This window comes from Oncorhynchus kisutch, linkage group LG1 (genome assembly GCF_002021735.2).
Source record: "Oncorhynchus kisutch isolate 150728-3 linkage group LG1, Okis_V2, whole genome shotgun sequence".
NCBI lineage: Eukaryota > Metazoa > Chordata > Actinopteri > Salmoniformes > Salmonidae > Oncorhynchus > Oncorhynchus kisutch.
In genome coordinates this window covers 44,629,277-44,773,455 of record NC_034174.2, presented here as the reverse complement: position 1 = coordinate 44,773,455, position 144,179 = coordinate 44,629,277, and the positions used below count along the sequence as shown (strand labels likewise).

At 41.8% G+C, this 144,179-nt stretch overlaps 2 protein-coding genes across 6 annotated transcripts; one reads left to right on the top strand and one right to left on the bottom strand.

Moving 5' to 3' along the window:
* The first annotated feature begins 65,107 nt into the window (after positions 1-65,107).
* On the top strand, positions 65,108-116,047 carry LOC109893129 (uncharacterized). Of its 3 annotated transcripts, none has more exons than XM_031825483.1 (11): positions 65,108-65,214; positions 65,388-65,521; positions 75,531-75,644; positions 75,991-76,053; positions 89,796-89,966; positions 91,033-91,222; positions 91,683-92,594; positions 100,056-100,252; positions 101,686-101,732; positions 102,239-102,301; positions 107,246-116,047. In XM_031825483.1, exons 2-10 carry the CDS (start codon positions 65,432-65,434, stop codon positions 102,291-102,293), a joined length of 1,839 nt encoding a protein of 612 aa, XP_031681343.1. In that variant the 5' UTR covers positions 65,108-65,214; positions 65,388-65,431; the 3' UTR covers positions 102,294-102,301; positions 107,246-116,047. The 3 variants fall into 3 exon arrangements, with proteins under 3 accessions (XP_031681343.1, XP_020341783.1, XP_020341800.1); XM_020486211.2 differs by having other exon boundaries at positions 65,142-65,214; positions 65,388-65,429; XM_020486194.2 differs by having other exon boundaries at positions 65,136-65,521.
* Positions 116,048-131,672: 15,625 nt separating this feature from the next.
* On the bottom strand, positions 131,673-137,201 carry LOC109900484 (vesicle transport protein GOT1A-like). 3 transcript variants are annotated; one of them, XM_020496329.2, is made up of 6 exons: positions 137,069-137,201; positions 136,707-136,798; positions 136,151-136,329; positions 132,894-132,957; positions 132,478-132,513; positions 131,673-132,390 (listed from the first exon to the last, which is right to left on the bottom strand). In XM_020496329.2, the coding sequence occupies exons 1-5, from the start codon at positions 137,091-137,093 to the stop codon at positions 132,490-132,492; spliced, it is 384 nt and encodes a 127-aa protein (XP_020351918.1). In that variant the 5' UTR covers positions 137,094-137,201; the 3' UTR covers positions 131,673-132,390; positions 132,478-132,489. The 3 variants fall into 3 exon arrangements, with proteins under 3 accessions (XP_020351918.1, XP_020351767.1, XP_031681325.1); XM_020496178.2 differs by having other exon boundaries at positions 131,673-132,513; XM_031825465.1 differs by lacking the exons at positions 131,673-132,390; positions 132,478-132,513; positions 132,894-132,957 and adding an exon at positions 134,473-134,523.
* Between the last annotated feature and the right edge of the window lie 6,978 nt (positions 137,202-144,179).

Genomic DNA, 144,179 nt, shown 5'->3' with positions numbered 1-144,179 from the left:
GTTGGCACTCCAATATGTCCCATAAACATCACAATTGGTCCTTTTGTACAATTAATTCCGTCCATATATATCGAAAATGTCCATTTATAAAGCGCGTTTGAACCAGAAAAAACAGCTTACAAAAACACAACGTCACTACAAAATATTTCAAAAGTTGCCTATAAACTTTGCCAAAATATTTCAAACTACTTTTGTAATACAACGTTAGGTATTTTTAAACGTTAATATTCAAATTGTAGACGGGGCAATATGTATTCAATACATGAGTGAAAAGAAACCAGCTCTTCTTTTCACGTCCTTTTCAGTGTCCCCAGTTCCGAGTTGGCCTACTTCAAAGCACAAAGAAATAACCTCAACCATATTCCAAAGACTGGCGACATCGTGTGGAAGCGGTAGGAACTGAAAATTGGTTCCTATTAAATATCCAATGGCAAAGACAATATAGTGAACAGGGGGGGGGATAAAAACATCTGAACAATTAGTCCTTGGGGGTTTTGCCTGCTACATAAGTTCAGTTATACTCACAGACATCATTCAAACAGTTTTAGAAACTTCAGAGTGTTTTCTATCCAAATCTATGAATAATATGCATATCTTATATTCTTGGCATGAGTAGCAGGACGCTATTTATCCAAAAGCGAAAATTCTGCCCCCTAGCTTTAAGAGGAACCAACAGTTTTAAGAAAAATAAATAACTAGAAATTTAACACATTAAGTAGTAACAACTAAACAGTAGCGAGGCTATATACAGGGGGTTTCGGTACAGAGTCAATGTGCGGGGACACCGGGTAATTGAGGTAATATGTACATGTAGGAAGAGGTAAGTGACTATAATAAACCGAGAGTAGCAGCAGTGTAAAAAAAGGGGGTGTGGTGGGGACAATGCAAATAGTCTGGGTAGCCATTTGATTAACTGTTCAACAGTCTCATGGCTTGCAGGTTAGAAGCTGTTAGGAAGCCTTTTTGACCTAGAGAGCGAGAACAGTCTATGAATAGGGTGACTGGAGTCCTTGGCAATTGTTTATACCTTCCTCTTACACCGCCTGGTATAGAGGCGCTGGATGGCATGAAGCTTTGCCCCAGTGATGTAATGGGCCGAACACACTACCATCTGTAACTCCTTGCAGTGGTAATGGTGTTGTGAGCCATGGCCAGAATTTCAAAGCACTTCATACCTATAGACTTGAGTGCTCCGGGTCGGTAGTGATTTATGCTGGTTACCTTGGTGCTCTTGGACACAGGAACGAAGGTGGTTTGCCAAATGGAGGGTAAGGGAGAGCTTTGTATGCATCTCTGTGTGTGGATTAAAGGTGGTCTAGAGTTTTTTTTACATTTATTTATTTATATATATATATATATATTTTTTTTTTTGCCCCCTCTGGTTGTACATTTAACATGCTGGTAGAAAATGGGTCAAATGGATTTGAGTTTCCCTGCATTAAAGTCCCCAGTCACTAGGAGCACCGCATCTCGATGAGCATTATCCTGTTTGCTTATGGCCCTATATAGATTGTTGAGTGCCGTCTTAGTGCCAGCATCGGGTTGTACAGACAGCTATGAAAAATATAGATGAAAACTCTCTTGGTTAGTAGTGTGGTCTACAGCTTATCATGAGATACTCTGCCTCAGGCGAGCAAAACCTTGAGACTTCCTTAATTAGATTTCGAGCATCAGCTGTTATTTACAAATAGACACAGACCGCCACCCCTTGTCTTTCCGGAGGCAGCTGTTCTATCTTGCCGATGGACCGAAAACCCTGCCAGCTGTATATTATCCATGTCGTCCATCAGCGAATGATATTCATTGACTACAGCTCAGCGTTCAAAACCATAGCATCCTCAAAACTCATCACTAAGCTAAGGATCCTGGGACTAAACACCTGCCTCTGCAACTGAATCCTGGACTTCCTGACGGGCCGCTGATCCTCAACTCTGGAGCTCCCCAGGGGTGCGTACTCAGTGCTCTCCTGTACTCCATGTTCAGCCATGACTGCATGGCCAGACATGACTCCAATACCATCATTAAATTTGCAGATGACACAACAGTGGTAGGCCTGATCACCATTAACGACAAGACAGCCTATAGGGAGGAGGTCAGAGACCTGGCCGGGTGGTGCCAGAATAACAACCTATCCCTCAACGTAACCAAGACTAAGGAGATTGAGGACTACAGGAAAAGGAGTACCGAGCACGCCACCATTCTCATCGATGGGGCTGTAGTGGAGGTAATTGAGAGCTTCAAGTTCCTTGGTGTCCACATCACCAACAAACTAGAATGGTCCAAACACGCCAAGACAGTCGTGAAGAGGGCAAGACCAAGCCTATTCCCCCTCAGAAAACTAAAAAGATTTGGCATGGGTCCACATGGCAAGCAGTACCGGAGTGCCAAGTCTAAGGCAAAAAGGCTTCTCAACAGTTTTTACTGCCAAGCCATAAGACTCCTGAACAGGAAATCAAATGGCTACCCGGACTATTTGCATTGTGTCCCACCCGCCAACCCCTCTTTTATGCTACTGCTACTCTCTGTTCATCAACTGACCTCCGCCCCCTTTTTCTCTGACTTTTCTTCATGCAAATGACGGGAATTTGGGCCAGTTCCCGAGAAAGCAGTATATCCTTCACATCGCTCTTGCTGCGGGCGATTCCCTGATCCACCTCTACGCAGACGACACCATTCTATATACTTTCGGCCCGTCTTTGGACACTGTGCTATCTAACCTCCAAACAAGCTTCAATGCCATACAACACTCCTTCCGTGGCCTCCAACTGCTCTTAAACGCTAGTAAAACCAAATGCATGCTTTTCAACCGGTCGCTGCCTGCACCTGCATGCCCGACTAGCATCACCACCCTGGATGGTTCCGACCTAGAATATGTGGACGTCTATAAGTACCTAGGTGTCTGGCTAGACTGCAAACTCTCCTTCCAGACTCATATCAAACATCTCCAATCGAAAATCAAATCAAGAGTCGGCTTTCTATTCCGCAACAAAGCCTCCTTCACTCAAGCCGCCAAGCTTACCCTAGTAAAACTGACTATCCTACCGATCCTCGACTTCGGCGATGTCATCTACAAAATGGCTTCCAACACTCTACTCAGCAAACTGGATGCAGTCTATCACAGTGCCATCCGTTTTGTCACTAAAGCACCTTATACTACCCACCACTGCGACTTGTATGCTCTAGTCGGCTGGCCCTCGCTACATATTCGTCGCCAGACCCACTGGCTCCAGGTCATCTACAAGTCTATGCTAGGTAAAGCTCCGCCTTATCTCAGCTCACTGGTCACGATAGCAACACCCATCCGTAGCACGCGCTCCAGCAGGTGTATCTCACTGATCATCCCTAAAGCCAACACCTCATTTGGCCGCCTTTCGTTCCAGTACTCTGCTGCCTGTGACTGGAACGAATTGCAAAAATCGCTGAAGTTGGAGACTTTTATCTCCCTCACCAACTTCAAACATCAGCTATCTGAGCAGCTAACCGATCGCTGCAGCTGTACATAGTCTATTGGTAAATAGCCCACCCTTTTCACCTACCTCATCCCCGTACTGTTTTTATTTATTTACTTTTCTGCTCTTCTGCACACCAATATCTCTACCTGTACATGACCATCTGATCTTTTATCACTCCAGTGTTAATCTGCAAAATTGTAATTATTTGCCTACCTCCTCATGCCTTTTGCACACATTGTATATAGACCCCCCCTTCGTTTTCTACTGTGTTATTGACTTGTTAATTGTTTACTCCATGTGTAACTCTTTGTTGTATGCTCACACTGCTATGCTTTATCTTGGCCAGGTCGCAGTTGCAAATGAGAACTTGTTCTCAACTAGCCTACCTGGTTAAATAAAGGTGAAATAAAAAATAAAAAAATAAATAAAAATCGGACTAGTTAAAGAACAAATATTTGTCCAGTTCCAGGTGAGTAATCGCTGTTCTGATATCCAGAAGTTGTTTTCGGTCATAAGTGACGATAGCAGCAGCAACATTATGTACAAAATAAGTTAAAATATAAATGACAAACAACATGAAAAAACAAACAAAATAGCACAGTTGGTTAGGAGCACGTAAAGCGGCAGCCATCCCCTCCGGCACCATTCAATCATGTATGTTGAATCAGGTGTTTTATATTATATAAGCTACACACTACCTATTATGAATAAATACCAATTACATCACAGGGTCAGAGGTGATGAACTGGTTTAGAATTCTGCTACAGAGTAAACTATTTTCCATTTGGAGAACTAATGAGAGAAGGGAATGAGAGGAAGAGAAGAGGCATCCCTTGATAAAAAAAAAAAATATATATATATATATATCAGCACTGAGCTGAGCTCAGCTCAGGAAGGCCAGTTTGCACACCAATCAAATCACATCATAAGCAACATGTCCTAATTGTCAGAAAAATGTGTCTTTCTGGTCTGCTTGTGTTGATGTCCTGCAGTAAGCTAGCTTGCTAAATTGTCCCCTTCCTAAGCCATAGATTTAAATGGGTATTTTGACTTTTGACTCAAGGCCAATGATTATGGCGGTAATTCTGTTCTAACCATAAATTTAAATATTGTGCCACTGGCCTGAGATGATTGAAGTTCAATATGTAGCCTAGATCAGGAGTGCTCAACTACTATTTGAGAAGGTCCAGTGACACAAATATCCTAGGTGGTTAAAGGTCAAGATGGACATCGTCTTTTATCGGCTGTAATGTGGTGCGTGCTCGTGGCAGGGAAGTCAGGTGCAGGAGAATGAATTTGTTAAAAATTGAGCTGTTTAATAAACATCAAAACCTCAAACAAAGTAACAAAATAACAAATAGAGGCTGCAAAACCCGTCGCACACCGGGAATAAACAATAAACACCAACATACAACAAACAATCTCCAAGGACATCAGGGGATATCGAGGGTTAAATACACATGTAATTGATGATATTGGAACCATGTGTGTAGGAAGACAAGACAAAACCAATGGAAACATGGATCAATCATGGCTAGATGGTCGGTGACATCGACTGCCGACCGAGGAACCTCCCGCACCTCAGACGTTACGCCAGCCACCACCGGCCTGAGGAGAGACACAAGGAACGAGGGGTTAATATGGTAATTGGGTGAAGCTGTCACCTATAACATACCTCGTTCACTTTCCTCAGGACTTTAAATGGCCCCAAAAACCTCAGACCCAGCTTCCGGCAGGCAAAGGGGCAGGTTTCGGGTCGAGAGCCAGACCCGATCCCCTGGTGCGAACACCAGGGCCTCACTGCGGTGCCGGTCTGCGCCCACTTTCTGGCACAGCGTGCTGTAGATGGACATGAGCAGCGTCCCATGTCGTCCACCGCAGGAGCCTATGTCTGACTCTGATGCCAAGGAGCCAGAACCGTCTGATACCCCAATACACACTGGAAGTGGGTAAGGTTTGTGGAGGAATGGAGGAGCGAGTTCTGGGCCATCTCTGCCCAGGGCGCGAATGCTGCCCACTCCCCCGGCCGGTCCTGGCAATAAGACCTCAGAAACCTACCCACATCCTGGTTTACTCTCTCCACCTGCCCGTTACTCTCGGGGTGAAAACCTGAGGTAAGGCTAACCGAGATCCCCAGACATTCCATGAATGCCTTACAGACCCTTGAAGTGAACTGGGGAGCTCAATCAGACACTATATCCTCAGGCACCCCGTAGTGCTGGAAGACGTGTGCAAACAAGCAAACAAGGCCTCTGCAGTCTGTAGGGCCGTAGAGAGACTGAGCAGAGGGAGGAGACGGCAGGACTTAGAGAAATGATCCACTACGACCAGGATAGTGGTGTTTCCCTGTGAAAGAAGAACAGTCAGGAAATCCAGTGACAGGTGCGACCATGGCCGTTGTGGAACGGGTAAGGGTTGTAACTTACCTCTGGGCAGGTGTCTAGGAGCCTTGCACTGGGCGCACACTGAGCAGAAGGTAACTTAAACCCTCACGTCCTTAGCTAAAGTGGGCCAGCAGTACTTCTCACTAAGACAGCACACCCTCCGACCGATACCAGGATGACCAGAGGAGGGTGACGTATGGGCCCAATAGATTAGCCGGTCGCGTGGATCCCACTCCCAACGACGTGGACATTGAGCAGACGGAACATACAGATGCCCAGCTGGACGTTGAAGGGGAGCGGGCTCTGTACGCAACGACTGCTCAATGTCCGCGTCGTGGGGAGTGGGATCCACGCGACCATGGGAGTCTGCCTTAGCATTCTGAGAGCCTGGTCTGTATGAAAGGGTAAATACAAAACGGGTGAAAAACATGGCCCACCTTGCCTGGCGAGGGTTCAGTCTCCTCGCCACCCGGAGGTAATCCAGATTACGGTGGTCAGTCCAGATGAGAAAAGGGTGTTTAATCCCCTCAAGCCAATGTCTCCACACCTTCAAGGCCTTGATGACAGCCAACAGCTCCCGGTCCCCCACATCATAGTTTCGTTCCGCCGGGCTGAGTTCTTCGAGAAGAAGGCACAGGGGCAGAGCTTCGGTGGCATACCCGAGCGCTGAGTGAGCACCGCTCCTATCCCAGCCTCGGACGCATCTACCTCCACTATGAACTCCAAAGAGGGATCCGGATGGGCCAGCACAGGAGCCGAAGTAAATGGAGCCCTCAGGTGACTATCCTTCTTCACAAAAAATAATCTTGAGGAGGTGGGTGAAGTGGAGGACCGAATGTACCCCTGACGCAGGGATTGGGAGACATATATTTCCATAGCCTCCGATCTCCGCCTGTGAGAGGGGATACACATGACTCCTGCGAAGTGCAGCATCTACCAGAAGGTCTATCGCACAATCGCCCCGTCGATGAGGTGGTAATTGAGACGCCTTCTTTTTAGAGAAGGTGAGAGCTAAATCGGCTTATTCAGGGGGAATGTGCACGGTGGAGACCTGGTCTGGACTCTCCACCTTTGTAGCACCAACAGAAACCCCTAAACACCTACCTGAGCACTCTCGCGCCCACACCGTGAGAGCACTCTGTGGCTACGAAAAGCTAACCAGGGTAGGCCCAGCACCAGGGGAAAGGCAGGAGAGCCAATAAGGAACTAATTCTCTCAGTATGACCCACTTTCGTCACCATACCCAATGGCGCGGTGACCTCCCTAATTATCTCTGACCCTAATGGTCGACTATCTAAGGCGAGAACAGGGAGAGCACATCCACGGGAAAAATTGGGGGCCCTAAACTATGAGCTAACACTCTATCAATGAAATTCCCAGCCGCGCCTGAATCTACCTGGGGTGACGCCAGGGCGCCCTGCCTGCTGCCTTGATTCCCAGAGGGACCAACCCGGCACCGTCCGGCAGTGTGACTTCTGCGGCCACAGATGGTGCACGAGCGGGAACCCCCTCCAGTCTCCCTGCGCACCACCCCTCCCAGCTCAATAGGTATTGAAGAGGGGGTGCGGGAGGATGGAACCACCAGACCCTGATCTGGACTTCCACGAGTAACCAGCAGGTTGTCCAGCGCAGACTAAAACGATAATGGTCGATCAGGGCCCTGTCGCTCCATCCTGCAGCCAGGGTCCTAAACACCAGGGTGAACTCCTGGGTGCTCCTCGTCTCCTGCCTCAGATGGTAGAGGCGCTCACCTGCCGCTCTACCCTCGGGCGGGTGGTCGACGACTGCCCGGAAACGGCGGGTGAACTCCTCAAACTTGTCCAACGCCGAATCTCCCTCTCTCCATATGGTGTTGGCTCACTCCAGGGAACTCCCGGTGAGGCACGAGACGAGGGCAGACAACCTCTCACGATCCGATGGATCCAGGTGGATGGTGGCCAGATAAAGGTTTAATTGCAGTAAATAACCCTGGCAGTTCGAAGCCTTCCCATCATACTCCTGGGGCAAGGAGCGACGGATCCCACTGGCGGGAAAGGGGCCCTCGAGAAACCCCAGTTGTGCTGGTGCATGCGCTGGAAGAACTCCCTGTCTCTCCCAGTGGTCCATCGCCTGGACAACGTGATCCATGGCAACGCCAAGATGGTGAAGCATAACTGCATGCCCCTGGATGCGCTCCTCCACCTCAATGGCCGCGGTACCCTCTCTTGCTGACTCCCTAGGATGGTCGGAGATTCTGTAATGTGGTGCGTGGTAGTGGCAGGGAAGTCAGGCGCAGGAGAATGAACTTGGTAAAAATGGAGCTGTTTAAGGCTGGGTTTCTGTACAGCACTTTGAGATATCAGCTGATGTACGAAGGGCTATATAAATACATTTGATTTAATAAACATCAAAACCTCTGAAAACCAAAATAACAAATAGGGGGTGCAAAACCCGTCGCACACCAGAATTAACAATAAACACCTACATACACCAAACAATCTCTGACAAGGACATGAGGGGAAACAGAGGGTTAAATACACAACATGTAATTGATGGGATTGGAACCAGGTGTGTAGACAGACAAGATAAAACCAATGGAAAATGAAAAATTGATCAATGATGGCTAAATGGTCGGTGACATCAACCGCCGAACACTGCCCGAACAAGGAGAGAGACCAACTTTTGCGGAAGACTTGACATCGGCGCTGTGATACAGCATAGTAACCAACATAGTCATCTACAACTTAGGAAACATGTTGTTATATAAAATGTACAGTCAATACATTAAATGAGACAATAAGACTTTGATTAATTACAACTTCTTTGTTTTGAATATAAACATGTGCATCATTGAATCAACATTGCTGGATAACAAAAGTGGTTGCATAATTATCTATGCAAAAAGTGCTCTGTGAACCACTGTACATGGGTCATGAATAAAACAAGTACTGAAATAAAATATATATAACAGAACATGGCCAAGATGTTCAAATGTTCATAAATGACCAGCATGGTCAAATAATAATAATAATCACAGTAGTTGTCGAGGGTGCAGCAAGTCAGCACCTCAGGAGTAAATGTCAGTTGGCTTTTCATAGCTGATCATTAAGAGTATCTCTACCGCTCCTGCTGTCTCTAGAGAGTTGAAAACAGCAGGCCCGGGACAAGGTAGCAGTCCGGTGAACAGGTCAGGGTTCCATAGTCACAGGCGGAACAGTTGAAACTGGAGTAGCAGCACGACCAGGTGGACTGGAGACAGCAAGGAGTCATCAGGCCAAGTAGTCCTGAGGCATGGTCCTAGGGCTTAGGTCATTAGAGAGAAAGAGAGAGAAGGAGAAGGAGAGAGAGACAATTAGAGGGAGCATACTTAAATTCACACAGGACACCGGATAAGACAGGAGAAATACTCCAGATATAGACCGACCCTAACCCCCGACACAAACTATTGCAGCATAAATACTGGAGGCGGAGACAGCAGGGGTCGGAAGACACTGCCAAACAGGTAGGATATAACACCGCCAATTTGCCAAAGCACAGCCCCCACACCGCTAGAGGGATATTTTCAACCACCAATTTACTACCCTGAGGCATGGCCGAGTATAGCCCACGAAGATCTCCCCCACGGCACAAACCCGAGGGGGGCGCCAACCCGGACAGGAAGATCACGTCAGTGACTCAACCCACTCGAGTGACGCACCCCTCCTAGGGACAGCTTGGAAGAGCACCAGTAAACCATTGACTCAGCCCCCGTAACAGGGTTAGAGTCAGAGAATCCCAGTGCAGAGAGCGGAACTGGCCAGGCAGAGACAACAAAGGCGGTTCGTCGCTTCAGTGCTTTTTCGTTAATCTTCACACCCCTGGGCCAGACTAAACTCAATCATAGGACCGAATGAAGAAAAGTCTTCAAAATAGACTTAAAGGTTGACACAGAGTCTGCAGGATGCTGGCCTTCTAGGCAGAGATCCTCTGTCCAGTGTCTGTGTTCTTTTGTCCATCTTAATCTTTTCTTTTTATTGGCCATTCTGAGATATGGCTTTTTCTTTGGAACTCTGCCTAGAAGACCAGCATCCCGGAGTCGCCTCTTCACTGTTGATGTGGTGTTTTGCCGGTACCGCCTTGTATATCTCAGTGGGTCAGGATATTTAATCCTCCATATATCCACTAGATTTAATATACCCCCCCTGGAAACAATGTATATTATATTACTCATCTTTAAGTCAGTTAAATACTGATTGTCTCTTCTTATTATCTGCCAAGCCATTACAATTATAACTGGCTGTATTATTTCACCATTTACCCTAATGAGATGCAAGTTTAAATTATATTTATTACAATAAATGTTTGTCAACTTAACATTAAAAAGTAACATGATGATTGAGTGTCCATTTAGCTGTACCATGACATTTGCACTGCTACTGTGTAAACCTCCAATTGGATCCTTGGGCCTTTGAGAGATTGGGACCCATCCTTTTAAAAGAGCACACAGTGCCACCTACAGAACATAGGCAGATTAACAGCAAAAAGCACTTCCAACGCCCTCACCTCAATTGTATACTGTTATTAAAATATATATATATATATATTTTTTTTAATCTTAATTTATTTCCACAATTAACTAATAATAAAATGCGTAATACTGTAGGCACTTCATACAAAGGATTGTTACCTATAGCCAGGACTGGCATTCCAAAAATTACAATTATTATTTTGGGAAACAATTATTGGGATTTGTTCTATACTGTTCCTATCATTACTCCTTAGCAACAGATGTGGAACACATACACACTCTCCTCACCCTTCCCCACAAACAACCACAAGCTGAGATGTTGTTCGATCCCAGAGCCCAACTCACAAAAAGATGATGTGCGAATGCGTATACAGTTGTAGCTGTCTATGAAGACATGCAAAATTGGGCAAGAATGGCGAGATTCGCTTAACCAATGTTAAGTCGAAGCTGATGGATCTCAGATAGACCCCTCTGCCTTAAAACACACACATGCTGGTCCCCCACTGTGACCATTTTCTCAAGCACCTCTGAGCAGTCAGACCTTTTGATTATTTTGTGCCTTTTGATTATTTCCCCCTCCCATGGTTACTGCAGCTAGTGTTGCCAGCACTGCCACTACCTGTCTCCACTGGAATTCCCACCGGCTAGGTACAAGGTCGTCAAGTTTCTCAATAGCAGCTTCGAGAAATTCCATTGATATTATGCTCACCCACCCGGGGGCTTTGGCTTGGTTGGACCAACCTTGCCAGGTAGTCTCAGACTCTTGAGGGGCAGTGCTGCTTTAGTGGATCTCTGACTGTGTTTTATCTTTCGGTCTTGGCTGCATATAGGCTACTTGCAGTAAGCCCTATAGAACAGATAAGGACTTTTCCTTAGTGTGTGGGTCGCTCAGGTGGGTGTCTAAGGTATAGGGTTGGGGACCTTTCCATCATGATACGACAGTAAATACTAGACTATATTTGTAATTTATTTTAAAATGTACAGTACCAGACAAAAGTTTGGACACACCTACAGTACTTATTCAAGGGAGAAAAGCTGTCGTCAATATATTTTTATTTCTTTAACACTTTTTTGGTTACTACATGTCCAAACTTTTGACTGGTACAGCATTTCCCATACCTTTGTATATCCCATACCTTGCTCGCAAAATGCATTGGCAGAAATGCCTTCTGGTACACGTGCCTTAATAACAAATGTGTATTCCATCTGTAAATATGAATAAAATTGTTAAATTACGAGCCTAGTTGGTTTAGCCTTGAAAAAAAGACAAGAACCTTCCTACTAGCCATGATTGGCTGTGATAATCGATGAGCTGGACATGCATGAAGTTGAGTTTGGATTGGTCTGCCATGTAAGATGTTTCTTTCTATAGCACGAGCTTCTCAGAATGTGTTGATAGTCCTTTCTAATGCAGCATTTTTTGAAAGATATAACGTCGAGAACTACAAAATATTTGCTTATTTTCTCAACAATATTGATAGACTGAATTTAGTAGGCGCTATCAACAGATCAGTTGGCAAAAGGTATGATGGGCTCCTTTCTGCGCACATCATGATCAGTGTGACTTGACACAACGCTGGCCAAACAAGATGTAGCTACAAACAAAACAGTTAAATTTTCAGATTTTATGAGATGTTTTCATTGCAAGTTAAAGAATACTGTTAGCTAGCTAGCGAACATTAGCTTGCTGTCTCACAAGCTAACATTATGTGTATTTGATCTGTGTATTAATTTGATTCAAATCAGAAACTATTTGCATTGCTAGTTATAGTCTAATGTTAGCTAGCTAACATTGAATTTAATTGCTTAGCCTTAGCTACATGCAGATTCATAATACAGCTATGACAATGGTTGTATTGGTAGTAGTATGATTCGGGATTAAGCTGGTTCATTGTTTAGCTAGCTAGCCACAGTTGAATTCGGAAGTTTACATACACCTTAGCAAAATACATTTAAACTCAGTTTTTCACGATCCCTGACATTTAATCATAGTCAGTTAGGATCACCACCTCATTTTAAGAATGTGAAATGTCAGAATTGTAGAGCGAATGATTTATTTCATCTTTTTTTTCGTAAATCACATTCCCAGTGTGTCAGAAGTTTACATACACTCAATTAGTATTTGGTAGCATTGCCTTTAAATTGTTTAACTTGGGTCAAACATTTTGGGTAGCCTTCCACAAGCTTCCCACAATAAGTTGGGTGAATTTTGGCCCATTCCTCCTGACAGAGCTGGTGTAACTGAGTCAGGTTTGTAGGCCTCCTTGCTCGCACACGCTTTTTCAGTTCTGCCCACACATTTTCTATGGGATTGAGGTCAGGGCTTTGAGATGGCCACTCCAATACCTTGACTTTGCTGTCCTTAAGCCATTTTGACACAACTTTGGAAGTACACTTGGAGTCAATGTCCATTTGGAAGACCCATTTGTGACCAAGCATTAATGCTATCTTGAGATGTTGCTTCAATATACAGTGCCTTGCGAAAGTATTCGGCCCCCTTGAACTTTGCGACCTTTTGCCACATTTCAGGCTTCAAACATAAAGATATAAAACTGTATTTTTTTGTGAAGAATCAACAAGTGGGACACAATCATGAAGTGGAACGACATTTATTGGATATTTCAAACTTTTTTAACAAATCAAAAACAGAAAAATTGGGCGTGCAAAATTATTCAGCCCCCTTAAGTTAATACTTTGTAGCGCCACCTTTTGCTGCGATTACAGCTGTAAATCGCCTGGGGTATGTTTAAATAGCCCATAATAAACAACTAATAAGATACAGGTGAAAACAATCAAGACAAAACCAACAGAAAATAAAAAGTCATCGGTGGCATTCGTGACAACTTTACTCCAACCGTTAGATAGATAGAACAAGTCTCACCTGCTTGGCTGCTCCATCTCCATACAGTGTCACACACATGGTTGTTGCCCTGGTACTGACAGGTGTCGTGTTTTTGGCTCTGCCGGATTAAACCTCTTAGAGCTACCCCCTACTTTTTTCTATTTCCGCCTGAAGACATACCCAAATCTAACTGCTTGTAGCTCTGGCCCAGAAGCAAGGATATGCATATTCTTGGTACCATTTGATAGAAAACACTCTGAAGTTTGTGTAAATGTGAATTGAATGTAGGAGAATATAAGACAATAGATCTGGTATAGATAATATGGGGGGAAAAAAAGAAAAAAATATATACATTTACAAAATAACATGGGTAACTATTTACACACTTTCAAAATTTTGAAGACCCTCAGTCCTCTATCAAATCAAATGTATTTATATAGTCCTTTGTACATCAGCTAATATCTCAAAGTACTGTACAGAATCCCAGCCTAAAACCCCAAACAGCAAGCAATGCAGGTGTAGAAGGACAGTGGCTAGGAAAAACTAACTAGAAAGGCCAAAACCTAGAAAGAAACCTAGAGAGGAACCAGGCTATGAGGGATGGCCAGTCCTCTTCTGGCTGTGCCGGGTGGAGATTATAACAGAACATGGCCGAGATTTTTAAACGTTCATAGATGACCAGCAGGGTCAAATAATAATAATCGAGGTAGTTGTAGAGGATGCAACAGGACAGCAACTCCAGAGTAAAGTAGAGAGAGAGAGAGAGAGAGAGAGAATTAGAGAGAGCATACTTAAATTCACACAGGACACCGGATAAAACAGAAGTACTCCAGATATCTCAAACTGACCCTAGCCCCCCGACACATAAACTACTGCAGCATAAATACTGGAGGCTGAGACAGGAGAGGTCAGGAGACACTGTGGCCCCATCTGATGAGACCCCCGGACAGGGCCAAACAGGAAGGATATAACCCCACCCACTTTGCCAAAGCTCTACACAATATTTTGCTGCTGATGCCAGGTGCCATAGCAGTCTCTTTCTGCTGTAAAGTGAGTATCAACAGGTATAATAAACAGATACATATATAGAGTACAGGGAACATAAGGTTGAATATATTATTATAGACCTGCTAGATCTACTGTCTCTTTTATATTATGACATTTCAGCTAGATCTACTGTCTCTATTATATTATGACAGACCAGCTAGATCTACTGTCTTTATTATATTACAACAGACCAGCTGTATCTACTGTCTCCATTTCACTTTGGCCATTGGGCCTGCCCTCCCCTCAACAGCCTCAAATAGACTATTTCATGTGGGTTGGGGTGGGGTGGCAGACACGCGCATCTCACATTTAATTTACATTACATTTTTATATATTGCTTCTAAAATAAAATCACAAATAATATTTTTGATTATTAATTTCAAACAAGGGCATTAGCATGAGAATAATTTCAAAAAATATTCCTCCACTTGGGAATCGCTAAATGAATCGTCCTACAACACATTCACTTTTCCGATCAATTTCTTCTAAAATTGTGTGTAGACCTGTATATCTAGACTTCAATTTAGCTTTCCCTGACTTAGTTGCCATACTGATTGATATATAAACAGCTGAATCTGCGTGTTTACCAAACAATGCAGTGCGTAATATGCGTAGCTCCTTCTGGTATAAAACTTCATGGGTTGGTCTTCCAACACATGACCATTGCATATTGCCGTTTACCTTAGCTCATTGGCTATCTACCCAGTTAGATTTCAAGACGATCATTGGGTTAAAATACAGTCAATCAATGAAACAGTGGTCATATCATTGGTGCACAGTGATGTCATTACTTGTTGTCTTCAAATTGGTTTCTTTCAGTCAATACGTCCCGTGAAAAGGCCCATCAGGTTTGGTTGTGTTACAAACAAACCAGTTGATTGCAATGAAATCAAACATGACTGTAAAAGTCACGTTTTGTGTGGGTATTTACCCTCGACTGTGTCGTCGAAAATGGAATGAGACGGAATTCACGACACAAGCGGTTCACAAAAGGTTTCGTGTTAGGCTATAAAAATGGATTTTATCAAACAAAAGATCATTCATTGTTTAACAATGAGCATTGAGATTGCAAACAGACGAAGATCGTCAAAGGTAAAATATTTATTTTAATGCAGTTTGATTTTGTTAGCCTGTGCTGGTTGAAATAGAGCCCCATTAAAAAAAGAACTATCTTCAGATAATCACATCGTATTATTTTGCAGTGAATCCTTTTTAAATCTGACAACGTAGTTGGATTAGCAAGATTCTAGGCTTTTGATACATGTGAGACACTTGTATTTTCATAAATGTTTAATATGACTTTATGTATGTTGTGGAATTTCAGCCCGCCATCGGGTCCATGCGCAGAGAGGTTAAGTGATATGACATGCTATTCTATAAAATAATTTCTCTGTAATTAATATTACCTGATTGAGCTAATCATGTAAATGTAATTAACTAAAGTCGGGGCACCACAAAATAATATTTATAGAGCTGTTATCTTCCGAATAAACTCTTAAAGACCTAGTAATATTTACATCAATAGCAGTCAATATTAATCCTCACCTTAATTCAGTCTCATCTGAAAGTTGTAAATTCTTGGTTATCTGCACAAACCCTGGGTAACAAGTTGAATCAGCAATACAAATTTGGGTTTAATTATTTATTTGCTAAATACCTAACTAATCACACAGAATTACACATACACATAATTAATCATAACTTGTCATAAAGGAAAACGTCCCTAGCAGGCGGAACAGATATGACAGCTGGTTACACAAAAGAAAAGGGTCTGGGTTTGATTGAAAGAGCGGGAAGACTGAGGGACACAGGGAGAAGCTGTGCTATCGTAAATACAGTATCTTATGCATTCTAAATTACCGCCCATTTGGAAAAGGAAAATACAATAAATATTCACTCTGAGCTGCGCTTCGGTAGGATGGTGGTAGATGGAAGGCCGTGTTGCCCAACCGAGTCCTTTGAAGAATGTCTCTGCTGGTAAATTGGATACGTTGTAGTAATGTCGTTGTGTGTTAGACGGGATACTCTGTCTGTTCCTTCCTAACCTGCGTTTGAAGCTGCTGTCGCTAACTCAACGGCTAGGGGGTATCACTTCTGTAGTGAATAAGAGTTCAAAGTTTATACCATTCACAACCAAAGCTCACGCTGATGTTGGCTTTGTTCTGTAGTTATTATCTGAACCATTCTGACATCGGACCGTCGTCCTCACATCCTCGAAACAGGAGGTTATATTGTCATCAAGGCTTTATATAGGAAGGGAGAGGAGGGCGTGTTTGAAAGGTTTTATAGCCAATGTGCCTTCACAGGGGCAGGCCACTGATTGAGCAGAGCCCTAACCTTATAAAAACTCAAATCTCACATTTTAGAAGCAAAAATCACATTTCATCCCATCACGAATAATTTCATATTCAAACATTTAAATTGAACAACAATTCCATGTGAAGACTTTCCACTGTAGAGTTTGTCATCTTATCATTGAGATGACAACCGAACTGACATCAAATTCATTAAGTACCACCGCATATGTTCAATTGGTCGGATTACCAGAATATAGTTAATTTCCCCCCACCTTCTGATGTTCCCAGAACCTCTATGTTAACCAAGGGGTTTGTAAATGTAACATTAGTAGGGTAGAGAGAGGAAAAAGGGGGGAAGAGGTATTTATGACTGTCATAAACCTACCCCCAGGCCAACGTCATGACACAGGCTAGACCCACACCTGCCCCCAATGGAACCTGTACACACACACATACACTGAGAATGTGTGAGTGAGGTCAGTTTGTGTGTGTGACCTATTCAGAGTATTACATGACCTCCCACAATGCCGTACCCTCCATAGTAGTGTTTGGCGTACATGTGCATAGAACCATATTTACCATTGGTCTCAACCCCTCTATGACGAGAGAGAGAGAGAGAGAGAGAGAGAGAGAGAGAGAGAGAGAGAGAGAGAGAGAGAGAGAGAGAGAGAGAGAGAGAGAGAGAGAGAGAGAGAGAGAGAGAGAGAGAGAGAGAGAGAGAGAGAGAGAGAGAGAGAGAGAGAGAGAGAGAGAGAGAGAGAGAGAGAGAGAGAGAGAGAGAGAGAGAGAGAGAGAGAGAGAATACTTAAATTCACACAGGACACCGGATAAAACAGAAGTACTCCAGATATCTCAAACTGACCCTAGTTAGTTGTTGTAGGAAAGGGAGAACACTCCTTCGGGGTGGACTCACCGTCTCGCACCAGCACGCGAACGCATGCCACTTACTAGCAAGTCCTAGTCATGGAGCGGATCCACGCGCCATGTATCGCGTTGATCACAGTAGCCAACAAAATGTGGAATTGGCCAAGGGCTCGAGATCAGCATCTAAATCATCTGAACCATGGGCGATCGGGAGCTATCAGGATGACCGACAGCCCCTCCAATCTCACCCGTGCACCTATGGGAGAATGCAGGATATTGGGGGAAAAGCATAGAGAACTCTCTGCCACGGGTGGAATGCGAATGCATCCAATCCCAGCGGCAGTTCATCCTGGGCCAGAAGAGAGAACCAGAGGAGGCTATGTGCTTTCTCTCCTGTTGTAAAAAGATCCATCTCGGCTCTACTGAATAGTTCCCATAGCATGAGGACAATATTGGATTGTAGACGCCACTCGTCATCTTGAGGGCCTCGTCGGGACATGAGTTCTGCTCCCACATTGAGGTGGCCCGGGAATGTGGGGAGCCAACAATGAGAGAAGATGCTTGTAATTCCAGAGCCACAGTTCCTCCACCAGGGTGTGAAGAGCAGGAGATCTCACTCTCTCTTGGCGGTTCACGTAAGCCTCTCTGGTCCGATTGTCTGACCAAACCAAAGCATGGGGTCCTCAAAGCATGGGACCCGTAGCACCAACAGAACCATTTCCAGTTCCATTGCAAACCACTCACACCCCACTGCCAATGTTTGACATGTCCCGCCCCATCCCATCAAGGATGCGTATCTGAAGACTAGGATATGCGAGGTTACTGCCCATGGGAAGACCATGTGTCAAAACATGCATGTTTCTCCAATGATCCAGATCTGCTCTAAGAGAGTGGGGAACAGCCAACAGACGATGGCGATGACGCACAGGGTCTAGCCATAGCCGGGCAAACCACCGCTGTAACCTGCGCATGCACAAAAGTCCCAGAAGGACCACAGTGTGGGGCGCTGGAACTTAGAAAATGTGCAAGGAGCTAGGGCTCACCCCAAAAAACACTCTTGTGTACTCGTAAAGCGCAGCAACTTCCTGTGATGTGGAAGCGCTGGGGCTTTGTTGTGAGCATGCAGAAAGGTCATTTGGCTATTGACTTGTTCTGCAAATGTGTAATTGGCCTCCACCCTGCCCGTTGTTTCAAGTAATTGGATGGTGGGTAGAGTTGTGCATGCCATCATGTATGTTTTTCCACTTCAACCAAAGATAAGAAGAGGTGACATGATGAGTTCGGTCTGTTTGTAGTATGCATGTTGAAGGGGGTGTGTCATCTACCATCATTCACTTCCCATTATTCACTTCTGGAAGTTTACTCGAAAGACAAGTGAACCTTCTATTCATGTCGTTTTGTTATAACATCTTTGGTCTGACAGACGATTACATGACACCCAGAATGCATTGAATGATGTAGACCAACATGGCTCCACACATAGCTGCCAATTAGCAACCTTCAAAAAAGTCACATGTATCCATTACAATCTATGCAAGAATGCCATCCAGGACCTCTACACCAGGCAGTGTCAGAGGAAGGCCCTAAAAATTGTCAAAGACCCCAGCCACCCCAGTCATAGACTGTTCTCTCTACAACCGCATGGCAAGCAGTATCGGAGTGCCAAGTCTAGGGCAAAAAGCTTCTCAACAGTTTTTACCCCCAAGCCATAAGACTCCTGAACAGGTAATCAAATGGCTACCCGGACTATTTGCATTGTGTGCCACCCCCCAAAACCCTCTTTTTACGCTGCTGCTACGCTCTGTTTATCATACAGTAGAGTCAAAAAAGTATTTAGTCAGCCACCAATTGTGCAAGTTCTCCCACTTAATAAGATGAGAGAGGCCTGTAATTTTCATCATAGGTACACTTCAACTATGACAGACAAAATGAGAAAAAAAATCCAGAAAATCACATTGTAGGATTTTTTATGAATTTATTTACAAATTATGGTGGAAAATAAGTTTTTGGTCAATAATAAAAGTTTACCTTTGTTGGCAATGACAGAGGTCAAACGTTTTATGTAAGTCATCACAAGGTTTTCACACACTGTTGCTGGTATTTTGGTCCATTCCACCATGCAGATCTCCTCCAGAGCAGTGATGTTTTGGGGCTGTTGCTGGGCAACACGGACTTTCAACTCCATCCAAAGATTTTCTATGGGGTTGAGATCTGGAAACTGGCTAGGCCACTCCAGGACCTTGAAATGCTTCTTACGAAGCCACTCCTTTGTTGCCCGGGCGGTGTGTTTGGGATCATTGTCATGCTGAAAGACCCAGCCCCACAGTATATGCATAGTCATTTTAAATATACAGTCATGTACATACTACCTCAATTGGGCCGACCAACCAGTGCTCCCGCACATTGTCTATCTGCATTATCTCCCACCCACCACCCGCCAACCCCTCTTTTACGCTACTGCTACTCTCTGTTCATCATATATGCATAGTCACACCATATCTACATGTACATACTACCTAACTCAGCCTGACTCTCCGGTGTCTGTATGTAGCCTTGCTACTGTATATAGTCTGTCTTTTTACTGTTGTTTTATTTCATTACCTACCTATTGTTCACCTAATACCTTTTTTGCACTATTGGTTAGAGCCTGTAAGTAAGCATTTCACTGTAAGGTCTACACCTGTTGTATTAGGCGCACGTGACAAATAAACGTTTATTTGATTTGATGATTTGCCACCAGGACTTGAAAACATGTGAATAAAAAATAATTTAAAAAGTATTAAATAATTACAAAACAAACTGTGTCGATGTCGAATCTGACTGCATACCGAATCTGACTGACTGGCGCACCGATCTCCGTCACAAATAAGTGTTCAATGCTGATTCCCTGCTTATCTCCCTCAACTCCGCCCCATAGATACTTTTGCTACAATATGTAGCTAGCTATCTTAGATAGTGAAAGGCAAAAGTGTGTTCTACTAACCTGCTAGCAACCCGTTTTACTGTATAAATCAGCTTGATTAGTATCTATTTATTTTACTTTCCATTCAGAATGAAGACTCGGTGGCATCTGTCTAGCCACTATCTGAAAAGCATGTCAAGGTAATTACCGTAATTGCTGGACTATTAAGCGCACCTGAATATAAACCGCACCCACTGAATTATAAAAAAATATTTATTTTGTACCAAAATAAGCCGCACATGTCTATAAGCCGCAGGTGCCTACCGGTACATTGAAACAAATTAACTTTACACAGCCTTTAAACGAAACACGGCGTTGTAACAAAAATAAATAGGCTTTAACGAAACATGGCTTGTAACAAAAATAAATAGGCTTTAACAAAACACGGCGTTGTAACAAAAATAAATAGGCTTTAACGAAACACGGCGTTGTAACAAAAATAAATAGGCTTTAACGAAACACGGCTTGTAACAAAAATAAATATGCTTTAACGAAACACGGCTTGTAACAAAAATTAAAACAGTAGCTTACCAAGAAAGTCATTGGTCACTATCTTCCTCCTCCTGTGCACTGAAACCACTGAAGTCATGTCCTTCGGTGTCGGAGTTGAATAGCCTCAGAATTGCTTCATCCGATGTTGGATCGTTTTCATTGTCGCTCTCGTCACTTTCATCCGGAGGCAAATACCCCGAGCTCATGCTGCCCCTTCAACACGCAGCAGTCCAGCCTTTCGAAACCCGTTGATGATAGTGGATTTTTTGACAATGCTCCACGCTGTCAGGACCCACTGGCAGACTTGACCATAAGATGCTCTTTGCCTGCGGCCCGTTTTAGTGAAGGATTTCTCCCCACTTGTCATCCAAGCCTCCCACTGAACAAGGAGCGCCACCTTAAATGCACGATTTACACTAATGTCGAATGGCTGCAAATACTTTGGGCCATCTGCTTTTCTTCCCTCTGAAAGCTTTTGTTGTATTTTTGCACTGAGTCAGTTCCTCACGCTGCTGTTTCCAACGTCTTACCGACACATTAAGGCCAAGCTCCCATGGAGCAGCTCTATTTCCTTTTCCAACAGCCAGATCATTCGCCTTCAACTTGAAAGCTGCATCATATGCATTTCTCCGTGTCTTTGCCATGATGAGGGTGACAAAATTACTACCGTAATCAGAATGATGGGAAGTTTGAGCGCGCTCGATTTACGTCACATTATGTGACGGTGCTCAGTTTTTTGGCGGCATGAATCTTGTGAAAGCGGGAAAAATCCATAAATTAGCCGCGTCACTGTATAAACCGCAAGGTTCAAAGTGTGGGAATAAAGTAGCGGCTTATAGTCCGGAAATTACGGTATACCATTAGCGATTACGACCTTTGCTTTTGATTCTGTTGCCCAGTCTGCTAGTATGTCTGCCTGTCCCCTTAGGATTTCCAGTACCAGGCTGGAGAGTGGGGGTGGCCACTAGAGGGAAAGTAACTTCACTGAGCACATGTAGAACTCATTGCCATGAAGTTAATCTATACCAGCGGATACAATTAGCCTAGGTCCCAAAATAACAATTGACTTTGACCCAAGAGAACAATTCAGACCAAGATTTTTCAAGATCATAATGAGCAATATTATAAGGACAGAGGGGATTTGATCCAAGATCAGCCCTCCTACTCCTACAAGATCAGCCCTCCTACTCTGAGAGTTTTTGGGCCCTGGTCACTAACTCCATTCTCGATGAGCACTTGTAGGAGCCCGTCCTTGTAATGTCCATCTACACCAGCAAAGGAGGTCTCCTATATTAAAAGGTACATTTATAGAAACAACATTTAAAAAGCCACTCGGTCAGTACATACAGTGAATGAATAGCTTTGATTGGAAAACAGTTTCAGGACACAGATGCTAAGTTGTTGTTGTTTTTTCGCTTTGGCGCATTTTTCTATTGCAAGTGGTATATTTTCTTAACTGATGGAGGATGGTGAAATCAGCAACTGTGTGAGCAGTTTTGGTGATTGGCAAGGGTAGAAATATGATTGCTCTTTGACCATCAATCATTTGCTCAGCCGTTCTTACTGATTTCAAAATAGCACTAGAGTTTAGAGTGAATATGTATATGCCTTCATGAAATGATCTTGGACAATCAGCAAAAAGATATAGCAATTTATGTGGTCCTATACAAGTAGATTCCTCATATTGGGTAAAAAGAGGATACTAGTTGAAGGGGTCTAGACAGTAGTAAGGATAAACATTAAGAGATCAAAGCTTGCTTAAATCTTAACAGCCCAAACATGTGACTGACAGGCAGGTGGGCAAGCAGTGGCAGACACACTCTACTCAGAGATACCCCCTCTCTCTCCCTTTCACTCCCTATATCTACCCCTGTCTCCACCCTAGAATTCCACGTATCAATAATAACAGTGTCACCTGAGTATTTGATATATGTTATCTCAGGGCAGCTGAGACTGTGTAAATAGGAAATTGGAGAGCTGACTGGGACCTGTGGTTTTTCAGTTGATATGTATTTATTTGTGCTGCACTCACTATTGACGCTAACTCATTGCATTCCTATTGACAAAGAAATATAAGATCCACAAAATAGATTTTGGACTTGATTCAAATGCACTCAAAACTCTTTAAAAAGATGAGGGATGGGATTGGAGAAATGTAACCACTCAAATTCATAGACAGAGCTATGGATGCATGGACTGACCATCTATGATATCAAAATTATAGTTTTAACCATGTTTTGATACTGTATAGTGTTTGTTTACAAACATTGGAGTGAACAGGCTTATATTTTGAGTGTTGATGAGGTACGACAGTTGAACTCATCTCATGGGGCATTTATAAGTTATATGCTTTAAGAATCAATGGGTACATATTTAGTCAAAAAATTTATGTATCAACTGTTTAATTCCCCTTTAATGCAACAATATTACTCTATTACCAAATAAATGCAACCATTATGCTAATGATAAGTGTTCACGAAGCAGCTCATTCTTCTCAGTACTAAAGTCCAGACAATCAAGCCCAGAATATAAATATTTCAGACTCTCTGTAAATTCAATGCTCTTTTCATTTGACATTGGGCTCAATGTGGTTGGTTGGTAGTCCAGAGAGGGTATTTTGTTCCCTACAAGTTAAGATCCTCTTCATTCCCTCCTTGGCCACGTTGGGTCCACTATTGTACAGTTATGCTCAGTTCTGACAGTCTCCCTACATATTAGTCACTATATTTGCCCTACTTTATCATTCATATACTTTTAACATTGTGTATCCTAATACGCACTTTTATCTCCCTTCCATAAACTACAAACCTTTCTACCTACCACAACCATCTGACAGGAAACTTCAACTACTAAGCCTCCACTCCAACACCTTCATTTTAACCTCTCATGTGCCTCTGTGTTCCTGTTTTATCTGTGTAATACATATCCAATACTTGGAACCCTTTCCCCTTGAGGTCATTGCATTTTCACAGATGTACCATGGTGGCAGTACTACCCTGAACCAATGAAATAAAACTAACTGTACTGAGGTGGTTGCTATACAGTACTTCAGTCATAACTACCAGTGTTACTTTGTTCGCAACCACTAGTCATAAGTGAACAATATATTATGTAAAAATAATTTCAGTACGGTAATGCGCTTGCTCTTCAGCAAGGTTCTGGCAATTTTATGTTGTAAACCATATTTAAGAAACCTAGTTGCACATCACTTATGTAAATTACAACCTTTCTTGAACATCCACGGGTTACAATATCATTAATAACATGTGATGGTTAAACATTCATAGTAATTGGTATGGCGTAGGCATGACAAATCAATTAACTAATGATATCAAGATTGTTATTTACTTTATACCTCACACAACCTTTTCCTGTTCATCGTGGCAAGGAAAAACTCTATATGCATGAATGTAGGATTGTCACCCTTGTGAAGTAAGGTATATCTCTAAAAGTATTGAGTCAAGCAAATATGCTGTACACAGTGTAACAGTACTGCAGTGGCAGAGCAAGCTTCACCTATATGTGGAGATACTCTGATTGGTGCAAACTGTGTGGAAGATATGATGAGACGATCAGTTGTAAGCTAGCAGACTTTAGTGGACTAAACTACAGTATATACCTAACTCTTCTTACAATTTGAAAAAAACATAAATTGTTGATCAAGCTAATTTATACAGTAAAATGGGTTGCTAGCCAATTAGCAGAACACACTGTCACTGTTACCATAGCCAGCTATCTAAGGTAGCTAGCTACATTTACATGACCAAAAGTATGTGGGCATGGGCTTGTCAAACATCTCATTCCAAAATCATGAGCATTAATATGGAGTTGGTCCCCTCTTTGCTGCTACAACAGCCTCCACTATTCTGGGAAGCCTTTCCAGTAGATTTTGGAACATTGCTGCGGGGACTTGCTTCCATTTAGTCATGAGTATTAGTGAGGTCGGCACTGCTGTTGGGCAATTAAGCCTGGCTCGCAGTCAGCGTTCTAATTAATCTCAAACGTGTCAGAGGTCAGAGGTCTGTGCAGGCCAGCCAAGTTTTTCCACACTGAACTCGACCAACCATTTCTGTATGGACCTCGCTTTCTGCACAAGGGCATTGTCATGCTGAAACAGGAGAGGGCCTTCCCCAAACTGTTGCCACAAAGTTGGATGTGCAGAATTGTCTAGAATGTAATTGTATGTTGTCCGTTAAGATTTCCGTTCACTGGAACTAAGGGGCCTAACCCAAACCATGAAAAACAGCCCCAGACAGTTATTCCTCCTCCAATAAACTGTACAGTTGGCACTATGCATTGGGACAGGTAGCGTTCTCCTGGCATCCGCTAAACCCAGATTCGTCCATCGGAATTCCATATAATGAAGTGTGATTCATCACTCCAGAGAACGCATTTCCACAGCTCCAGTGTCCAATGGTGGCAAGCTTTACATCACTCCAGTCGACGCTTGGTATTGCGCATGGTGATCTTAGGTTTGTGTGCAGCTACTCAGCAATGGAAACCCATTTAATGAAGCTCCCAAAGAACAGTTATTGTGCTGACTTTGATTCAAGAGGCAGTTTGGAACTCGGTAGTGAGTGTTTCAACCCGAGGACAGACCATTTTTTTATGCGCTACGCGCTTCAGCTCTCGGCAGTTCTGTTCTGTGAACTTCGTGTGGCCTACTACTTTGACGAACTGACTTGTTTGGAAGGTGGCATCCTATGACGGTTCCACATTGAAAGTTACTGAGCTCTTCAGTAAGGTCCTTCTACTGACAATGATTATCTACGGAGATTGCATGACTGTGTGCTCAATTTTATACCCCAGTCAGCAACGGGAGTGGCTGAAATAGTCAAATCCACTTGTTTGAAGGGGTGTCCACATACTTTTGTATATATAGTGTGTTAGCCATCATATTGCTTTCTGTCTCCGCCTTTCCTGGGAACTGCTTACACCAGCCTGTTAGTCGTAGCAACAGTAACAATGGGGCGCAGCTGTGGGAGAGAATCAGCTAATCATCGGCGCAACGGTCAGATTTGTTAAACAGTCCGATCTGGCATCGACACCGGTAGTCAATCACATAACCTCTAACACTCACTTGGACTCATTCAGCGTTGTTGTTTATTTAGCTAGTGGGATACATATTAGTTTTAGCAATGTCTTTCAACAGGAGACAACTCAAAAATGCCGAAAATCTCAGTAGCAGTGCATGGGTAAAATCGCTGGGGAAGCCAACAACGTGTGTTGTGATAATTACGTTGTTTGTTCTATAACCTGTTAATGAATATTATATTTGGGCTCCTGAGTGGCACAGCGGTCTAATGCACTGCATCTCAGTGCAAGAGGGGTCACTACAATCCCTGGTTCAAATCCAGACTGTGTCACATCCGTCTGTGATTGGGAGTCCCACAGTGCGGTGCACAATTGGCCCAGTGTCATTCAGGTTTGGCCGGGGTAGGCCATCATTATAAATAAGAATTTGTTCTTGACTGACTTGCCTAGTTAAATAAATAAATAAATAAAAACAAAATAATAATAATAATAATATGCCTTGTGTCTGTGATCTAAAGGCTGAGAAAATAAGAAGACAGTGGCAGAACAAATCTAACTACACCTTTTTTTAATCACAAAACTGGATAAAAACATATTTTCAGTGGTCCACAAAGCATATTGCATGTACAGCAACAAACAGTTACATGACCTACAGCATGGTCAATAAATAAATCCTCTTAGGGCTAGGTGTCCCGCTAGTAGGACACCAAGCCTTTAGGAACATACAAGTGTCTTATATCGGTTGAAAGCTTAAATTCTTGTTAACTTCATATGGCTGCAGGGGCAGTATTGAGTAGCTTGGATGAAAAGGTGCCCATTGTATACGGCCAGCTCCTCAGTCTCAGTTGCTAATATATGCATATTATTATTAGTATTGGATAGAAAACACTCCTAAAGTTTCCAGAACTGTCAAAATATTGTCTGTGAGTATAACAGAACTGATATTGTAGGCGAAACAGGAAGTGGCTTCTATTTTGAAAACCCCATGTTCCATAGCCTCCCTTTGCTCCATTTAACCTTTTCCTATCACTTCCTCAAGGTGTCAACAGTCTTCAGACATAGTTTCAGGCTTTTATTTTGAAAAATGAGCCAGAACGATAACATCGCGTCAAGTGGTCACATGAGTTTTGCTTGCGCAACAGAATTTGGACAGCCATTGTTTTCCCTTCTCCTACTGTGAAAGACATTTGCAGTTGATATATTATCTATTATATATTTTAAAAACAACCTGAGGATTGATTATAAAAAACGTTTGACATGTCTCTGTGGACAATATGGAAACTATTTGGAATTTTCGTCTGTGTTGTCGTGACTGCTCTTTCCTGTGGATTTCTGAACATAACGTGACAAACAAACAGAGGTATTTTGGATATAAAAAATCATCTTTATGGAACAAACGGAACATTTGTTGTGTAACTGGGAGTCTCGTGAGTGAAAACATCCGAAGATCATCAAAGGTAAATGATTCATTTGATTGCTTTTCTGATTTTCGTGACCGAGCTACCTGATGCTACGTGTACTTAATGTTTATCGTGCGATCGATAAACTTACACAAACGCTTGGATTGCTTTCGCTGTAAAGCATATTTTCAAAATCTGACACGACAGGTGGATTAACAAAAGGCTAAGCTGTGTTTTCCTATATTGCAGTTGTGATTTCATGAAAATAAATATTTATAGTAATATTTATTGTATGTAGCGCTATGCTGTTCAGCGGTTGTTGATGACACTTATCCCGATAGGGGGATTGCAGCCATAACAAGTTAATATAACTGCACTGTCCAATTTACAGTAGCTATCATAGCGAAAGCATGCCATGCGATTGTTTGAGGACGTTGCCCCACATAAAAATATTTTTCCACCAGCACAGGTTTCATAAATTCACAAATAGCGATTAAATATTCAGTTACTTTTGAAAATCTTCCTATGATTTGTCATTCAAAGGGTCCCAGCTATAACATGTAGTGTCGTTTTGTTAGATAGAATCCTTCTTTATATCCCAAAAAGTCTGTTTAGTTGGCACCATTGATTTGAGTAATCCACTCGTTCAACATGCAGAGAAAGGAATCTGAAAATCTACCCCTAAACTTTGTTTCAACAAGTCAAAATACGTTTCTATTCACTCCTCAGATACCTTAAATTGTAATCAAACTATAATATTTCTTACAGAAAGAAGTATGTTCAATAGGAAACCGATTTTAACAGGTGCGTCTTGTCTTCATTGCGCGCCCAAACACGAATTTCCAAGACTGTGTCCCTGTACTAAACTGATATTTCTTATTCGTTTTGGAAGTTAGAAGCCTGAAACATTGAACATAGACTGCTGACACCCTGTGGAAGCCATAGGAATTGCATCCTGGGAGCTAGAATTCAGTATGTCCCTATACTTTCCATTGTAAGAGCACGGTCTCTCCTCAAAATAAAAATACCCGTTTTTTCTTTGGATGTTCTCCTACCATTTCTATTGTGTTATATTCTCCTACATTATTTTAACAATTCTACAAACTTCGAAGTGTTTTCTTTCCAATGGTACCAATTATATGCATATCCTGGCATCAGGGCCAGAGCAACAGGTAGTTTACTTTGGGCATGTCATTCAGGTGGAAATTGAGAAAAAAGGGGACTAGCCCTAAGAAGATGTATTAATCTCTTGAGTGTAGGGGGCAGTATTTTGATGTTTGGATGAAAAACGTACCCAAATCAAACTGCCTATTTCCCAGGCCCAGAATCTAGAATATGCATATAATTGTCATTAGGTTAGGATAGATTAGTATAGAAAACACTCTAAACTTTCCAAAACAGTCAAAATATTGTCTGTGAGTATAACAGAACTGATATTGCAGGCGAAAACCTGAGGAAAATCCAACCCGGAGGTGAAGGTTTTTCCTGAAGGCTCTCTGTTCCATTGCATGCCTTCCCTCAATTTAAAGGCATATCAACCAGATTCCTTTTCCTATGGCTTCCACATGGTGTGAACAGTCTTTAAACATAGTTACAGGCTTTTTGGGGGGAAAATGAGCGAGAAAGATCACATCATGTCATTGGATGGCTGGGTGCCAGCAGTGTTTTGCATGCGCCAACAGAGTGGAGCAGACATTTTCTCTCTCTCTCCTATTGAAGAATCTACAGCCCTGTTGAAATATTATCGATTATATATTGTAAAAACAACCTGAGGATTTATTATAAAAAACGTTTGACATGTTTCTACGAACTTTACGGATACTATTTGGAATTTTCGCTCGAGCCTGTGTATTTCTGAACATAACACACCAACCAAATGGAGGTATTTTGGATATAAAAATAATCTTTATGGAACAAAAGGAACATTTATTGTGTAACTGGGAGTCTCGTGAACATCCGAAGATCATCAAAGGTATACGAATCATTTTATTGCTTTTCTGACTTTTGTGACCAATCTACTTTGCTGCTAGCTATTTGTAATGTTTTGTCTGCTGAGAGAGATGGCCTTACATAAACGCTTGGTATGCTTTCGCCGAAAAGCTTTATTGAAATCTGACATGCCAGGTGGATTAACAACAAGCTAAGCTGTGTTTTGCTATATTGCACATATGATTTCATGAAAATTACATATTTTTAGTAATTTAATTTGAATTTGGCGCTCTGCAATTCAGCGGATGTTGCCGAAAATGATCCCGCTAACGGGATGGGTGCGTCAAGAAGTTAATGATGCCGACATTTTTGGACCACTAAACAACAATTGATTTAGAACCACAGAGAAATATTGCAAGGCACAAAGAAACACAGGAGCTGCCTCCACTATTCCAGCAACATTTCAGCTTCAACATATCAACATCGTCAAATCACCTCTGCTTATTTTAATACAGTACAGAGAATTAAGTAAAACAACAAGTCCAAATCCCTATCTCCATCCATGGCTAATTTAGGAAAGGGACAATTTTAGCTAGCTAGATAGCCATCGGAGGAGAACAACACCATGAAAGTTCTTCTGTCAATGATGTATGCACTCGAAGGGATTTCATAGGAGTGACGCCAAAATCCAAGCTGGCTTCCCTTGAAAGTTTTTTGGTGCGCCAGGACCATTCCCAGTTAAGCTCGCTCAGTGTAGCTCAACAATGATTGGCAAATTTTTATTTGTGGTCATTGGCTTCCCTTGCCTTCAATGCTACGGGTGGCAACAATGTCATACTCGTTAGGACTAGTCTGGTTAGCCATTTGATTAGCTGTTCAGGAGTCTTATGGTTTGGGGGTAGAACCTATTTAGGAGCCTATTGGACTTGGTGCTCCAGTACCGCTTGCCATGTGGAAGCAGAAAGATCAGTCTATGACTAGGGTGGCTGGAATCATAGACAATTTTTAGGGCCTTCCTCTGACATCGCCTGGTATAGAGGTCCTGGATGGCAGGAAGCTTGGCCCCGGTGATGTACTGGGCAATACGCACTACCCTTTGTAGTGCATTGCGGTCGGAGGATGAGCAGTTGCCATACCAGGCAGTGATGCTCTCGATGGAGCAGCTGTAAAATCTTTTGAGGATCTGAGGACCCAAGCCAATTTTTTTCAGCCTTCTGAGGGGAATAGGTTTTGTCGTGACCTCTTCACTGTCTTGGTGTGCTTGGACCATGTTCGTTTGTTGGTGATGTGGATGCCAAGGAACTTGAAACTCTCAACCTGCTCCACTACAGCCCTGTCAATGAGAATGGGGGAGTTATCGGTCCTCCTTTTCTTGTGGTCCACAATCATCTCTTTTGTCTTGATCACTTTGAGGGAGAAGTTGTTGTCCTGGCACCACACGGTCAGGTCTCTGACCTCCTCCCTATATGTCTCATCATTGTGATCAGGCCTACCACTGTTGTGCCACTGTTGTGTTGTCAGAAAACGTAATGATGGTGTTGGAGTTGTGCCTGGCCGTGCAGTCATGAGTGAACAGGGTGTACAGGATGGGGATGAGAACGCACTCCTGAGGGGACCCCGTGTTGAAGATCAGTGTGGCGGATGTGTTGTTACCTACCCTTACCACCTGGGGCAGCCCGTCAGGAAATCCAGCATCCAGTTGCAGAGGGAGGGGTTTAGTTCTATGGTCCTTAGCTTAGTGATGAGCTTTTAGGGCACTATGGTGTTGAACGTTGAGCTGTAGTCAGTGAATAGCATTCTCACATAGGTGTTCCTTTTGTTCAGGTGTGAAAGGGCAGTGTGGAGTGCAATAGAGATTGGATCATCTATGGATCTGTTGGGGTGGTATGCAAATTGGGTGGGGTCTAAGGTTTCTGGGATAATGGTGTTGATGTGAGCCATGCTAACCTTTTCAAAGCACTTTATGGCTACAGATGTGAGTGCTACGGGTCTGTAGTCATTTAGGCAGGTTACCTTAGTGTTCTTGGGCACAGGGACTATGGTGGTCTGCTTGAAACATGTTGGTATTTGAGACTCAGACTGTTTGAAAATGTCATTGAAAACATTTGTCAGTTGGTCAGCGCAACCTCGGATTACACATCCTGGTAATCTGTCTGACCCTGCGGCCTTGTGAATGTTGACCTGTTTAAACATCTTACTTACATCGGCTACTGAGAGCGTGATCACACAGTCATCCGGATCAGCTGATGTTTTCATGCATGTTTCAGAGTTACTTGCCTCGAAGCGAGTATAGAAGTAATTTAGCTTGTCTGGTAGGCTTGTATAACTGGGAAGCTCGCGGCTGTGCTTCCCTTTCTTGGAGAAAGAAAATATCACCTCTTTAGTTTTAGCAATATGTTTTTCCTTTTCGGGGGGCTATTAAATCAGTTTATATTACAACAAAGTCATATTTATTTTGCCAGCCATTTAAGTATACAGTTGAAGTCGGAAGCTTACATACACTTAGGCTGGAGTCATTAAAACTAATTTTTCAACCAATCCACATATTTCTTGTTAACTTCTTATGGCTGCAGGGGCACTATTGAGTAGCTTGGATGAAAGGTGCCCAGAACAGCCTGCTCCTCATTCTCAGTTGCTAATATATGCATATTATTAGTAGTATTGGATAGAAAACCCTTTGAAGTTTCTAAAACTGTTTGAATGATGTCTGTGAGTATAACAGAACTCATATGGCATCAAAAACTTGAGAACAAATCCAAACAGGAAGTGAGACATCTGAGGTTGGTATATATTCAACCCATTCCCTATTGAAATCCCCTTGGGATATGAATGAAGATTCACTTCCTAGGGCTTCCACTAGATGTCAACCGTCTATAGAAATTTGAATGATGCTTCTACTGTGTGGTGGGACTGAAGGACAGCAGAATGAATCAGGTGTCTGGCAGTCAGCCATTTCCTGGTGATGCGCATTTCACATGATAGCGACCTGCGTTCCATGGCTCCTCAAGACACAAAGGAATACTCTGGTTGGAACTTTATTGAAGATTAATGATAAAAACATCCTAATGATTTATTCTGTACTTAGTTTGAAATGTTTCTTCGACCTGTAATATAACTTTTTGAAGTTTTTGTCCGACGTAACGCTGACCAGAATGAGCGTTTGGATATGTATACCAAACGCACTAACAAAAGTAGCTAATTGGACATAAATAACGGACATTATTGAACAAATCAAGCATTTATTGTGGACCTGGGATTCCTGGGAGTGCATTCTGATGAAGATCATCGAAAGTAAGGGAATATTTAGCATGTCATTTATGGTTTATGTTGACTGCAACATGGCGGCTAATTTGACCTGATTGTTCTGAGCGCCGTCTCAGATTATTGCATGGTTTGCTTTTTCCGTAAAGTTTTTAAGAAATCTGACACAGCGGTTGCATTAAGGACAGGTATATCTAAAATTCCATGTGTATAACTTGTATTATCATCTACATTTATGATGAGTATTTCTGTTGAATCGATTTGGCTATGCAAAATCACTAGATGTTTTTGGAACTAGTGAATGTAACGCGCCAATGTAAACTCAGATATTTTGATTTAAATATAAACTTTATCAAACAAAACATACATGTATTGTGTAACATGAAGTCCTATGAGTGTCATCTGATGAAGATCATCAAAGGTTAGTGATTCATTTTGTCTCTATTTGTGCTTTTTGTGACTCCTCTCTTTGGCTGGGAAAATGGCTGTTTTTGTTGTGGTTTGGTGGTGACCTAACATAATCGTTTGTGGTGCTTTCGCCGTAAAGCCTATTTGAAATCGGACTACCTTTAAAACGGTATAAGATACATGTATGTTTGAGGAATTTTAATTATGAGATCTCTGATGTTTTGAATTTGGCACCCTGCACTTTCACTGGCTGTTATCATATCATCCTGTTAACGGGATTGCAGCCCAAAGAGGTTTCAACAAACTATAGATTTGGCAAGTCGGCTAGGACATCTACTTTGTGCATGACACAAGTCATTTTTCCAACAATTGTTTACAGACAGATCATTTCAATTATAATTCACTCTATCACAATTCCAGTGGTTCAGAAGATTACATATATTAAGTTGACTGTGGCCTCTTACGGCCACTGAGACGCTAGCGTCTCACCTAGCCAATAGCCTGGGGAAATGCGTAGCACCAAATTCAAATAGTACTCGATAAAACTCAAACTTTCCTTAAATCACACATGCAGGGTACTCAATTAAAGCTACACTCGTTGTGAATCCAGCCAACATGTCAGATTTTAAAATTGCTTTTCGGTGAAAGCATGAGAAGCTATTATCTGATAGCATGCACCCCCCCGAAATACCTGAACGAGACGTAAACAAAAAATAATTTGCGTAGCCGGCGCTACACAAAACGCAGAAATAAAATATAAAACATGCATTACCTTTGACGAGCTTCTTTGTTGGCACTCCAATATGTCCCATAAACATCACAATTGGTTCTTTTTTTCGATTAATTCCGTCCATGTATACCCAAAATGTCCATTTATAAAGCCCGTCTGATCCAGAAAAAAACAGCTTTCCAAAACGCAATGTCATTCCAAAATTTTTTAAAAGTTGCCTATAAACTTTGCCAAAATACTTCAAACTACTTTTGTAATCCAACTTTAGGTATTTGTAAACGTTAATAATCGATCAAATTTATGACGGGGCGATCTGTATTCAATAGCAGCAAGTCAACAAATCATGGACGATTTTCTCTCTTCCATAACTATCCACAGTGAAACCTCTGACAGGAAGTGCCTATTCTTCATTTCACCAAAGATGAACTTCAACCCAATTCCCAAAACTGGCGACATCGTGTAGCTGTAGGATCTGTAAACTGGGCGCTATCTAATTTCCCTTGACATAGACAATACAGGGAACTGGCGGAGGGATATATCTTTTTTTTTCTGAACAGTTTTTCCTTGGGGTTTTGCCTGCTACACAAGTTCTGTTATAGTCACAGACATGATTTAACCAGTTGTGTTTTCTATCCACACATACTAATCATATGCATATACTATATTCCTGGCATGAGTAGCAGGACATTGAAATTTTGCACGCTTTTTATCAAAAAGTTGAAAAAATGCACCCTAACCTTTAAGAGGTTACAGCTTATTGAAATTCCAGAAAATTATTTCATGGCTTTAGAAGCTTCTGATAGGCTAATTGACATCATTTGAGTCAATTGGAGGTCTACCTGTGGATGTATTTCAATGCCTCCTTTCAAACTCAGTGCCTCTTCGCATGACATCATGGGAAAATCTAAAGATATCAGCCAAGACCTCAGGAAAATAATTGTAGACCTCCACAATTCTGATTAATCCGTGAGAGCAATTTCCAAACACCTGAAGGTATCACATTCATCTGTTCAAACACTAGTATGCAAGTATAAACACCATAGGACCATGCACCCATCATACAGCTCAGGAAGGAGATGCGTTCTGTCTCCGAGAGATGAACATACTTTGGTACGAAAAGTGCAAATCAATCACAGAACAACAGCAATGGACCTTGTGAAGATGCTGGAGGAAACAGGTACAAAAGTGTATATATATCCACAGCAAATCGAGTCCTATATTGACATAACCTGAAAGGCCGCTCAGGAAGGAGGATGCCACTGCTCCAAAACCACCATAAAAAAGCCAGACTACGGTCTGCAACTACACATGGGAACAAAGATTGTACTTTTTGGAGAAATGTCCTCTGTCTGATGAAACAAAAGTAGAACTGTTTGCCCAAAATGAACATTGATATGTTTGGGTTGCCGAAGAACACCAACCCAATGGTGAAGCACGAGGGTGGCAGCATCGTGTGTTGGGGGTGCTTTGCTGCAGGAGGGACTGGTGCACTTCACAAAATAGATGGCATCATGAGGTAGGAAAATTATGTGGATACATTGAAGCAACATCTCAAGACATCAGTCAGGAAGTTAAGGCTTGGTCACAAATGGGTCTTCCAAATGGACAATGACCCCAAGCATAGTTCCAAAGTTGTGGCAAAATGGCTTAAAGGACAACAAAGTCAAGGTATTGGAGTGGCCATCACAAAGCCCTGACCTCAATCGTATAGAACATTGTGGGCAGAACTGAAAAAGTGTGTGCAAGAAAGGAGGCCTACAAACCTGACTCAGTTACACGAGCTCTGTTAGGAGGAATGGGCCAAAATTCACCGAACTTATTGTGGGAAGTTTGTGGAAGGCTACCCGAAACGTTTGACCCAAGTTAAGCAATTTAAAGACAATGCTACCGAATACTAATTGAGCGTATGTACACTTTTGACCCACTGGGAATGTGATTTACGAAATAAAAGCTGAAATAAATCATTCTCTCTACTATTATTCTGACATTTCACATTCTTAAAATAAAGTGGTGATCCTAATGGACCAAAGAGGGAATTTTTGCTGTGATTAAATTGCGAAAAACTGAGTTTAAATGTATTTGGCTAAGGTGTATGTAAACTTCCAACTTCAACTGTACACGTAAGTATTTTGGACAGATTTTTGGTTGTTTCTTGTACTGCCTTAAATGCGTTGGTCTCCTCCAATTTTCCTATAATCCTGTATTTATTGTAATTGTATTTATTTAACACTGTCTTTATAAACTGTTTTCTTTGTACTGTACTTTAAGACATTACCAAGCTCAAGTCGAAGGCTAATCAAAATCATAAATTAAATGACTTCCAATGGTGCTACCACTTCCCTTGAGTAGCATGTTTTGTATTTCCATGTATGTTCCATCACATGGATACTATTGTAGGGCCCATAAGAAATTGAAACCCTTCCATTGAAGAGCTCTAAGTGCCACTTACAGCACAAAAACAGGTAAGCAGCAGTAAGCATTTTTTGCCCTTTCACCTCAGTTTTACTATATAACTTTTGTACAATTATTTTAAAAGGTATACGTGTATAATGAAGAAACATTTGGATTATTCCCTGAGCATGAGTTCCTTTTCAAATAGACAGGTAATAATTAATATTATATACAGTATATACATCTTATATCAATGATGTCACTCTTGCTGCTGGTGATTCTCTGATCCACCTCTACGCAGCCGACACCATTCTGTTTACATCTGGCCCTTCTTTGGAAAATGTGCTAACAAACCTCCAAACGAGCTTCAATGCCATACAAAACTCCTTCCAAGGCCTCCAACTGCTTTTAAATGCAATTAAAACTAAGTGCATGCTCTTCAACCAATTGCTGGCCGCACCCTCCCTCCCGACTACCATCTCTACGTTGCTGTGTTGCGGTTTTTGTTGCACTGCTTTGCTTTATCTTGGCCAGGTCGCAGTTGTAAATGAGAACTTGTTCTCAACTGGCCTACCTGGTTAAATAAAGGTTAAATAAAACAAAATGAAGGCACTTCCTACAAAAATACAATTACATTTAACCAGGAGCAGTCAGTAGGAATACAGCATATAAGCAAACAAATATTACTTTATATTATAACAAAAGATTCAATGTGGTCCATAACATAAGTTAAAACAAAAGTATTGATATTGATGATGATAATAATAATAAGACAAATAATAGTAACCATAGTGTCAATCGTGATAATACCAATAATGAGGATAATGTTAATAGTGGTATAAACATCAATAAAAGTAGTCATAATAATCATAATAATAAAGACTTCACTTTAACATCATAGTCAATACATCATTTTAAATCCAAAGTGCTTGAATGCAGGGCCGAATCCACCAAAAAATGTGTCAAATACTTTTGGAGCTCACTGTATTAGTTTTGGAAATTATTAATTCCAAATTCCTGCTATAGGAAATATGTAGATGAATGCCTGCAAGGATCTTGATAAAGACATATGATATGATAAAGGCATCCAACTTTCAGACAGAGCAAGCTGTACACACACAAAAAGACAGATGACTCAATCAAGTCAATGTACAAATGCCACAAACAATGTGCAAAACCACAGCTGTTAAACTGTTAAGGATTTCAATATCTCTAAGTGGTGATCTGGCAGTTTCTGACTCTGTTATGTAAGACCTGAGTGCTCAATGCAATGGAAACCACATTGCAGTAATTACACAGTATGTATTTTTCTCACGGTCAAATGAAATGACAGAATAGTTTGGGGTACTGTAAAATACCTCTTACACTACCATGCAGACTGCCCTCACAGGTGGATGCTGTTCTGAATAAGAAGTCTGAGTGTGCAGGCAGCAGTGTGTGTGTGCAGATGGGAGTGTGTATTTGTGTGCAGGCAGTAGTGTGTGCAGACAATATGACATAAACACACCATAGCAATGTTTGATTGTGTAGCCTGATCCACCATCCATATCGCAGTTCTCTCGTTTCTTGAATTCGTGTACAAATCAGAATTGAAAGATCGGGATGATCGAATAAGGTTAGGCTTCTGTGTCCACAGTGTTTGAAACAAAAATTGTCACACCCTGATCTGTTTCACCTTTCTTTGTGCTTGTATTCACCCCCCTCCAGGTGTCGCCCATCTTACCCATTATCCCCAGTGTATTTATACCTGTGTTCTCTGTTTGTCTGTTGCCGGTTCCTTTAGTTCGTCAAGTCTACCAGAGTTTTCCCCCTTGCTCCGGTCTGTTACTAGTTACTGTTTTCTAGTTTTCCCAGTTTTGACCATTTTTCCTGCCCTGAGCCTGCCTGCCGTTCTGTACCTTGTCACACCACCCTGGATTATTGAACTGCCTGCCCTGACCCTGAGTCTGCCTGCTGTTCTGTATCTTTTGGACTCTGACATGGATTACTGACCTCTGCCTGCCCTTGACCTGTTGTTTTGCCTGCCCCCTGTTCTATTAACTTCTTATGGCTGGGGGCAGTATTGAGTGGCTTGGATGAATAAGTTGCCCAGAGGTACCCAGAGTAAACTGCCTGCTCCTCAGATCCAGTTGCTAATATATGAATATTATTAGTATATTTGGATAGAAACCACTCTGAAGTTTCTAAAACTGTTTGAATGATGTCTGTGAGTATAACAGAACTCATATGGCAGGCAAAAACCTGAGAAAAAATCCAACCAGGAAGTGGGAAATCTGAGGTTGGTCGATTTTCAACTCAGCCCCTATTGAAGATACTGTGGGATATTGGTCATGTTGCACTTCCTAAGGCTTCCACTAGATGTCAACACTCTTTGAAACTTGTTTGAGGCTTCGACTGTAAAGGAGGGGCTCATAAGGGCTCTTTGAGTCAGTGGTCTGGCAGAGAGCCACGAGCTGGTCATGCGCATTCACATGAGAGGTAACTCTCGTTCCATTGCTTTTCTACAGACAAAGGAATTCTCCGGTTGGAACATTATGAAGATTTATGTTAAAAACATCCTAAAGATTGATTCTATACATTGTTTGACATGTTTCTATGGACTGTAACGGAACTTTTTGACATTTCGTCTGCACCTAGTGAACGCGCTTCGTGAGGTTGGATTTGTTTACAAAATGAGCTAACAAAAGTAGCTATTTTAACATAAATGATGGACATTATCGAACAAATCAAACATTTATTGTGGAACTGGGATTCCTGGGAGTGCAAGTTTAAAAAAAAAATCTGACACAGCGGTTGCATTAAGGGGAGGTTTATCTAATGTTCCATGTATAATAGTTGTATCTTTTTTTCAACGTTTATTATAATTATTTCTGTGAATTGATGTGGCTCTCTGCAAAATCCCTGGATGTTTTTGGAACTACTGAACATAACGCGCCAATGTATACTGAGATGTTTTGATATAAATATGAACTTTATGTATTGTGTAACATGAAGTCCTATGAGTGTCATCTGATGAAGATCATCAAAGGTTAGTGGTTAATTTTAACTCTATTTCTGATTTTTGTGACTCCTCTCTTTGGCTGGAAAAATGTCTGTTTTTATGTGACTTGACTCTGACCTAACATAATCGTTTGTGGTGCTTTAGCCATAAAGCTTATTTGAAATCGGACACTGCGGTGGGATTAACAAGAAGTGTATCTTTAAAATGGTGTGAAATACTTCTATGTTTGAGGAATTTTAATGATGGGAATTCTGTTGTTTTGAATTTGGCGCCCTGCACTTTCACTGGCTGTTGTCATATCGATCCCATTAACGGGATTTCAGTTAATAAACATTTGTTACTTCGACACTGTCTGCATCTGGGTCTTCCCTAAAATGTGATTAAAAAAATGTTATATCATTCTTAACGCCCCAAACTGCCTTTCGATAAATTTGAAACATCACATGCCTGTTCCCTAACCACCCTTCCATTCCCAGCAGCCCACAACCTCCGATAAATCGCAGTGCAATAATGGAATGTCATTGGTTATTAGATCTGTAAAAGCACAACAATTTAAGAAACATTTGGGCGCACTACAAGGCAGCATAGCTCCAAAATCGAATTTGAATTATATTGGATTAGGAAGAAAGAGCTGCAAAACAATCGCAACCACAAAAAGAACTGGCTTCCGTTTACAGAGTTGTTTTGCTCTTGCGCTGCTGTTGAATCCATGTGAATGCTCTGTATTATGTGGTGACATGCAACACACCAATGTGTTCATGATTTAGTCAGAATGTAACAAATGATGACTAAGAAGCCTGCTAGTGAATCTGAAAAACTAAAAGAATGAGAGAGAGCAAGACTCTGCATGGTGTGTGTCAAGGGCTGTAGGGAGTAAGCTTTCGAGTGGAGACCTTCAAACTCTTATGATAACAGAGTAATTCACACCAACACCAAACACTTTCATAACTCAGAAGTATTTGAAAGCTGAGTCCGCACAACCCTGTTATAGCTATAACCACACAGTGGGCCCACACAATGTTAGAAAGTGGCGGTCATTGCCATTTAAGATGAGGGAGGACAATACAATTTTTTCATGAGCATGGCCTTATTACAGCAAATTGGAGGAATTTCATTCCTTCTCACATCTATGCGTTCTCCTTCTCGCATCGTTCCCTTCTTCGCTTGTGGACGTCAATGCACAACACATCAGCTGTGGTGTGACCAAGTCAAGCCAAACCGTATCATAACTGCTACACAGAGCTGACATTGTAGTCATCATATTAGCTAAAGTAGTGTCATAAGTCAACATAGCTAATAGAACTAATGCATTAGTAAACCTGCTACAATCATGCAGTAACATTACAGTGAACAGTCAGTAAGCAGTTTAGCCACGGTGGCAATACATTTGTAAAACCAAAAGCTTACCTTGACTTGGAAGAAATCTAGTGTTGCGTTGGATAGTCATAGCCAGATAGTCATAGCATAGCATCCCCCTGTTTGAGCAGGGTGTTTGAGTAGGTTAAACTACCTACCTGCATTTGCTAGCTAAGTAAGGGAAACTGAAAGTGAAAAAACGATTCAACTATTGTCTTTCTCTCTTTTTGAGTCAACTACTCACCAGATTTTCTGCACTGCAGCGCTAGCTAGCTGTATCTTGTGCTTTAAGAACTAGGTTAATTATCTGATTCTTTGATTGGGTGGACAATATGTCAGTTCATGTTGCAAGACGTCCTCTGGAAGTTGTCATAATTAGGGGAATTTTCATCAGCCAGTGATTGATAACTGTCGGTCTCACAGTAATTGACCATTAATTAACATAAACACATTTAACACCTCCTGTCTTCCACTGTGATGCAGTGGAATCTATGTAATATAGCCTACACCTTCACAATAAATCCATTCTTTAGACAGGTTTAAAGAAGCATAACATGGGAAAAAAATGTATTTCAGAAGAACAGAATAGCAAACTGAGTAGTCCAGCCAAATGGCTGTGGGCTACACTAGTTCATTTAGCAGAAAATATTTGCTTAGAATTCTATGGCATTATTTTATACGATGTTACAGTATGAAGAATACAAATGATTTGAGGGAGTGCGCACATGTGTCTATTCTGTATGGAGCGGTTAACAAAGAAATAGGTACTCCTATATGCTTAATTTAGAGTTATTAATGTACATTTAGTTGTTCTACAAACATTGGGCTGTATGTTTAGATTTTGTATACATTGTAAGGCTTAAGGCTGCATGATGCGACTCCAATGATGATTTGAAAAAAACTTGCTTGAAAGTCATGATCTTTTTGCGCAGCCTGTACACACATCATTAATCTCTCAATCACAATTTGACAAGCACTTGATAATGCCTCGAATTTCACAGCGGCATACGGTTTGTGGCCGTAATGCACCCTTAAAAATCCATGCCTTTTGCGGCCAGTGGCCGTTGTGCACTTGGCCCAGAGTGCTGCTTTGTGCCCTTCTCCCTGAGTGCTGCGAGCTCCTAAGCACCTGTCACTCACATGGCTCTCCATCACGTGACCAGGTCTTTCTTACAGGCTACAAGTTAAGACAGTCACATCGGGGATGCAACTCTGTGCGTCCATATCCAATTACGAGGTGCATGTTGAAGATATTGGAATGATCCACATTTATTTTTCGGCTGCCTACAAGATCAGTAGGCCTAACAAACAGCAAGAGCAGTAGCCTATGTCAATCTACTATCTCCCGTAGTACAAAAGTAGACCAATTCTATTCTGTGCGAGAAATAAATATTCAAAACATAGTCTGGGACAACCACTAACATCAAAAAAACTTTTTTACGCAATGTGGCTGATACAACAGATCAGAACATCGAACTTTAAAAATGAATAAACTATAAGGCTATTTCTTCACAGCATAAGAACAGCAATGCACACATGGCAGTAGGCTATAAGTGCAATGTTAAATTAACGGGAAAACACATTTATTAAAAGTGACAGCAAATGCAATTATGCCTATTAGGCTGTCACGTCCTGACCATAGAAAGCCTGTATTTTCTATTGTAGAGTAGGTCAGGGCATGACTAGGGGTTTTATTCTAGTTTATATTTTCTATGTGGGGTTCTAGGTTTTATTTTCTATGTTGGGGTTTGTGTATGATTCCCAATCAGAGGCAGCTGGTAATCGTTGTCTCTAATTGGAGATCATACTTAAGTTGCATTTTTCCACCTGTGGGTTATGGGATATTGTTGTTGTTTTTTGTAGTGCCCGTGAGCACTCCATTACTTCACGTTTCGTTGTTCTGTATTGTTTTGGTGAGTTTCTTTATTAAACATGTGGAACTCTATGCACACTGCGCCTTGGTCCGATCATCATTATTACGAACAACAATAGGCTCTAAACCACTTGTAACGAGGATTAACGTGCTTAATTTTAAGAAGTTATTTGGCCGCTTTAGTTGTGATACAAACCTTATCAAAACATATAGGCCTATGGGCTAGGCTACATGAGGTGTGTGACTATGATACTGTAGACCTTCATTGCAAAATAGTATGTTTTAAACAATTGTTTTGTGACAGGATTTTATTTAGTGTACTTTTTATATAAAAAAAATGTTAATGTTTTCATTTATTTATTTTATCACTAAGGAGGATGGTCCCACCCTTCCTCCTTTGAGGAGCTTCCACTGATGTTAGGACTTTCCATTTTAGAAAAAAGGAAAAACCTGCACTCACTGAAATATACTTTAAATATACGTTGTAATGTACTTTTTTGGGCAGGAGAGTTCAGAGCAAATGGAGGCTGATGAAGGTTGTTGCCGAAACGTGTCCGTTTGCTCTGACCTCTGCTGCTAAAAAAAATACCTAAAAACTTTAGGTATGGTTTTCCTTTTCACCAGTGTATGCCTTTTGAACCCGGCACACTAGTACTTTTTTCTACTACAAACGTTTGAGTTGAATATGTCAATTCCTTATTCTAGGACTCTGCATCTTACCATCCAAGTTTTTACCTCCAGAAGTATTTCAAGCATCTGGTGTTTTCGTTCAACATAACATTGAAGAAACAACACTTGGGAGAACAATGGAAATTATCAGGGGGCCAAAACCATACAGGATCAACTTTATTCTAAATGGCATATTGTGTGCTCGTCTTGCTGACGCTGCAAGATATTACTGAAAAATAATGCTTCAGGAGAAAAACATAACATTCAAATTAAATTTAAACATTATTATTTCCCTAGGGGGAAAATTGATTTTGCTCTTGGCAGCACAATCCTCGACAAAGTCAGAAATGGAAGACAAACAGATAGATATGACAAAGATAAATCACATTGCATCGGGTTGTTTTGATCTGCTGAAGAGTAAGGCCGAGGGTTAGATGCGGCTTATATCACAAACAGAACTGGAGTTTTAACCAGTTTTAGGAGGGTATGTCATTATTTGAATGGTTTTCCCCCGTTCCCTCTCCTTCTCCTGACAGTAGGGCCTGCTCTGCTCATTCTCCCAACATTAGAGGGTTTAGTTCCCAATTGATAACTACCCCGATAATTGCCTCGAAACTTAACCTAAACTATAACGAAACAAATTTCACACATATAAATAACAGATGAAATAAATTAAGTAAAGTATGATGGGGGAGAACAGATGGGAATTGGTGAGTTGATGAGCAAGGGGAAACGAACAATGCATAATTATGTAATCACCAATTATGCATGAAAAACAGGGCGGGCCATTCTATGATATTATTTCATTCCAATTATAATCTCAAAATGGGATGTCCAACAAATTTCAGTCCACCAGATCCAAGCAGATTTATCAATATACTTTGGACGACTTGGAGTGCATATTGACAATTGCATAATTTACAATGGCAAGAAGACCAAGATGAATGGATGCACATGCTGCGTTAGCGCTGCTACAATATCTGAATGAAAATGACTCCAATGGCAGGGTGAAAAATGAATCATGATATCTTAGATGATTATTCTTCTGATTCTGAACCTCAGCCCGACCCTACAGTTCCGAGGATTAAGCGCAAAAAAGACAGAATGGTACGCACTGAGCGGGTGCCCGCTCCACCACCAAAGAGAGGAAGGGACGGTACCTTTTGGATAGAACAATCCAGTGACAATGCCGCAAGGCGATTATCAGCAAAAAAATACATTTGCAAAAACCTGTTGTTGCTTTGACATTATGGGGTATCGTGTGTAGATTGATGGATAAAAAAAAAAAATCCCTTTTAGAATAAGGCTGTAACGTAACAAAATGTGGAAAAAGTCAAGGGGTCTGAATACTTCCTTGGCTAGCTAGCCAGTTAGCACTGTTGACTTACTAGGGAGTTACCCCTTCACTGACCCTTCCTTCATCTAGCCAGGACAATGGCAAGAGATTAAACAAGATATGCACAAACCAAACGTATTTTTTCAAAACTATCAGCTAGTTAGAGTGCATTCGGAAAGTATTCAGACCCCTTGACTTTTTCCACATTTTGTTATGTTACAGCCTTATTCTAAAATGATTTACATAGTATTTTTCCCACTTACCAATCTAAACACAATACGCCATAATGACAAAGCAAAAACAACAAATAAACTGAAATATGTCAAATCAATTTGTATTTGTCACATGTGCCGAATACAACAGGTTACAGTTCACCTTACAGTGAAATGCTTACTTACAAGCCCTTAACCAACAATACAGTTTTAAGAAAATACCTAAACAAAGTAAGAAATAAAAATTACGAATAAAGAGCAGCAGTAACATTTTAAATTTACATAAATATTCAGACCCTTTACTCAGTACTTTGTTGAGGCACCTTTGACAGTGATTACAGCCTTGAGTCTTCTTGGGTATGAATCTACAAACTTGACACTCCTGTATTTGGGGAGTTTCTCCCATTCTCCTCTGCAGATCCACTCAAGCTCTGTCAGATTGGACCGACACTGTCAGTGTTGGCGCACAGCCATTTTCAGGTCTCTCCAGAGATGTACGATCAGGTTCACATACTTTGATTTGGACTCATATTCTGTCCCTCCCGTGCTCCAATCTGCGTGCTCGTTGCATGGTAGTATGCCTTTAGAGAAACACCCAATGTCTTTACTGATTTCGAACATATAAACCATCTCACATGTAAACATTCTGTTAATATGGCAGTATTATTTTGTGCATCTGACCTGAGTAAATATGACATTCTTTTTTTGTGTTAATCTGAGAGACCACTCAGACAAGCAGCTGTAAATGTTTATTCAAATGTTAATTACTTTCACAAAATAAAGCATGCAGAGAATAAAAGCGAATTGTCTTTAAAAGAGAATTACAGTGCTATTTTCCACAGATGTAGCACACTTTAATAAACGCATGAGGACAAGATGAGGTGGAACAATAGTGGTACAGAATAGCTCTAACTGAACCAAACTACCTAATAATCCCCTCCATATAGCCTAACTCTCACACTCACAAACACATGCACACACTGGCGATTCCAGCTTGAATGGCTCCCTGCACAACTAATTGCACAACTAATTGCATTAGTACTGTACAAAGTTAGAGGTGCGCTATTTAATAGATTCCCCACTCCCCCTACCTCGGGCTTCCAGTGGGGAGACCTGAGATCAACCTACCCCCGCCCCCTCCCCATCTTGTACTTCCGAATGGGAGACCTTCCCAGGCAGTAGCCTACCTAGCTCACAAACTAGAATAAGGGCGCCCACTCCGACAAGGTTAATTGACCCACAGTCCTACACGGTGATATGATATAATTTACGTGACATTCGAAAACCGATCGTGCAAATGTCACCATTCAGAATATATTTTTTTTATGTATTTTGTGAGTGCTCCCCATGCCTCCCCCGGCAAAATGAAGCCCTGGGCAACTGCCCATGACACCCTATGCCTAAATTCCCCACTGCATGCACACATAATCAAACATGGTTTTTCTTCTTTACTGAGTATATCCTGTACAATTTTTGTTAATATACTTATTTGTGGTTTGGTTTTCATAGCCCCTTTTGGGCTTCCAACCTCACCTGCACACAGTTTATAACAGTTATTTATATGTACTGTTTTGTCTTTCACTTATTTTCTTTCACTTATTTTCTTTCACTTATTCCGACACCTCCCGATTTACAAATTAAGCACGGCCCGTAAGTGACACATCAAGACAAATATTACAAATATAACTCTAAAAAAATTATTCTGACTCAAATCAAATCAAATTGTATTGGTCACATACACATGGTTAGCAGATGTTATTGTGAGTGTAGCAAAATACTTGTGCTTCTAGTTCCGACAGTGCAGCAATATCTAAGAAGTAATCTATCAATTGCACAACAACTACCTAATAGACACATCTAAGTAAAGGGATAGATTAAGAATATGTACATGTAAATATATGGATGAGCAATGACCGACCGTCAAAGGAAAGATGCAATAGATGGTATAAAATACAGTACATATGGGGTGAGTAATGCAAGATAAGTAAACATCATTTTTAAAGTGGCATTAATAAAGTGACTCGTATTCCATTTGATAAAGTGCTGACCTCGCCTTCTGGATTGTAGCAGGGTGAACAGGCAGTGGCTTGGGTGGTTGTTGTCCTTGATGATCTTTCTGGCCTTCCTGTGACATTGGGTGCTGTAGGTGTCCTGGAGGGCAGATAGTTTGTCCCCAGTGATGCGTTGTGCAGACCTCACCACCATCTGGAGAGCACTGCCGTTGTGGGCGGTGCAGTTGCCGTCCAGGCAGTGATACAGCCTGACAGGATGCTCTCAATTGTGCATCTGTAAAAGTTTGTGAGGGTTTTAGGTAACAAGCCAAATTTCTTCAGCCTTCTGAGATTGAAGAGGTGCTGTTGCGCCTTCTTCACCACATTGTCTGTGTGGGTGGACCATTTCAGTTTGTCCGTGATGTGTACTCTGAGGAACTTTAAACTTTCCACCTTCTCCACTCCACTTTTGTGAATAGGGGGGTGCTCCCCTCTGCTGTTTCCTGAAGTCCACATTCATCTCCTTTTGTTTTGTTGACGTTAAATGAGAGGCTGTTTTCTTGACACCACACTCCGAGTGCCCTCACCTCCTCCCTATAGGATGTCTTGTCATTGTTGGAAATCAAGCCTACTACTGTTTTCTGCAAACTTGATGATTGAGTTGGAGGCGTGCATGGCTACGCAGTCATGGGTGAACAGGGAGGACAGGAGGGGGCTGACTACACACCCTTCTGGGGCCCCAATGTTGAGGATCAGCGAAGTGGAGATGCTGCCCGTCAGGATGTCCAGGACCCAATCGCACAGGGTGAGCTTGAGACCCAGGCTTGAGACCCACACTTAATGATGAGCTTGGGGGGTACTATGGTGTTGAATGCTGAGCTGTAGTCAATGAACAGCATTCTTACATAGGTATTCCTCTTGTCCAGATGGGATAGAGCAGTGTGATGGCGATGGGCATCTGTGGACCTATTGGGGCGGTATGCAAATTGCAGTGGGTGTAGGGTGACTGGTAAGGTAGAGGTGATATGATCCTTGACTAGTCTCTCAAAGCACTTCATGATGACAGAAGTGAGTGCTACGGGGCGATAGTCATTCACTTCAGTTACCTTTGCCTTCTTGGATACAGGAACAATGGTGGCCATCTTGAAGCATGTGGGGACAGCAGACTGGGATTGAATATGTCCGTAAACACACCAGCCAGCTGGTCTGCGCATACTCTGAGGATGTGGCTAGGGATGTTGTTTGGGGCCGGCAGCCTTGTGAGGGTTATCATGTTTAAATGTCTTACTCACATTGGCCACGGAGAAGGAGAGCCCACAGTCCTTGGTAGCAGGCCGAGTCGGTGGCACTGTTTTATCCTCAAAGCAGGCAAAGAAGGTTTTTAGTTTGTCTGGAAGCAAGATGTCGGTGTCCGTGGCGTGGCTGATTTTCTTTTTTGTAGTCCGTGATTGTCTGAAGACACTGCCACATACGTCTTGTATCTGAGCCGTTGAATTGCGACTACACTTTGTCAGTATACTGACATTTTGCTTGTTTGATTGCCTTGCGAAGGGAATAACTACACTATATGTATTCAGCCATATTCTCGGTCATCTTTCCATGTTTAAATGTGGTGGTTCATGCTTTTAGTTTTGCGCGAATGTCACCATCAATCCACGGTTACTGGTTAGGGTAGGTTTTAATAGTCACAGTGGGTGCAACATCTCCTATGCACTTCCTTATAAACTCACTCACCGAATCAGCGTATGCAAGTGAAGTATAGTCTTGCAGTATTCTGACCAACATTTTTCAGATGTTAATATGGTTAGTGTACTTTCCCCTGCAGTTCGCAATTTTTTAAAGGAATTTGTACATCTCACTCCTTTAAATAGTTTTTGTATTATTTAGAAATAGAACCAGTTTGAAATCTCTATGACCTCCTCCCTACTGAGGGAGTGAGAGAATTGGGTGCTGGAAAGCTGAGGAGTACCCAAACTGCAAAAACACTGGAATGTTTCCCAATCAGTACATTCTTCGATGATTCCCCGCCCCCTCCTCCTGTTCAATCCATGAGATCTAAGCTGTTTCCCAAAGTAAGGATGTATTTCTGGGTGAATATTCTTCTTGGAGACTATGACCAATGACATACTCTCTGACTCTACTGACTAAGAGTTCAGTACTGTAGCTCCATGCTGTGTGGCCTGGGTGCATCTTTGTCAGTCTATGACTTCTTTCCACCATTCCTTATATTTTCTTCCTCTCCTTTCCCCTTCCTTCCCACCTTATATTCCTTGGAGTACTAACACAGCAAAATGGGAACATTCACTGAACATTACCAAAGATTAGGATGATACAATCGCAAACACATTAAAATAATAAAACATTCAATGTGATTTTTTTGGTACTAAAAATAAAATAAATATCCTCTGAATTTTCTCCTAACTTCCACAAAAATGTTTTGCACATCTGTATCAACCACCACAGAACATTCCACAAAAGTTCTCATTACATTTCCAGGTAATGTAATAACACAATGTACCAGTCATGTTTTAGAACATACTGCCGCAACAAAATGTAATAGCAATAGAAATGGTTCTCATACAACATTATGGGAGCGTTCTAATAAAGTTGATGGAGATGTAATTAAAATTACCAATGACAACACAGAGGGAAAATTCCCACAATGCTCTCTCTAAAGTTATATTGTGATGTTATTGCACTCAACAGGTGCCCGAATCTCCAACGAAGCGTTCCGGGGGAGGAAAGTGGGGTTCCCCGGGTAACCGGGGAGGCAGTGCTGCTAACAGCCATGTTACTGAGGGGCTGGGAAGTTACCATCGTGGTAGGCTGACTAACAGACAACCCACGGAATTGCTCCAGCAATGTGTTCAGTCCTAGGTCATGGTGTTCGGGCAAGGTCTGGAACCCTTCCATAAGACCCGAAGCAGCTCCTACTGCCTTCCAATAGTGGTGCCTTGGGAGAAGATGGCGTTGCGGAGATGGTCCGAGTCTGCTGGGTCAATCATGGCCAGTTCGTTCTGTCAAGGCTCAGGAGAAGTCGCAGATGCAGACAGTGTCGAAGTAACAAAGGTGTATTACTAGAACAAGGGTAGGCAAAACAACAGGTTAAGGGCAGGGAGAGGTCAGTAATCCAGGTCAGAGTCCAAAAGATACAGAACATCTCGGGGTCAGTGCAGGCAGAGGTCAATAATCCAGGGTGGTGTGACAAGGTACAGAACGGCAGGCAGGCTCAGCGTCAGGGCAGACAGAAATGGTCAGAACCAGGAAAACTAGAAAACAGGAACTAGAAAAAGACAGGAGCAAGGGGAAAAACGCTGGTAGGCTTGACGAACAAAACGAACTGGGAACAGACAAACAGAGAACACAAGTAGAAATACACTGGGGATAATAGGGAAGATAGGCGAAACCTGGAGGCAGGTGGAGACAAGTACAAAGACAGGTGAAACAGATCAGGGTGTGACATGGCCATTTTTGTATGGGTTAATACATTTTTATTAGGGCAAATCAAGTCAGAAATAAAATCAACCCAGAAATGCTAAAGTGGAAATTATCAACTTTAGAAGCATATTTAAATGAGAATACAAGTTTTAATTTCCTTTGACGCATTTTATTTTACTAGGCAAGTCAGTAAAGAACAAATTTGTATTTTCAATGACAGCCTAGGAACAGTGTGTTAACTGCCTGTTCAGGGGCAGAATGACAGATTTGTACCTTGTCAGCTTGGGGATATGAACTTGCAACCTTTTGGGTACCAGTCCAACACTCTAACCACTAGGCTACCCTGCCGCCCCATTTCTCCTGCAACAGGATGGTCAAATGATGATCCTTTATAGGCCTAACAACTAATGATGAGTATTTATTAAAACAACAGCCCAGTAAACTGGGAATATTCCCAGAACATGATTTAACATTCCCATTGACTTCTAGTTATGGCTTGAGCTAACAGTAGGCTAATAACGTCCCACAAAAATGTTTTTGATCACCACATTTAGTTTTCTAAGAAAATGTATGAAATGAAATAAAGTTCACTCAATTATTGTTCACAGCATTTGTAAAAACTACCACAGAACATTCTCCTAAGGTTCTCATTAGGTTGCCAGGGAATGTAATAACACAATGTTCCAGTAATGTTCTTAGAACATACTGCCGCAACAAAATGTGGGACCAATGGAAGTTGTTCTGAGGAAACATGACAGGAATGTTCTGTTGATGTTGATGGATATGTGGTTTAAAACACCCGTAACAACAAGCAGGGAATATTCCTACAATGGTCACAAAGTTACAGTGTGACATTATGACAGGATGGTTCCAATAAAGTTCCCTGAATATACAAAAAATGCAGCTAATGTTGATGGAGATATTACTACTAAGAACTATACAGTAAGAACAAACTAGAAACATTCCTGCAAGTCTCATATAAAGTCATTGCATAAGGTTATGACATGATCCAGAATAGTTTTAAAAACACATTTCAATGATAATGGAAGTAGTTCTGCAAACATCGCAGCAATGTTCTGCTAATATTAATGTGTAATGTAATATTATTCAATGAAGTTGTCTTACATCACTATATTTTATTAGGGTATTGTCAAAACATACAGGTAACTGCCAAAATAAGGGAAACCCCAACATAAAGTGTCTTAATTGGGCATTGGGCCACCGCGAGCCAGAACAGCATCAATGCAACTCGATATAACATGTACACGTGTCTGGAACGTTATTGAAGGGATGCGACACCATTCTTCCATGAGAAATTCCATAATTTGGTGTTTTGTTGATGGTGATGTAAAACGCTGTCTCGGGCGCCACTCCAGAATCTCCCATAAGGGTTCAATTGAGTTGAGATCTGGAGACTGAAATGGCCATGGCATATGGTTTACACCGTTTTCATGCTCATCAAACCATTCAGTGACCATTCATGCCCTGTGGATGGGGGCATTGTCATCCTATGGGGGCATAGCCATGACAGCCCAAATAAATAGCCCAATCCTTAAATTATGATCCAAACTATGGCGATATGTCAGTACATATGTACAGTGGGACAAAAAAGTATTTAGTCAGCCACCAATTGTGCAAGATCTCCCACTTAAAACACTCTAAAGCTTCTAAAACCGTTCAAATTATGTCTGTATGTAAAGCAGAACTCTCAGGGCAGCCATTCTCCCAAACTCTCTCTTGCCATCATGAAAGTTGGGCCAACTTTGACGTCATCGCCCCCACCCTTCCCAACCAGCTACAGATCTGGGAACAGTTCCTATCTCTTCAGCGCGATGTCCCCTTTCAGTGGGGCCTCTCATTGTGAGAATCACGCGCTCCCTCGAGTTTTGGTGGGCTGAAACCTCCGGGTCACGTGAAAATACATGTACTTTCATGCGCGCTTCTTATTTTTCTTTTAATCCTGCGTTTGTTGATTGCATTTTTTGGCTATTCAAATTAGCTGTGTCTTTGGTGGTGGTTTGACATAAATATGTGCTATGTTTTCGCCGTAAAACATTTTAGAAATCTGACTTGCTGGCTAGATGAACAAGGTGTTTATCTTTCATTTGAGCTATTGGACTTGTTAATGTGTGGAGGTTAAATATTTCTAAGAATATTTTTGCATTCCGTGCGCCACTGTTCCAGCTGAACGTGGGAGGGGTAGTTCCCAAAAGGGAACCCTACCCTGTCAACAGGTTAAAAAGATGAGAGAGGCCTGTAATTTTCATCATAGGTACACTTCAACTATGACAGACAAAATGAGAAAAAAATCCAGAAAATCACATTGTAGGATTTTTTATTTATTTATTTGCAAATCATGGTGGAAAATAAGTATTCGGTCAATAACAAAAGTTTATCTCAATACTTTGTTATATACCCTTTGTTGGTAATGACAGAGGTCAAACGTTTTCTGTAAGTCACACACTGTTGCTGGTATTTTGGCCCATTCCTCCATGCAGATCTCCTCTAGAGCAGTGATGTTTTGGGGCTGTTGCTGGGCAACACAGACTTTCATCTCCCTCCAAAGATTTTCTATGGGGTTGAGATCTGGAGACTGGCTAGGCCACTCCAGGACCTTGAAATGCTTCTTACGAAGCCACTCCTTCGTTGCCCGGGTGGTGTGTTTGGGATCATTGTCATGCTGAAAGACCCAGCCACGTTTCTTCAATGCCCTTGCTGATGGAAGGAAGTTTTCACTCAAAATCTCACGATACATGGCCCCATTCATTCTTTCCTTTACACGGATCAGTCGTCCTGGTCCCTTTGCAGAAAAACAGCCCCAAAGAATGATGTTTCCACCCCCATGCTTCACAGTAGGTATGGTGTTCTTTGGATGCAACTCAGCATTCTTTGTCCTCCAAACACGACGAGTTGAGTTTTTACCAAAAAGTTATATTTTGGTTTAATTCGACCATATGACATTCTCCCAATCTTATTCTGGATCATCTGAATGCTCTCTAGCACACTTCAGACGGGCCTTGACATGTACTGGCTTAAGCTTGGGGACACGTCTGGGCACTGCAGGGTTTGAGTCCCTGGCGGTGTAGTGTGTTACTGATGGTAGGCTTTGTTACTTTGGTCCCAGCTCTCTGCAGGTCATTCACTAGGTCCCCCCGTGTGGTTCTGGGATTTTTGCTCACTGTTCTTGTGATCATTTTGACCCCACGGGTTGAGATCTTGCGTGGAGCCCCAGATTGAGGGAGATTATCAGTGGTCTTGTGTGTCTTCCATTTCCTAATAATTGCTCCCACAGTTGATTTCTTTAAACCAAGCTGCTTACCTATTGCAGATTCAGTCTTCCCAGCCTGGTGCAGGTCTACAATTTTGTTTCTGGTGTCCTTTGACAGCTCTTTGGTCTTGGCCATAGTGGAGTTTGGAGTGTGACTGTATGAGGTTGTGGACAGGTGTCTTTTATACTGATAACAAGTTCAAACAGGTGCCATTAATACAGGTAACGAGTGGAGGACAGAGGAGCCTCTTAAAGAAGAAGTTACAGGTCTGTGAGAGCCAGAAATCTTGCTTGTTTGTAGGTGACCAAATACTTATTTTCCACCATAATTTGCAAATAAATTCATATAAAATACTGGCCTCTCTCATCTTTTTAAGTGGGAGAACTTGCACAGTCGGTGGCTGACTAAATACTTTTTTGCCCCACTGTACATGTATCTTCTTGCAACGTCAAGCGTAAAATATTGTATAATCATGAGCACAAATGGACAGTTTTTGTGTTATGAGAACATTTGCTGCAACCAGAACCAATTTTGGTTTGCTGGGAAGTCTTTCTCTCAGCCTCTCTCTGACGTGACAGTAGGAGCCCAGTCTTGGATGTTTAAGAGGAGTGAAAACTGGCAGAGACCAGTGGGCTTCCAACGGTGGCAGGGAGAAATCAACACCATTCACATTCCACTGGAGAGCTGACAGGATTGGTGTTGCGCAACAGTTGAACACAATAATATCTAGCATTTATGTAGCACTTTTTAGTTTTTTTGCCCTCATCAATCTACGCCCATAATGACAAAGCAAAAACAGGATTTTTTTGTTTTTTGTAAATCTACAAAAACAACAACTGAAATAACACATACAGTAAGAATTCAGACCCTTTACTTTGTACTTTGTTGAAGCACATTTGGCAGTGATTACAGCCTTGAGTCTTCCTGGGTATGATGCTACAAGCTTGGCACACCTGTATTTGGGGAGTTTCTCCAATTCTCCTCTGCATATCCTCTCAAGCTCTGTCAGATTTGATTGGGAGCGTCGGTGCACATTTTTCAGGTTTCTCCAGAGATGTACGATCGGGACTCTGGCTGGGCCACTCAAGGCCATTGAGAAACTTGTCCCGAAGCCACTCCTGCATTGTCTTGGTTGTGTGCTTATAGTTGTTGTCCTGTTGGAAGGTGAACCTTCGCCCCAGTCTGAGCACTCTGGAGCAGGTTTTCATCAAGGATCTATCCATACTTTGCTCTGTTCATCTTTCCCTCAATCCTGACTAGTCTCCCAGTCTCTGCCACTGAAAAACAGCATGATCCTGCCACCACCATACTTCATCGTAAGGATGGTGGAATGTTTCCTCCAAATGTGACGCTTGGCATTCATGTCAAAGGGTTCAATCTTGGTTTCATCAGACCAGAGAATATTTTACTGAGGAGTGGCTTCCGTCTGGCCATTCTACCATAAAGGCCTGATTGGTGGAGTGCTGCAGAGATGGTTGTCCTTCTGGAAGGTTCTCCCATCTTCACAGAGGAACTCTGGAGCTCTGTCAGAGTGACCATCAGGTTCTTGTTCACCTCCCTGACCAATGCCTTTCTCCCCTGGTTGCTCAGTTTGGCTGGGAAGCCAGCTCTAGGAAGAGTGCTGGTGGTTCCAAACTTCTTCCTTTTAAGAATGATGGAGGCCACTGTATTTTTGGAGACCTTCAATGCTGCAGACATGTTTTGGTACCCTTCCCCAGATCTGTGCCTCGACACAATCTTGTCTCAGAGCTCACAGACAATTATTTCGAACTCATTTATAGTTTTTTGCTCTGGCGTTCACTATCAACTGTGGGACGTTATATCGACAGGTGTGTGCCTTTTCAAATCATGTCCAGTCAATTGAATTTACCACAGGTGGACTCCACTCAAGTTGTAGAAACAAGGATGATCAATGGAAACAGGATGCATCCAAGCTCAATTTAGAGTCTAATAGCAAAGGGTCTGAATACTTATGTAAATAAGGTATTTCTGTTTTTTATTTTTAAAACATTTGCCAACATTTCTAAAAACCTGTTTTCAGTTTGTCATAATTGTGTTTAGATTGATGAAAAAAATGAACTTAATCCATTTTAGAATAAGGCTGTAAAGTAACAAAATCTCAATACTCTCTGAATGCACTGTATATGTGAATAGTAATAATGTAGCTAACCAGCTAGTTTAACAGAAAAAAGTACCTAAAACCAACGCTATCCAAGGTAGATGTAAATGATTTGTTTACCTATGTAAATAAGGTACTTATGTTTTTAAATTTTTTTATACATTTGCTAACATTTAACATAACATGGTAACATCATTTTTTTCCCGCTTTGTCATTTTGGGGTACTGTGTGTAGATTGATGAGGAAAATATGTTTTTAATCTGTTGTAGAATAAGACTGTTACATTTTGGGGAAGAAATTCTGAATGCACTGTATAGAGTATGTGAATCGTAATAATGTAGCTAACCAGATAGTATAACAGGAAAAAATGACCTGAAAACAATGTTATCCAAGGTAGATGTTATTCATTGGTAGTTTGCTAACAATTCTTTGCGGCTATCTAACAGTAGTAGCTCCACAGTTAGACCCACTATGAGCTTACGACCTACGCACACTACAGTTTGTGTTGTAGGCAGGTAAACGTGCCAAAACTAACACAGTATGTATATCAAAATAAAATAAGATAAAAGATGAGATGAGGACAAGATAAAACCTAATCTACCTACCTCATCCCCATATTGTTTTTATTTACTTTTCTGCTCTTTTGCACACCAGTATCTCTACTTGCACATCATCATCTGCTCATTTATCACTCCAGTCTTAATCTGCTAAATGGTCATTATTGCTTAACTATGGTCTATTTTCTGCCTACCTCCTCACGCCATTTGCACACACTGTATAAAGACTATTTTTTTCCTATTGTGTTATTGACTGTACGTTTGTTTATTCCATGCGTAACTCTGTGTCGTTGTTTGTGTCGCACTGCTTTCGTTTATCTTGGCCAGGTCGCTGTTGTAAATGATAACTTGTTCTCAACTAGCCTACCTGGTTAAATAAAGGTGAAATAAATAAAAACATTTTTTTTATGTTGTAGTCAAGCAACATTCATATGAGATGTGAATAGGTAACATTTCATTCCGAAGTAGGAGTGCGTTTTCTCTTGTTTCAGCTCAAATATTGGCCCCTATTGATTTCAAGAAAATGCACTCCGTGATCAGTATCCCATACCTTGATTTGGACTCATACTCTGACCCTCCCGTGCTCCAATCTGCGGGCTCGTTGCACGGTAGTATGCCTTTTGAGAAACACCCAATGTCTTTACTGACGGCGAACATGTAAACCATCTCACATGTGAACATTCTGTTAATATGGCAGTATTATTTTGTGCATCTGACCTGAGTAAATATGACATTCCTTTTTTTGTGTTAATCTGAGAGACCACTCAGACAAGCAGCTGTAAATGTTTATTCAAATGTTAATTACTTTCACAAAATAAAGCATGCACAGAATAAAACTAATTGTCTTTAAATGACAATGCTATTTTCCACAGTTGTAGAACACTTTGGCAAACACACACAGGAACCTGCATGAGGACAAAATGAGGTGGAACAATAGTGATACAGTTTAGCTCTAATTGAACCAAACTACCTAATAATCCCCTCCATATTGCCTAACTCTCACGCTCACATGCACATGCACACATAATCAAACATGTTTTTTCTTGTTTACTGAGTATATTCTGTATAATTATAATGAATATACTTTAACTAATTGAACAAACTTTTTTACCTATATTTGTGGTGTGATTTTCATATTGGCCCTTTCGGGCTTCCAACCTCACCTTCACACTGTTTTTACCAGTTCATTATCGGTACTGTTTTGTTTTATACTTATTTTCTTTCACTTATTCCGTCACCTCCCTATTTACAAATTAAGCACTGTCTGTAAGTGACACATTGAAACAAGTATTATAAATATAACTCTTGTTGTTGCAGTCTTTTTGGAACATTTCATGGTATGTTCAGAGAAATTTCTTCAGACACAAATGCAAGTGCAGTATCCTGACCAACATTTTTCAGATGTTAATATGGTTAGTGTACTTTCCCCTGCAGTTCACTATGTTTTAAAGGAATTTGTACATCCCACTCCTTCAAATAGTCTTTGTGTTATTTAGAAATAGACATCTCTATGACCCTATGACCTCCTCCCTACTGAGGGAGTGAGAGAAGTGAGTGCTGGAAAGCTGAGGAGTATCCGAACTGCGAAAACACTGGAACATTTCTCAATCAGTACATTCTTTGATGAATCCCCGTTCCCTACTCCTGTGCAATCCATGAGATCTAAGCTCTTTCCCAAAGTAAGGATGTATTTCTGGTTGAAGATGTGTCATTGAGACTTTGACCACTGACATACTCTCTGACTCTACTGACTAAGTGGTCAGTAGCTCCATGCTGTGTGGCCTGGGTGCATCTTTGTCAGTCTAACTTCTTTCCCCCATTCCTTTTTCCCCCCTTTCCATTTGGGCGGCAGGGTAGCCTAGTGGTTAGAGCATTGGGCTAGGTTGCAAGTTCAAATCTGTCATTCTGCCCCTGAACAAGGCAGTTCCTAGGCTGTCATTGAAAATAAGAATTTGTTCTTAACTGACTTGCCGAGTTAAATAAAGGTAAATCAAAAATTGCCCATCATTCCTACCTTTTTTTACGAGTACTAACACAGCAAAATGGGAACATTCCCAGAACATGACCAATATTCCCATTAAGTTCTAGTTAGGGTTTATTTTAACATTAGGATGACAACAGCCCAAAAATATTAAAATAAAATCAAATTTGTTCAGAATTGTTCAACCACTCAATATCTCATTAGGTTTCCTGGTAATGTAAAAATGCAATGTACCAGTCATGTTTTTAGAGCATACAGCCGCAACAAAGTTGAATAGCAATAGAAATGGTTCTCAGAAATCATTATGGGAATGTTCTACTAGTGCTGATGGAGATGTAATTAAAAACACCCATAACTACACAGGGAAAATTCCCACAAAGCTCTCCTGAAGTTATATTGTGATGTTATGACATGATTATTCCATTAAAGTTCCCTATACATTCTTCAGAGATCATGTCTGGATTCAATTAAATTGGTTCTGAGAAAACATTACTGGAACGTTCCACTTACATAAATGGATATGTCATCCGAGACAGCTACCCAGGTACAGGATCTTAATTTGACCAATTTCTCACAGCAGGAAAATAATCCTACAGCAACATGAAATGCGAATTACTATGTGGATTATAATTCATGGCCATTTTATATGTGTTGATACATTTTTATTAGGGCAAATCAAGTCAGAAATGTTAAAGTGGAAATTCTGAACTTGAGAAGCATTTTTAAACCCTGAATAGAATACACGTTTTCATTTCCTGCGATGCAGGAACATTTCTCCTACAATAGGCCTAACAACCAATGATGTGTATTGATAAAAACAAACAGCCCAGAAAACCGGGAACATTCCCAGAACATGATCTAACATTCCCATTGAATTATAGTTATGGTTTGAGCTCACAATAGGATGATAACGTCCCACAAATGTTTTTTTTTTGATGACCACGTTTTTTTTCTAAGAAATTAAATCAAGTTAACAAAAATATTGTTCACAGCATTTGTAAAAACTACCACAGAACATTCTCCTAAGGTTCTCATTAGGTTGCCAGGGAATGTAATAACACAATGTTCCAGTAATGTTCTTAGAACATACTGCCGCAACAAAATGTGGGACCAATGGAAGTTGTTCTGAGGAAACATGACAGGAATGTTCTGTTGATGTTGATGGATATGTGGTTTAAAACACCCATAACAACAAGCAGGGAATATTCCTACAATGGTCACAAAGTTATAGTGTGACATTGTGACATGATGGTTTCAATAACGTTCCCTGAATATACTTCAGCAAAAAAATATTCTGCTAATGTTGATGGAGATATTACTACTAACAACTATAAGAACAAATGTACTGTAATGTAATTATATGTAGTTGTCAATCTTCTTACATCATATGTTATTAGGGTATTGTCACGTTCTGACCTTAGTTCCTTTGTTATGTCTTTGTTTTAGTTTGGTCAGGGCGTGAGTTGGGGTGGGTAGTCTATGAGGCAACATATCCCAAGGACCCCAGCTTCTGCAGCCATCGTGAGGAGGATTCAGGAGGAGGAAGTTGGTGCCCCAACCGCCCGACACACAGAAACAACATCTCCAATATCAAAAGTAATTAAAGATACATGATGTGTCCTATAAGGAGCATTGGTGGCAAATCTGATGGTCGAACATGTGCTGAGAGAAGAACAGTGTATCGACTAGCCATACTCCCAAGTACTTGCATGAGGTGACTACCTCAAGCTCTAAACCCTCAGAGGTAGTAATTCCACCTGTGGGAAGAGGGGCTTCTTCTTGCCAAACCACATTACCTTTGTTTTGGAGGTGTTCAGAACAAGGTTAAGGGGAAGAGAAAGCTTGTTGAACACAAAGAAAGCTTTGTTGTAGAGCGTTTAACACAAAATCTGGGGAGGGGCCAGCTGAGTATAATACTGTATCATCTGCATATAAATGGATGAGAGAGCTTCCTATTGCCTGAGCTAAGTTGATGATGTAAATTGAGAAGAACATGGGGCCTTGGTGACATGCAGTGGCTGAGACAGCAATTTTCTGACTTTATACACTGCACTCTTTGAGAGAGGTAGTTAGCAAACCAGGCCAAAGACCACTCAGAGACACCAATACTCCTTAGCCAGCCCACAAGAACGGAATGGTCTACCCTATCAACATCTTTGGCCAATTCAGTAAAAATAGTAGCACAACATTGCTTAGAATCAAGGGCAAAGGTGACATCTTTGAGGACCTTAAAGGTTGCAGTGACACATCCATAACCTGAGCGGAAACCAGATTGCATACCAGAGAGAATACTATAGACATCAAGAAAGCCAGTCAGTTGATTATTGACAAGTTTTTCTAGCACTTTTAATAAATAGGGCAAAATAGGAATTGGCCAATAACAGTTAAGATCAGCTCAATCTCCCTCTTTAAATAAAGGATACACTGTGGCTGACTTCCAAGCAATGGGAAACTCTCCAGAGAAGAGAGGGGTTAAAAAGGTCAGAGATATGCTTGGCGACGATAGGGGCAGCAACATTAAAGAAGAAAGGTTCTAAACCATCTGACCCAGATGGTTGTTTGGGGTCAAGTTTTTAAGGAGCTCCTTTAGCACCTCAAACTCAGTTACCGCCTGCAGCAAGAAACTTTGTAGCGGGGCAGGGGAAAAAGAGGGAGGAGCATCAGGGCTAGTCTAAGGGTTGGGAGATGAGGAAATGTTGGACGGTGAAGGAGGCATGGCTGAGTCATAAAGGAATCCTGACTTAATGAAGTGCTGATTAAAGAGCTCAGCCATGTGCTCTGTGTCAGTAAAAACCACATCATCAACATTAACTTATTGGTGTTAGACCCAAAGAGAGCGAAGTTCTCCTTAAAAAAGTAAGGGACGGTACATGTGGCGAATGTCAAAATGTTCCCTTAAGGTATGTAACTAACTTTGGCCTTCCGTATAGCCTGAGTGCACTTATTTCTCATTTGCCTGAATGAGATCCAGTCAGCCTGAGTATGCGTGTACCGAGTCTTTTGCAAAATTGAATTCTTGAGGTAACTCCGCAAGATCACGGTCGAACCAGGGCCTGAACCTGTTCTAATGTTCTAATTTTCTTTATGGGAGCATGTTTGTTAACAATACCACTGAAAATATTAAAAAATAAGTACCAATCTTCTTCGACAGAGGGGATCAAGCAGGGGATCAAGCAGATTCTATAGCAATTTACAGAGGCCAAACCATACAGTTTTTTAGCAAGCGTCTATGACAAATCAGGACAGGTCGTTTCACTGAGCAGCCATTACGAACACAGGGGGAGACAGGCCAGGGCAGACGGTGAACAGATCGCCAGGTGGAATCCAAGCAGCAGTGCAGCAGGCAACGGGAGTAGGTGTCACATCCACTTGGGAGAATATTTTTCTGGGGGCAGATTCCTTGTAGAAAATGCCAGGGGATGGTCTGAAAAGCAGAAGAGAGCTTCAACTTGGGTGGGGTAGGCTGTAGGCTGTGAGACTCTCCTGCCATTGTTGGGCTCGAAAGCTTTGACACCTCTCACTTCACACCTCAGTGCTAATTGAAGTTGTATCTGTTCTGTCCTAGCAAGCTTGGTAGCCTTAACTTAGCGTTCAATTCTTATAAAGTCAAATATATCACTGGAATGTATTTTTCTTTTTGGGTTTCAAAATAGCTTCAGACTAAACATTACTCAATCAGTTCCAGGTCGGATGATGTTTTCAGGTTTCTGTCATTTGTTTGCCAGAGCAGTAGCAGTATAGCTTGTGAATAGGAATCTTTGGTAGTAGGAATCCTTCCTGGTAAATTTGTCCAAAAGCAGGTTGTAGGTTTGGAGTTTTGATTTGAAGTGAAGGTTATGTTGTGGAGGACAGTATCCTGTGTCCTTGCCAAAAAATGAAATTTTATCGAACTGTAAATCTATCTGTTTTTTTTAAACATGCAGAAAAATGCAGAGGCTCACATGCAGCTGTGTGTCTCTCTCCCTCCCCCTAGTGCATAAACTGAGGTTAATCTATTATATATACAGTGCATTCAGAAGTATTCAGACCCCTTGACTTTTTTCACATTCTGTTACATTACAGACTTATTCTAAAATTGATTAAATTGTTTATTTCCTCCTAATCAATCTACACACGATACCTCATAATGACAAAGCAAAAACTGATTTTTAGACATTTTTGAAATATAACATTTACATAAGTATTCAGATCCTTTACTCAGCACTTTGTTGAAGCACCTTTGGCAGCGATTACAGCCTCAAGTCTTCTTGGGTATGACGCTACAAGCTTGGCTCACCTGTAATTGGGAGAGTTTCTCCCATTCTTCTCTGTAGATCATCTCAAGCTCTGTTAGGCTGGATGGGGAGCGTCGCTGCACAGCCATTTTCAGGTCTCTCCAGAGATGTTCGATCGGTTTCAAGTCCGAGCTCTGGCAGCCTCTGGCAGCCAAGCCAAGCCACTCCTAAATTGTCTTGGCTTCGGGCTTAGGGTTGTTGTCCTGTTGGAAGGTGAACCTTCATCCCAGTCTGAGGTCCCGAGAACTCTGGAGCAGGTTTTCATCAAGCATCTCTTTGTGCTTTGCTCTGTTCATCTTTCCCTCGATCCTCACTAGTCTCCCAGTCCCTGCCCTGAGAAAAACACCCCAACAGCATGATGCTGCCACCACCATGCTTCACCTTAGGGATGGTGTCAGGTTTCCTGCAGACGTCACGCTTGGCATTCAGTCCAAAGAGTTCAATCTTTGTTTCATCAGACCAGGGAATCTTGTTTCTTATGTTCTGAGAGTCTTTAGGTGCCATTTGGCAAACTCCAAGAGGGCTGTCATGTGCCTTTTATTGAGGAGTGTCTTCCGTCTGTCCACTCTACAATAAAGGCCTGATTGGTGGAGTGCTGTTGAGATGTTTGTCCTTCTGGAAGATTCTCCCATCTCCACAGAAGAACTCTGGAGCTCTATCAGAGTGACCATTGGATTCTTGGTCACCTCCCTGACCAAGGCCCTTCTCTCCCGATTGATCAGTTTGGCCGGGCAGCCAGCTCTAGGAAGATCCGTGGTGGTTCCAAACTCCTTCCATCTAAGAATGATGGAGGCCACTGTGTTCTTGGGGACCTTCAATGCTGCAGACATTTTTTGGTACACTTCCCTAGATCTGTGCCTCGACACAATCCTTTCCCGGAGCTCTACGGACAATTCCTTCGACTTCATGGCCTGGTTTTTGATCTGACATGCACTGTCAACTGTGGGACATTATATAGACAGGTATGTGCTTTTCCACATGTCCAATAATTGAATTTACCGCAGGTGGACTCCAATCAATTTGTTGAAACATCTTAAGGATGATCAATGGAAACAGGATGCACCTGAGCTCAATTCCAAGTCTCATAGAAAAAGGTCTGATTACTTATGTAATAATATATTTCTGTTTTTATCTTTATAAATTTGCTAAATTTCTAAAACCCTGTTTCTGCTTTGTCAATCAACACAATAGTGATGCCATACTGTATGAGTACCTTTTTTAGACAAATGATCAGGTCCCATCATAGCCTATATAAAGCCATTTTTTACATCTGATGTATTATGTCATATGCTACAACTTGGGTCCGGAATTGGTTAGGTTGGCCAACTACAAGATCAGGGAGAACTCTGCCCCAGCACCCTCGTCTCATGATTTCGTGGCCATGTATTGACATGTTGAAAGTCAATATGTAATGAAAAAGGCATGGAACCATTTGTCTTGTCTAGGACATGTGTATAGATTCATTGGCTGACCCAAAGCCTAGGGCTAGTATTCATCATTTCTGGTTCTGAGTTTTCACCATAGCTCTGGGAAGGGTTAGGTTAAGGGGTGCTCACCCCCTGCGCCTATTCAAAACAGCTTCCCGGAGCTATGGTGGAAACACATGACCAGCACTGAAGAATTCTCCTTAGTAATAAAGCACATGCAACTATCGTTGCATTTGCAGACAAACATTAAAATACAATTCCTACTATGATGGGCAGGCCTAGGCCTAGATTGGATACCAGTAGCCTAGTCACTGCAGGTTAGAAAGTTATTTAACTCACGACTCTTTTCAAAAATATCTGTTATGTACAGAGCATACAGCCCAAGGGGTCAAAATGGTGTCATTTTATGAATGCATTTCATGCAACTATACAGTACTTCGTTTTACAGACTGGTGACATTAGCAGAATATGTTTTAATACCACAAAAAAAATACCGAAATGACAGGCTACTTTGATACCGACCAAATGAGATCAATCAAAAGAACATTGACTTGAATGTAACCAAAATCTCCGGTTTACAAAAAGATGGCAGACGAACATATTGTAGAATATGACATCAATCAAGTCTAAGTTATATAATTTTGGCAATTTTAATAACATTTACCAGGAGGTGCTGCAGCATCTCCAACACCCCTACTTCCTATCGCTATGAATTGCAGACTTTGGTTTCAGCTTAGAACAAACAAAAAACATACTCTTGGTATTACAAACAGAAGGATAAGATAATTATATGAACCTGTGTTATTAGTCTTTGACCTCTGTGACCTCTAGGTATAAGGTAATTTCCTTTACATTTTAAGTCAATCCCCTGATTGAATTAAATGATTTTCTGAACTGAGGGCAAGGGCAATTAAATATGAACCAATCTTTTTCAGATCCTCAGTATTTGAAATTGAATTCATTGAGTGAAATAATTTTGACATGTAAAAATACACTGATTTCAAGGATTTTACATTCTAGGGTTCCTAGAGTGATTTGCTTCTATTTCCACCCCTGCATACCACCACCATGTTCACCATGGTCAACTGTTGCTATGAAGATTCACCCTGATCATGTGAGACTTCATGAGATTTTTTTTTTTTTGTCTCTCAAAAGTTGAATGATAAAAGCCCCTTCGTGTTTCCAGAGCTGCTCGAAGTTGCTTCACATACAGTGTCTTGAAAAGATTATGGGCAAGTTACAAGACAAATAACAAGAGGTCATACTGTGTTAAGGAGCTAGACTAACATAAACATCTAATAGGACTGCATAGGGTTTCATGAGTGGTCAACGGGGGTATTGCTCCATATCGGGAGGAATGTATGAGGACTTTAAAGAGATTGAGATAGAGATTGATAGACATTTAAAGTAGTTCGAGTGAGAGATGGAGAGTGAGGATGATAATGAGAGGGGAAAAGAGTGAGTCAGAAAATGAAAGAGCAAGTCAGAGGAACGAGAGAGAGAGAGAGAGAGAGAGAGAGAGAGAGAGCGAGAGAGAGAGAGAGAGAGGGGTGGGGGAGGGAGAAAGAAAGAAAGAAAGAGAGAAAGAGGAGGGGTTTTAAGACTCTGCCTCTCAATGAGGTACCAGTGAGGATAGGCGGTCACTCACACACACCACCACCCACACTCGCTCAGTCAGTCATTGAAGACAGAGATGGCTAAGCAAAGTTGACCATTGGACCCTAGACTTCTTGTAAGTCAACATCCGGATGTTGATCATTCCCTCATTCGGATTGTCTGTCCTTTCCTTCTCTTTGCTCTTCATCATTATGCACATCAAGTGGGAAATAATCTCATCTTCACCAAAGACAGGAACTCTGCTCCAATGACTCTAAAAGTGGACTCTACTCTGTTCTACTTGCCTAGGTCAGCCAGATGAACACACACAAACCAGCCCACAAAGCCAAGGTATGTCCCCTACTCTGGAACCTGGGCATTTTGGGTTACTGGTATCATTCCAAGATTTTTTGTTAGCGGTAACAACTGATGGGCTGCTAATAGTAAGTACCTACTATAACAATTGTATTTTATTAAGCCATTGACGCATGTGTGAATTTGACAAGACCGTTATTGAATTGTACTCATCTGAGTAATTTACTGCAGTAGCCCAGGCAATGCACAGAGTGGTTACTGTTACTGTGAAGTATTTAGTCTGTAATGTGATACCCAGATGTCTAGCCAGTAGATTTTAGGGGAGTGACAATAAATAGAATTTTTTTTGTTCATGTAATGAGCCCGGGACACGTCACAGGTTTATGAAACAACTTCTGTGGCGCAGCTAGAACACACAGTACCACACTCAAAACATCTAAGAAGACATAAGTATCTTTTAAAATGTAAATTCTTGACTCAATAATTCAGCTCTTCTTGTTGGTTCTTTGAGCTGCTAGTTTGTGTATTTTGACGCCAGAATGTCACACCTTTCTTTGTTTTATAGTTGTATATGTGGGGCCGTACGGGCGGGGGGGGCAAGTAAAATCACAGTTGGGGAGCCCGGTTTTAGGACATAGTAGATAACAAGTTGTGGTGTCCCTAAACACTGCTCCACTATCCAGAACTCAAGATGTCATTGTATATAGGTGATTTTGCAACTACGGGCACTTTTGGCATGTCATATTTAAATTAAAATGTTTCTTAAAAAAGACTTTTATCACAATAAATACTTTCCTCATTTTATCAGGACCCATAACCTGGTATTGGCTGTGACCATTTTATTCAACAATAGATGGAATTTACCTCTGCAAATGTTATTACCATCACATCATAAAACCTTCAATTTTAGTTTACAACTAAATCACAAACAACATGTGGTTTGGGATTATTTGGTTTATCTGTCAATAGGATTTGGCACTTGCACATTTAGAAATAATTATTAGAATTCCTTATTGGCTGTTTATATGTCTGTTTGCTTCCTGTGGCTGTTTGCTGCCTGTGTTTGTACAGTACCATAAACAATGCAATTGCATGTCAAAATGGTTATGTACTCACTCATTTTTAAGTTGATCTATTGAGAACAAGTGCTTTACACTTGATGAAGAGAGTAGTGGGATATTTAATGTGCACATATTTTTTATTCAGAAATATTTGTCGATTATGGTAGTAAAGACTGTGTGGCAATAACGACAGGATAATGTTGTTAGAAATGACTTTGTGGAAATGGGTATTTACAATATGATCGATTGTTATAAAAACAGTAAAAGATTACGTGATAAGCAATATTGAGCAGGGTTTACCCATTTTATACAAAAATTATACAAAAAGTCTTTCTTTTCTGATGGCAATAACCTGGAAAATGTCAATACCGACCCTATTTGTGGTGGTAATGACAATGTTTTAATGACGATTTGCTAATATTTGGGATTACACTACCAGGTTTACTTTGTTAATATGATCAGTTTCCATTTGATAAACTCCGACCACAATAGAATGAGATGTATCCTACCAAATAGAGGACAGTGTAGATGACTTATGACCGTTTGACACATTCCAAGTTGCTTTACTTGGAGGTGGATATATAATATATTATACGTCATATCCTTGTTCTTCACCGTCTCTTCCCAGTTCTTGTGTGACTCGATATGTACAATTTTGAAAAAGCACAGCGTGGTGGTAATGATGCAATACTGTGGGACAAAATTGGCGGCAACTGTATTTTGTGGAATTACAATAGATTTCGTGCTTATGCACTATGAACATTAATTATTTTTAAAGAAAAATCATGTTGAAATACATTGAAGAAGTTCAAAAGTCATGTTCTGGGCCAAGTGCCTTGTCAATGCAAAACAGTCAAATGGATGGTTATGTTATGGTCCACTTACTATATATACACCAGTCAAAAGTTAGTACACACCTACTCATTCAAGGGTTTTTCTTTATTTTACGATGATCTACATTGTAGAATAATAGTGAAGACATCAAAACTATGAAGTAACACATGGAATCATGTATAACCAACAAGCCAACCATTGCCTTGATGACAGCTTGGCATTATCTCAACCAGCTTCACCTGGAACGCTTTTTTAACAGTCTTGAAGGAGTTCAAACATATGCTGAGGATTTGTTGGCTGCTTTTCCTTCACTCTGCAGTCCAACTCATCCCAAACCATCTGAATTGAGTTGAGGTCGGGTGATTGTGGAGGCCAGGTCATCTGATGCAACACTCCATCACTCTCCTTCTTAGTCAAACCCTCTGTTCCTAGGCTGTCATTGAAAAGTCAGTTCTTAACTGACATGCCTAGTTAAATAAAGGTAAAATAAAAAATACATAAATTACACAGCCTGGAGGTGTGTTGGGTCATTGTCCTGTTGATTAAAATGATTGTCCCAATAAGCACAAACCAGATGGGAAGGTGTAATGTTACAGAATGCTGTGGTAGCCTTGCTGGTAAAGTGTGCCTTGAATTCTAAATATATCACAGTGTTCCAGCAAAGCACTCCCACACAATCACACCTCCTCCTCCATGCTTCACGGTGGGAACCACACATGCGGAGATCATTCGTTCACCTATTCTGCGTTTCATAAAGACACTGCGGTTGGAACCAGAAATCTCAAATGTGGACTCATCAGACCAAAGGACAGATTTACACCTGTCAAATGTCCATTGCTCCTGTTTCTTTATCCCAAGCAAGTCTCTTCATCTTACTGGTGTCCTTTAGTAGCGATTTCTTTGCAGCAATTCAACCATTAATACCTGTATCATGCAGTCTCCTCTGAACAGTTGATGTTGATATGTGTCTGTTACTTGAACTCTGATGCATTTATTTGGGATTCAATTTCTGATTTCTGAGGATGGTAACTCTAATGAACTTATCCTCTGCAGCAGAGGTAACTCTGGGTCTTCCTTTCCTGTGGTGGTCCTCATGAGAGCCAGTTTCATCATAGTGCTTGATGGGTTTGGCGACTGCACTTGAAGAAACTTTCGAAGTTCTTGAAATTTTCCGGATTGACTGACCTTCATGTCTTAAAGTAATGATGGACTGTCATTTCCCTTTGCTTATTTGAACTGTTGTTGCCTATAACATGGACTTATTATACCAAATAGGGCTATCTTCTTTATACCACCCCTACCTTGATTGTATCAAATGCATTAAGAAGGAAAAAAATTCCACAAATTAACTTTTAACAAGGCACACCTGTTAATTGAAATGCATTCCATGATGCTGGTTGAGAGAATGCCAAGATTGTGAAAACCTGTCATCAAGGCAAAGGATGGCTACTTTGAAGAATCTCAAATATAAAATATACTTTTATTGGCTTTCCACTTTTTTGGTACTACATGATTTCATGTGTTAATTCATAGTATTGAGGTTGTCGAGTAGAGTAGTCCAGAAGGCTACACTGAAAAACCTACAGTAACCTCTATCAAATAAAAAGATAGCGGAGTCACAAAAGTACTGAATCCAGAAGAGAAACAACAGTACTGCCACATAATACATTATGGGACAGCTATAAACAATGCTGCCCCATCAACAACTCAATCCAAAATGGTCCCCCCTTGAACTGAAAGAGAGGCTCTTTTTGTAGGGGAAGCCCCTCCAATCAGAACATACCAAACACTAATAAAGCAATTACCATCAAAGCCTACATTTTCCACTCAGCTAAACATTGTGATGGCGCTGTGATGGCACTGTGATAGACGGCATCCAATTGGTTGAGTAGAGTGTTGGAGGCTATTTTGTAAATGACATCGCCAAAGTTGAGGATTGTTAGGATAGTCAGTTTTACAGGGTATGTTTGGCAGCATGAGTGAAGGATGCTTTGTTGTGAAATAGGAAGCTGATTCTAGAGGTCATTTTGGATTGGAGATGCTTAATGTGAGTCTTGAAGGAGAGTTTACAGTCTAACCAGACACCTAGAATATGTGGACAACTACAAAATAGCTAAGTCAGAACCGTCCAGAGCAGTGATGCTGGACGGGAGGGCAAGTGCGGGGAGCGATCGGTTGAAGAGCATGCATTTAGTTTTACTTGCATTTAAGAGCAATTGGAGGCAACGGAAGGAGAGTTGTATGGCATTGAAGCTTGTCTGGAGGTTTGTTAACACAGTGTACAAAGAAGGGCCAGAAGTATACAGAGGTGATTGAGTCCTGGTGAATCCAATAATCACTTATGCACGTGATGGGGGGGAGGCAGGTGTGCGGAATGATGATGGCAGGAGTGCACGATGCTGGGGAGCCTGGCGCCCTCGATGACAATGGGGGAAGAGAGGGAGCAGGCGTGACAACAATGGAAGGTTTGATTGACCGATTGAACCTTAATTTTTTGCAATCAGGATGAAGAGAAGATTTTGGATGATGCTGTGTTGAAAATGTTATCCATACTTTTCTGAATCTGGTCTAAATAATTATCTTTGTATTTTTGGCAAGTTTAGAATTCCTTCCATAATAATGGAAGCTACTAATACAATTATTCAACATTTTTGATATGAGGCATTTTTCTCAGAAAGGCCATTTCAAGTCTAGGAATTCCTCTTTCAGGAAATAGCTTTAACATTTAATAAGTAGATTATATTACTATAAATGTTTTCATGAAAATACATAATTTATTCATTTTAAAGTTTAAAAAAAACTTGGAATTTAGTTGGACTTTTTTCAACAAAAGTCCTGTTTGATAAAGTAGCTCACAAATGGTATTTATATTTGTATTTAATTTTCTGCTCTTTTGCACACCCCATAAAAAATATTAAACTAGTAAATGCTGTACTCAATATATTAGGGATGTTGGAAGCAGGGTGTTTACATGAGTTGAGTTACTTGAATAAGCAACTCTTTAAATATACTTATCTTCAGACTCGATTTCTTCAGTGCTGTTGGAGTGTTTCATTAGAACAACAGCCACCATGTACCATATCAAGAACATTACACAAGAAGTGGCGAGAGGGTGCTAATTTGCTGATGTAGAGGGACATTTGGATGCTGCACTTGTTCTTTGGCCTCCACCATGCTAGCCAATGTGTACATTATGACATGAAGTTTATGTAGATTATATATTATATTTTCTATGTCGAAGATGGGATGAAAGTGACCAGTGCCTGATGTCTGAGTGGGTCTTTGAAAGAAGTGTATGGGATGGGGCACGTCACAATCATGCAAAACATTTTAAATATTATTTCAGATAAAACACTTTTATTTAGGATCAAATGTTTAATCATTTAAATGTTTTATTGTTTGGGGGTGGGGGGTGGGGGGTGGGGTTGTAGTCACAAACGTGATGTAGTAATTTGTGTGCTATGAATATGGGACAAAATACTGTTTAGTACCTAACATACAGTGAATTTGTCCCAATACTTTTGGTCCCTTAAAATGGGGGGACTGTGTAAATAAAGGGTGTAATTTAGTTCACCCAATATGGATGACAATACCCTCAAATTAAGGCTGACAGCCTGCACTTTAACCTCACTGTCCCAAAACATTTGGAGTTCACTGTGTATATATATATATTAAATAACATTTTGATTTGTGTCACTGATCTACACACAATACCCCATAATGTCAAGGTAGAATTATTATTTTCGTAATTTTTACAAATTAAATAAACATGAAAAGCTGAAATGTCTTGAGTCAGTAAGAATTCAAACCTTTTATTATGGCAAGCCTAAATAAGTTCAGGAGTGAAAATGTCCCTCTCAAGTCACATAATAAGTTGTATGGTCTCTCTCTGTGTGCAATTAATGTTTAACGTGATTTTTAAATGACTACCCCATTTCTATACCCCAGATGTACAATTATCTGTAAGGTCCTTCAGTCGAGCAGTGAATTTCAAGCACAGATTCAAACACAAAGACCAGGGAGTTTTTCCAATGGTTTGCAAAGAAGGGCACCTATTGGTAGATGGGTAAAAAAAACTGACATTGAGTATATCTTTGGGTCAATACACCCATTCACTACAAAGATACAGGCGCCCTTCCTAACTCAGTTGCTGGAGAGGAAGGAAACCGCTCAGGGATTTCACCATGAGGCCAATGGTGATTTTAAAATGGTTACAGAAGATTAATGGCTGTGATAGGAGATAACTGAGGATGGATCAGCAACATTATAGTTACTCCACAATACTAACCTAAATTACAGAGTGAAAAGAAGGAAGACTATACGGAATAAAAATATTCCAAAATATGCATCCTGTTTTCAGTAAGGCACTAAGGTAAAACTGCAAATAATATTGCAATGATATTTACTTCATGTCTTGAATACAAAGCGTTATGTTTGGGGCAAATCCAACACAACACATCACTGAGTACCACTCTTCATATTTTCAAGCATGGTGTTGGCTACATCATGTTGTGGGTATGCTTGTCATCAGCAAGGACTAGGGAGTTGTTTAAGATTTTATTTAAATGGAAGAGAGCTAAGCACAGACAAAATCCTAGAAGAAAACCTTGTTCAGTCTGCTTTCCAACAGACACTGGAAGATAAATTCACCTTTCAGCAGGACAATAGCCTAAAACACAAGGCCAAAAATACACTGGAGTTACTTACCAAGACGACATTGAATGTTCCTGAGTGGCCTAGTTACAGTTTTGACTTAAATAGGCTTAAAATTATATTGCAAGACATGAAAATGGCTGTCTAGCAATGATCATCAACCAACTTGAAAGAGCTTGAAGAATAAAAAGTAAATAAAATGTGAGTAAATATTGTACAATCCAGATGTGCAAAGATCTTAGAGACTTACCCAGAAAGACTCACAGCTGTCATCGCTGCCAAATGTGATTCTAACGCGTATTGACTCAGGGGTGTGAATATTTATGCAAACGACATATTTCTGTATTTTAATACATTTGCTAAAATTGTCACTTTGTCATTATACAGAATGGGTGAGAGGAAAAAATGTATTTAATCAATGTTGCATTCGATCTATTTAAACCATTTTTCAAAATGTGGAATAAGTCAAGGGTTGTGAGTACTTTCTGAAGGCACAAACTATACAGACTGAGTAACATTTCAACTAACTATCTACTAAACGTAGCTCTAAACCTAACCTTAGCAAGCAGTTGCTTATCAACAGATAGTTTGTTGATGGTATGACCATCTCTAGAGCATTTACAGATGAAGAATTTGGACTATCCAAATAAAGTGTGACTGTCGCCCCTCTCTCACATTGGCCGATATCTCCAAACTTTCCACTTCAGTTTAGTAGGTATCCACTTTAGAAGTGAGCAGTGCAAGATAATAATTGACCGGTCTTAATTTCAAGTCGAGGGCAGAGGTAATTTCCTCACAAACAATCTCTCAGATAATAGTGGCCAACTCTTTCTGTTGTCGGGTGTTGAGTGCTGCCATGTTCCCAAAGGTGAATTGTGAACAGACAGAATATGCCTGATGCTGGAGCGAAATAGACCTGCTATTGATTCTTGCAATACAGTGAACGTCCCACACCATATTAAGATGTTACATGTTGACAATTATTTTAAAATAAGTCTGTTAATTCATAGTTATTTTGCAAAGGAAATCTACGAGAAACCCACACATTTCAATGCCACCGGAACCATAAGTAACGAACTCTTATGATAAACTATTAGGAATCCAAATACCACCTTCTACCATTGCAAAACATACTTAATCAATTAGATACAATATGCCATTTTTTTGCCTTGAAAGAAAGGAAAGGAAATAAGCCCATATATTCCATCTGGACATGATTATGTGGAGAACCATCTCCATAAAGTATGTGAATGTGCCAAAGTTTTCCCTGAAACAGTGCCGGATCCCTGCTGGGGAGGACTATTACTGCTATTACCTTGAAGTACACTCCAGACAGAAAAGGAGCCCCCAGGAACCTTTTGGGGGTCAAAACGATTGCCACTGTGGGGAACCTTTTCATTTTCATTTCAATAGTATTTTGTTATTTCAAGTTAGGGTTAGGGTTCCATTTTGAACCTTTTAAATAATATATTGTTACTGGTATTTACATGATTATCATTGTTATTGTTCATATTAATGTATTATACATTCATATTTTTATATAATCAATATTATTCATCAATATTTAAATATGATCAATATTGTATTGTAACAAAATGCTGACTTGTAGCAATGGAAGGCTACTTGGCTCTTTAAAATCACATACACTTTCAGATATAGGATTTTAATTTGACCAGTATTGTCGTAGCAAAATAATCCTGTAGCCACAGGTTTTTAACGTTTAGTCCATAATGTTGCTTGATTGGTGGTTAGGCTATTAGCTGTGCATAAGTAGGCTACATGAAAAGTGAAATACTATTTATATAACCATGTTAGTACAGGTTTTCATTGAATTTATATAAATCACAAAGCTAGTCTGTATTTTCAGCGGAGAATGACATTTTTCTCAGTTATAAAAGTGTGATCAAATTAAGATCCTACACTTGTATGTCAGCTTTTAACAAGGCTGCAGAACTGGTCGTGTTCGATCTTAACCTTTAATGACTTTAAAACAGAACACAGGAATGATAACTACTCTCACAGGTGGCCAAAAAGAACATTATGAAAGCTACATCTCCAATCTTCTGACAGAATGCCACCACTAGAATACATATAGTTTAATATAAATACAATGTATCTACTGATAATAAACTAGGAATTTTTTTTTTATTCAGTGATAGAAAAACCTGTCATTACAAACTCAATTTGCTTCATTTGGAAGGCCAGCTAGAGGACTAAAAAGGCACTACGCCTCACTCAAAGTTTAATTGAGGCACAATTCCCAATCCATACGGCTTGCGGGATAACGCAAAATGGATTGGGAGGGCTAAGTGGAAGTATTGAGATTGAGCCTTAGACTAGCTACATTTCTTTACTTCAGTGGGGCGGCAGGTAGCATAGTGGTTAGAGCTTTGGGCCAGTAACCAGAAAGTTGCTGGATCGAATCCCTGAGCTGACAAGGTAAAAATCTGTTGTTCTGAGCAAGGCCACTGCTCCCTGTTAATGTTGATTAAGGCAAAAAAAACACACCTCTCTGATTCAGAGAGGGTTGGGTTAAATGGGAAGACACATTTCAGCTGAATACATTGAGTTGGACAACTGACTAGGTACCCCCCTTTCCTTGACTTGGTTGCTGAGTCTGTCAGGCAAATCCACTAGTAAAAAATACATTTTAAATCCTCCGCACGTGCCAGCAACAAGGTTCCTCCAAGAACCCCTCAACTAACCAAAGGTGCAAATAAGAATCCATTGACTAGCAAAGGTTCCTTGAGGATCTCCTTGGTAAGAGTGAAGTGTGTGCGCACATGCCTGTGCACGTGTGTATATGTTATTTGTGTTGGGTCACCTCTGTTTACACCAAGGTAAACCGTAATATTGTAAAGTTATATTTGCCACATCTGTTATATTTGCCACACATGCCACATTTGTTTCTCTGTCTGGCCCTCTGTAGAGCCTCAGTTCTGTAATAAAGTGAAAAAACAGTACTATCAGCAATTTTGGGCAGTAAGCATTATGACATTTTGATCTAGTATCTATTGTTAACAGTTAGCTTTTCCAGATGTTTATAACCAGTGTTCTGCAACAGTATGGAATTGGGAGCAGATTGACTAGCTTTTTCCCAGCTCTCAACATGGCCTTCAATAGTTTGTCATCAAAAACTCAAAAATGTTCTCAAATAGACAGGCCATAAGGTGCTATGTAAGAAAAATAGCATGATTCTATTGAATATCAAATTTGAAAACATATTTTAAAAATTGTGTCAATCCCCATGTGACTTAGAATTGTATTCCCTTAATATGATATTAAGTTAGCAAGTGTGGACGAAAGGCACCATTGTGCCTATAATTTTGGAACTCACTGTTGAACATTATTGATCAATATTCCTTTATTATGCTCTCCTTTCACAGTGAGCAACAACACTTTGAGATGTAGATCCCTGAGCAGTAGTACTGTAGAAATATAAGTTGTTGTTGTGGTGCTATCGAGTAATAGTAGTAGTACTGTAGTAGTTTGTAAAAGCAGTAGTAGTAGTAGTAGTATTAGCAGAAGTAGTAGTAGTAGCAGCAGTAATAAGGGTCATAATGTAATGATAATGTTATGTCCATTGTAGGCTAGGCATCTGTGCTTCCTCTTCCTCATGTGCTTCCCTTTGGCGTGGGGTGGCGTCCCTGGCCCATGTCGGCACTCTGTGACCAAGGGTCACCTCCTCAACCTCAACTGCCTGGTGAGGACACCTCATACCACACCAAATCATGCAGTAATATCAACAGACTCTACAAACGAAATATCAAGTTGAGATACAGATCATTAAAATCACTCAAACAGTCATAAGTCATGCCTGGAATGTATTGATGTGAAGGTTTCCTCCCAAGTTAGACTTATTTTATTGTTCTAAGGTAATTTCTTTACCTTATGTGACCCACACACATAACTAACGAAAACTATATGTGGCAGATGGGAATTCTGTACGGCTGCATGCCTACTCCTACTTTCCTCCTGGAGAATCATAACTGCCCAATTCTACGCTTCTGTTTTAAATGTCAATGTTTGTATCTTTGTTTGCCACGTAGATTGATAATCAGTTGGAGAATGGCTGGTCAATAACCTACGTATTCACTGAGCGCCAGAGTTTGGTGAGTATTTCCTACTTCACTGCAATTACATCTTTCACAACAAAATGACTTTGATTTGTGCAGATAAAGAATGGTATACCAAAGATAAACGACATCACAATCAGTCAGTGTCAAGACAGTACCTACACTTTCAAGATGTGCCAGGCTGGCAAACTGATTGAAACTAATGCTCTCACATCTGTCAAGGAGATTCAAGTCCATTACATCTCTTGCTCCTTTCGACCTTTACGCAATAGTCTAATTGCATTTAGAAGACAAAATGTAATCCCATGAAAGAGCCCTTGGTTGTTAATAACCTGGAAGGGAAATGGTTTGAAAATACTTATAAACTGTGTGAAGTTACAGGAGATAAACAGAGAGCGAGAGAGCTCAAATCAAATGTATTTATATAGCCCTTCGTACATCAGCTGATATCTCAAAGTGCTGTACAGAAACCCAGCCTAAAACCCCAAACAGCAAGCAATGCAGGTGTAGAAGCACGGTGGCTAGGAAAAACTCCCTAGAAAGGCCAAAACCTAGGAAGAAACCTAGAGAGGAACCAGGCTATGTGGGGTCTCTTCTGGCTGTGCCGGGTGGAGATTATAACAGAACACGGCCAAGATGTTCAAATGTTCATAAATGGCCAGCATGGTCGAATAATAATAAGGCAGAACAGTTGAAACTGGAGCAGCAGCACGGTCAGGTGGACTGGGGACAGCAAGGAGTCATCATGTCAGGTAGTCCTGGGGCATGGTCCTAGTGCTCAGGTCCTCCGAGAGAGAGAAAGAAAGAGAGAATTAGAGAGAGCATATGTGGGGTGGCCAGTCCTCTTCTGGCTGTGCCAGGTGGAGATTATAACAGAACATGGCCAAGATGTTCAAATGTTCATAAATGGCCAGCATGGTCAAATAATAATAAGGCAGAACAGTTGAAACTGGAGCAGCAGCACGGCCAGGTGGACTGGGGATAGCAAGGAGTCATCATGTCAGGTAGTCCTGGGGCATGGTCCTAGGGCTCAGTGTTTCTTCCGTTGAAGGAGAGTCGGACCAAAATGCAGCGTGGTTAGTTCGATACATGTTTAATAAACGAATAAACACGAAATACAAAACAACAAACGGAACGTGAAAACCTATACAGCCTATCTGGTGAAATACAAAACACTGAGACAGGAACAATCACCCACAAAACACACAGTGAAACCCAGGCTACCTAAATATGGTTCCCAATCAGAGACAACGAGAATCACCTGACTCTGATTGAGAACGGCCTCAGGCAGCCATAGACTATGCTAGACACCCCTACTCAGCCACAATCCCAATACCTACTTAAACCCCAATACCACAACACAACACAAAATAACCCCATGTCACACCCTGGCCTGACCAAATAAATATATAAACACAAAATACTAAGACCAGGGCGTGACACTCAGGTCCTCCGAGAGAGAGAAGGAGAGAATTAGAGAACGCACACTTAGACACCGAATAGGACAGGAGAAGTACTCCAGATATAACAAACTGACCCTAGCCCCCCCGACACATAAACTACACATAAACTACTGCAGCATAAATACTGGAGGCTGAGACAGGAGGGGTCAGGAGACACTGTGGCCCCATCCGAGGACACCCCCGGACAGGGCCAAACAGGAAGGATATAACCCCACCCACTTTGCCAAAGCACAGCCCCCACACCACTAGAGATCTTCAGCCACCAACTTACCATCCTGAGACAAGGCTGAGTATAGCCCACAAAGATCTCCGCCATGGCACAACCCAAGGGGGAGAGAGCTGTGTGAGCTGTGTGGCAGCACGGAGTCGGGATGCCTTCCCTCATTTTAACTTGGTGGTTAACATCATGCTTTGGGGCTGTTTTTCTGCAAAGGGACCAGGATGACTGATCCGTGTAAAGGAAAGAATGAATGGGGCCATGTATCGTGAGATTTTGAGTGAAAACCTCCTTCCATCAGCAAGGGCATTGAAGATGAATCGTGGCTGGTTCTTTCAGCATGACAATGATCCCAAACACACCGCCCAGGCAACGAAGGAGTGGCTTCGTAAGAAGCATTTCAAGGTCCTGGAGTGGCGTAGCCAGTCTCCAGATCTCAACCCCATAGAAAATCTTTGGAGGGAGTTGAAAGTCTGTGTTGCCCAGCAACAGCCCCAATACATCACTGCTCTAAAGGAGATCTGCATGGAGGAATGGACCAAAATTCCAGCAACAGTGTGTGAAAACCTTGTGAAGACTTACAGAATGCGTTTGACCTCTGTCATTGCCAACAAAGGCTATATAACAAAATATTGAGATAAACTTTTGTTATTGACCAAATACTTATTTTCCATCATAATTTGCAAATAAATGAAAAATAAATCCTACAATGTGATTTTCTGGATTTTTTTTTCTCATTTTGATTGTCATAGTTGAAGTGTACCTATGATGAAAATTACAGGCCTCTCTCATCTTTTTAAGTGGGAGAACTTGCACAATTGGTGGCTGACTAAATACTATTTTTGCCCCACTGTATGGTCAGATTTGCCAAATGGAGGGCGAGGGAGAGCTTTGTATACGTATACGCTTTGTATTTTTTTCCTTCTGATAGGCCACATGTAATATGCTGATAGCATTTAGGTAAAACTGATTTAAGTTTCCCTGCATTAAAGTCCCTGGCCACTATGAGCGTCGCCTCTGGATGAGCTTTTTATTGTTTTCTTACAACGGTGTACAGCTCATTGAGTGCGGTTTTAGTGCCAGTATCGGTCTTTGATGGTATGTAGACATAAATGCCTAGGTGCCCTCCCTGTATCTTACCAGAGACTGCTGTTCTGTCCTGCCAATAGAGTGTTTAACCCACCAGCTGTACGTTGTTAATGTTGTCGTTCAGCAACGAGTGAAACATAAGATATTACAGTTTGTAATGTCTCGTTGTTAGGATAAATGTGCTTTCAGTTCGTCCCATTTATTTTCCAGCGATTGAACATTAGCTAGCAGGACGGAAGGCATGGGCAGATTAGCCACTCATCGCCTGATCCTCACAAGGCACCCTGATCTCTTTTTGCTAAATCTGTGTATCCTTCTCCAGTGAATAACGGGGATCTAGGCCTGGTCGGGTGTCTGTATTATATCCCTCCCATCTGACTCATTGAATAAGAACTCTTTTTCCAGTTTGAGGTGATCAATCACAGTTCTGATGTCCAGAAGCTCTTTTTGGTCATAAGAGACGGTAGCAACAACTTTATGTACAAAACAAGTTACGAAGAATGCAGAAAAACTAACAAAACTACATGGTTGGGTAAAAGTCGATAAGACGGCAGCCTTCCCCTCCGGCGCCATTACCAACATCATAGTAACAGAGGTTATTTTAATAGCTAACATTTCGATGACAATATTAAATAGATATGCTGATAGATGACAACCTTGTTTTACTCCTCTTGACAGTTTAAAACTTTCTGAGAAGTAGCCATTATTTACTATTTTACACCTAGAGTTACTATACATGACTTTAACCCATTTTATAAGAGATTGTCAAAAATTTAAATGTTCCAGGCATTTATACACAAACTCCAGTTGTACTTCATCAAAAGCCTTTTCAAAGTCAGCTATGAGTAGCAGGCCTGGTTTCCCAAATTTTTCATAGTGTTCTATTGTTTCCAGTACTAGCCTTATATTATCTCCACTGTATCGTCCATGTAAAAAACCTGTCTGATTAGAATTAATAATGTCCGACAATACCTTTTTAATTCTATGAGAATTTTTGCATCACAATATTGGAGTGTAAGGGTTCTCAAATTTTTTTAGAGGACTGGATCTTTATACTTCCCACTTATATCCTGTTTCACTAATAATGACATCAGACCTTCTTTTTGAGTGTCTGATAATCTACCATTTGCGAACAGCTTGAGTGGTGAAAACATGCTAATAACAGTACTTTGAGTATATCAAAAAAGTGTTTGGTATACCTCAACTTATATACCATCCAGCCCTGGAGTTTTCTCTGACTTAAAGGCTTTAAAACATATGCTTATTAAAGTACTTTGCTTCCTCTTTCAAATATAATTTGGTGTATCATGGGTGATTCTGTCATTTGCAACAAGTTTCAGAAAATTATTTTTAGTAGCATTTCTATGTTGAAGATTAAACAATTATTTGGTGATTTCTTTTCCCCATATTCCATCCAGTTTGCTTTATTTAAAATATATATATTGCACTTGATCTTTCTTGAATTAAGTTCCTCCATTTATTTTTGTTTTTCCTAGAACTTATTCTGAGACACTATGGTACAGTTTTTATTGCTATTTATCTGTTCTGTTAGACCTTCCATTTCCTTTGTTAGTATGGACTCTTTTGAACTAAATTGCTTTTGTTTATACTGAGTACTGAATTACATGGCCTCTAAAGACACATTTAAAAGTATCCCATACATTTAAGTGTCCCATACAATAAGGGGATTTGCTGTACCTACAGTATGTTATGTCTGAAAAAGTCAGTTATAAATTCCTCTGTCCTAGTTAAAAACAAGTTATTATCCAATAGGCTTTGATTACATTTCCAATATCCCCGGCCATGTGGAAATTCAGCAAGAGTAATGTATATGCCAATTATCTGATGGTCCGACTGCATTCTGTCTCCTATCAACACTTTTTTCACCTTTGGTGCCAACTAGAATGACATAAGAAAGTAGTCAAGATGACTAGCTTGATTGTTGATAACTTTTACTACTCCTTGAGTCTAGTGTTACAGGAAGCAAAGTTGATATGGCTAAGAGGAAAGGACTATCTGTTGAGACATGAGTGTCCGGGGCTGGTTTCCCCAAAGCACCTTAAGTCTAAGTTTCATGTTAGAACCTTTGTAGGAGCATTGTTAAATCTCCAAGCTATTTCCCAAAACCATCATTAGTATCCCTTGCCTGCAGTCAAATCACCAAATTGTCCTCTAGTGGCCTCATGGGTGGAATGTTAATATTTTTTATAACTTCATCATTATTTTATTTTTAACACAGAAAACTGGTGTTTCTATATCAAACGGTTTCGTTGTATTTCAGTCTTCTGTGATGCATATAAAGTGTAACATTGGGATGCAAACTCAAAATGTAATACATTTCAACTCTATGGGCTCTATTTTAATGAGCCTAATGCAATGGTAAATCTAAGCAAAGGTGGTAGCGATATAGGTTCTGGGGTGTGTGAGAAATATTTAAGCTATTTTCACTATCTCAACTATCACAGCACTTGCTGGCGTTGCTGCGGAATGGCTGGGTTTTGATGATGAAGTCGTGGAAGTGTCAAGGCTTGGCCAATCAGAGTGTGCCCCATGGCAAAATATGTGGTTGATTCATGTTGTGTATTTCCGGACTTTTATGCATTGCCCTGGAATAAACTCCAATTTCAATGTTAGTCCATTATAGTTTGTTAAATGCCTTACAGAAACAAAATAACAAAATGTAGACCTATCTTTGCTAAATACGTGAACTTGAACCCATTTTCAGACTACATTGTTCGAAGTAATAGGCCTAATGTATTGCATTATGGCTGAGCATGAACATGCCAAGCATTGTCAATAATCAAGATTAAATGCATTACTGATAAACGCTAAGAATGGGAATAAGAATAAATCATTCTCATAAATTCTAAACAAAACCAAACAATAACTTGTTTTAAATAGGCTACCTCACAATTAAAGGCCCCATAATTTCTCCCCGTGGGAATATAATATTTAAACAACCCAGACTATGGAGCGTTTTACGCACATCCAAAACGGGACCTGCATGGCTAAAATAATGTGGGCCAGCATACAATGCATAGATAGATATAAAGGGAACATCAGCTCACTGTTTGACCACTCTCAAACTTGATATTTCAATAAAGCTTTGGTGATTAAGATTTATTTCCAAGCGGTTTCAGGAGTCAAAAACCTTTATCGACAGTCTTGACTACTTCGCGATTGAACTGGAAAGGTTAAAAAAAGGAGCCTTCCTTGAGAGGAGGGGAGGCTATGCCTGGTTTTTGAATCCCCCCCAAAATGGGAAAAAAACCTGTCATTTTTTTATGTTTCAAAAGCACATTACACTACTCTTGTTCCATGCGGATATGGGCAGTGTGCGTCATGGCTGGATAGGCTGCGCTTCCACTGTTAAAATCGATGCCATAGCCAACTGCGTTCCCGCTTTTGGTTGGTCTTAAACATCCCTATTTTCGATGCCTAAAATTAGCACTTCGGGATTATGTTTTTAAGGACACACCTCAAATATTTCCGACCTACCCATACGAGCTGATATAAAACAGATAATTTACCAAAACTGGCGTTAAGACTGGAAATGCCAGTGCGCCCGTTTTACATGAAGAAATTGCAAACTAACATCCGTTTGACACTATCGCCACTTCAAAGCCAGCCGAAGATTAAGCCCTTAATCGGACATGGTATAAGTATAATATTTTATTACACCCATAACCATGTGTATGAGGTGCATACTTTTGTTTCACATTAGATTTGTTTAAGACTACCAAGAAACACTGTGTGAGCCAGATTTAGCCCACTGCAGTAAAATGCTAAAGTTGTTCTTGAAAACGCTCATTATTTACCAACTGCCTCAGACCACTTGAAGAACAGTTGTGTACGTCTTTAGACACGTTGTTTCCCTATCGCGTCACTTTATATACAGATCTCTGCAAAACCTTGAATCAAGATATTTATCTGTCTCTCTGTAACCTCCAAATACTTCAAAGCAAGTCGACTACAATTACAAAGTTGCCAATGTCTTTGCAAATGTTGCAAAAAAAATACACTGCTCAAAAAAATAAAGGGAACACTAAAATAACACATCCTAGATCTGAATGAATGAAGTATTCTTATTAAATACATTTTTCTTTACATAGCTGAATGTGCTGACAACAAAATCACACAAATTATCAATGGAAATCAAATGTATCAACCCATGGAGGTCTGGATTTGGAGTCACACTCAAAATTCAAGTGGAAAACCACACTACAGGCTGATCCAACTTTGATGTAATGTCCTTAAAACAAGTCAAAATGAGGCTCAGTAGTGTGTGTGGTCTCCACGTGCCTGTATGACCTCCCTACAATGCCTGGGCATGCTCCTGATGAGGTGGCGGATGGTCTCCTGAGTGATCTCCTCCCAGACCTGGACTAAAGCATCCGCCAACTCCTGGACAGTCTGTAGTGCAACGTGGCGTTGGTGGATGGACCGAGACATGATGTCCCAGATGTGCTCAATTGGATTCAGGTCTGGGGAACGGGCGGGCCAGTCCATAGCCTCAATGCCTTCCTCTTGCAGGAACTGCTGACATACTCCAACCGCACCAGCATATGGTCTCACAAGGGGTCTGAGGATCTCATATCGGTACCTAATGGCAGTCAGGCTACCTCTAGCGAGCACATGGAGGGCTGTGCGGCCCCCCAAAGAAATGCCACCCCACATCATGACTGACCCACCGCCAAACTGGTCATGCTGGAGGATGTTGCAGGCAGCAGAAAGTTCTCCACGGCGTTTCCAGACTCTATCACGTCTGTCACGTGCTCAGTGTGAACCTGCTTTCATCTGTGAAGAGCACAGGGCGCCAGTGGCGAATTTGTCAATCTTGGTGTTCTCTGGCAAATGCCAAACGTCCTGCACGGTGTTGGGCTGTAAGCACAACCCCCACCTGTGGACATCGGGCCCTCATACCACCCTCATGGAGTCTGTTTCTGACCGTTTGAGCAGACACATACACATTTGTGGCCTGCTGGAGGTCATTTTGTAGGGCTCTGGCAGTGCTCCTCCTGCTCCTCCTTGCACAAAGGCGGAGGTAGTGGTCCTGCTGCTGGGTTGTTGCCCTCCTACAGCCTCCTCCACGTCTTCTGATGTACTGGCCTGTCTCCTGGTAGCGCCTCCATGCTCTGGACACTACGCTGACAGACACAGCAAACCTTCTTGCTACAGCTCGCATTTATGTGCCATCCTGGATGAGCTGCACTACCTGAGCCACTAGAGTGAAAGCACCGCCAGCATTCAAAAGTGACCAAAACATCAGCCAGGAGGCATAGGAACTGAGAAGTGGTCTGTGGTCACCACCTGCAGAACCACTCCTTTATTGGGGGTGTCTTGCTAATTGCCTATAATTTCCACCTGTTGTCTATTCCATTTGCACAACAGCATGTGAAATTTATTGTCAATCAGTGTTGCTTCCTAAGTGGACAGTTTGATTTCACAGAAGTATGATTGACTTGGAGTTACATTGTGTTGTTTAAGTGTTCCCTTTATTTTTTTGAGCAGTGTATATACAGTATCAGTCAAAAATTTAGACACACCTACTCATTCAAGAGTTTTTGTTAATGTTTACTATTTTCTACTTGCAGAATAATTGTGAAGACATCAAAACTCAACTATGAAATAACACATATGGAATCATGTAGTAATCCAAAAAGTGTTAAACAAATCAATGTAGCCACACTTTGCTTTGACAGCTTTGCACACTTTTGGCATTCTCTCAACTGGAGGAATGCTTTTCCAACAGTCTTGAAGGAGTTACCACATATGCTGAGCACTTGTTGACTGCTTTTCCTTCACTCTGCGGTTCAACTCGTCCCAAACCTTACAAATCGTGGAGGTTTTGGGTCATTGTCCTGTGAGAGTCCCACTAAGCGTCTTCACTGTATTTCTGATGAATTTGGTGTTGTTTTAATGGACAAAGAATTTGCTTTTCTTTAAAAAATAAGGACATTTCTAAGTGGCCCCAAATTTTTGAACGCTCATTTTAGATTAAGGTTGTAACGTAACAATATGTGGAAAAGGGGAAGGGGTCTGAATACTTTCTGAATGCACTGCATGTGGTTCGGTAACCCTCATGAACCGGCACAAATGTGAAACTTTTTGTTGTTGTTGTATTGTTGGGGGGCATCTAAGGGGCAGTATATGTGAAGATCAGTTGTCTCTGAAGTTATTGGGAAAGATTGACTGTCAGAAGGACAACGTCTCGCGATGGGATGATCAACCACTAAGAGGGATGGGGGCAAACTGAAAGTAGATATTTACACCAGGGGGTCAACAGGGTCTTGTCTTTCACACCAGAATATATATATATATTTAAACATTGGAATATGCTCAACTCTTGCCTCTTTTTCAGTTATCAAAAAGGCCTTGCAGTGTATAACCCTAACACCAATTGAGTGATGTGGCAAGCCATTTCAAAGGGGGGAATTTCCCACTTTTTTTCAGGTACTTGTCTACAGGGATGAAACGAGGCACATATGTTGAAACCAGGTGTTTGAGCCTTTTTCAACCCTTTTTGGAAGAATTCAAAATTCTATCTAAGTATGTACACTAATGCATCAATTAAAAGTTAATGGTGCATTTTAAGAAACTACAAAGTTATGGTAGCCACAGTCCTTAATCCATTTCAGGGCTAAACTATCTCTAGAATAGTCGCTAGATCTTTCTTGTTGGTCCTGTTAAACAGGTGAATTGCCTCTGGCACAAATGAGGCCATATGCCTATTGGTGGAGCACTTCAGACAGTGCCGGTGGCGTCCAAGGGGGAGCAGTTGGATCTGCGGGTTGAGGACATGGGTGCTGTCCCCCAGCATGTCATACATCTTCCTCCTGGTCTGCTGCTCAAAGAAGGAGGCCAGACTTCCGAGAGGCACCACAGTGATCTTAGAGCAGGTATTCACAATGGCTTGGAGGCAGTCCTTTTCTTGACAGAGAGGGATGTGAACCAGCATTTTAAAGAGAAACACAGAACACGCTCTTAATGAAAGAACTGTAAAAGGTTTACAATATAGATTTGTGGACACTGAATGAGTTCAGTTTCTGATGAAGTATTGCTCTGATGGGCGTTTTTGATGATGACGTCTTTTGTTCAAACTTCAGGTTATTATCAAAGATGGTACCAAGATATCTATACTGGTGCACAATGTTCACCTCCTCAACATGGATGATCACCATCCAGGGGGGCGTCCTTTCCTGAAGTCAACAACCATTTCCTTCGTCTTGGACACATTCAACTCCAACAGCGCACTGTCACACAATAATGAAGTCCTGAAGTGCTGGGCTGTGGTCCTGCTCAGACCCTGAGAGGAGTTAGAGAAGGAATGTGTCATCTGACAGTCATTGGTGTAGAAAATAAAAAAGGGGTGACAATACACACCCTTGTGGTGAACCTGTGCAATTGTCCACGTGGCCAGTCAGTTAAAAAATCCATAATCCATTAGATAAGGCCATGGTCGAGATTGAACTGTGAGTCAAGTTTTCTGGCTAGGATGGAAGGCTGCATGGTGTAAAATGCAGATGAAAAGTCCAGAAACAAAGTCCCTCCTGCTCTCCAGATGTCTGTCGATGGTATCCATTAAAAACAGCTTGATGTCGTCCACACCTCTCTTTGTGCGAAACACGAACTGCAGGGGATCCAGAAGAGCAGGAAGTGCATTCAATTGGTATTATAGGGGCTTTTTGAAAGGGTTAAAAAGGTTGAATCTTTCCAAAATTTCATATGTATGGTTTGGCAACCCTCATTAATGTCACATATGTCAAAAGCCGGTGTTTCTGAGGTGTTCTTTTCCACTTGTTGGAAGACTTCCAAATTCAATCTAGGTAAGGGTATTTACCCTTATGTAGTCTATGAAACTCTTCAAGCTTTTAGGGATTTATGAATTGAACTTCTCCCAAAAGTATTGTTGGGCAGCATCTATGGGGAAATATACAGTACCAGTCAAATGTTTGGACACACCTACTCATTCATGGGTTTTTCTTTATTTTTACTATTTTCAAAATTGTAGAATAATAGTAAAGACATCTCAACTATGAAAAAACACATATGGAATCATGTAGTTACCAAAAAAGTGAGATTCTTCATAGTAGCCACCCTTTGCCTTGATGACAGCTTTGCCCACTATTGGCATTCTCTCAACCAGCTTCATGAGGTAGTCAAGCAATTTCAATTAACAGGTGTGCCTTGTTAACAATTAATTTGTTGAATTTCTTTCCTTTTTAATGTGTTTTAGCCAATCAGTTGTGTTGTGACAAGAAAGGGCTATCTTCTGTATGCAACCACTATTTGGTCAAATAACAGTTCAAATAAACAAAGAGAATTGACAGTCCATCATTACTTTAAGACATGAAGGTCAGTCAATCTGGAACATTTCAAGAACTTTGAAAACTCCTTCAAGTGCAGTCGCAAAACCTTCAAGCGCTATGATGGAACTGGCTCTCATGAGGACCGCCACAAGAAAGGAAGACCCAGAGTTACCTCTGCTTCAGAGGATAAGTTCATTAGAGTTACCAGCCTCAGACATTTGATCCCAAATAAATGCATCACAGAGTTCAAGTAACAGATACATCTCAACATCAACTGTTCAGAGAAGACTGTGTGAATCAGGCCTTCATGGTCAAATTGAGGCAAAGAAACCACTACTAAAGGACACCAATAATAAAAAGAGACTTGCACGGGCCAAGAAACACAAGCAATGGACATTAGATCGGTAGAAATTGTCCTTTGGTCTGATGAGTCCAAATTTGAGATATTTGGTTCCAACCGCCTTGTCTTTGCAAGACGCAGAGTAGGTGAACGGATGATATCAACATGTGTGGTTTCCACCGTGAAGCACGAAGAAGAAAGTGTGATGTTGTAGGGGTGCTTTGCTGGAGACACTGTCTGTGATTTACTTAGAATTCAAGGCACACCTAACCAGCATGGCTACCACAGCATTCTGCAGCGATACGTCATCCCATCTGGTTTGTGCTTAGGGATTATAATTTGTTTTTCAACAGGGCAATGACACAACACACCTCCAGGCTGTGTAAGGGCTATTTGACCAAGAAGGAGAGTGATGGAGTGCCACATCAGATTACCTGGCTTCCACGATCACCTGACCTCAACCCAATTGAGATGGTTTGGGATGAGTTGGACCGCAGAGTGAAGGAAAAGCAGCCAACAAGCGCTCAGCGTAAGTGGGAACTCCTTCAAGACTGTTGGAAAAGCATTCCAGGTGAAGCTGGTTGAGAGAATGCTAAGGGTGTGCAAAGCTGTCATCAAGGAAAAGGGTGGCAACTTTGAAGAATCTCAAATATAAAATATATTTTGATTTGTTTAACACTTTTTTGCTTATTACATGATTCCATGTGTTATTTCATAGTTTTGATGTCTTCACTATTATTTTACAATGTAGAAATAAAGAAAAACTCTTGAATGAGTAGGTGTCTCCAAACACTGGAACTGTATGTGAAGATCAGCTGTCTCTGAAGTTCTCGAGTCAAGATGATTTTGACTGTCAGTAGGATTGCATCTCGCAATGGGTTAATTGACTACTGAGAGGGATGGCGGGCAAACAGAGTTGATTTTATACCAGCGGGGCCAACAGGGACTTGTCTTTCACACTAGAATATCTTTTTTTAAACATTGCAATATGCTCATCTCTTGTCTGTTTTTCAGTTGTGACTAAGGTCTTGCAGTGTATACACCTAGCACCCATTGAGTAGGGTGGCAAGACATTTCAAGGGGGAAACTTCACACTTTTCTTCAGATTCTTGTCTGCAGGGATGAAAAGAGGCACATACAAAATGTGGAAACCAGTTGTTTCTGAGCCTTTTGTTTAGCCCTTTTTGGGAAGACTTCCAAACTCAATCTAGGTAAGGGTATGTATCCATGTGTAGTCGATAAACCCTTCAAGCCACTGGGGGGATTTTTCGGGGGGATTTTCACTCAAACGTGTCTGTGGAGATGCATATGTGAGTCTCACGCCAATCAGACCATGGATATAAGAATGCTTGCCCCTGGACACTTGTAACTTCAGTGGGTGGCTGGGCGTGGCACTGCCAACATCAAACTTGATGTTGTGCCAATCACAGCATCAATATATGACAAATGGCCTTAGGACCTTATCAAGTATATAAACAAGATAGGCGTGGCCACCCCATCATCATACTTAAGGATAAAACAGGATATCCAATTTGAAAATGGACAACTGCTGTGCATTCGGAAAGTATTCAGACACCTTGACTTTTTCCACATTTTGTTACGTTACTGCCTCATTCTAAAATGGATTAAATAAATTGTTTGGCCACCCACCCAAACTGAGCAATAGGAGGAGAAGGGCATTGGTCAGGGATGTGACCAAGAACCCGATGGTCACTCTGTCAGAGATCCAGAGTTCCTCTGTGGAGATTGGAGAACCTTCCAGAAGGACAACCATATCTGAAGCACTCCACTAAATCAGGCCTTTATGGTAGAATGGTAGAGGGGCCAGACGAAAGTCACTCCTTAGTAAAAGGCACATGACTGCTCGCTTAGAGTTTGCCAAAATGCACCTAAAGGACTCTGACCATGAGAAACAAGATTATCCAGACTGATGAAACCAAGATTGAACTCTTTGGCTTGATTGCCAAGTGCCATCCCTACGGTGAAGCATGGTGGTGGCAAAAATCTGTTTTTGCTTTGTCATTATAGGGTATTGTGTGTAGATTGATGAGGGAAAATAAAGATTTAATCAGTTTTAGAATAAGGCTGTAACATAACAAAATGTGTATAAAGTCAAGGGGTCTGAATACTTTCCAAATACACTGTATATTCTCGGTCCAAGACTACAAGTACAGGCCTGGATGTGACATCCAAAAGCTCATTTTGTCACCTATTTCCACATCTATATAATGTAAAATATATATATATATATATAAAAAGCCCTAACCCTGGTCTGCTTTTGGAAAGGAGATTCAAGGCTCAATACAAACCAGTGTTAAAAAATGCAGTGACGATAGGTTTCTTTTTCCTTTGAAACACAGAGTGAAGTCTGTTACATCAAAGCAGCATTTCCACAAATCCTGGAGCTTCTGAACACACACTTCAAGTATGTCAGGAAATCGGACAACGGGCGCTATGTCAAACTCCTGAAAAAGGTCATATATGACCTCTACTCCCAAAACTGCATACCTGAAATTAATGAGGAGATTGAGGTGAGTGCTACTTACTTATGAGCTTTCCTACTCTAGTCCAGGAACAGTCTCTTCCAAAGGTGTTTTGGATGGTGCCAAGCATCATGCAAAATGCATCATCATTATGATGTGGCAAGTGACACTTTGCAACTTGACAATCCTATGTCTTGAAAATTTGGCTGCTGACAGGCGAAGGTCAATGAGTTTTGAATTTGGTTCACAACAAAATGTAATGGTAAGGTTGCAATGAATGCACTAATATAAGTGGACGTAAAGTGTCATTTCGGCAACTTAAAAAAATACTACCTTATATAGGAGTTGGGCCTGTTTTTTACATGCTTATCTGCCCTCTCATTGGATAGAATGGTCCCACCTAATCTCGCCTCCCCCCGCCTGCCGTCAATGTATTTCCATTAGAGTGGTCACCCGACTATCTTGTCAATATAATGGATAATCTTTGCTGCTCACATGCAAAACATTTGGTACTGTATCATCAGTACACCAAAGGAAAAACTACCAAAATATATTTTTGGAGTTAATTTTTCCTTTATTTTATGAGAACCCCTTGTCCAACATCCTCACTGTGAAGTTTGGGCTAGCTAAATGGCTAGTCGTATCCATGATCAAATATTAAATTAACCCCAATACAAAACAAATGACTTGATCCAATCAGAGTGATTGATTGAAAAAAAATCTTTGTTGATTTCCTGCAATCAACAAAATATTTTGAAATAGTTTTACTTCTTGCAAAGTAATTTGTTTTTAGAGATCTTTACAAAACCCTTTCAAACTTTTAAATACTCTAAGACTTAAGCCAAGATTGCCGATAGCCAATGCAGTGTCTTTGAAAACAGACACTTTCATTTTGTGAGAGAACTGTATATAATGATCTACAATAGCCTGCTCCTCTGGCAACTCCCTTCACTGAGATCTGAGTTTTCATCATTAGAAACATTTATTAAGCATGATGTATTATTCAATAAGTGCCATTAAAAACCACTTGAAAGTGTTTCAGGAGGTTTTGAATTGTTAGTAGGGAATGAATGTGACCCGTTCCATCTCCTCTCTCCTGCCGTCCGTGTCACAGGACACCCCATTGAAGTTTGTCAGAATGCACAGCACCTCGCCCAGAGAGGCTCTGACGAAAGCCCGGGGGGTCATTGAGATGTACATGACCCTGATGACGAAGAGCAACGGGCCCGTCGACTGGAACTGTGAGGAAGAGTATGCAGAGGATTACCAAGAATCCACCACTGCCCTCCCCACCCCCACCGCAGGTAGCAGGAGATATAAACTAATAATTATGATAATATCTATTAATATCCATTCTAAGAGATAGGTAGTCGTTTTGTATAGTTTTACTGGTGGTTTCAGTCTCCCATAACTACCACATACTTTATTGATTGTTATTGCCATTTGTCCCCCGTAGTGGTATATTTTATGAGCATAGGCTGGAAAGATCACCTTTCATTTGGATCTGTCAACTTGCATGTTATGAGGAAAATACCTAAATTAACACCAGAAAATCTCGAAAACACACACCTCAACAATGCCTCATGTTAAAAAGCCAGCAATGCTCCCAGAAATTATTAAGAGATTCTGTGTATATGTTTACTTTGCTGTTTCAGAAGAAAACATTTTGCCACCCATGATTACTCAAAGCTGTTTTCATACTGTTCTCTTAGAGCTATTTACCCTAACCATTCCCATGTTACATGTCCCTGTCCTCTACCCTAGCTGAACCTGAACCTGAACGCCAGTGTACATGTCCGACAGTGGGTCCGGTGACCCCTGATGTCTCCCTGGTGTCCCACAGCGTATGGAGCAGTCCCCCACAGCCCACCCTCTCCCAACTCACCTCGATTGTGCCTCCCAAGCCGACTCATCCATCCCTGGGTACCGAGGGCGCTGAGCCCCGGGTGTTCCTGGTAAGTTCTGGTACCGTAAGACCCCCCTTCCCCAGGGAGCTGCAGCGGACTGGCCCCGATGGACGTTCACTTGGAGGGGGCAGAGAGGGTGATATACACTGGGACTTTCATCCACCTTCACCCAATGGAACTGAGTCAGATTCGGGACTCTACCAGGCAGTTGCTGACACTCCGTCTGCCACGAATGAACCTTCCCCGTCTTCCCCTTCTAGTTTGGTTCTCCTGGGGACCGTTGGCTCCCATGACGAGACATTTTACTACCCCCAGACTGAGAGGATAAGGGAGACTTCCACAGCCCGACCAGCAGGGAGAGGAGCAGCAGGCGCAACCCACAGTCACTTCGCTGTTGCTGGGGCCAAGCTGGTCACACCAGTCCCTTTCCTTTACAAGTTGATTGGCATCACCCCCAGTAGTGATGAGAGCACTGCCTATGTGTTGGCCAAGAGGTCGCTGGATGCCAGGAATTATGGAATACTTCAGGATTGGGTTTCAACAGAGACCCCTCAACTAGAGGACACTAGAGAAAAATACCCAGGCACAGAGAGATATTTACATGACTGGAACCCTCCGATTGAAAGCACTACGACCGAAGCATCTCCACGTTTGAAGATGACAGTGGAGGAGCCAGACAAACTACACACCACTACAGAGGCACACAACCAAGTCACGAAGACTGAGCCAAACCATCCTAGGACATCCTATAAGGAAGTATTCAGCACAGGTAAAGCAAAGCACCCTGTTTAAACTACTTTGTGAATCCAACGGATTCAAACTACACACAATCAATTTCATAGAGATTAGCAATTTATTTGACTGCACTGGTATTAACCCTCTAGAGTCTAAGCCCAGTCTAAGCAAGGGGGGTCTGTCCTAAATCTGAGTGATATAAAAAGAGCAGGAAACTATATATATATGGTGGTAAACCAGGGGGTTTGGTCAAGACGTTTACACAGATCAGACACGGACAGATTAGGATTAGCTCGGTTTCAAGGGTGTGTATTTAAACAATAAATTAAAAGAAAAGGTTAGGTCTCCCCCATGAGACCTTCTCTGGGATACCGTCTTCGGGCTCCGGGTCTTGCTCAGTACCTTGGCCTGTCAGGATCTCGTTCGGGATGCCCACCTGGCTAAAGAGGTGGAACAGCTCCCGGGTGATTCCCTTGGATACCACCGGCCGTAGGGGAATGGCCTCGGGATACCGGGTGGCATAATCTACCACCACCAGGATGTACCGCTGTCCTCGTGCTGTTTTTACCAGGGGTCCCACTATGTCCATGCGTTCAAAGGGGACCCCGATGATCGGTAGGGGGACCAGTGGGTTTCGGAAGTGTGCTTTTGGGGCAGTGAGTTGACATACATGGCAGCTGCGACAGTAGTCTTCCACGACCCTCCTCATCCTGGGCCAGTGAAACTGGGAGGCGATCCGTTATCGGGTCTTCTCCATTCCCAGGTGCACCCCCAACAGGTGGGTGTGGGCCAGCTGAAGAACGGTTCCCACGTACCGTTGGGGCAGCAACAATGTAGCTGTCCATCCACCGCTATCACTTGGGCTGCGGCGGCTTTCACATTCGGATCCTCCCACTGGGCCGTCCCGAATTGTCCCATCAGTTGGACCCCAGCGGGTGTCTTGACTGGCCCCTCGAAATCGAGGAGGGGAGGCTGGGCTCCTCCTCCCGTGGTTCCCCGGGGAGGGGGGCGGGTTCTGGCGCCTCCGACTCCGGACCCGTAGATACAGGTTGGTCAACTCTGGGCCACACAGGCGATGGGTCGCCCGTCTATTCTTTGGCCGGCTCGTATCTTTTTCTTCAGCTCGTGCCCCATAGGGCCGCGAACAGCGGACAATCCCGTCCCACTAGGACAGGTACCGGCAACTCTGGCACTGCACCCACCATCATCTAGCAGCTCCCTTGTGGCGTCATGATGTTGGTCCATACGGTTGGATACCACTTTGTGTCTCCCTACCATATTTGGTCTCCTGGTTCAGCAGGCTCGTGGTTACGAGCGTAACCATACGTAACCATAGAGCTTCCGTGTCGTGTCCGTCAACCATGAATCACCGCGACCATGGGTGCAGTTGATTCATGGTGCACCCAACAGGAGGTGACATAGTTCACTGCTTGACCCACCTCACCTCGGGGACTTGTTGTTGGCATTGACTCCTCTCGAGCCAGGCAATTCCAGGCAATATGCCCCCAGGCGCCACACTCAAATCCCCTCCTTTGGTCTCCATCTAGCTGGGGTCATCGGTGGCAGGACGGCCCTACCCCAGCCGTCTCTCCATGGGTTTGCGGTCCTTTGGCCTTGCTGACTGTCGGTTCGGGGTACCCAGCGGTGGGGCTGTCCCTCCGTTCCCTTGAACGGGTTGAGGACTCGGGCCGGCTCCCAGTCAGCAGGGCCTGAGTGTTCTGATTCATCTCCACTGCTTCCAGGAGGCACTCCAAGGTCTGGGGCATTCATAGACTTGCTGCCCTCTTCATGTTGTAGGGTAGCACCCGTAGAAGCGATCCAGGACCACTTTGTCGAGGATGGAGAGGATGGATAAGTCGGTTAGGAGCCATGCCCTGGTGACGCACAGTAGGTCTCTCATCTGGGCTCGGGGGATGCGTCGGGTACGAACCTCCAGTCTTGGAACAGTTGAGACCGATTGGCCAGGCTGTAACCATAGCGGCTAAGTGTCTCCCGTTTGAGTCTGCCGTAATTAGCCCCCTGTTCGTTGTTCAGGTCCCAATACACTTTTTGGGCATTCCCAGAGAGGAACGGGGCTAGCAGACTTGCCCACTGAGGCCTTGGCCATCCTTCCCGTAGCACTGTCCGTTCAAACGTACAGAGGTATGTTTCAATGTCATCGACTTCCATTGCTTGATTAAAAACTGGTTGGGATGTTATTCAAGAGACACTCCTCCTTGCAGCTTCCTGATTTCCTCAAGGAGGCGGATGTTTTGTAGTCGCTGTTCCTCCAGCGTTCGTTCCTGAACCGCCTGTTGTGCTTGTTGGGCCCAGACGGACTGAGCTATCAGCTCTTCCATACTTATGCTGTGTAAACGTCAACCATGATCTGACCACGTTATCAGAATGCTTGCATTCTCCACCACTTGTGGCAGACCGGGGGGCTTGGTCAAGACGTTTATACAGATCAGACACGGACAGAGTAGGATTAGCTCGATTAGCCCGGTTTCAATAAATCAAAAGAAAAGGATATGTCTCCCCCATGAGACCCTCTCCGGGATACCGTCTTCTGGGCTCCGGGTCTTGCTGTATCCTGTCAATCACAAAAACGGAACTCCCTCCTTTTAGCTAGGGCACCGTCTCCAACTATACGGAAGTCACCTTTCTTCCCCCAGTCCCTCTCCTTGTGTGCTGCCCTTCTGGTAGCTTTATGGGACTCGTACAGCTGGTGAGCAATCAGCCCTTGATTACCCACCAACCACAATCAGCCCCAATTAGTCCTGGCAGGAGAGCCCGTCAAGACTTGGCACATCCAGCAGAGGGAGCCATCGCCTCGTGATGTAGACTCTGTCTGCCACCAGGCCTCGAGTCTCCCCCTGGTGGCTGACCTGCTGTATGCCACAATATTTTTTTTTATCCCCTTATTTTAGGAACTACACTGTTCCATGTATATTGTACTTACATTCATTTTTTTAATATTGTAACGGGGATCTTCAGATGAGAGAACCTTCTGGAGAACACCATCGTGTTTGTGGGAGTTTCAGCTTTCCACAGACAGGTTAGTGTGCAGGACAATCCATTCGAACGCTACAGACGTTTTTGTGAGAAGACTGATTTGGGGGATTTCTCATGGTCTGACAAACAGCTCTAGCTCGAGCCAACTTTCACAGCAGATGCTGAAGGGCAATGTCGGCTGATGTGGTGGATTGAGATGCAGCCCATGCAAAAAACTGATATCTAGCTTAAGCAGACTAATGTTGATGGGGATTTCCATGGGGCGAGGAACTTGTAGATCAAGGGTTAACCTGATACTTACCTGATAATACCAAATGCTGTGCTATTACCATTTCACCATGTAATATATTTAGAAAACATTTGTGCAGTGACTATAGGACCTAGGCCTTCAGAGGGACCAATAATCTTCCAATATGTTGTATCAAACTCAAAAATAAAAAAACTTACAGAAAACATAGCATCCTGTTGCGACGAGCAATCCCGTATCCGGGATCTTAAGTATAGCCTCAAGCTCATTAGCATAACGCAACGTTAACTCTTCATGAAAATCGCAAATGAAATGAAATAAATATATTGGCTCTGAAGCTTAGCCATTTGTTAACAACACTGTCATCTCAGATTTTCAAAATATGCTTTTCAACCATAGCAAAACAAGCATTTGTGTAAGAGTATTGATAGCTAGCATAGCATTAAGCCTAGCATTCAGCAGGCAACATTTTCACAAAAACAAGAAAAGCATTCAAATAAAATCATTTACCTTTGAAGAACTTCGGATGTTTTCAATGAGGAGACTCTCAGTTAGATAGCAAATGTTCCGTTTTTTTTCCAAAAATATTATTTGTGTAGGAGAAATCGCTCCGTTTTGTTCATCACGTTTGCCTGAGAAAAAAACCTGAAAATTCAGTCATTAAAACGTGAACTTTTTTCCAAATTAACTCCATAATATCGACCGAAACATAGCAAACGTTGTTTAGAATCAATCCTCAACGTGTTTTTCACATATCTATTCGATGATAAGTCACTCGTGGCAGTTTAGTTTCTCCTCTCTTCAAAATGGAAACATGCACGCACCTGGAGATTACGCAATAGTTTCGACGGAGGACACCGAGCGGACACCTGGTAAATGTAGTCTCTTATGGTCAATCTTCCAATGATATGCTTACAAATACGTCACAATCCTGCAGACACCTTGGGGAAATGACAGAAAGTGTAGGCCCATTCCTTGCGCATTCACAGCCATATAAGGAGACATTGGAACAAAGCGCCTCCAAAATCTGGGGCATTTCCTGTTTGAAATTTCATCTTGGTTTCGCCTGTAGCATCAGTTCTGTGGCACTCACAGATAATATCTAGATTAGGAAACGTCAGAGTGTTTTCTTTCCAAAGCTGTCAATTATATGCATAGTCAAGCATCTTTTCGTGACAAAATATCTTGTTTAAAACGGGAACGTTTTTCATCCAAAAAATGTTATAGCGCCCCCTAATGCATAACTGGTTAATGCGCCTGTCATTATATCTTCTGTAGTCAGACCAATGAGGGGCAATTGCTTTTTGATGCCATTATGAATTAATCAAACATGCCTGGCCACGCTTTGGGCTGCAGGGCACGCACAGTGACAGAAACGGCATAGTCACACGTGACACAGCATAAAATAATGCAACCGGCAAAATAAAAAACACACTGTTTACACAACCTATGGTAGCCTAAAACCACTATCACACTATCAGAAAGGCCGACAACAACAACACCTTCAGCACTCCATGGCGATGAAGGTGAGACAATTTTGGTCAAACACATAGACAAGGCTGATAGACAGGCGACAGCAGTCACATACGGCATCAAATAATGTTAGGCCTCATGAAATCATAACAATACAAAAACACAATCATTTATTTTCCAAAATAAAAATTAGCTGTTACTTCCCATTGCAAATATATTTGATCATGTTCATCACACTAAGGGACAGATCGAAATTTACAGAATGACTACCTGGAGGAAAATGGGAGAGGGTCATGCTCTTCAGGGGGAGGAGAGGAGTTCGTATTTTTTCAATCTCATCCAGGGGAGGGTCATGTAATTTGTAATTGATGAAATTTCAATATTTCTCAGAAATAGAACTAGTTGCTAATTTAGGATATACATAACGATATGTGTATGATACCGCCCCCTCATCTCTGATTCTCCGCTGGGAGCGCAATATCAATTTCAATATTGTGGTCTCAACCAAATGATCCATAGCCTATAGGTTGTGAAGTGCCTGCTTGGATAAACACAGAATACGTTTATATTTCTAAAATAGCTGCTGGAATGGTGTCAATATAATTAGTCTGCATTACACACTGCAATGGATATTCCAAACCTGAGCCCCGGCCTGCTCTGCTCTTGCTGATCAACAACGTTTGTGTGTTGCTTAACCAATGGCTGTGCTGTTTAAGGCTACAGTGGCAGTTCAGGAGGAAAGTCAAAGGTTTCTTCAGAAAATAGGCCTTATCCAAAAACGCACCATCTTGTGGGCGGACTAGCCTATAGCCCATGTTCTGTTCAGTTTGAGACGGAGAGCGCAAAGATAAGGAAGACTAGAGGTCAACTTTGATAGCTTGCTACTCCTGTAACAAAATACAGCATTTATTGCCCATTATGTGTCATTCAGATTTATTGACCTCACAATAAGCCAGATTCTTACATTATGGTGCTGAAACTTGAACCTACTCTGTCTGGGGTGGAAAGCAGGCCTAACTTTTGAAAGTACCATGCTTGTATTCCTAATAACGTCTCAGATATAATTATTTGTAAGCGGGGGCAGATTCGTTGTAAACAAGACACACTGATTTGGCATTGGAGAAATATGATAAGAGGAACACACAGGCCTATCTCTGTCCATACTTAGCCTGTCATTTTGTAATTTGTGTGTCAGCTAATATGTAAAATGACATAGAATTGCATGACATTTTTATAAAAGGCATTTTTTTTCTCAGACCTGCAAATACGATGATAGAGTCATGCAATGCTTTTACTATAAAGGAGATCTTTCCACCCCTATTCTTGTTCACGGTGGTCTGGGAAACACACAATCTTCTGGCCTGTAGCCCTGTGCACGTCAACATTCCTGTGTTGCCATAAAATGCTTAGAGGACGAAGAACAGTTTCTAAAACTGCATATCTAAGGCTCTGGTCTGTCCAGGAAGTGAGGGTAAACGGTAGACATGTTCTCTGCTATCCACTTTGTTTTCATTATTATTTTGGGTATAGGGGTCACTAGTTTTTTTTCAAGCATTCAGGGAGGGCCATCCATTTTCATTTCAGGTCCGATTTTCTCCATGTATCGTTCACTCCCTAACCAGTGATCGGAAGTTCATGTTCAGCAATTTTTCATTGCTTTCAAAGAGATAACTAATAACAAGTGAGTTGCAAAAAAACAACAACTGTGCCACTCACTAGATGAAGATCATTTGCAAATTAAGTTTGAAAGAGTGTGAAAGTTAATCTTGAAAAGGGTGTTGCTAGCAAATGAGTAACATCCACCTTGAAGTTGATAACAGCTGCTGCAGCTGCTGTCGCCATTGTCACTCTACTACAACACAAGCTAACTAACGTTACTAGTATTAGCATGAGAAAACTACTGCTTGCGCCACTGATTGTTTTTTCTTGCGCTCTCAGTAGTGACCTGTCTAAGCCTTTAAGAAGGCCTAGACACATCTCTTTTTTTAAACTGTCCCACCCATTGCAAGTCAAAATGTGATTGGTTCACTCCACTGTCACCCCAAGATTCACCTCTAATACAGTTGAATCAAAGACAGTACAGTATGAAGCTAAAACTGCTTCTACAGTAGAATCTCCGATCACACTTGTAGACAATGTTATGGCGATGTTGGCTAGCAAAGTTAATGCGTACTAGAAACACTTCTACTAAGGTCGTCTCTCGCCAAACTGCCATGTGCAAAGGCACTCCTTCGATAAGAAGTTGTTTTGCATGAAGATGAAAACGTGTCAGTTTGTTGCTTTCATGAGGTTGGAGTAATAACATGTTTAACTACTTAAGACATTGGCTCGAATCTAGGTTGTGCCTTTAGATTGATAAAATGTAAAGCTAAGGAATCATTTTTCACATGCATCATTGACTTCTCAAAGCCCAAACCCCGCCCTTTGGTTGGTTTCGCAAAGGCCTTCTGTCCAGCTTCTGAAGGCCTAGCCAATGGTTAGCTGAGCTAGCTATATATTTCTACGCAGAGACCACCAAAGAAAATCGTGATTGGATATTTTTTCTCTTCAGTATTAACCCTTCTCTTTCCAACACAAACTGAAGAGATGACATCAGAAGATCATCAAAAGCATCGTAAAGATGATATATAAATGACAACATTTTAGTTTGAATTGAATAAATGCCTAGATGGCACTCATGGTTCCCCACTGCACTTTGTACCATCAAATAAATGCCCTTGAGCTTTGAATAAAGATTCAGTCTCCAAACAATGGCTCATGCTCTTCCTTATTCTCCCTAAGATATCCTGTCAGAGAGGACAGCTGCAGACGATGCTCCTATTTCAGAAAGGTCCAGTGAAGGCTCAGTGAAGGAATTCCGGCACGGGAAAACTGGTCATTCCGATCTAAGCATCTCCTACCAGACAGCCTTTATCATTGCAGCAGTGTGCAGCGGACCAATCCTGATCATTACCCTATTCTGTCTCAGTGAGAAGAAGGTAAGATGGATCACACACTGAACAAGATATGCATTTGTTGGTCACAGATACTTTAAAAAAAGTAGGGGCGTAGATAAGAAAACCAGTCAGTATCTGGTGTGACCACCATTGGCATCATGCAACGTGACACATATCATTCGCATAAAGTTGATTGTGGCCTGTGGAATGTTGTCCCACTCCTCTTCAATAGCTGTGCGAAATTACTGGATATTGGCGGGAACTGGAACACTGTCGTACACGTCAATCCAGAGCATCCCAAATATGCTCAATGGGTGACGTGTCTGGTGAGTATGCAGGCCATGGACTGAGGAATTTTCAGCTTCCAGGAATTGTGTTCAGACCTTTGCAACATGGGGCCATGCATTATCATGCAGAAACACGAGGTGTTGTCGGCGGATGAATGGCAAGACAATGGGCCTCAGGATCTCAATGCCAATGTGGGCATTGTGTGCTGGCAAAAGAGTTGATTATTTCAAGCAAAGTGAGGGCTGCCCTCAAAGGATATGGGCTATCCACACTGGGACACACTGGGGCAATGAGTTGATGAGGAAAGGCACATGGGCCCAATGTGGGCAGCCTACTTGAGGCCAATATTTTAGCCTGCATTGTGTTAATCTGGACATCTTTGCTGGGTTAGTGCTTAATGCAAAGTTAATGAAACACTGAAAACAGCCTGAAGTGATTTCAGTAGCACTTCATTCTGTAATGCTGTGTCAGACAGTATTTTTTGGTATTGTACTGTCTTCAAAGAATTCCCTGCCATTGATAACATACAATTGTGTTTGTTGTCCATACCTTATGCCTGCTCATACCATAACCCCACTGCCACCATGGGGCTCTCTGTTTACCATGTTGACATCAACAAACCAATCGCCCACACTTCACCATACACCTGGTCTGCAATTGTGAGGCTGGTTGTACATACTGCCAAATTCTCTAAAGCGGCGTTGGAGGCAGCTTATGGTAGAGAAATTAACATTCAATTATCTGGCAACAGCTCTAGCGGACATTCCAGCAGTCAGCTTGCCAATTGCACGCTCCCTCAAAACTTGAGACATCTGTTGCATTGTGTTGTGTGACAAAACTGCACAATTTAGAGTGGCCTTTTTTTGTCCCCAGCAGAAGGTGCAGAATCATATTCTTGATATGCCACACCTATCAGGTGGATGGATTATCTTCGCAAAGGAGAAATGCTCAATAACAGGGATATAAATTTGTGCCACAAAATGTGAGAGAAATAAGCTTTTTGTGCATATGGAACATTTCTGGGATCTTTTATTTCAGCTCATGAAACATGGGACCAACAATTTACATGTTGCGTTTATATTTTTGTTCAGTGGTAGTTTACATCTACCTCTAACAGTAGGGGAAAACTATGCTAACTCTTCCCCCTCTGATTTCTAAATGAAAATCAAATTACATTTTTTTTCCAGAGACTCCAAGCCCTTATCCACAGTACCAGCATAATTGAAAACCAGAGGTACATTTATTTAATTATATCCTTAAATGTCATGTAAAAATAGAAAACATAATGAACAGTGGAGTCCTTTGAAGGCTATTTACACTAATCAGCGTGGCACTATTGCTAAGCAACGACAACCACAGCACAGACATTATGGCTTGGTGTGCTACAGCTACAGAAATTGTCAGGTGATGGACTCATTGTTTTGGCTCGAGATCATTTGCAACTTATAATGAACTCCAACTCATATCCATTTTTCCTGTAAAGATATCTGGAAACCTACATTATAGGCTATATAAATGTTAGACAGCAGCATTTATTGGTATGTTCAGTGTTATCCTAGTGATCCTGGTGTCCATCCCTATGTCCAGATCAATGAATGTATTGTTTCAGATAATTGATTAGGATAAAACTGCAGAAATGGTCTGTTCTGTTGCAACTTATTTTTACATAATGAATATGATACCTCACAATGCCATTGTCTAGTCTGCACTGAAACCTAACCCGTGTAACATGTTCCACAGGGCATGCAGCAGCATTGAGGACATTGAGCTACAATATTGTAAAGCCAAGGATTGAGAGAGCTGGTAAGAGCCACTACCCTTCCTTCCCACTTCTTCAGTGAGAGTGAAATGCTAAATGATTTTTGGATGTCATTAGAGAAGATCTGAAGAGTTTCACTCCAAAACGCTATATATATATATATATTCATAGACATCGGTAAATTAGGTTTTATTGTTTGATGGTTTCATTTCAAAGAGACAAATAATGTTTTTTGTTAAATGCTATCCATCAAAATTAACAAAATATATATTTTTTGATACATCCACAAATGATACTTTAAAAGGGTGCAAAAAAAGATTCAATACAGAAATATGAGATCTGTATGTAAAACATTTACATTTTACATTTTGAGAGTTTGGGACGATAAGTTCTGAACCCATATTGGTTTGAATGGTGCTAGAAATGTTTGTTGTATTCTTTTGAATGTAACATGAATTGGGGTATTTAGAGTACTATATACATAGAGAACATTGAACGGAACACGGCAATGTCAATAAGTAAATTTGGATAAAAATGCAGAAATTTAGCAGATGCTGTTATCCAGAGTGACTACAGTAAGTGCAATGATCTTAAGATAGGTTAGACCACCACTATCCCCGTCAAATATACAGGATACAAAATCTATGAATAAAACAATTGAGAACAGTTATATTTTACACACACATGGAGGTACGTACACATAGGCAATTATTTCTGACGAAAATGCACAAATGTGAATATGTGGAAAAAACATCTTGAACCCTTATTCCACTTCAAGCTCTTAAAATGGCCAGAGTCTGGTTTTGTTTTGAGTCTTTCATTTCAAATGGTATTTATGTGTCTCAATTACTCAAGGGTATCTGGGATTGCGGCCCCATATTTGGGATAGACTGGATCCCTATTTGTTACGGTTTTCTAGGTGTGAAGGATAGTCGGACCAAAATGCAGCGTGTAGATTGCGATCCATGTTTAATGAATAACGTGAAACACGAATAAACACAAAACAATACAAAACAAAGAACGTAATGAAAACCGAAACAGCCTATACTAGTGAAAACTAACGCATAGACAGGAACAAGGACACTAAGGACAATCACCCACGACCAACTCAAAGAATATGGCTGCCTAAATATGGTTCCCAATCAGAGACAACGATAAACACCTGCCTCTGATTGAGAACCACTCCAGACAGCCATAGACTTTGCTAGATAACCCCACTAGCTACAATCCCAATACATGCACACCAAAACCCCAAGACAAAACACACCACAATACAAAAACCCCATGCCACACCCTGGCCTGACCCAATACATGAAGAAAAACACAAAATACTTAGACCAGGGCGTGACAGAACCCCCCCCTAAGGTGCGGACTCCCGAACGCACCTCAAAACAATAGGGAGGGTCCGGGTGGGTGTCTGTCCATGGTGGCGGCTCCGGCGCGGGACGTGGAACCCACTCAGTCAATGTCTTAGTCCCCTTTCCTTGCGTCCCTGGATAGTCCACCCTCGCCGCCGACCATGGCCTAGTAGTCCTCACCCAGAACCCCACTGGACTGAGGGACAGCTCGGGAGTGAGGGGAAGCTCGGGAGTGAGGGGAAGCTCGGGAGTGAGGGGAAGCTCGGGAGTGAGGGGAAGCTCGGGAGTGAGAGAAAGCTCGGGAGTGAGAGAAAGCTCGGGAGTGAGAGAAAGCTCGGGAGTGAGAGAAAGCTCAGGCAGGTAGGTAGATCTACCAGATCCTGGCTGGCTGGTGGTTTCAGCAGATCCCGGCTGACTGGCGGATCTGGAAGAGTCTGGCTGACTGGCGGATCTGGAGGAGTCTGGCGGATCTGGAGGAGTCTGGCTGACTGGCGGATCTGGAGGAGTCTGGTTGACTGGCGGATCTGGGAGAGTCTGGCTGACCTGGAGGAGTCTGGCTGACTGGCGGATCTGGAGGAGTCTGGCGGATCTGGAGGAGTCTGGCTGACTGGCGGATCTGGAGGAGTCTGGTTGACTGGCGGATCTGGAAGAGTCTGGCTGACCTGGAGGAGTCTGGCTGACTGGCGGATTTGGAAGAGTCTGGCTGACCTGGAGGAGTCTGGCTGACTGGCGGATCTGGAAGAGTCTGGCTGACTGGCGGATCTGGAAGAGTCTGGCTGACTGGCGGATCTGGAAGAGTCTGGCTGACTGGCGGATCTGGAAGAGTCTGGCTGACTGGCGGATCTGGAAGAGTCTGGCTGACTGGCGGATCTGGAAGAGTCTGGCTGACTGGCGGATCCTGGCAGACTGAAAGATCTGGCTGCTCCATGCTGACTGGCGGCTCTGGCTGCTCCATGCTGACTGGCAGCTCTGGCTGCTCCATGCTGACTGGCAGCTCTGGCTGCTCCATGTAGGCTGACAGCTCTGGCGGCTTCTTACAGACTGGCAGCTCTGGCGGCTCCGTGCAGACTGGCAGCTCCTTGCAGACTGACAGCTCCGTGCAGACTGGCGGCTCCGTGCAGACTGGCGGCTCCGTGCAGACTGGCGGCTCCGTGCAGACTGACAGCTCCGTGCAGACTGGCGGCTCCATGCAGACTGGCGGCTCCGTGCAGACTGGCGGCTCCGTGCAGACTGGCGGCTCCGTGCAGACTGGCAGCTCGGGCTGCTTCATGCAGACTGACATCTCTGGCTGCTCCATGCAGACTGACATCTCTGGCTGCTCCATGCAGACTGACATCTCTGGCTGCTCCATGCAGACTGACATCTCTGGCTGCTCCATGCAGACTGACATCTCTGGCTGCTCCATGCAGACTGACATCTCTGGCTGCTCCATGCAGGCTGGCAGCTCTGGCTGCTCCATGCAGGCTGGCAGCTCTGGCTGCTCCATGCAGGCTGGCAGCTCTGGCTGCTCCATGCAGGCTGGCAGCTCTGGCTGCTCCATGCAGGCTGGCAGCTCTGGCTGCTCCATGCAGGCTGGCAGCTCTGGCTGCTCCATGCAGGCTGGCAGCTCTGGCTGCTCCATGCAGGCTGGCAGCTCTGGCTGCTCCATGCAGGCTGGCAGCTCTGGCTGCTCCATGCAGGCTGGCAGCTCTGGCTGCTCCATGCAGGCTGGCAGCTCTGGCTGCTCCATGCAGGCTGGCAGCTCTGGCTGCTCCATGCAGGCTGGCAGCTCTGGCTGCTCCATGCAGGCTGGCAGCTCTGGCTTCTCCATGCAGGCTGGCAGCTCTGGCTTCTCCATGCAGGCTGGCAGCACTGGCTTCTCCATGCAGGCTGGCAGCTCTGGCTGCGCTGAACAGGCGGGAGACTCCAGCAGCGCAGGAGAGGAGAGAGACTCTGGCTGCGCTGAACAGGCGGGAGACTCCGGCAGCGCAGGAGAGGAGAGAGGCTCCGGCAGCGCTGGATAGGCGAGGCGCACTGTAGGCCTGATGCGTGGTGCTGGTACTGGTGGTACTGAACCGAGAACACGCACAGGAAGCCTGGTGCGGGGAGCTGCTACCGGAGGGCTGGAGTGTGGAGGTGGCACAGGATGGGCTAGACCGTGAAGGCGTACTGGAGATCTTGAGAGCAGTGCTGGCACAGGACGTGCAAGGCTAGGGATGTGCACAGGAGGCCTGGTGCGTGAGGCTAGCACCAACTTCACCAGCCGACTAACACGCACCTCAGGACGAGTATGGAGCGCTAACCCAGGTGCCATCAAATCCCCGACACGTTCCGTCGGGCGAATTCCATGCAAAAAGCACCAACTCCCTCATTTCTCTCTCCTCCAATTTCCCCATTAACTCCTTCACAGTCTCTGCTTCGCTCACCTCCAACACCGGCTCTGGTCTCCTCCTTGGCTCCTCACGATAAACAGGGAAAGTTGGCTCAGGTCTGACTCCTGACTCTGCCACACTCTCCCTGAGCCCCCCCCCCCCAATACATTTTTGGGGCTGACTCTCAGGCTTCCTTCCGAGTCGCCGTGCTGCCTCCTCATACCGGCGCAACTCCGCTTTTGCTGCCTCCAGTTCTTTGGGGCGGCGATATTCTCCAGGCTGAGCCCAGGGTCCTTCTCCATTTAGGATTTCCTCCCATGTCCAGAAATCCTTATTGCGCATCTCCTCTTTGGGCTGCTCCTGCCTGTTGACACGCTGCTTGGTCCGTTGGTGGTGGGTGATTCTGTTACGGTTTTCTAGGTGTGAAGGATAGTCGGACCAAAATGCAGCGTGTAGATTGCGATCCATGTTTAATGAATAACGTGAAACACGAATAAACACAAAACAATACAAAACAAAGAACGTAACAAAAACCGAAACAGCCTATACTAGTGAAAACTAACGCATAGACAGGAACAAGGACACTAAGGACAATCACCCACGACCAACTCAAAGAATATGGCTGCCTAAATATGGTTCCCAATCAGAGACAACGATAAACACCTGCCTCTGATTGAGAACCACTCCAGACAGCCATAGACTTTGCTAGATAACCCCACTAGCTACAATCCCAATACATACACACCAAAACCCCAAGACAAAACACACCACAATACAAAAACCCCATGCCACACCCTGGCCTGACCCAATACATGAAGAAAAACACAAAATACTTAGACCAGGGCGTGACACTATTGAGATCGGAGAGAAACAGTGTAATACTATTCCTAGGGACCTGTGTTTAGGACAATGATGTCACATGACCTGGATTCTAACTTTTATTTAAAGTTTTGTCAGCCAACTATCCCTTTTCTTTGCGTCAATTGGTCAAGCATCAACCCCAGACAATTAATGTCATTTTTGGTGTAATTCTCTTTCCTACACAATGCTTATAATAAAAGGTTAAAATCTAGGTCATGTCACATGATAGCCCATAACCGGAGGTGTAAAGTAACTAATTACAACTACTCTCGTTGCTGTAATTGAGTAGCTTTTCCGTGAACTTGTACTTTTGAGTGTTTTTCAGTAATTGTATTTCTACTTGAGTGTTTGTATTTAAACTCATTTACTTTTACTCTGAGTAACATCTCTCTCTCTCTCTCTCTCTCTCTCTGTGTAGGATTGGTTTAACCTGCCAGTAAGAGATCAACAACCACGTAATTCATCAAACAAGAGAAGACATGGAAATTTGGCAACTATTTACCTCTTGTGAAAGTTTTCCATTTTTGTATATAAATATAAAAAAAAATGTCTAAAGGTACCTATTTTTATACAAATTAAGTTTATATTGCTTGAAAGATTTAACAGAGAATCATATGCTCTCCAAATTACACAATATCTGCATGCTTCCCTTTTGCTGTCAAAAAGGTTTGAGTGAATTTATCTGTTACACACAGTGTTAACTTGACTCTCAAAGACTGTTTGGACAGTTTCATGCACACCACACACACAGCTTTGATCTTCCATGAAATAGAATGGACCAAACAATCCTCCAAGTTTTGACCTAGTAGCCATCAGCGCAACAGTGCAAGTCAACATTAAACTAAAGGAAGTCTTTCCGTGTGACTGAAAGAGTCTCATGACATTGTTCAATGGAGTTGGGCCCCATGAGCCAAAGCAATACAAGGTGTCATCACCCCAAGTGGACAGAGGATGTATTTTTGGAGATCAATAGATTAAATACAAACAGATTAAATACAAACAGAACACCCGTTAGTTATTTGTTTTGAGTGTACTCCCTACATGCCATGCAGCATGCTATATTAATTTGACTTCTGATATTCTCTTGTTTTATCCCTACCAAATGAAGAAAAGTATTTCAATCTGTCTCTCATGCCATGATGCCAATGAAATTGTGTTATAAAACGGGTAATTTGGATACTGGATGCTGATTGGTTGATAAGAGTTAGTTATTCACAATAATCCAAGACAAATGCCAGTTCCATTTTGATTATCATTGTGCATCCGCTGTCCCACAGCTGAGCCAGGCAATTCATAAACTTTATATCACAGTAAAAAAAGCATCTACACATTATTTCCCTTTACTTCATTTGATTTTCAACAGCGGAGATTTAAACATGCTTGTTTATTGTTGCCTGAAATGTTTTAGACTATAGGATACCTAATCTTACGCTATCAAAGTTAGACAATATCTGCCTACTTCCCTTTTTATTGTGAAAAAGGTTTGAGGGAATTCGTCAGTAATTATTGTATACCAGTGGTCACCAACCTTTTGAGTCAAGATCACTTTGAGTCAAAATGCAAGCACAGATCTACTGCTTGGATTATTTTCAACATAGTTTAAAAAACGTAAGCCTATGCAACATTAACCTATTAAAAACAGTACTGTCGCAGTAATGTTTGTGTAGTAGGCTATAGGGCCAATACATTATCACTGCATAGTGGCTTTGCTTGAATTGCCTTGCCAATTAATTGTTGTTCAGACCATTTAAAAAAATTATATTTCAATATTTGAGGTAGGCTCCATGATCACACCAGGTAATAAATAGTTTTATTTTACTGGGCTGATGGTGCCTGCATCTGATGGTCAGTCTCAGCGGAGGGAGAGCTGCAGACTGTGGGTCCGCCTCTCAACGTCCCTTCGCTCTCCCTTTCTTCCACTGACCAAAATGGAACACTGTCTTCCAGCCGATGGCAAAACTCGAGTCACACTGCATTATTCCTGCGTCATGCAAAAATGTATGTTGTTACTCCTATGAAGAGAGAAAGTGAAATGTTCCTTGATATTAAAAAAAGACCAAAGCCGCTAATAATAACAAAACAAGCTTATCAATACACTTCCCTACTCATTCATTAGAGCTCCAGTATTTGTAGTGCAAGTGTTAAATTCCCCAGCAAGAAAATCAAAAATGGTCGCTCAAACAGAAAGGGGAACTTACAAAAAGTCACTGACAACAACCAAACAAAACAAGTGAGGTTTTAGGAAGGGTTCGGAAAGACACTTATGAGGTTGTCCACAGAAAGTTGACTACTGTGACCTAAAATAAACCCACAATGAGCACCAACTAAATTAGCCCAAGAAGAAGCAAAAACCAAAGAAAATCCACATGAAAACGTAAAGAGGAACCAACCCAAAAAGCGGAGCAAAACTAAAACGGAGACGATCAGATCAAGGCTTATTTTTCTAGAAATCAGAATAGGGAGCGCCAACAAAAGGTGTTGAGCCTCCGTCTCTCTCAAGAACTTTAACATGAACTCGCTCATAAAAACAGCAGCTCCTTACAGTATTCATTGACATTGACAGTCTCTCTCTAGTCATGGTTTTAAAAGTTTGGAAATCTCACAGTATCAACTTCGCTGTAGCTTTTTTTAACACCTGCTACATTACTGCAGAGAAATCGGAGCAATCCGATTGGCCAGCGGTAGGCCTATAGTGCACTTGATTTGCTCTCCGGCCTGCCAGGAGGGCGGATTTTTACCTTCAGACACATGAAATGGTTCCACATGTAAATCGGAACACCGCCTACATAAACGTTTGGTGACCGACTAGAAAAGACTTAGAAATCAACCAGTCGATTGCAATCGCCCGGTTGGTGACCACTGTTACACACAGTGTTAACTTGACTCTCAAAGACTGTTTGGATGGTGTCATGCACACCACATAACTTTGATCTTCCATGAAATAGAGGATTCTCTGTCATGGAGAAAATATTATAGACGTCAAGAAAGCCAGTCAGTTGATTATTGACAAGTTGTTACAACACAGTTAGGATCAGCAATACGAACCTCCCCAGAGAGGAGAAACAGGTTAAAAAGGTCAGAGATAGGCTTGGCGATGAAAGGGGGTAGCAATGTTAAATGAGAAAGGGTCTAAACCATCTGACCCAGATGGTTTCTTGGAGTCAAGTTTAAGGGGCTCCTTTATCAGTGACTGCCTGCAGGTAGAACATTTGTAGCAGGGCAGGGGAAAAAAGTCACATTAGAAGGGGTGGGAGATGAGGAATGTTGGACGGGCAAGGCTGCATGGCTAATTCAAATTGGAATCCTGACTAATGAAGTGGTGATTAAACAGCTCAGCCATGTGCTCCTTGTCAGTAAAACAACCACAAAATCAACATTAAGGGACATGGGCAGCTCTGAGAAGGAGGGTTTATTCTCCAGGTCTTTAACCGTTTTCCAGAACTTCTTGGGGATAGACCCACAGAGAGAGAATTGCTCCTTAAAGTAACTAACCTGTCGGATACCCTGAGTGCACTTTTTTCTCATTTGCCTAAACGAGAGCCAGTCAACCTGAGTGTGTGTGTGTTCCGAGCCTTTCGCCAAATGGAATTCTTGAGGTGGAGTAACTCTGCCAGATCACTGTCGAACTAGGGGCTGAACTTGTTTTTAATTCTAATTTTCTTTATGGGGGTGTGTTTCTTAACAATACCACTGAAAAAAAAGCCAGGTCATGAAGGAAGGCTTTCTCAATCAAGTTTTTTTAGCAAGCTTCTATGACAAATCAGGACATGCCATTTCACTGAGCAGCCGTTACAAACACAGGCAGTAAAACAGTGATCACTAAAAAAACAAGACTGATATGTCAAGACTGATACGATTATTTGTGAGGATAACATCAAGGAGAGTAACCTTTTCTTGGTGTTTGGAGTCATACCTTGTGGGATTGGTAATAATCTGAGAAAGATTTAGGGAGTCCCATTGCTTTAGGACTTGTTCAGGTGGTTTAAGCATGTCCCAGTTTAGGTCACCTAGCAGAACAAATTCAGTGTTCAGTGTTCGCCTGTATGGTGAACAATAAATAACTTCCAGCAAAAGTCAACAAAGAGCTACTTGAAAGGTTAATGCTTAAAACCAGCTAAGACATTTTTGGGGGGGACAGACTTGCTGGAGACGACCGAGCACTGAAGGTGTTCCTTGGTAATGATTGCCACTCTACCACATTTGGAAGATCTGTCTTGCCGAAAAAGGTTATAACCAGAACGATTAACGTCAGTGTTCAAAACACTATTTTTTAACCATGTCTCAGTAACGACCAACACATCTGAATTGGAGCTGTGAACCCACACTTTCAATTGATCCATTTTAGGTAATAAGCTTCTAGTGTTAACGTGCAGAAAACCCAGGCTTTTACGAGAGCGTAAATCAGATATCAGAGCACAAGTGAGAATAGGAGCCAGAAACAGTAGATGGGCCAGGGTGTACATGCACATTTCCAGATATCATCAGCAGTATTACAATCAGGGCATGGCAGAGGATAGGGAGAGTTCGGGGTGTTGATTTATGACATTTGAATGTGCATTAGATGGCAACAAGACCATATTGTACAGCAATTTCATCAGGTAAGATGAATACAAAGCTGGCGAGAGGTGGCTAGAACAGGATAGGTGGCCAAGAGTCTGTGTAAGTGTCCTGAGTGTGGGAACAAACATATTCTGTCCCACGGTCGGGTAACCAAGCAAGTTCATAGCCAACAAAGCATACAGGAGTCATGAGGCAAACAACATAAAGCACAATAAAAAAAAATAGTCAGTGTGCTGGAGGTGAACGAAAGCTTGGGCGAGAGGGGGAGTGTGGCGAGGGTTCCTGTACCAAACAGGGAGAGACAGGCCAGGGCAGACAGTGAATAGATCACCAGGTGGAATCCAAGCAGCGATGCAGCAGGCAATGGGAGTAGGTGTCACACCCACCTGTAAAAATATTTTTCCGGGAGGCAGATTCCTTGTAGAAAATATTTTCCATTTACATGTGATTTTTGTAAACAACAGTCAATTATAATCAAGACATTGGTGGAATGAATCATGTTTATCTTGAACAAATATAAATGAAACAAGGTTTTCATCACTATTGATGTTTATTGCTTCGATCTGAACAAATTGAAAGGAGTAATTTAACAAACAGTATTTTATGGAAATGATAAATTATCCCCATTGAACACAAATTATGGACGGTCTACACACCACACGAGGGACAGAGTTTTACTGTGTGTGTGTTGCAAATGTATTTCTTACATGTGATGCAAGTGTACTGTGTCTTCCTGTCCTTCTTGGGTCCACACACATCGCAACGCTTCTTCTTGTTGCTTCCGGCTGCAATCTAGAGTGATGTAAACACTTAGGTCAGGAATTTTACTAACATCTCACTCACATATATAGTTACAGCAGGCCAAGGTAGGAGAGTCAGACACACACAAATGCAACATCACTCACACATACTTCCGGTATTGGAGTTGTTTGCTCTGTGGGTCGGGCGGATTGGGCACCAGCATCCTCCTCCTGAATCCTCCTCACGATGGCTTCAGAAGCTGGGGTCCTTGGGATATGTTGCCTCCTCTGGATTTCTGGTCTTACTGATGCCTTGCCCAGCTCCTCGAGAAAGAGCCGTCTCCACCGGAGCTTCCCCCGGTTAAAATCTGGGCTCAACGCGTTGACAAACGCGTTGTAGTGCGAGATGTCCAAGATGTTGAAGAATATGACAAGTGGCCAGCGTAGGGTTCTTCTTTTGCAGCTGTAGCCAGTCACCAGCTTGTATAAGTGGTCCTCCCCTCCATTTGTAGCATTGAAATCAATTATGATTTCTGTTTTTTAATGTTCCTGGTCACAGATTCTCCATCCCTATGCAGCGTACTCATGAGGACCACATTTTTGCCTTTCTTTGGCACGTGGGACACATGGGACGTGTTGGTCGTGGACACAAACTTAGAGGAATTGATAGGCCTGTTCTGTGTATTCAGCAGCTGAAGTGGGAACTCTGGCTTGTTTCTTTTATACTGTTCCTACCATCATCAGCTTCCTCTTGAGGAGCTCCTGCCCCGGTTGTGTGAAGTAAAAGTTATTTCATGTGATGTTGTGGCCATGGAGTCCCTGTCTCATGTCGAGGACAACCCGCATCCCTTGGTTTTTCTCAGGGGCTCCTCCTTCTGGCTTCCCCGTATACACTTGCAAGATCTGATGAAGCAGCATCACAGGCAGCCCAGATCTTGATTCCATATTTGTGGGTTTAGACTGTATATACTGCCTGAAGGGCCAACATTGAGCCAAGGGTGGTAAAACAGGGGAGGCTGGTCCACCAACTTGTCCCACACTGACCTGATTGCAGCTAGCTTGTCTCTCTGCCGCCGAGCGGGTCTGGTGTCTCGGTTATCGAAGTAGATAATCCTGGAAATAATGTGGAGGTTTTCCAGAGACATTGTTGCACTGAAAAGTTCTCTGCCAGTTTCTGCATCCCACAGGAATCTGTGGATTCCCCATTGGATCTGAACACACCAGCAAGGATAATAATCCCACAGTATGCATTTAAACGAGTTTGGTCAATCTCCTTCCATCTCTCTCCAAAAACACGCCTTCCCTCCAAATTAGTGTAGTCCAGATTTTCTGGATGGTGTCTGGGATGAACAGTTAAAAATTTGACTTTATGTCCTGCGCATGAGTAACCGCCATCAGCGTCGGCCCTGGTATCATTCTTATCACATTGGCAGCCATGTCGGGTGGCTCATTCCATGGGCAAGAAGACTATTCAATATCACAATTTCTGGACATCCATATTTCTCCTCCTGCAGGCTGCTGATGAGCTGGTTGCTGATGGACTGGTCCTGGGGCTGGCTGCTGATGGGCTGGTCCTGGGGCTGGTTGCTGATGGGCTGGTCCTGGGGCTGGTTGCTGATGGGCTGGTCCTGGGGCTGGCTAAGGGTCAATCTTGTCCTCCTGAACCCCATATTCGGGAAAATTCTTCATCTTCCAAAGTGGAAGATGCTCCTTCAAATAGCTTCTCTCTCTTTCTAAGGCCCTCTGAGCAGAGATTATTTTTGCCAAATTGATTGATTGCAAAGCAATTTTTTAAATGTTTTTTAACAATGTATCGAAATAACATTGTGCCTCATCGCGCAAGACATTGTGTAGTTTCACACACTACAAAGGGTAAAGAGTGTGAGAAAAGCAGGAGACAGGCAGGTTATTGGTGCATGTTGAAACAGAAGGCCCAGGGAGGAGGAAGACAGAGTGAAGGCACACAGCAAACATTTTTGTTTCATTTTTACTTGTTTTCAGATGTACACAGACTTTTCCACACTTTTATTACCCTTGGATCCAGTGGACACGAACACCACATGTGTAATAAAAAGGTGTAGGGAGGTGCACAGTGTGTACTCAATTAAAATGTGTTATATTACATGTTCTTCACAGAAAATGAGTCAAGGCCAATGAGTCTCAAGTTGAACAAATAATTCATTGTATAATTTTTCTGTTTGTAAACAGGAAAATGGGTCCCTCAGACCCAAACACCACACAAGGGTTAAGTGCATTTCCTTTTGATACTTAAGTATATATATTTAAAACCAAATACTCTTAGACTCTTTAATCACGTTGTATTTTACTGGGTGACGTTCACTTGAGTCATTTACTATTAAGGTATCTTTACTTTTTCTCTAGTATGACAATTGGGTACTTTTTCCACCACTGCAGTACATTAATACAGTTCACACTCAAAAACATTAGCCTACTGGAGTTAGTTTCTTGTATTTACCCAAGTGAGCATGTAGCTAGCTACACCTATGGGCTTTTAAATTGTTCTGTTGTGTGTAATGTGCAGTAGCCTAGATCATATATAGATCATGTATTGGATAACGCCACAATCTTTTGGGCTTGGGCTCATTAAATGTCTTTATTGTAGGGCTCATAAAATGTATTTCATGTATGGCTCATCAGCCTCAGGTAGCATCCGGCTTTTTGATCAAAGCTCTAATCAAATCCAGACACAGGCCTATTTATACGCGTTATAATTCTTTTGAATGACCCTTCGGGTTTTGGTAGGAAATACCGTGTTGTCCGGAAGAAAATAAATGTATTCTCTGGATGGAACATTTGTAAAATGTTGGCTGATGCCAATGAAAGTATATGCTATAAAATGGGATATTTGGATATTGGATGCTGATTGGTTGATATGCGTTATTCACGGATTATCCATTTGAATTATTAACCATTTTAATTATCACTGTGCAACCACTGTCCCACAGCCCAGTCAGGCAATTCATAAACTTTATCTCCACTAATAAACATTTCCTATTACTTCTAGCCTTTCATTTGATTTTCAAAAGCGGGGGTTTGTATAAGCCTTGCTGTCTGCCTCTCCAATCTGTGCAACAATGTTGCAATAGAAATCAAATCAACGTTTATTGCCATAGTTGAAGTTGTTTGTAGAGCCGTCAAAATGAGGAGTGTTGTACAAAACAATACCATCACTGATTGGATCATCTCTAACCAATCAGAGTATCAAATGCTGCTTTACCCAAGTGTTCTGGCTCTGGTCCAACCCATCAGTTTCTGGGACCAATCAGAACGGTTAGAATGTATTTGCATTCTAGATTGCGTTCTCAGATCTAGCCTCATTGCAGAGAAGAAACATATTGTCCGTGGGTGTGGCATAGCGTTCGGCCAGAGCAAGGAGTTTGGGTAGCAAGCCAACCTTAGCCATGGTTTATTCACAATAATCCACTGGTTCTCATGCATTATTGCTTAAATAATCTTCTCTGTCAGTTTGTATACTTCTGTTTGTGAAGCAAGGGAATACATTTTAAGTTCTGATAATTGATGACTGTGTTGAGAAACTTTTACTAGCATTGGGCTTACACACTTAAATAGAAACTGCAATTCGATTTTCAGCATGTTACCTAAATTCTGAAATGTTTCAATATAACCTGTGCCCTGTAATAAGTGCAGTTGAACACCATTGCAGTAATAACCCATGTGTTTCACCATCGGATTATGCTTTATTTCTGAAAAATGTGATCATTACACAATGTATTAGATAATGTTAATCCACACTATCATGTATGTATTAGATAATGGTAAATCCCAAGATCATGTATGTATTAGTATTATATAATGGTAAGCCCCAGGATCATATATGTACTACTTTAATTCTGTATAAAATCATAGTAATAATAATAAAAAATGATTGTTAAGATTGACATGGACCTGTTAAATATTTTGACTCTTATGAACAATTGCAGTAAATTGAAGTTGAGGGGTGGTCCATTTATATTGGTCCATTTTTCCTTGCATTATTGTTTTAGGCCGAAATTCAATCTGATCCGCATTAGATCTGCATTATAGCTCGCTTGAGTCGACATTTAAAGGTCATATCCGATTGATCCGGCATCTGCAGCATTTATTGTGAATGCAATCTCTGCATAAGTGGGAACATTGTCTTTAAAAGCGGCATTATCTACATGAGCAATCAGATTGAATCCCGGTCTTAGTGTCTTAATGCAGAAAGAACATTAAATTAAAAGAATCCTCAATACAATTGGACTGATTAAACTCTCTGGGATATGTGGGATGCTAGCGTCCCACCTGGCCAAAAGCCAGGGAAAAGGCAGAGCTCCAAATTCAAATAAATTACTATAAAAATCTAACTTTCATTAAATCACACATGCAAGATGGCAAATTAAAGCTACACTTGTTGTGAATCCAGCCAACGTGTCAGATTTCAAAAAGGTTTTTCAGTGAAAGCAAACAATGCTATTATCTGAGGATAGCATCTCCATAAACAAAGAGAGAAAACATATTTTGACCCTGCAGGCGTGACACAAAACGCAGAAATAAAAATATAATTCATGCCTTACCTTTGATGAGCTTCGTTTGTTGGCACTCCAATATGTCCCATAAACATCACAAATGGTCCTTTTGTTCGATTCATTCCGTCCATATATATCCAAAATGTCAATTTATTTGGCGCGTTTGATCCAGAAAAACACTGGTTACAACTTGCTCAACATGACTACAAAATATCTCAAAGGTTACCTGTAAACTTTGCCAAAACATTTCAAACTACTTTTGTAATACAACTTTAGGTATTTTTAAACGTAAATAGTCGATAAAATTGAAGACGGGATGATCTGCGTTCAATACAGGAAGAAAACAAACTGAAGCATGCTTTCTGGTCACTCGCCTCTATCTAACAGTACACTTCAAGTGACCCTCCTTCAAGATGGCCGTACTACTTTATTACACAAAGGAATAACCTCAACCAATTTCTAAAGACTGTTGACATCCAGTGGAAGCGATAGGAACTGCAAGAAGGTCCCTTAGAAATCTGGATTTCCAATGAAATCCCATTGAAAAGAGAGTGACCTCAAAAAAGAAAATCTGAATGGTTTGTCCTCGGGGTTTCGCCTGCTAAATAAGTTACTAATAATATGCATATCTTATCTTCTGGGGATGAGTATCAGGCAGTTGAATTTGGGCATGCATTTCATCCGGACGTGAAAATACTGCCCCCTGTCACCAGAAGTTAATGGTTTTGCCATTTATTGTGATGATTCTGCTCAGATCGTTATTGCTTTGGTGTCTTGTATCCTATGCAAATGTCATCAAGGTGTAAGATGACTTTAATAATACAAAATAATGGAAATATAGCAAGTACCCTTTTTGGAGCAGATCTCACAAAACATGTATTATGCAAAAACTTAAGAAGCTTCTTAAAGGAAAGGTTAACTCATTATGAATGTTTTCTCGTGTATTTGAATAATTGGCGGTCAAGCACACAGAAAACCGGCAGGATGTGATCAAGTTGCTCTCACTACATTGGACGTTTTTTCAAATATAACCTTTATTTACAGTTAAAGTCAGAAGTTACCATACACCTTAGCAAAATACATTTAAACTCAGTTTTCACAATTCCTGACATTTAATCCAAGTACAAATTCCCTGTCTTAGGTCAGTGAGGATCACCACTTTATTTTAAGAATGTGAAATGTCAGAATAATATTAGAGAGAATTGTTTATTTCAGCTTTTATTTTGTAAATCACATTCCCAGTGGGTCAGAAGATACATACACTCGATTAGTATTTGGTAGTATTGCCTTATATTGTTAACTTGGGTCAAACGTTTCAGGTAGCTTTCCACAAGATTCCCACAATAACTTCAGGGCATTTTGGCCCAATCGTCCGGAAAGAGCTGTTGCAACAGAGTCAGGTTTGTAGGCCTCCTTGCTTGCACACGCTTTTTCAGTTCTGCCCACAAATTGTCTATAGGATTGAGGTCAGGGCTTTGTGATGGCGACTCCAATACCTTGACATTGTTGTCCTGAAGCCATTTTTCCACAACTGTGGAAGTATGCTTGGGGTCATTGTCCATTTTGAAGACCCATTTGCAACCAAGCTTTAACTTGATGTCTTGAGGTGTTCCTTCAATATATCCACATACATTTACCTCCTCATGATGCCATCTATTTTGTGAAGTGCAGCAGTTCCTCCTGCAGCAAAGCACCCCCACAACATGATGTTGCCACACCTGTGCTTCACGGTTGGGATGTTGTTCTTCAGCTTGCAAGCCTCCCCCTTTTTCCTCTAAACATAACGATGGTCATTATGGCCAAACAGTTCTATTTTTGTTTCCTCAGACCAGAGGATATTTCTCCAAAAAGTATGATCTTTGTCCCCATGTGCAGGTGCACACCATAGTCTGGCTTTTTTATGGCAGTTTTTGGAGCATTGGCTTCTTCCTTGCTGCGCGGCCTTTGAGGTTATGTCGATATTGGACTTGTTTTACTGTGGATATAGATACTTTCGTACGTGTTTCATCCAGCATCTTCACAAGGTCCTTGCTGTTGTTCTGTGATTGATTTGCAATTTTTGCAGCAAAGTACGTTCATCTCTAATAGACAGAACGCATCTCCTTCCTGAGCGGTATGACGGCTGCTTGACCAATGGTGTTTAATAGTTGCGTACAATTGTCTGTACAGATGAACATGGTACCTTCAGGCGTTTGGAAATTGCTCCCAAGGGTGAACCAGACTTGTGGAGGTCTACAAAACATATTCTGAGGTCTTGGCTGATTTCTTTTGATTTTCCCATGATGTCAAGCAAAGAAGCACTGGGTTTGAAGGTAGGACTTGAAATACATCCACTGGTACACCTCCAATTGACTCAAATGATGTCAATTAGCCTATTAGAAGCTTCTAAAGTCATGACATCATTTTCTGTTTAATTTTCTGTTTAAAGGCACAGTCAAATTAGTGTATGTAAACATCTGACACACTGGAATAGTGAAACAGTGACTTATAAGTGAAATAATATGACCTGGAAAAAATAGTTGGACAAATGACTTGTGTCATGCACAAGGTAGATGTCCTATCGACATGCCAAAACTATAGGTTGTTAACAAGTGTGTGGAGTGGTTACAAACTTCTTCAGGATAGGGGGCAGCATTTTCACAATCTCCTGAGGGGGAAAAGGTGTTGTCGGGCCCTCTTCACGACTGTCTTGGTGTGTTCGGACCATGATTATTTGTTGTGATGTGGACACCAAGGAACTTGAAACTCTCGACCCGCTCCACTACAGCCCTGTCGATGTTAATGGGGGCCTGTTTGGCCTGCCTTTTCCTTTTCCACGATCAGCTCCTTTGTCTTGCTCACATTGAGGGAGAGGTTGTTGTCCTGGCACCACACAGCCAGGTCTCTGACGCTGTCTCATCGTTTTCAGTAATCAGGTCTACCATTGTTGTGTCATCAGCAAACTTAATGATGGTGTTGGAGTCATGTTTGGTTACGCAGTTGTGGGTGATGAGGGAGTACAGGAGGAGACAGAGCAAGCACCCCTGAGGGGCCCCAGTGTTGAGGATCAGCATGGCAGACACTACACTATGTCTCCCTGTTGCCTACCCTTACCACCTGGGGGTGGCCCTGAACGCTGAGCTGTAGTGAAAGAACAGCATTCTCACATAGGTGTACCTTTTGTCCAGGTGGGAAAGGGCAGTGTGGAGTGCGATAGAGATTGCATCATCTATGGATCTGTTGGGGTGGTATATGAATTGGAGTGGATCTAGGGTTTATAGGATAATGGTGTTGATGTGGGCCACACAATGCCGTTGGGGTTAGCCAAAATAAAAATGTGATTCACATTTTAAATTTAAAAAACATTACAAATATTTAAAAAATAATAATAATAATTCTCTTCATCTTCAAACAGTACGTTTCTATTTTCAAACGGGGCTTTACATTTGGATGAGGGGTTTCTCTCACCTGAGTAGGCTCGTTTCACTGCCAAAAATACAATTATTCCATCTAGTGTTCAGCTAAATAACAACACAATGTCAAATGCAGGTAGCTTAGTCAAATAATTAACATCCAATAACATTAACTGTTCATCTCTCACGGGAAACCTTCACTCTTGCTCAGACATTTAGAAAACGAAACATGACAATTAGAAAAATAAGCCACAGGAGTTTTTTGCGTGAGAATAAAGACCACTTTCGGGTAGTAAGACATGTATAAAAGCAACAGATACCATTATTAAGAAGGGACTAGAAGCGTCTTATATGGTGAGCTACCGAGTGGTTAGGACAGGCAAGCCCCATACTATTGGGGAGGACTTAATTCTTTCTGCTTCCGCAGATATGGCTGGGACAATGCTGGGGGGAAAAGGCCCAAAAAACTATACAGACAATGACTTCATCAAACATCACTGTTTTACAACGCATCAGTGATATGGCAGGAGATGTTTTGAAACAATTACTGCTTCGCATACAAGCCAGTGAATTATATGCATTACAGCTGGATGAGTCAACAGACGTAGCGGGCCTGGCACAGCTCCTGGTATATGTCCATTACGTTTATGGGGGATCAATTAAGGAAGACATCCTCTTCTGCAAACCACTGGAAACCAGGACAACATGAGAGAATAGTTTTAAAGTACTAGACAGCTTTGTGACATCAAATTGACTTTGGTGGTCAAGATGTGTTGGTATCTGTACTGATGACGCAAAAGCCATGACAGGGAGACATAGTGTAGTGGTAACACACGTGCAAGCACTTGTCCTGATGCCACTTGGATACACTGCAGCATCCGGTGCAAGAGGCTCTTGCTTCCATTGGAATGCCTGACAGATTGAAAGACGTTTCGGACACTACAGTAAAAATGGTTAACTGAGTCAAAGCAAATGACCTGAACTCTCGTGTATTTTCTGCTCTATGCAAGGATATGGGCAGCGACCATGTAACACTTTTACAACATACAGAAGTGCGCTGACTACCAAGGGGCATTGTATTAACACATTTCTTTGAAATGAGAGACAAGCTTTTAAAGTTTTGTTTACTGACCATAATTTTCTCTTGTTTGACCGCTTTCATGATGACGAGTTTCTCACAAGACTGGCCTATCTGGGTGAAGTTTCTTCTCGCCTGAATGATCTTCTAGGATTACAGCGACTCTCTGAAACTATATTCAATGTGCGGGACAAAATTGAGGCTATGATTAAGAAGTTGGAGTTCTTCTCTGTCTGCTTCTTAGGGATAGGGTGCAGTATTCGGAAGTTTGGATGACTGAGGTCCCCAAAGTAAACTGCCTGTACTCAGGCCCAGAAGCTAGGATACGCATATAAATTGGTAGAATTGGATAGCAAACACTCTAAAGTTTTCAGAACTGTTAGAATAAGTTTGCTTGCTAGCTACCTACCTAGTTAGATAGCCAGCTAGCCCATAGAGTGCATTGCATCGTGGATTTTGTAGTTGACTTTTGTAGTCGACATGTTGCTACCAACCTTATAATGGAAAAATGTAACGTTCGTTCACATATTATTGTTATTTAACACTGTAAATGAAAGGAAATAGTGTTTATGGGTGGATTTTTCTTTACATTTCTTCTTAAGAAGGTTTTGTGATTCCAGGCCCTGGCTGAAATACATGTCTAGTTAGGTATTTGTATTTGAAAATACACTTTTTGAGTATTTTCAAATGAACAAGCCAATACTACAACTTACTTTAGAAGTATTTCTACAATGTATACTTTAAACCAAATATTCTACCAGATGCAAAAATCCCAAGTTCATTGTGACTTGTTCCCTCTGTTATATATTAAAATATGTTTTAAAAATTACATTATTCGACTCCACATCACATTGACCAGATTATTGTCCTAAGGTATGGTTCACATGTGTTATTTGAAAGTAGTTTTGTATGTGGGATCTCCCCAGGCGAATTCATGGGGATGCCAGTTTGTCAGTTTGTATCAGTTTGAGGTGTTTGGTGCTGAGTGACAGTAGAGCGTCTTTTGACTAGTCCGAAGTCAACTTCTGTTGCGTCCGAACAGTTTGGGCTACACACTAATAGGTGAGAATCTCACGAACATGTACATGTCGGTTGTTTTGATCTTTGACTCCCACAGGCCTTACAAGACTCGTCTGAGGGTCCATCGGTACAGTTTGAAAAAATGTATGGAAGTATACACTGAGTATACTAAACATTAAGAACACCTTCCTAATATTGGGTTGCACCCCCCAATTTTTCCCTCACAACAGCCTTAATTCGTCAGGGCATGGACTCTACAAGGTGTCAAAAGCATTCCACAGGGATGCTGGCCCATATTGACTCCAATGGTTCCCACAGTTGTGTCAAGTTGCCTGGATGTCCTTTGGTTCAACAGCTGTTTGATTCCCGAACAGAGAAGAGAATACCCAGGCGTCAAGCTAGATTCTTTCTCTTATCTGACAATATCATCGTTCCAACTATACTCCTCCAACAGGGGGCACTTGGTCATGCTCTATACCAGTGTTGTGTTCGAGACAACCTAAAGTGAATCTGAGTCAAGACCAAGACCGGGGGTGGGGGGGGGGGGGCAAGACAGATTTAAGTCTGAGACCGTGAAGGGGACAAGGGGTCCGAGACCGAGTCAAGACTGAGACCAAACCAGGATTCTGTAAAATCAACACCATATTAAGAATTCAAAATGTCCAGTTTATCTGTCTTCATATTTCAGAACAACATTAGACATTCAGAATTGTGAAAAAATGCGCGCTGAGGGAAAATAGAGCCACTCTACAAATGATTACTTATTGAAAGAGAGAGGGGAACAATCAGCCTTCTACACCTTCAGAGAAGGGCTACGGATTTGTAAAATAATAATACTACAATAATATTATTTACAATGATGTTCTGATTTATTCTCTTCAGTTTTTGTTGGAAAGGAAAGGGTTAACACTGAAGAGATACATCATATTTTTTTTTTATGTTCTCTGGGGAGATAAATCTAGCAAGCTAGGTCAGCCATTGGCTAGGCCATCAGAAGCTAGATGAAGGCATCCACCATTCAACTGTATTAGGGAAAAAGTTTGGAGTGACAATGGAATCAACCAATCACATTTTGACTTAATGGATGGGACCGTAAAAAAAACTTCTGCCTTCTTGAAGGCCAACAAATAACTGCGCAATAGGAAGCAATAGTTTTCCCACGGTCTAGCTAGCTAGCTTTTGTTGCCAACTAGTTTGCAGCAGCTGCAGCAACTGTTATCAAAGAGGATGTTGTTGATCATTTTTAGCTTCTCCCTTTTCCGGAATAACTTTCAACAAAAGGTTATGTTTCAAATGATCATCATCTAGTGAGTGGAACTGTGTTTTTTATTGCAGAGCACTTGCTATTGCTAGCCCTCTTTGAATAAAACTTGTGTGTAATACATTGTTGCATTTAAAGTGGAACTGACAACATTTCAGCAACATTACACACAGGAAGAATGTGACACTTTTGTTTCTATTCTGAAAAGCGACCACTTAGATATGGCAATTTTCACGTTGTCATAAATTCTTAAAATGATTGAGAATTACATACAGTACCAGCCAAAAGTTAGGACACACCTACTCATTCAAGGGTTTTTCTTTAAATGTACTATTTTCTACATTGTATAATAATAGTGAAGACATCAAAACTGTGAAATAACACATATGGAATCATGTAGCAACAAAAAAAGAAACATATCAAAATATATTCTATATTTGAGATTCTTCAAAGTAGCCACCCTTTGCCTTGATGACAACTTTGCACGCTCTTGGTATTCTCTCAACCAGCTCATTAAGGTAGTTACCTGGAATGCATTTCAATTAACAGGTGAGCATTGTTAAAAGGTCATTTCTGGAATTTCTTTCCTTCTTAATGCGTTTGAGCCAATCAGTTGTGTTGTGACAAGGTAGGGGTGGTACACAGAGGATAGCGCTATTTAGTAAAATACTAAGTCCATATAATGGTAAGAACAGCTCAAATAAGCAAAGAGAAATGCCAGTCCATAAGACATGAAGGTCAGTCAATCTGGAAAATGTCAAGAACTTTGAAAGTTTCTTCAAGTGCAGTCGCAAAAACCATCAAGGGCTATGACGAAACTGGCTCTCATGAGGACCACCACAGGAAAGGAAGACCGAGAGTTACCTCTGCTGCGGAGGATAAGATCATTAGATTTACCAGCCTCAGAAATTGCAGCTCAAATAAACGCATTAGAGTTCAAGTAACAGACACATATCAACATCAACTGTTCAGAGGAGACTGTGTGAATCTGGCTAAAAAAGGACCACTAAAAAAGGACACCAATAAGAAGAAGAGACTTGATTGGGCCAACAAACATGAGCAATGGACATTAGATCAGAGGAAATCTGTTCTTTTGTCTGATGAGTCCAAATTTGAGATTTTTGGATCCAAACGCCAAGTCTTTGAGAGACGCAGAGTAGGCAAACGGAGGATCTCCGCTTGTGTGGTTTCCACAGTGAAGCATGAAGGATGAGGTGTGATGTTGTGGGGGTGCATTGCTGGCGACACTGTATGTGATTTATTTAGAACCAGCATGGCTACCACAGCATTCTGCAGCGATACTCCATTCAATCTGGTTTGTGCTTAGTTGGACTATAATTTGTTTTTCAACAGGACAATGACCCAACACACCTCCAGGCTGTGTAAGGGCTATTTGACCAAGACGAAGAGTGATGGAGTGCTGCATCAGATAACCTGGCCTCCACAATCACCAGACCTCAACCCAATTGAGATGGTTTGAGATGAGTTGGACTGCAGAGTGAAGGAAAAGCAGCCAACAACACTCTGGCACACTCAGACGTGGTGCTCTGAAATCTGAGTAGATAGCCACACAGAACTTGCCAACGCAAGATATATGCTAAATAGCTAACTAAATGACACCTGTATATCTGTCTGTGTATAGCCACCGAAAAACAATATGAGGGGAAAAAGTCAGTCACTCACCCTCTCCTCCAATGGCATGACGTGACATCCTCCTAGCAGCTCTCTATCTAGCTAACTTTAGGCTCTGTGTTTTTAGGTTGCTACATAAATAGTTACGCTAGCCTATTAGCCATTTTATGACTGATTGCATTGACATTCCCAGCCTTAGATACATTCATCCGTTTTTGTCCAGAATATTGAGTCATTGAAACGGAAACAGTGCATCCCGAATGGATGGAGGCAGCAAACAATGTACCAGGCCAGCTGTCTTTTACAACCTGATAGCAATATGTTTTTCACTACCAAGAAATGTATTGGGGAATTATATTCATATTAATATTTTCTATTAATCTACAATGACTTTGTGTACTTCATGGAACGTTGAGTCAGACATAACCTATTTTTAAACCTCTTATGAAGTTGGAGTTCATAAACTGGGAATTGATATTTTTTTACTGATATTTGTAAGTTTGTTTCATATCTGCAAAGTAGTTAAAAACACTGTCATTTCCACTTTAAACTTTAGGTCACTGGTTACTTTGCGTACTAAATCTGAAAAGTTATTTCCAATGGGAAGCAATAGTTGTACATTTTGATTTGGAAATGCTTAATTAATGGTTGTGTTTTTGTATTCTTACGATGGGAACTACTGGCTTTTTATGAGTGTTTTATGAGTGTATGCATGAGTGTGCTGGTATTATGGTTGCTGTCCTTTCAGAATCACGAACCTGTCACACAATGAAAGCATTGGTTTCCCAATGCGCAAACATGTCTATAATATATATAAAGACTGGTAAGTTAATGTTTCAAGAAAGGAGTGTATATATTTAGCTTTTCTCCGCATTTTGTTACATTACAGACTTATTCTAATGTTGATTAAATTGTTGTGGTTCTTTCATCAATCTACACACACTACCCCATAATGATTAAACTTAAACAGGTTTTTAGTCATTTTTGCAAATGGATAAAAAAAAAAAAATTGAAATATCACATTTACACAAGTATTCAGACCCATTCTGCCATCACCATGCTTCAACGTAGGGATGGTGCCAGGTTTCATCTAGACGTGCTGCTTGTCATTCAGGCCAAAGAGTTCAATCCTGGTTTCATTAGACCAGAGAATCTTGTTTCTCATAATCTGAGAGTCCTTTAGGTGGCTTTTAGCAAACCCCAAGCTTTCGTCTGGTGGAGTGCTGCAGAGATGGTTGTCCTTCTGGAAGGTTCTCTCATCTCCACATAGGTCAATTCTCTGACCAAGGCCCTTCTCCCACTTCTCACATTCCCACCGCAAACTGAACATTTTCATCTGGATCTTCACAACTAGCTAACCGCAACCCCGGATGACTACTCCTGGCTAGCGTTTCCATCCACTTAGCTTGAAGCTAGCCCGGTCAGAGCTCCTGTGCTACCACCGAAGCATACTCCTGGGCTACAATATCCGGATCCCTTCTACAGCCGGTACGGGGCATGGAACCCCGCAGATCCCCTACGACTGGAATACCTACATAATCTGCCAGAGGACTCCAACAGGCCCCTCAGGCGCAATGCCCACTGAAGGCCCATTATGCTAACCAGCTAAGCCTGCTAGCTACCTAGAGCTACTTGGAACCCTACTAATCCCACGACCAGTCTATCGACGTCACCGCATGAAGAGGCAAAAACAGACAACCCCATCGCGATGTCCCCCTAAGGCTAACTTTCTAGCCCCTGCTACCTGCTTGCTTGCTAACCCGACCTGCTAACTGCTAGCCTGCCCCGGTCTACTAACTGCTAGCTTGTTTAGCCCCGGTCTGCTAACTGCTAGCTTGTTTAGCCCCGGCCTACTAACTGTTAGCTTGTTAGCACAGGCCTGCTAACTGTCTGAATCGCCATGTCCCCAGCCAGCCCAACCACTCACTGGACCCATATTTATTTTCAATCTCTTTTCGATTTTTAATTCGATTATACCTTCCGGTAACCTGCCTCACCCAATGTGATACGGAATCGCTATTATTTTTAAGTTTAGAATACATTCAAGACCTCCAGAAGCTAACCAGCTAATTAGCTACAAGTTGTTTAGTCATTGTTAGCCACTGCTAGCGGCTTTTACCTTCTACACAGCCAGCCCTGTTTTTAGCCTGGATAATACTCGCCAGTCTCCCAGTATCGAACTGTCTCTCCACAACAACGTCGGATTCCTGCCGTAATCCCTGGACCACTACTTCTGATCTTCACAGCTAGCTTGCACCCAGTACCGAAGCTATCCCTGAGGCCCACCTCCCGGCCTTCTCAGCTGTTCACCCCACTCATACACGGCTAGAGCCCAATACTCCACCGGATCCTTGCTGGAAAATCTGGACCTTGGCTAACGCCACTGCCACGAAGCTAGCACCAGTTAGCCGTGAGCCAGGCACATATTCCTGCTAGCAAACAAAATTCTACAATACCTCTTTCGCAATCTGGTTTGGATTGTCTGTCGACACGGCCCCCCGCCGCACCACCACGACTCGTCTGCCGACGAATACTCCATCCGCTATGCCTTCAACCGGCCTCCGTCTGAACAGACCTCCCTACCACCCCCGGGCTACTAACTTTAAACGCTGTGTCGCCCGCGTGCTAGCGTAGTGGCGGCTTCCCTGTTCCATCTACTGCTTCCCCCTGGACACTATGATCACTTGGCTACATAGCTGATGCCTGCTGGACTGTCCGTTAATCACGGTACTCCATTCTGTTTATTTATGTTTTATCTGTCGCCCCCAGCTGCGAACTCAGGCTCTGTGTGTAGTTAATCCGACCCTCTCTGCCTAGTTATCACCATTTTACCTGCTGTTGTTGTGTTAGTTGACTAGCTGTTGTTGTCTCACCTGTTGATTTAGCAAGCTCTCCCAATCAAGACCTGCGATTACTTTGTGCCCTGCTGTATGTCTCTCTCAAATATCAATATGCCTTGTATACTGTTGTTCAGGTTAGTTATCATTGTTTTAGTTTCCAATGGAGCCCCTAGTTTCACTCCTCACACCTCTGATACCTCCTTTGTCCAACCCCCCACACATGCGGTGACCTCACCCATTATAACCGACATGTCCAGAGATACAACCTCTCTTAACATCACCCAGTGCCTGGGCTTACCTCCGCTGTACCCCCACCATACCCCTGTCTGCACATTATGCCCTGAATATATTCTACCACGCCCATAAATCTGCTCCTTTTATTCCTTGTCCCCAACGCTCTATAGGCGACCAGTTTTGATAGCCTTTAGCCGCACCCTCATCCTACTCCTCCTCTGTTCCTCAGGTGATGTGGAGGTAAACCCAGGCCCTGCATGTCCCCAGGCACCCTCATTTGTTGACTTCTGTGATCAAAAAAGCCTTGGTTTCATGCATGTCAACATCAGAAGCCTCCTCCCTAAGTTTGTTTTACTCACTGCTTTAGCACACTCTGCCAACCCTGATGTCCTTGCCGTGTCTGAATCCTGGCTTAGGAAGGCCACCAAAAATTCTGAGATTTCCATACCCAACTATAACACTTTTCGTCAAGATAGAACTGCCAAAGGGGGAGGAGTTGCAATCTACTGCAGAGATAGCCTGCAAAGTTCTGTCATACTTTCCAGGTCTATGCCCAAACAGTTCGAACTTCTAATTAAAAAAATGAATCTCTCCAGAAATAAGTCTCTCACTGTTGCCGCCTGCTACCGACCCCCCTCAGCTCCCAGCTGTGCCCTGGACACCATCTGTGAATTGATTGCCCCCCATTTAGCTTCAGAGTTTGTTCTGTTAGGTGACCTAAACTGGGATATGCTTAACACCCTGGCAGTCCTACAATATAAGCTAGATGCCCTCAATCTCACACAAATCATCAAGGAACCCACTAGGTACAATCCTAAATCCGTAAACATGGGCACCCTAATTGACATTATCCTGACCAACTTGCCCTCCAAATACACCTCTGCTGTCTTCAATCAGGATCTCAGCGATCACTGCCTCATTGCCTGTATCCGCTATGGGTCCGTGGTCAAACGACCACCCCTCATCACTGTCAAATGCTCCCTAAAACACTTCTTCGAGCAGGCCTTTCTAATCGACCTGGCCCGGGTATCCTGGAAGGATATTGACCTCATCCCGTCAGTTGAGGATGCCTGGTCATTCTTTAAAAGTAACCTCCTCACCATCTTAGACAAGCATGCTCCGTTCAAAAAATGCAGAACTAAGAACAGATCTAGCCCTTGGTTCACTCCAGACCTGACTGCCCTCGACCAGCACAAAAACATCCTGTGGCGGACTGCAATAGCATCGAATAGTCCCCGCGATATGCAACTGTTCAGGGAAGTCAGGAACCAATACACGCAGTCAGTCAGGAAAGCAAAGGCCAGCTTTTTCAAGCAGAATTTTGCATCCTGTAGCTCTAACTCCAAAAAGTTCTGGGACACTGTAAAGTTCATGGAGAACAAGAGCACCTCCTCCCAGCTGCCCACTGCACTGATGCTAGGTAACATGGTCACCACCAATAAATCCGTGATAATCGAAAACTTCAACAAACATTTCTCAACGGCTGGCCATGCCTTCCTCCTGGCTACTCCAACCTCGGCCAACAGCTCCCCCCCCGCAGCTTATCTCCCATGCCTCCCCAGCTTCTCCTTTACCCAAATCCAGATAGCAGATGTTCTGAAAGAGCTGCAAAACCTGGACCCATACAAATCAGCTGGGCTTGACAATCTGGACCCTCTATTTCTGAAACTGTCCGCCGCCATTGTCACAACCCCTATTACCAGCCTGTTCAACCTCTCCTTCGTATCATCTGAGATCCCCAAGGATTAGGCTAGCATAATATACCTTCAATTTATTCAGCGGGCATCTCAGAAGGCACGGGCTCATCAAGCAGGGATTGGTCTAAAATATAAGTCAAAATCCATGCTGTTATTTAAACTGTCTACATTTACGAGTTCAATATCAATAGCTTGACGGCTCAAGAAACCTGATTCGGGTGCTCTGTCTTGGCCAGCTTCTCCTGGCTGCCACTTGGACTAACTGAGAAAACAGAAGAAAAGACATACTTTGCATGGCTTTGAAACTGACACAGCACAAAAAGTGAAGGAATGTCAGTATGGAGCTCAGTGGGAAGGTTAATGAATCCACAACAAAAATATATTCTTAGCATCATTTTGTTTTTAAATAATCATTTTAGTGTTATGGCAAATACATACAGATACTTACAAACATGGCATCACACTTGTGTTTTACTCAAGAAAATATGCTGATTTACTACAAGTTTCACCCATACACAGCACCACATGTATTTGGAAAGTTGTAACATTATGCACAAAGTAGTAATAATACTTTAAATAACCTAATATGAAAACATGTGATGGTAATGTATTCTATTGAGTGGCTTTGAAATGTCTGTAAAGCTATAACAGTTCATACAATTCAATTGTTTACCCTAACACATTACAACCAGACACTTGCTGTCACTCTGGCTTGAGGTGGCAACTGGCAGATGGCCTCGGCATCTGCAACTTCAAAGAATATCACAGATGTCAAACCATTCTCACATTCACAGTGCATCCCGTACAGTTGGTGGGAACAGAACTTTGGGAAAGTAGGCTCATTTAATCAGACTTGAAACATTTAAAACATGATGTGCCTTGTAGGGTCTTTTCAAAGACACTAGCTTTTGAAGTTGCTAATAGGAGAAAGAAATAGAACTGTTACACTTTGGTAATGTGACTAATAACCAAGTATGTCAAGATCAGATGGGTGAGGTCATTTCTTCTCATATCAACTCTACTTAGGTTATGATTTCATGCCGTCTCTACAATTTAATACTTATACTTGCATTAACTGTACGCTTTTCTTCACCCACATACTTGATTGTGTGTCAAACGTACTGTCAACTTGCTGATTATACATTTAATGACCTAGTTGCATAATGCAGGATCTTACCACTATGGACTGGTGGAAGCTGGGGCACTGGAAGCTGGGCTTGTCTGGGTTCATTTGTCTTTTTCTGGAGTGCTTCTTGCATCATCAATTTTGCGCCCTTGCATCATCTTACAAAGCACCATACAAAAAAAGTTGTCCTTATTTTAATCTACTTCCTGATGCATGTAATGCACACAATGGAAGAAGAGTAGTTAAGAAATCCTCACCAGGTGGCTCTAGAAGGAATCTGATTGATTTAGTCACTGCCCTCTTCGCTGAGTCAACATTGGAGGTGTCAACCCCCCGTTTGGCTCATTGCTCTGCCACAGAGCAATTGTCTGTATGTGCAATTAACATTGTCATAAATACTGACAAAAATGGGTAAATTGAGTTTTAGTAATTCACATAGTAATACTTTCAGAAAATACATATAGTAATTTTAAAAAACACAACATTGATCAGAAATACAGTGTAGACATTGTTAATGTTGTAAATGGAAACTGCAGATTTTTTAAATGGAATATCTGCATAGGCGTACACAGGCCCATTATCAGTAACCATCACTCCTGTGTTCCAATGGCACGTTGTGTTAGCTAATGCAACTTGATCATTTTAAAAGGCTAATTGATCATTAGAAAACACTTTTGCAATTATGTTAACACAGCTGAAAACTATTGAGCTGATTAAAGAAGCAATAAAACTGGCCTTCTTTAAAAGTATTACTTTACTTTATTCCAACCTGTCCAGCACACAATGTAGGGCATTTGAGTTGAAGGTCAAGATTATCCAGAAAATAAACTAAATAATGGAACATTGCAAAGGAGAAGTGGTTTGATGAACATGCACCCTCATACCCATTGTATTTTCCCCGATATTGGTCCTTGTTCTTGTATTTAAACTGCACAAAAGGGGGTCAGGGTGTCACAAAATAGCACTAGTCCTTTTCCCTTCGCTCAAAAATATGACATTCATGAGACATTCTGAATAATAGAATAATAGAAGGCATATCTATTTCTAAATGAAATACAGACATCACCCAAAACTTTCGAAATGTACACCGTCATCTACAAAGTAATAGATTACATGTTTACATTAAAATAAAGTGTAGATCAAAAACATGGTTTTATTATAAATACATTGGTGGAATGGCAAACACTCATTGCCACACATGGTTTCTCTGGTAGATCATTTTTATATAAACGTTTTAAGAAGAATAGTTCAAGTCCATTGGTTAATACTTGTTGATGGACAAGGCTCTTAGCTACCTCGTCTCCACCACTTCTCTGTCAGTCTCTGTCAAAGGTTGTAGCCCATAAGCTTTTCCTTTTTTAATCCATCACATTCATTCCTCCTCTCTTCTTTGCAGCCTCTATTCAACTCTTCCACTCTCATTCTCTTTCCTCAGACCATGGAAGGGCCACTTCCTAGGGAAGTTGTTGTGTAACGGAGATAAGAAAGGGAAAGCATAGAGATAGTGAGAGAGAGAGACATGTAGAGAGAGCTTCCCCTACCTTTCTATTCTCTCAGACCATAGAGGAGCTGTTTCCCTGGGAGAAGGAAAAAAAGAGAAGAAAGAGAGAGGGAGAGATTTCAGTCTTCATGAAGCAGGACTATTGGGAGACTACAGCATTCCACTAGACACATTGTGAAAATGTTATGTGGAGTGATCCTCTCTTTGTTGAAACATTGGGAGTGTCGACACAAACCCCAAGCAGTCTTGGAGTGGGCTAATGCATTGTAGTTCTTTTCCCATTGCTTTCTTAGCTCAAACAACGGTTCCCAAATGTACATTTATATCTCCATTATGTTATGGGAGAATTATACAAGTCATGCTTATAATTCAATCATAACTTATTATGTTTATACAAAGTTTTGAGCCTGGCATAGTCACTGTCAGTTGAACAAAAATAAAGATTATTGCTCTCACCACATTGAGATAGGGGATATTAACCAACGATAAAATGAATCCAAACGCCACAGGGAAGAATGACCTGGAGGGAGATAGACAAATACATATGATGTGAGAACATTCTGACCCAGCAAATACTGTCAGTTCAGCTTAGAACTACCACAGAGTGAGTCTGTCTTTAATGTTGCCCAGGTTTCCTAGGCAAATTTCCATTCGGGAAATATGAATGTAATCTTATTTTCTCTTAGAACCACAGGGAGGTATCAGACATTTGTGATTTTTTGAAATGTAAGCTTTCTCACATGTTTTGGCCATGGTAAAATGTTTGTCTTAGAAAGGGGTTCAAGGCTGGTCCCTGGATGTGGTCAGTAAAGTGATATACACTATGTGGCCAGTTTAGTAGGAACACCACCCCGTTCATGAAAAGTGATCACTCCTACAAACAGTCACGTGGCCATGGTTTGATTTATAAAGCAGATTAAACTAGAGGCGAAAGAAACGCACACCTATTTAGGCGAGGTGCTGGATAGCGAAGCAGAACACTTGAAGAATTAAAGGAGAGCCGCACCCTCTAGGAGCTCAGATGCAATAATTTAATAACCTAATATCCAACATTTTCGACAGACAAGCTTTATAAAGCAGGCAGACGGGCATTGAGGCATTCAGTTACTGTTCAACTGAAAGTTAGAATGGGCAAAATGAGTGACCAATGCTACTTTGAGCATGGTATGATCATTGGTTCCAGGTTTCCAGGTGCCTGGTTCCAGTATCTCAGAAACGTTTGGGCTTCTGTGCTTTTCACGCACGACAGGGTCTAGGGTTAAGTCTTGTGGGCAAAAAAAGCTCTTTGATGAGAGGTTGAAGGTGAATCGCAAGAATCGTGCAAGCTAACAGATGGGGCACAAACAGGCAAACAGTGGTGTACAGAACGACATCTAAGAGAGCACAGGGATCTAACCGAGGAACAGACAGACATAGGAGCGGCAATCAACAAGGTAATGGAGTCCAGGTGAGTCCAGCAAGCGCTGGTGCGTGTAATGATGGTGACAGGTGTGCGTAATGATGGGCATTCTGGCGTCCTCGAGCGCCAGTAAGAAGGAGCAGGAGCAGACGTGACACATCAAATCAAATCAAATCACATTTATTTATATAGCCCTTCGTACATCAGCTGATATCTCAAAGTGCTGTACAGAAACCCAGCCTAAAACCCCAAACAGCAAGCAATGCAGGTGTAGAAGCACGGTGGCTAGCAAAAACTCCTTAGAAAGGCCAAAACCTAGGAAGAAACCTAGAGAGGAACCAGGCTATGTGGGGTGGCCAGTCCTCTTCTGGCTGTGCCGGGTGGAGATTATAACAGAACATGGCCAAGATGTTCAAATGTTCATAAATGACCAGCATGGTTGAATAATAATAAGGCAGAACAGTTGAAACTGGAGCAGCAGCACAGTCAGGTGGAAGTTGAAACTGGAGCAGCAGCATGGCCAGGTGGACTGGGGACAGCAAGGAGTCATCATGTCAGGTAGTCCTGGGGCATGGTCCTAGGGCTCAGGTCAGTTGAAACTGGAACAGCAGCATGGCCAGGTGGACTGGGGACAGCAAGGAGTCATCATGTCAGGTAGTCCTGGGGCATGGTCCTAGGGCTCAGGTCCTCCGAGAGAGAGAAAGAAAGAGAGAAGGAGAGAATTAGAGAACGCACACTTAGATTCACACAGGACACCGAATAGGACAGGAGAAGTACTCCAGATATAACAAACTGACCCCAGCCCCCCGACACATAAACTACTGCAGCATAAATACTGGAGGCTGAGACAGGAGGGGTCAGGAGACACTGTGGCCCCATCCGAGGACACCCCCGGACAGGGCCAAACGGGAAGGATATAACCCCACCCACTTTGCCAAAGCACAGCCCCCACACCACTAGAGGGATATCTTCAACCACCAACTTACCATCCTGAGACAAGGCTGAGTATAGCCCACAGAGATCTCCACCACGGCACAACCCAAGGGGGGGGGCGCCAACCCAGACAGGATGACCACAACAGTGAATCAACCCACTCAGGTGACGCACCCCCTCCAGGGACAGCATGAGAGAGCCCCAGCAAGCCAGTGACTCAGCCCCTGTAATAGGGTTAGAGGCAGAGAATCCCAGTGGAAAGAGGGGAACCGGCCAGGCAGAGACAGCAAGGGCGGTTCGTTGCTCCAGAGCCTTTCCGTTCACCTTCCCACTCCTGGGCCAGACTACACTCAATCATATGACCCACTGAAGAGATGAGTCTTCAGTAAAGACTTAAAGGTTGAGACCGAGTTTGCGTCTCTGACATGGGTAGGCAGACCGTTCCATAAAAATGGAGCTCTATAGGAGAAAGCCCTGCCTCCAGCTGTTTGCTTAGAAATTCTAGGGACAATTAGGAGGCCTGCGTCTTGTGACCGTAGCGTACGTGTAGGTAGGTACGGCAGGACCAAATCAGAGAGATAGGTAGGAGCAAGCCCATGTAATGCTTTGTAGGTTAGCAGTAAAACCTTGAAATCAGCCCTTGCTTTGACAGGAAACCAGTGTAGAGAGGCTAGCACTGGAGTAATATGATCAAATTTTTTGGTTCTAGTCAGGATTCTAGCAGCCGTATTTAGCACTAACTGAAGTTTATTTAGTGCTTTATCCGGGTAGCCGGAAAATAGAGCATTGCAGTAGTCTAACCTAGAAGTGACAAAAGCATGGATTAATTTTTCTGCATCATTTTTGGACAGAAAGTTTCTGATTTTTGCAATGTTATGTAAGATGGAATAAAGCTGTCCTCGAAATGGTCTTGATATGTTCTTCAAAAGAGAGATCAGGGTCCAGAGTAACGCCGAGGTCCTTCACAGTTTTATTTGAGACGACTGTACAACCATTAAGATTAATTATCAGATTCAACAGAAGACACATATGATATGTGAATGGGCAACATTCCATTCTGAAGTTTATATTCTCTTTCTTCAGTCCAAATAATTGCTGTCATCGATTTCAATTAATTTTGCACCATTTTTTTGTGGTTGAAACGAGGCAGGCGTTTAAAAATACAGTACTGTCGCAAGGTACTGTATGTTTCTCATCTAGCATAATCCTCTCCCAGCTATCCTGTTTTTTAAGTTGTTTTTCCAACTTGCTTCCATTAACGCATGTCTTCTAAGATGCTCTGGATGTCTAAGGCCCTCAATGATGAAAGTGTCTGCTGAATTACTAAAATGTAAAATGTCCTCTTTTTCACTATCCTAGAGGTGCTCTTTTTTTTACACACCTGAACAGGAGCACGAAGCCGTAGCTCTCCACAGCCATGCCGATGATTGGCCAGCGGAACAGCACCAAGGCCACGCCACCGAGGAAGAAGGTGGAGCCTCTGAGCTTCTGTCTCTGGAAGAAGAACCCTGCCGTCCTTCTCGGGTCAATGATGAACGCCAGGCCAGCCAGAAACAGAACCTGAAGGAAAGAAGGACGAGACAATCTTTGTTTGAAAACGTAGAACATACATTCTTCCTGTTTGTGCAGCTAATATTGTCACTGTCACTATTACTTCCTGTTACTGTGACTATTGTCAAGCAACCCAATTGCCGTCGGAAAAAATATTTAGACAGTACAATGCAGGTGTGTATTAATTCCAAAATATTGGTTATAGATTTACAGAGTACCATGTGAAAAGAGTATAAGTCATGCTGTGTGTAACATCATGTTATTAATGTTATATCAGTGGCCTCAGTTGACCTGTTACCTGATTCCCCTAGCCAGGCGGTGAAGGAACGTTGCATGATGGTGAGAGGGGAGCACAGTGTCAGTGTGTGATAGCGATTATTACTCACATTCCCAAATGCCAGTAAGACAGAGTCAAAGTACAGCAGCACGCCAAAGAGCAGAAAGAAGAGGCCGAAGCCTGTGAGACCAACACCAATCTCTGGAACACACACACACAAACATTTGTGAGAGTCAGCCCGGGTAGTTCAACCAACTATAGGCCTACAGACTGTTTATACATTTAGATAACCTTTAGAAGTAAAACTCACAGTATTCATATCCATAAAGGCTTTCACCATAACACACTTCAAAGTTCAAACACAATGACATCACTCAAGTCCAAGTACATGTTGCTTAAAGCAAGTCTCAGAGTTGAAGGTACAACAAATAAACACTGTGATTGTATGGACAGACGTTCTTAACCACTTACTCTGAGTCGCTGTGATTGAAACCATGATGATGTTTTCGTCCTCCCCTGAATTCTCTCTCCTTCACTCCCCCCTGTTGCGTATCTCTCTCGCTCCTTCTCCTTGGGAGTTCGGTGTAGATCTGTGCTTCTTCCTTCTCTGTGGTGACCTTTTAACTGAGCTGTCACCGTGTGAACATTAACCAGACTGTGGGGGGGGGGGGGGATCCTTCATATCATAATGGGATTTCCAAGTTTGAAATTAGTTTGAAGAAATGAGCCAGGGGTGGATTGGCCATCTGGCAATTCTGGAAAATGCCAGATGGTCTGGGTAATTTTTTTGTTTGGTGGGCTAGTCAAAATTGACATGGCCTGTTAAGATTTAGTTTTATACATTTTGCGCAATTTCTCTGTTGCATGCTGACAAAAAAAAAAATGTACACGTACAGTGCATTCAGAAAGTATTCACAGCCTTTGACTTAGTCCACATTTTACTGTGTTTACAGCCTGAACTCAACCATCTCAAATAAAATCAAATACAATTTGGTTGGTCACATGGTTAGCAGATGTTATCGTGATTGTAGCGAAATGCTTATGCTTCTAGATCTGACCGTGCAGCAGTATCTAACGGGTAATATGTAACAATTCCACAACAAAACTTAATAAATAACAATTTCCACAACAAAACCTAACACACACAATCTAACACACACAATCTCATCCCATTCCTAGTAAAGGAATGGGATGAGAATGCATAGGTATAAAATATAAGGATGAGCAGTGACAGAGCGGCTAAAATGCAATATATACTGAAGGATACAGTATACAGCATATACAGCTGAAGTCGGAAGTTTACATACACCTTAGCCAAATACACTTAAACTCAGTTTTTCACAATTCCTGACATTTAATCCTAGTATTAATTCCCTGCCTTAGGTCAGTTAGGATCACCACTTTATTTTAAGACCACCACTTTATTTTAATAATAGTAGAGTGATTTATTTCTGCTTTTATTTCTTTCATCACATGCCCATTGGGTCAGAAGTTTACATACACTCAAGTAGTATTTGGTAGCGTTGCCTTTAAATTGTTTAACTTAGGTCAAATGTTTCGGGTAGCCTTCCACAACCTTCCCACAATAAGTTGGGTTGACTGGCCCATTCCTCCTGACATAGCTGGTGTAACTGAGTCAGGTTTGTAGGCCTCCTTGCTCAAACACGCTTTTTCAGTTCTGTCCACAAATGTTCTATAGTATTGAGGTCAGGGCTTTGTGATGGCCACTCCAATACCTTGACTTTGTTGTCCTTAAGCCATTTTTCCACAACTTTGGAAGTATGCTTGGGGTCATTGTCCATTTGGAAGACCCATTTGCGACCAAGCTTTAACTTCCTGACTGATGTCTTGAGATGTTGCTTTAACTTACAAGCCTCCAGATGAGCTTCAACGCCATACAACACTCCTTCCGTGGCCTCCAACTGCTCTTAAATGCAAGTAAAACTAAGTGCATGCTCTTCAACCAATCGCTGCCCGCACCCGCCCGCAAGTCTAGCATCCCTTCTCTGGACGGTTCTGACTTAGAATATGTGGACATCTACAAATACCTAGTTGTCTGGTTAAACTGTAAACTCTCCATCCAGACTTTAATTAAACATATCCAATCCAAAAATAAATCTAGAATCGGCTTCCTATTTCGCAACAAAGCATCCTTCACTCATGTTGCCAAACATACCGTCTTAAAACTGACTAGCCTACCGATCCTTGATATCGGCGATGTCATTTACATAATAGCCTCCAACACTCTACTCAGCAAATTGTTTTGTCACCAAAGCCCCATATTCTACCCACCATTGCAACCTGCATGGCTGGCCCTCGCTTTATATTCGTCTCCAAGCCAACTGGCTCCAGGTCATCTATAAGTCTTTGATAGGAAAAGCCCCGCCTTATCTCAGCTCACTGGTCACCATATTAGCACCCACCCGTAGCATGCGCTCCAGAAGGTATATTTCACTGGTCACCCCTAAAGCCAATTGCTCCTTTGGCCACCTTTCCTTACAGTTCTCTGCTGTCAACAACTGTAACAAATTGCAAAAATCCCTGAAGCTGGAGACGTATATCCCCCTCACTAACTTTAAGCATCAGCTGTCAGAGCAGCTTACCGATCATTGCACCTGTACATAGCCCATCTATTAAAACTTCTTAGGGATAGGCCCTTTTTTTCTCCACTTCCTGTCTGAATGACGTGCCCAAAGTAAACTGCCTGTAGCTCAGGCCCTGAAGCCAGGATATACATATAATTGGCACCATTGGAAAGAAAAAACTTAGACGTTTGTAGAAATGTTAAAATAATGTTGGAGAATATGACACGATAGATATGGTAGGAGAAAGTCCAAAGCAAAAACAACCAAAAATGTATTTTGATAGACCATCCTCTTAGAAATGCAAGAGAAAGGTCATATTGAAAATGAGCTTCCTGGATGTAATTCCTATGGTGGCCACAGGGTGTCAGCAGTCTTTGTTCAAGGCTTGTTTAGGCTTGTAACTTCAAAAACGAATAAGAAATATCAGTTTTAGTATAACGACACAGTCTTGAAAATTCGTGTTTGCGCGCGCCATGAAGACATTATGCACCTGTTTCCTATTGAACATACTTCTTTCCGAAATAATTATTATAGTTTGATTACATTTTAGGGTATCTGAGGAGTAAATAGAAACATATTTTGACATGTTCAAACAAAGTTTAGGGGTAGATTTTCGGATTCCTTTCTCTGCAAGTTGAACGAGTGGATTACTCAAATCGATGGCGCCAACTAATCTGATATGTGAATATGTGAATGTATGAAACCTGTGCCGGTGGAAAAATATTTTGATGTGGTGCGCCGTCCTCAAACAATCGGATGGCATGTTTTCGCTGTAATAGCTACTGTAAATCGGACAGTGCAGTTAGATTAACAAGAATTTAAGCTTTCAGACAATATAAGACACTTATATCTACCTAAATGTTTAAAATAAATAATAATTCTGATATTGTTATTTATGTTTTGCTCCTTTTCTCCCCAGTATCTCTACTTGCACATTCATCTTCTGCACATCCATCACTCCAGTATTTAATTGTTAAATTGTAATTATTTCGCCACTATCGGCTATTTATTGTCTTACCTCCCTAATCTTACTACATTTTCACACACTCTATATAGACTTGTCTATTGTGTTATTGTCTGTACATTCGTTTATCCCATGTGTAACTCTGTGTTGTTTGTGTCATTCTGCTTTGTTCTATCTTTGCCAGGTCGCAGTTGTAAATGAAAACTTGTTCTCAACTGGCCTACCTGGTTAAATAAAGGTGAAATGCAAAAATAAATAGATATATAAGGATAGAAGGATGAAAGGACACAATATTTCTGTCAGAGGAAGAGTTAGACCAGAATGTCTGCGCCATTAAGGCAATGATGCCCCATGCAGGCTTTAGAATGGTCAAAGGAAGTCTCCGAGCAATGGGCCATTGTGTACAGTACAATGGCGAAGAGTTAGGGGGTCTTTGCAAGGTGTAGATGGTGCAGGTATCATTGCCAGAATGATCCAGCTTCATTGATTTGCACTGCAAAAATAGTCAGTTCCTGCTCCCCTGTCTCTATTCCACATTGATACAAATCATAAATTGATGAGGTACTAAGATGTATAATGTCTCCCTAAAATCTAAGTTATTTTTTACCTTTTTATTCTTTCTTATTCTTACTTATTATTATGTGACACATAATTCTTACTTATGTGTCTTATTCTTACTTATTATTCGTAGACAAACTTTCAATGATGTATGAAATTGGAGTTGTTCTTCATCAACTGGTAATACATAAATAATGAAACAGGTTAGAAGGTTAAACATTTCACTTTTAATTCCAATGCTTTTTTTCAAGACACAACAGGTAAGTATATTATTTTGTATACATGTTGTTCATTAGGTGATGGGAAATATGCAATCACAATACCAGTCTGGTGTTAAGCTTTCTGTGCTCTATTGACGTATCCTGAAAATGACATCTGCTGCTTTAGATTGAATGGTCATATGTCAATTATTGTTTTCATATATACAAAAAATAAGCTATTTTCTTTACTTTCAGAGTGCGAGCTGATCAAGGGGTCAAAATGTAGATATTGCCAGATGTTCAATGCCTGAGGAACAGGCAGTGGAAGCTTTATTGCTGGCAAACTTGTCCATAACCAGAGGTTATGCACAGTTTGGAGGAAGAAGGATACCTTGACCTGTCGAATTCTATCCACCTCTTCTGTTTGGGATATGTGTTCCTACCTCGTCTGTGGGCAGATCTGCAGCATTTCACAGAGTTGGAATATTCATCCTTTAAGTATAGAGGCGAACCTGACACCTCACCAGCTGTGGCATATAGGAATGCTCCAAACAGCTGTGCACATTTTTGTTTTTGCCTTAGCACTAAACAGCTGATTCAAATGATCATGTCATCATCAAGCTTCAAGTGGTATTTATGTCTAATAATGACATTATCTTCTATTGTCTGTCCTCATGTGTCTGTTTTTCAGCATAAAGTACTCTGTAGCCACTTAGTGTGGACACCATGTGAGACCACACACACACAACAACAGTCTCTCTCCTTCACTTCATCCCTCTCCCCCTTCTCCCTAAATCCTCTAGGTTATATCAGCTGTGTTGGTGAACACCTCCCGCACCTGAACTGGCTGACACAGAAGGAACAGCAGGATCATAGGTGAGAGGTCACTTGGTCAGGTCAACAGGAAGTATTATTAAAGAGATGCTTTACATTGAAATACAGATAGAGATGTAGTAGCCCCAGAGTTAATGATCCAAGGTCAATTGTGCTTTTCACCTCCTTTTTAAATGTATTTATTTTTCATTTCACCTTTATTTAACCAGGTAGGCCAGTTGAGAACAAGTTCTCATTCACAACTGCGACCTGGCAGTTGTAAAGCAGTGCGACAAAAACAACATCACAGAGTTACACAAGAAAACGTACAGTCAATAACAGAATATAAAAATCTATTTACAGTGTGCAAATGTAGAAGAGTAGTGAGGTAAGTCAATAAATAGGCCGTAGAGTCAAAATAATTACAATTATTCTGAATACTCCTAATGATTATGATGACTGACAGTGTTAGAATAAAAAAACAAGGCTCAATCATGCTCTCTCAATCCATCTGTCTCTCGTCTGCAGGTATGTTTTGATGTGAGAGAGGAAGCCAGTCCCGTCATCGCCACCTCACCCACTTTTAAGATAACCTTTTGGCCAACTGGGGGCCCAAGGCTGGTTAAGAGACACCGCTAGAGAAACTGTAATTGTGATGAACTGAGAGAATATTAGGGAAGCACTGTAAGTCATGAATCATATTCTGTCTGCCTCTGTTCCTACCTCTTTCCCTTTCTCGTCTTTCTTCCTCATTTTGTAATGCACAACATATGTGCATTGAAGTACAGATTCAACTTGTATTCATAATTATCATAATTATAATGCATGTATTATGTATTTATAACACCTGGATAATGAACTTCTTCAATAAAGCATTTCACATTCTCCACTGGTTGAAATTAAGTATCTCAGTGTTCTCAGATTAATGCAGATGAAGGGAGTTAGATATCCATAGGTTTGTTTTCTGTAATATATGAATTACATAACTCGTGTTTCTAGTCTATTGCATAGTTACAATGTGTAATCATTGATGTCCCAGGAGCAGGAGTGGTAAACACTGTTGAAGTGTATAATTGTAATACATACATGCAGACACAGCATCATTCACAGAATGGAGATTGATACACCTGGTATTGGATATGACTGAAAAATAATGTCTCACAGAGATTCATACCTGAACCACATTTATTTGCCAATGTACAGGCTACAATGTGATGATCTCATGTATATAGGACTTGCATCCTTGTCACGATAAACTTATTATATTCTACTCAATCCATAGGCTTCATTAATGCCATTCAAACTTGAAGTTGATTCAACAACTATGATAGCTGAGGTTCATAGATTGGTACATACTGCAGCTAGCTACACATCCATTGGCATACAGTTATTTTTATCCTCCACTACACAATAAGCAAGTAAATAGTTAGCCAGCTATGTTACTTCAGCTGCGTTGCACGGCAAGGCAAGCTTACACAATTGTACATTCAATTTGCAGTAAATGCTTTAGCTAACTAAATTCTTTACATCCACTGTTTCCCAAGACGACAGCCTGGTTTGCTGGTTTTCTCAGAAGTCCCTAAAACATTAATCAACACAAATTACAATGTCATACTCATGTCATTACACCAGCTAGCTAGCTGGCTAATGTTAGCTAGTCTGCTAACTTGCTAAATATTGATTTTCATGAATTAACTTTGCACAATCGTTTGTCTCTACATTAACTAACATATTCCTCTCAATTGTACAGTTTTTAGCTTGACTGATTATGACGTTATAACTATTGACATTTGTTTCCCACGTAATGTTTTGTCAACCATCTTTGCCGAAGAAATTCACCAGGGACGGAGGGCTCATGTCAAATTCGTCAATGGAACCACTCGCTATGATTGGTCATATAAAAACCTTAGGACCCAAATGCATAATGAGTGCTCTAACTCCCCCTTGTGGTGTTCTGGAGCAATGAAGCTGTGACGCTGGGTACCTCTAAGTCCCGCGGTGTTAGCAAGTAACTTTTGAAAGGAGAAGCCACTGTATACATGTGGTTGTGGTGGGGTGGGGGCCTGGGGGCACACAGTCTATGAATGTACAGTGCCTTGCGAAAGTATCGTTCCCCTTGAACTTTGCGAACTTTTGCCACATTTCAGGCTTCAAACATAAAGATATAAAACTGTATTTTTTTGTGAAGAATCAACAACAAGTGGGACACAATCATGAAGTGGAACGACATTTATTGGATATTTCAAACTTTTTTAACAAATCAAAAACTGAAAAATTGGGCGTGCAAAATTATTCAGCCCCTTTACTTTCAGTGCAGCAAACTCTCTCCAGAAGTTCAGTGAGGATCTCTGAATGATCCAATGTTGACCTAAATGACTAATGATGATAAATACAATCCACCTGTGTGTAATCAAGTCTCCGTATAAATGCACCTGCACTGTGATAGTCTCAGAGGTCCGTTA

Coding starts and splice junctions, on each gene's coding strand:
- LOC109893129 (XM_031825483.1), top strand. CDS start 65,432: ATGTCCCCTACTCTGGAACCTGGGCATTTTGGGTTACTGGTATCATTC. Junction 65,522..75,530: donor CAACTGATGGGCTGCTAATA/GTAAGTACCTAC, acceptor TGTCCATTGTAG/GCTAGGCATCTGTGCTTCCT. Junction 75,645..75,990: donor TCCTCAACCTCAACTGCCTG/GTGAGGACACCT, acceptor TTTGCCACGTAG/ATTGATAATCAGTTGGAGAA.
- LOC109900484 (XM_020496178.2), bottom strand. CDS start 137,093: ATGGTTTCAATCACAGCGACTCAGA. Junction 136,330..136,706: donor TCTTACTGGCATTTGGGAAT/GTGAGTAATAAT, acceptor TCTTTCCTTCAG/GTTCTGTTTCTGGCTGGCCT. Junction 132,514..132,893: donor ATATCCCCTATCTCAATGTG/GTGAGAGCAATA, acceptor TCCTTCTCCCAG/GGAAACAGCTCCTCTATGGT.